We start from the raw sequence: 109,997 nt of genomic DNA on the forward strand, positions 1-109,997 counted from the left end.
GAAAATTACCTTCTGTAGTCAGCTCTGGTCCTCTTCAGTGATGCGTGTTAGGGACTGGGAAGGAACAGGCTGGCTACAGCACGACCTCCACAAGTCCACTTGTCTGCAGTGCTTACATTTTTCTTCACCTAAGTAACACTGAGCTTGTTCTTTCACATTTTGCATGATGTTTTCCAAATGTATTGTGGTTCTGATGTGTTCCTAGAGTTAACAGACTCTGGTTGTTTTAAGCATAACAGTGCAAATGAGTTCTTGTGACAAAACTAAGCAGATAAAAATCTATTTATTTCTATGTCTGCTCTTAACTTACCAGCTAGTAATTCAAAGGTAGCTTTGGCCTTTATCCAGGAAAGGTAAAACTCTTAAACTTTTAGGGACCACACCAATACTTTGAGCCCCGATGCTCTGATTTCTTACAGGCTTGGATTTGGGGCTCTTGGTTGAAATACTGCCTTGGATGGTGGGCTCTTACCGGGCAGCGCTAAGTTTGGATAACATGTTATTCCCATGGAAATGATGTCAGTGTTAGACAGTGTTAGTGTAAGCTGCTTAAGTCCATTTAAAAAAATGAAACACACATCAGTTCACCTTTGACTTTAATGATGTTTTTTGTTTTTTTCTTGGTAGGATGCTACAGCTTTCTGCTTCAGCTGTCAACCTTGGTGGTATATTGGATTTTCTTGGGTCTAGTGGAGGCAGCGCTCTAGTGAAAGTGAAAGGTAATAGTTGAGTGAAAAGAGGGATTTTATTTTAAAAGCATTGCTGAAGAGTTGATGCTCATTAATCTCACCTTTGTGACTGGTTGCTTTGACCTAATATAGCTCATAAGAAATTCTGATGAGTCAGGCCTGCGATTCTGGGAGAAGGCATAAGAACGTACAACAGTTTTCTTGCTTTGTTCGCACTTAATTTTTTTAATATCTCTATCTTGATCTCACACAAAGCATTTTGGTAGGAGAAGTTGGTGAAGATCAGTGCTATTTAAACAGCAGTAAAACAACGCTTTGGCCTGACTTCACTCTCAACCAAGCACACAAATGCTAGTGGTACTGCAGCGATGCTATCGAACCTCTCTGGGAGGAAGCTGTGGCTGCAGAGCACTGTTTCTTTATTACTGATTTTGTGGTGATTTCAGCGAGGCTGGTATAGCTGTAGCTGATACGCCAAAAGACAGTTACTGAAATGGCTTAGTTCTGTGGCTGATTCTGCTAATCCCTGAGCAGTACAAAAAGGAGATCTAGATTTGCTCTAAGCAAATTAATGCCAATTGAAATCACCGCGATAAGGGAATTGGCACTTCAGTTGGAGAACAGCTCAGGACTAGCTTTACATGTACTGAAATCCCAAATATTTTCCTGTGAGTCTGTTGTAACCCAGCTCTGGCAGATTTTGCTTTCTCCCAGCACTATTTGAATCTGGGGCAAAAGGAAAAGATATTTTGGATATATACATATTACACACACACACACACACATATATATATATATATATTTTTTACTTGTATTTACCCTTGGGAGCTTTTCTTTAGATACTCTCACCCATAAGCACTTTTTCCTCCTGAGTTTTACTCATTCTCAGGAGGTGTGCAGACAAAATAAATACTTGAGTGGCAGGGAAGTTCCCCGTGTGTCAACACCGGAGTCCCTGTTGTCATCCAGAGAGATGTTTCATATCTTCCTGTCTCAGAAGGTGTATGCATCACAAACTGTACAAACTGTATGTATCACAAAGGCTTGAGCATCACAAAATGAAAACAGACTCACAAAACATTTCTCCATCACATCCCTAAGTCCTGCTGCCTGCCCTTCTGACATTTTTTACACAGCCCGTGTAAATGGGGTACCCCTTGCCAAGAAAGCTTTGCCAGTGACCACCTCACCATGACAGCAGAGATCAAAACATGGTGCAGGTGTATCCCCAACTTAGATTGCCCCAGGGCTGAGGAAGATTCACCTGAACTCTGGTGGCAGGACCCACCGTGATTGTGCTCGCACTGTTCTGTCTGGGGCTGGCAGCACTGTCCTGGGACGAGCACCTCGCTCTCTGTCAATACTTGAGGCTTTTTTTGAGAGTCTCTGGGCTTTAGCAGGAGCTTTTGAGCTCTCTGTCTGGGGTGTGGGCTAGAGAGGTCCTGAGAACCTCTTGAGAAGAAAGCCACACAACCACATCTGCAGTGCAGCTAGGGGTGGCTCTCAGGTCTTCTCAACCGTGTAGTCCAAACTCAGTCATCCAACAAGTCACCCTAACTGCTTCATTTCCCTCCCTGTTCTGAAGCTGCCCCATCTTCTCCGAGCAGGGGGAAGAGTTTTCAAAAACAAAGCCTCTGCAGCTGGCTGTGGTTGGCAGGGATTGACCATGTTGAGACAGACAAAGGAAAAGCCAGTACCCGGGCAGCCAGATGGCCACACAGTGCTGACAAACTCCGGGCCTGTTTGCCATAAAGCGTGCAGAAATGAGTACAAAGCAGTCAGAAATGCTTTGGTGATACACTTGTGTCGCAGTGCTTCAGCCTACCTGCAGCCACTCTTTCTGTCTCACCTCTGTATGCTCTTCTGTCCTGTTCTCGCTCCTCAGAGGGGTGCTGGCCACAGCTTCCTGACCTCAGCCCTTTGAAGTTTGATGTTCTGGTACCCGGTTGCCTGCCCTGCTGCATCCCAAACACTTGTGGCAGCGCGCTGTTCGCTCTCAAGCACACGGAAGGAGAGCAGGGGCTTGCCACAGTTTTGCACAAGCCCGTGTCTCCCTGCTCCAAGCCTGCCCCCTGTGTGTGTGAGCTCGCTCCCTAGGTGAGCTGAGTCTGCAGGGCTGACGTACACCTCTGTGCCTCCATGGGAAGAACAACTCTTCTTTTTTGGGGGTCAATTTTCCTTCTCAATGACGTTAATTGGTACCAGCCATCTGACTCACTTTTTCATCTTGTTTGACCTTCAGGCAAATGTTTCCCTTTCCAAGGAAAATGTTTTTGTATAAGTGTTACACTACTCAGAAGGTGAAACAAAAGGCGTGCATGAGACACAAAACCACAAGGAGTGGCCCTGTATAATCCTCTGATTCAGCAAGGTTTAAGTGGTTTGTATCAGCCACTGGAAATGGTGATGTTGAAGCGCTCAGGATTTACACGTCTGCCTGCTTGCAGTGGTTGGTTGACCCTACCTGATAAGGTCAGCAGATGCCACTTCTGCTCTGGGGATAAGCACATCCCTAGTGATCCTTTTGCATTCCCTCTTCCTCTACTCAAAATCAAGGGTGTGAGGTTGGAATTGCACCTCTTGGCCCCTGGGGAAACTGGTAGACCTTCAACTAAGTGGGTTAATTTGAGAGAGTGCCAGAGCTGCTGGTGTCCCTCTGCTTCTCATGGGTTGGCACTGAGCCTGGCAGGTGACCTTCTGATGCAGAAGGTATCAGGAGCAAAGGAAACACCTTTGAACTGCACTTACCATGCTCACACAGAGCTCACACACAAGTCAGAGGTGGTTTATTAAAATGCTCTTTGAACTTGAGGTGTGCCAGGATGGCACCAATGGGAAGGAGAGCTGATGGTACCGGTGTCAATGTCAGAAACTAGAGCAGGCGTCTCAGATCTGCCTTCATCCTTCTTTCTGCTTCCACTGTGACATCTCCACAGTGGTGTCCCAGAGTGGTCCCTTTTGGGAGGAATTCTTCCCTTGGCCCCAGCAGGGAGAGTGGTCCCTCTGTTCCTCTTGGGAAGGTAGAGTGCTTTCCTGAGAGCACCCAGAGTGGTTGGTGCTTTTTGGGGACTGACGGTGGCTCAGTTATCAAGAGGTAACTCTCTTCCCAGGAAAGTCTGGGCAAAACAGGACCAGATCTGCAGCAACTCTTGTTGTTTTAAAGACAACTCTTCCACTAGAGTCCATAAAGACCATGGGCTCTGCCTCCTGTTGCTCATAACTCATCAGCATCCAGACATTCGTCAGGGCCAAACACCTTCCCTGCAGCTCCCCTGCAAGTGCTCAGCACCCGGTTCCCTACGCCAGGGGGAGATACAGGTAAGCCTCTTGTAAAAAAAAAAAAAAAGGCCCAGCTTCGTGCCCTCACCTCCTGCTATAGAAGATGCTTCACCAGAACAAAGGGGCCAGGCGTGACCATGGACTGGGAGGAGAAAGAGCTGCATCAGCACCAATGGCACCGTGCTAAAGAACCACCACAACGGAAGGGTAAGTCGCTTTCCTTCCTACTGCTTGCATTGAGAGGGTTTAAAGGACGATGGAGGAGGTGGGCTGGTACCACAGTCCCTTGCTCCAGTTCCTCTTGGGCTGTTGACAGCTCTGCAGAGAAGGAGGAGCACTGGTGGCACTGGGGTGGAGGGGCTCAGTCCTGCTGCAGCCTCCTGGACGTTCAGAGCAGCAATCAGAGTGCTCCAGAGCAGGCAGTCCTGTGCTGATCTGGACCACTGTCAGTGAAGGGATGGCAGCAGGGAGAGGAGCAATCCTTTACTTGCATTTTAAATAGGTGTTTCCTGTGAAATTAATTTATATATACATGTATGTGTGTGTATGTATAAATAATGTTAATTTCAGAATTGGTTCTAATGCTTGCACTGGCTTGAAATTTGTATGGTGATTTGAACTGAACTCATTGTGTTATTAACCTCCCCGTTATTGGGGATAATCAAAGGTTGATGCAACAAAGGAAAACCAAGATGATGACAGGTCCTCTTGCTCCTAGGATGATTGGGTGCCTGCTCTGTTACCAGCTCCAGGAGCAGCAATTGACTGGGGCACTTTTTGGCATGTTGCTCTTGCCTGAGCTGATGGAGCATCCTTCCAGCAGCGCTGCTGCTTCTGCTGAACCTAAGCTAGGCTCGAGGTGTGGTGCAGAGCTGCAATAATTCAGCCTTCACAAGCTGGGGCTGAAGAGAAAGCAATTTACCCACTGACAGGTCCAAACTTAAGAAACCAACTGGGAGTGTAAGAAGCGAAAGTGCTGTGATCTTTTTGCATGTTTATCAGTAAAAAGTGGGTGGGAAAGGAGATGTGCTGTTTGTAATGTCTTTATCACAATGACCAGAAACAAGAAGTTCAATTTTCTGTTTAACAAAGCATTAGTTTTCCAATGAAAAAAGACTGTAAAAAAAATTTACATAATAATAATTAAAAAATCACCAGTAGCAGTTTTATTTAATATAATTTTAATTAAATGCCAGGTTTTGTCCAAATATATAGTGACAGAAGATGAGTAAAACTGTTCACCTAAGTAGTAAATACATCATTAATCTCTTTTAACATTAAAATATATAAATTAAAAATCTGAATAAATATAGAACACAAAATTGCTTAAATAAATTTATAAAAATAAATGTATTCTATAAATTCATAAATACAATTTGCTAGTAATCAGAAGTACAAAATTCGTCTGCTGAAAATCAACTTCTCTTTTGGAAAATAATTACAAAAGAAAAATATAAATAACATGAAAATCACTGAAATCATGCCTTCCTATTTGCTAATTGATATCGTGACTGGTTAATTAAAGCACTCTGACTTACATCAGTGCATCCTTTTGATATACTGCTGCAAATAAAACATTATAAATATTTTTTATAATAAATAAAATCAATAACTTAAGACATTCATCTTTTAAATAGTGAACTAAACTAGAGTATATATTTATGATCTACAGGATAGTAAGCACATTATTAACGTTGTCCCTGGCATCAAACTGGTCACAAGTACTGCTAGGTACGTTCAGCCAAAGCTCTGGTATCCTACAGTTACTGTTCCAGCTTGGCATATTACATTCCTACTGCAGAGTATATTTTTGTTGCATTTTGCATAAATTGCTCATATTTCTGTAAAACCAGCCAGGTGTACATCATCTTCTTCGCTGCGTTCATCCCCCCGAACTGCTCGCAGACCTTCTGTGGAAGATCCTTGCTCCTGCAGGTGTAAGGCACCTCCCGTTCGGTCATCGTCACGTTTAGCTGGATGACATTTGCATTCACAGCCTGGGTGAAATTCTTCCCACAGATTGCTTCCGGATCGTTTCTTATGGTTTGCAAGATATTGTAGAAAACGTGCATGCAGCAACCTGCATCCAGAGGTGGGCATTCGGGTATTTTCTTCACCATTGCTCTGACTTGGAGGTCAGCAGTTAGCCAGCTTAAGGTTCTTGGTGTTACAGTGCTGCATGCGTTCTGCAGGGAAGGAAGAGGAGAGAGAAATCGTTAAATCTTTTGATTTACGTCTGTCCTGGTAGTTTCCACATGAGACTGTCTAGGAGCATACACACCTATTTTTCAGCTTGCGTCTGCTTGAGGTTTTTTTGTTATTGTTCACCGGCTGTATTAACACCTACGCTCCTTTATCAAGTAACTATTATACACTATCTGCGGCTATGATTGCGCAGCACTTTCTATCTTAATAACCTGCTTGGCATTGTTTTCAGCTTTCCTGAGTCTTTTTTGTTTTTAACCATATAGGTAAAATTTACTCACGTAACACGTTTGCTGTGACCAGAACAAACCTGTTTCAGCAGAAATGGTTTTGATTTCAAGAATGAATTCAGGGGAAATGCTTTATACTGATTTTTATCAGTGTATTCTTGGGAACACGTTCCCAGGAATTGAAATTTGCCCATTGTATTGACTTTCAGATTCAGTGAACATTCTGCTGTCTCCAAGGAAATGCGAGGCTGAGCAGGATTTTCTGCAGAAGTGCTCCTGACTGCTCTAGCGTTAAGGTCAGACTGAAGAGGAAGCCATTTCTCTCCATCTTTCCAGTGATCTGACTGGTGTCACCCCAAAAGCTGCCTGCTTCAAGCTCAACGTGACTCAGGAAACAAAGAAAAATGCGTGAGACCACAGTTGGCACACCCAAGCTGTCCTAGACATTGCTCCAACTCTGTCCTAAAATAAGACAACACAAAGGCTTTCCTTTTGTATGGAATACAGAGAGGTGCCTCTTTGAGGTTCTAACCTGACTATTTCTTTTCTGATGGTCTTCCTAGTATTTTGTAACTAAATCAAGGGATTCCTTCCCAGACACAGGCCCAGCAAATGCAAAATATTACACTTACGTAGTTTTTAAACAAGGTAGTTGCTTGCTTTTCTAGCACTAGGAAGGGCCTTATTCTGGAAGTAGAATGCCTCTGCCTCTGTCCTGTAGTAGTTTTGCCATCTTCGGATGGTGGTGCCAAGGAGACCAAAGGAGCCAGTGAGCAGAAGAGGAAGATTGCAAATCTGGTGATTTCTGCATTCAAATGAAGAAAAGAAAAAAAAAATAATACGGTGAGTACAGCCTCAGGCATCTACGCCGTTTTTGCAAAACTTCCTGGTTCTTTGCAGCGTGCTGACTTTCTAAAGCAGAGAGATTTGAGCGGCTGAGCTCATGACGAGCATCGACCAACGCAACCTTACGGCACGTCCAAGTGGCACCCACCTGTCTGGCGTTTCATGGCGGGCTCGGGCGGCGGCTGGCTTGGCCGAAAGCTGGTGGGACGTCGGCGTTCAGGCTGCTTGGTGGCTGGAGTGCTGCGGCTGGGGACAGCCGAGCTGCGTTTAAGTACAGCGGGGTTTTGCGTCAGTGGCTCCCCCATGTTCTCCTGCAGATGATGGTGTGGGATTTTTTTTCTTTTTTGAAAGATTACATCAAAAATTGGTTCAAATGCGTCGTCACTGATTGTGATCTAGCGTGCAGTTTCAAACTGACACAGATGGTGTCCCACATCGTCTATTTGACTGGGAGTGCAGGACTCTTGGCTTAGCCATCCCATCTAAATCCCTGGGAGCTCCAAAATGTAGGACTTAGAACATGAATTGTGTTTTTTGTGGTTTTTGTATTTTTTTCCAAGCATGATGGAGCACGTAAGCACGCACCTGGGTTGCTGAAGCCAGCAACCATCTCCTGCAGGGGCCAGTGTAAGAGTGGGCTAATGGCAGTGGAAAAGCCACAAGAGGCTTCCAGATGAGCATATGTATCCCTCTGCTGGATCTCTGTAAGACCCCATCCCACTGGTGTAACACCCAGTGCACCCCATCAGCGGATGTACAGGATCCACCTCCTCAGCTCTCGCCCTTCCCTAACTCTGCAGAATCTGTTTTCTCTGTGTCCAGTTACTAAAAGGAGATTCTCATACACAGCAAAACAGAGAAAAAATGTTCCTAGGACTTAGAATTATTTGGGGGTATCATGGAGAGAGATGTTTCTTTGTGCAGGGTGCTCTTTCAGACAATGGTGAGTACGGACAGCTCCTTCCAGGTAGAAGAACCGTGCTGAAGGAGTGCTTGTTCGGAAGCACTGAAGAGCAGAGGGATGCAGCTGCTTAGAACCCCACAGTGTGCTACGAGGTGTGTGGATGACATGAGTTTGCACATGTAGGAGCACATTGGGCACCAGGCACTGCCCGTCCCCTTCCAACCCTGCCACCCATCACACTGGGGATCACTCCTGGACTGTCCCTGCCACTACAGCAGTACAGGAGAAGCTTTCGGCTCAGCTTTTCCCCAGAATAAGATTCAGCTGCTGGCAATGCTGTTTGAAAGAATTTCCGAAAGTTTGACTTAATTTTCTGCCGAACCGAGGGTAGTGGCTTGCCTGGTTATTCCACTTCGAGCCATGCCGCTATCTCTTGGCGTGTGCATGCTCCGCACATCCTTTCCTATCTGTGCAGCTGCAATAAGCTGCCGAGCTGATAAGGGAGCAGATCGGTATCCGTCCTGCAAAACCCAGCGCGAGTGGAAGTTCAGTGTTCCACCACGCAACCACCAGACACCGCAGAGCATCTGCAATTTACTTGGTGAAGTTCTGCTGACACGAGCTGCTCTGCAAGCTCCCTAAAGTGGAATTTGTCGCTATCATCTCCACACCTATCGCTGGAAAAAACAGATAAACCCCTGAGTGGGGAGACCTGGGTCTGACCTCAGACAGCACTGGGGCTTTTGCCCCTGGGCTCAGTGACTTTTTCCAAGAGCGGGCGCTGGTACTTTTAGCTGTGAACTTTGTTTTCCGATGGCCTTGCGGTGCTGTGGCAGCGGTGCCCTCTGCACCAACGATTGGGGTGCTTTTACTGAGCACACGACTGCTTCCTCCCTGAAACTCGAGTGACTCTCAAGATGTAGATAAGTGAAATGGCAAACGCTGTGCTGCAGGTCCTTGGCTAGGGGACGGGGCTGATGCTGCACCTTGTAAATGCCGCCCACTCTTTCCCTGGTGGGGAGCAGCCTTCAGATCCCAGAGGGAGACCAGTAAAAGCCTGGGATTTATTCCCAGCTTGCAGTGCCATCCCACACCCTCTTCACGGCCCCACAGAAGCCAGTCCCCAGGGCATCGCGTCCCCGCCATCTCCTAGCGACAGGGACGGGTGCCAAGAGCCAGAGAATTCCTGGATGGCGGCGCCTGGGCCCCGCAGCCTCTCGGCTGCTTTTCGGGAGCACCTGCGTCTCCTGGGCCTGCGGGACTTCCCCTGCGGCCTTGGCAGCTGGGTAGGGGCTGGGGGGCATGGTGGGATGGGGAGGGCTCCACAGGGGGCAGGGGGTCTGTGGGGTGCTCACTGCCTCTCCTCTCTCTGCAGAACAAGTCCCGCTTCGGTGTACACACGAGCCCCTCGGGGCAGGAGGAGGATGAGGACCTGCCGCTGGGCGAGGAGAGCCCCCAGGCTCTGATGGAGCTGCTGAGAGACCCGCACAGCCCCTGGGCCCTGCCACCGGGCTGCAGCCCCCAGGACCAGCAGCTGCGGGATTTGGCTGTGCAGGCACCCCAGCTTGTCAGCGGCACCCGCGTCCTCCAGGTCTTCAGGTCCCTGCGGATCGTCGGCAAGGACGTAAGTGCAGGCTGGCAGGCAGGAACGGGCTGGTTCCCACAGAGCTGCCCACCTTCAGACCAAAAAAACACATCTGCTGAGGGGGAAAACATCCTGGGAAAAGCAGTTTCCACAACCCAGGGTCTCCCCAGATGCTGCTATTGCAGCTGGGATCGAGCTGCTGGCAGCCCCACTCGGTGTGTTACACTGATCCGTGCTACACGTGCATCACATGGATCAACACCACATCTCTGCGTCACCTTGACCCACATGACACGAGGTGGTTCAAGGTCACGGTGGCCAAACACAGCTCTTTGTAGGTAGAGGAAGTCGACGAGGATCTGCTGCAGTTACAGCACCTGGAGGAGCTGATACTCTGTGCCAACCAGATCAGCAGGGTAACCTCGGCCAACCTGCCCCGGACACTGAAGGTGGGTGAGCAGAGTCTTGTGACAGTGGGATGGGGAAAGAGATCCCATGTGGGAACGCTGCACAAGCTGAGCAGCTCGAGGGTGCGCCAGGAGCTGCTCGTTGCAAAGGGTGTTTGTTGTTTCCTCTGTCCTGGGCAGGTCCTGGAGCTCTGCTGCAACGCTGTGGCTGATCTGCAGGAGCTGTGTGCTCAGCCCCCTCCACAGCTGCAGCACCTGGGGCTGGGGTACAACAGGCTGTGCGGCCCCTCACAGGACAAGTACCTCACTGCAGACTTCTGGTAATGCCACAGGCTAGCTACTGGGAGGTGGGCAGATGGGAACAGATGCCCCCAAGCCATCGAGATGCCCTGCATTAAGAAATTGCAGCCCTTCAGCAGGTGTTTTTTTTTTTTTTCTCTGCCTCCAACACCCCATCAGTGCAGAGTGGCTTGTCTCGGTTTGCTGCCTTCTGTCTCACGGTTTGATGTGAGCTTGTTGGGGCAGGGTCTGGCTTTGCTCTTCCCAGTCCCTGCTGGTAGTCTTCCCTGGGGAAGGGTGTCAAGCTCAGGCTGTATCAGTGAAGGATGCAGTGGGGTAATTAATGGATGCTAAAGAAAAAAAAAAGGTTTTGAGTTATGGGGCAAACTGGCAATGGACTATGTGAGATTATGCTTTTGGATTCCCCACTTTCACCCAGTTTGTGCCACTGCAGGTTGTTGTGCTGAGGAATCAGGATTTCTGTTTCTTTTCTCGACTCAGGGCAGCAGTGCCCTCAGCTGGACGTTGTTTGCCTACCCTTACTGCTGGATTCTCTCCTTTAGGCCAAATCTCATCTCCCTTGACCTGAGCTTTAACAACTTAACAGAGCTGCTGGAGCTGGTCTCCCAGCTTTCCAGTCTGCAGAAGCTCCGCGTCCTGGTGCTCCAAGGGAACCCTCTGGCTCTCATTCCTGCTTACAGAGGCTTTGTCATGGACGGCCTGCCCCAGCTGTCCGTCCTGGACGACATCCACATAGAGCTTGACGAGAGGCAGCAGTTCCTTGGTTTGGCGAGGCAGCCAGGTGAGGCAGGCAGGGGACCCTGCAGCAGCACGTTTATAATCGAGGTGGTTTTAGCCTTAATCAGGTCCAAAGGTTGCAGGAACAACCCAACCCTGTCCCTGTAGCTCTGGCTTGGTGTCACGGCCTGCCCCCGTCTTTGTTTGCCAGACACAATCTGGTTTCACGCTGTGTGTTTCCCTCTTGAGCTGCTGAAAGAGGAACATCTCTGCTGACATTCCTGAACATCTGGGAAGATGCTGACGTGTGCTGCAGTGCCAGCACAAAGTGGTGCCTGCTCCACAGTGTGACACATCCCAGGCTGGGACAAGATCCCAGGGCCTTGGGGGCACCAGGGAGAGGGAAGCCCCTCTTGGTGACCTCCCTTCAATGAATTTATGCACGGAGTGTGCTTTATTGAGTCGAAAATGTTAACCAGGGAGGCAAAGCAACCAAGCCAGATGTTTGCATGGCTTTGGAGTGACCCCACGTGGCTATGGCTTGTCACAGCACTTGGAAAGGGTGGCAGAGAAGGATGCTAGGTGGTGGCATCCTGGAGGCTTCCTCTTGCTCCGTGCCTTCCTTGCTCCTCAGCAGGATTGTCTTCCCTTTAGAGCTGATAAGAAGTGAAGCGCAAGTGGTTGTGAGCATTGGGAAGATCAAGGGAGTTCCTGATCCCAGCACTCTCCAGGAACTGGAGGTTGACACCAAGGCAGCGGCGATCACCTACAGCTACTGCGTGACCTACGAGTTCACAGAGGGAGAGGAGGTGGAGGACGGTGGCAGCGCTGAGGTTGGTGTTTAACTGAGCTCCTGAAAACAGGAGGCTCTGGCAGGCCACAGCGAGGGGGACTTCACCTCCAGGCTGCAGAGCAAGACCATTCATAATGAACCCGTCATGGGCAACAGTAAGCCAGGGACAAATTCCTGTGTGGCCAAGTCTGGCAGCACTCGTCTCTGTTGGCCATGTTCCCTGTCCCTCTGGGTAGTCCAACGCTGCTCTGCACATGGGAGTGCATTTGTGGCCCTCCTGCAGGTGCCACCATGCAGCTCACCTTGCTCTGCCCCTTCTCCTGATGACCAGGATGGGTTGGGGAATGGGATTTCAGAGGCAGTGCTGCTCCTAGGCCTGGTGCAGACACAGCCAGATGTGCCCTGCCAGGAGATTCCTCTCTGTTCCAGGTAACAACAATTCATCAGAGTCCTGCGGTGGCCACCCTGGGTGCGGACAGCTCTGCAAGGGACATGGGGGAAACAAAGGGCCAGCAGGAGTCTGCAGCCACGGAGGAGCTCACGGCACATGCTGGTAATGAGGAATTATAAATCCTCTATCCTACTGGTCAGGGCAGACTCATGACTTTTCCAGGAACGTGGTGGCATCGGTGCATCCCTTGCAGCATCAGCTGCAGCTGGGCTCTTACTGAGATTGATGGGTAACGAACTGGCACCAGTCTTGTCCTCTCCTCAGGAAGAAAAGGTCACCTCAATTTTTTTTATTTTTTTTTTTTCCTGCGCAGCACATTTGTTTGTCACCCCTGGAAAGCCCTGGGCAGACACCATTGACTGCAGCTACAGGAAGGAGCACACTGCCAAGGACTTGGTGGGGCTGAAGGGCTACCTGGCGGCTGGAACGATTGTCTCAGTGGTGGAGGAGAAGGTGAGTGTGTGGCAGGGCCAGATGAAAGGGGCAGGGAGGGAAAATAGCTGCTGGGGGGGGGGGGGGCAGCAGTGGCACCTCACTCCCTCTGGGAGGCACTCTGGGATGGAGGTGTCCTTGGGTGTCCCAGTCCCTGCAGTGCCAGCTCCTCTCTCCTGGCAGGTGCTCTCGTGGCCTGTTGATGCTGACTCAGAAGAAAGTGTGGTAACAAACAAGAAGGCAGGACAGGGGCTAAAGAAGGATGGTGGCAAGGTAGGATGCCAGGAGGGAACAGTGTCCAAAAACCTTCTGAGCTACAACAATAGTGATGGGGCAAGGAGGGACCTTCTTCTGTGCCAGTTTTGGGTGTCAGGGAGTATTTCTCCATCCCAGACTTCTAGACAAATTCCTTCCTGCTGTGGGAGGAGGGCAGCAGCTGTTTCACACACCCCTCAGGCTGGATACAGAGGTGGGCTTGTGGCTGGGCCCAGGTTACCTGCTGCCTGATAAAGAGGCCCCAACCCTCAGCTGACACTGATCCCATACTGGTGCTCTGCAGGGTCCCGTGCCCAAGGACAAGCAGAAGCAGAAGCAGCAGGAGAAGAAGAAGAAGAAGCAGCCGTGTGAACTCCGCAGCGACCCACCCATTCGGAGGACCCTGGGCTCTAGGAGAGTGAGCCTGGAGGCCCTGCTGGCCACTGAGGACCTGGTGGCAACTGTGTGTGACTTTGGGATCCTCATCACTGAGCAGCCGCTGCAGCCACTGAGTCTGGAGGAGAAAGTGGTAAGGAGCGTGTCCTGGGGCAGGGCGGTGGGGATGGACTGCTGGGGGGGGGGTTCAGCACGTCCTGCCCTGCCCATCTATCCCTCAGTTCCCTCTCCAAAAAACAGGGCTGAAATAGCCCTGCTGGAGCGCCACCCACCACTGCTGGCATTGTTATTTGAAATTGGCATTATCAGTAAGTGCTGCTACTTTTTGTGGGCTTATGGTAAGAAAATAGGTGAGTTTATCTTAATTTCCAAGAATGTGAAAGCAACCCCTCATGCTTCCACTGATCCTCTCTCTCTCTCAGCATGGCAACGTGCGCCAGCTGTCCTGACACTTTGTGTTTCCTGGAGTCTCTTCTCTTCTCTGGGCAGCCCCTCTGCTGTGCTCCCGCTTCCTGTCACCACTTTCTTTAGCCCATTAAATCCTGGTGCCAACCCAGGCGGTGATGACTGTCACAGGACTGAATGTGGGCACTGAATTTCAACACCGCCTGAGTGTGGAAACGTCTCTCTCCACAGGACAAGAAAAAAGGCAAAGAGAAGAGCAAAAAACTGAAAGCAGAAAGTCAGGCCAGCCGGAAAACCACAGCATCTGCCAAAGGTGAGAGAGCTGGAGCTGGCTGGGCAGAGAGCAGCGTGTGCAAGAGCAAACACCAACGGTGCCCAGCCCGGAGGCAGCCGCAGGTTCTCTGCCACCCTGCCAGCTCTGCCACACAGGACGCTTACTCACATCCTGAGCTTGGGGCTCTGAATGCTGTCATTGAGGCTGCGGGTCTGTAAGGCCAGGCACACGCCCTGGTACACACATCGTGGTGTGGGCAGCTGTCTGGGATCCGTAATAAGGTCTGGGATCCGTAATAAGGTCCTCATCCGTCTCCAGGTACTTTGAGGAGGGGATCGGTGGGCTTTCCAGCTCAGAGCCCAGGTGCCCAGCCTGCCCAGGAACAGACCCCACTGCTGCCACCCCTGCAGACACCACCCCAGCCCCTAACAGGCATCCCCTGCTGCCCAGCACGGAGGTCAGGCTTTGCTCTGTCAGCAGCATTGTTTAAACCACTTGCAGACAGAGCTCGCCCTTCCTCTTGCAGGTTATTTTTCCAGCACTCTTGTTTTGACTACAAAAATAACAGTGCCAGCACGCCAGAGGGGTAATGCAAGAGCAGGAGGAAGTGGGGGAGGTGGCTCAGGGCGATGCCAAAAGTTGCTCAGGGGTTGAGGGCAGCATGGAGCGGGCTAGGCCCCTCTCCCCAGCACCACCGGGAGCTCTCAGAGGAGCCCCGTGTCCCTGCTCTGGCCTCAGGCTGAGTTGCTAATTTAACAGTGCAATTAACCCCCCTTCCCCAAGAGCTCTGGCTGTTTTCTGTGCACCTTCACCCTGTCCACGGGAAGGACTTCAGACCCTGCAGTCCTATGCTGGCTGTGCTCGAGGAAGCCTGCCGGCCTTCCAGCTACCCAAAAAGAAGAAGAAACTCCTTGGGCCATTACAGCGTTTGTTTCCCACCACAAGATGCTGATTTGCAGTGCATGCTCAGCAGCTGCTGAAGCAGGGAGCTGCTGTCATACGACCGCCTGGTGCTTTTTTCTTCCTTTCCACCCCAGTGCCTGTGGTCAGTGTGCATGTAGCAGCTCTTCTCTCTATCTTGAGTGAGAACAACCCCCTTCTGCTGGGGGTTGTGTGGCTGAGCATGGTGTCGGGTGCACAGAAAACAGCTGCCGCCACAGAAAACCCCAAGTGGTCAGCGACTCGAGTTCAACTTGGCCTTCCTGACCCCCTCTTGCAGGTGGGGGATGGCAGCCGCAGCTGCAGCCTGCAGCACAGCAAGGTCTCGGGGTGCATCTCTCAAAGGACACGTCAAAAATCTGCCCCACGGTTTGCTACGCCCAATACCAGCAGCGTCCCGTGGCAGCGTGCTCTGCCGTGACTCATGAGTCACACACACAGCCCGACCACAGCCGGGGAGGCAAGAGGGGCCGTGGGGGCTGGTGGGCCACTCAATTGTCACCGCAGCACGCAGGTGGCATCCGCCTGTGTCACCAAAGCGTGCTCTGGTCCTTCGGTGCTCGCTCTCCATTCCCCTGGAGCTGCAGCAGCGGCCGCGCCGCGGGGCACCGGGGACGCTCCCGGCCCTTGCAGCTGGGAGCCGAGGCTGATTTGCATCCCTCCGTCGGCAAATGCACACAAATAATAAGTGCTCTCAGGGAAATCGGGATCCCTTCCAGGCGGCTCAAAGGGGAAAGGCAGCAAGCTTTGTCTCGAGCAAACAATTCGCCCAGACATTGAAGGATGCCTTCGGAAGTAGTCTCACGTAGGTCTCCTTTACCTCGCGCTTGATTTTCCGGGATCCTTGGAATGATTTATGCCTGCGTCGTTCTTTTTTCTTGGAAATTTACAGGGCAATTTCACTACAAAAAGCAAAATTGCACCCAGATTGATTAACTGCTTAAAGATTGGGCTTAAAGAAGAAGCTGGGCTTACCACCCTAACTCGTGTTCAAGTGGATTTTCCTTTAGGGCCCGGCAGTTGGTGCTAACGTGGTGGGCACAGCCCCCTGCACGCAGCCGCTTTTCAGGCGATTTATCCTACAAAGCCCAAGGCTGATTTACCACTTTCCCCAGGAAAAAGAAAAAACAAAGACTCCGCTGAGCCAGAGGAGGGCCGAGGGCTCGAGGCAGTGCCGCTGACAGTGGAATTCCAGGTGCAGCTGCTGCGGTGGCCCTCGGCTGCTGCTCAGAGCCCGGGGAGCGCGGTGGCCGTGGACAAGGCTCCCTAAGGCGGCCGTGGCTGGAGCGAGCAACGGAGGTCAGTGAAATAAAGCCCACGGGGACACTGCTCGGCTGCCGGGGTTGCTGAATCGCCAGGGCCGTGGGATGGAGCTCAGTGGTGGGTGTGCGATGTACTGGGGGGACTGGGGGTGCAGGGAGTGGGAATTGGGGGTGCAGTACGCAGGGGGAGGGATTAGGGTGCAGCGTGGGGGGGAATTGGGGGTGCAGTGTGCTCTGTGTGGGGGTGAACTGGGGGTGTAATGTGCTGTGTGCGTTGGGGATCTGGGGGTGCAATGTGCTGTGTGTGGGGGGGAATCGGGGGTGTGATGTGCAGTGGGAGGGGAGGGATCGGGGGTGCAACGTGCAGTGCGTGCAGGGGAATTGGGGGTGCAACTTGCAGCAGGTGGGGGGCAATTGGGGCTGCACCGCGCGGTGTGCGAGGTATAGCTGGGGATGCAGCGATCGGATCTGGGGCGGGGCCGGGCGGGGCGGCGGCAGCAGCGGGCAGCTGCCGGTGGGAGGAGGAGAAGAGGGGAGGAGAGGAGAGGACAGAAGGAGCCCGGCGTGGCCAGCGCTGCCCGGCTCCCGGCTGGGCTCTGCCCCCGGGGCTGGCTCCGGAGCCCGGCCCCGCGCTCCCGTCCTCGCCGGGACCCGCAGCGGTGAGACGCGCCCCAAAACCGCGTTGGGGACCGTGGGGGGGAGCTCGGGGCTGCGCCTGGCCCCGCAGTGCCGGGAACGGGAGGTGGGAGTGTGCGGCTCTCGGTGATCACCGGCTTGTCCTTCTGTCCTTCTTCGTCCCCACAGGGCCTGGATCCCGCACGGGACGTTGCGATGTATCCCAGGATTAAAAACCTGGCGCTTTATGCCTTGTCGGTCATGCTGCTGGCGTGTCTTTTTTATCTAAAGAGAGAGGCGAAGTTGGCAACATCGTCAGCAGAGCAGAAAGTGGATGTAGCAAGTCGCAAACCCAAGTCTTTGGCTCTGGACAACGCCGAACCCAGTAAGTGTTTGCCAGACTTGACCCTCGCCAACTCTTCCCTCGCCCTCCCGGAGCTTCACCGCGTCTTCCTAACGTACAAGCACTGCCGGAACTTCTCAGCGCTGCTGAAGCCTTCCAGGTGCAGTAAGGACACGTTCCTCTTGCTGGCCATCAAGTCTCCCCCGATCAATATAGAGCGGCGGGTGGCGATCAGGAACACGTGGGGGAAGGAGGGCTCCATTGGTGGCAGGCACATCAGGCTGGTGTTCCTCCTCGGGCGCTCGGAGGCCAAAATCCAAGCGCAGCCCCTGCACCAGCTGCTGGCTTACGAAAGCCAGGAGTTCGATGACATCGTGCAGTGGGATTTTGCTGACAATTTCTTCAACTTGACCCTCAAGGAGCTGCATTTCCTCCGCTGGTTCATGGAGGACTGTCGGCATGCCAGGTTTGTGCTGAAGGGCGATGATGATGTCTTCGTCAACACTTACAATATCGTTGAGTTCCTCCAGGAGCTGGACCCTGAGCAGGATCTCTTTGTTGGGGATGTGATTGCCAACGCCCGGCCCATCAGGAACACCAAGGTCAAGTACTTCATTCCAGAGACCATGTACGGAGCCCCCTTCTATCCCCTCTATGCGGGCGGAGGGGGTTATGTGATGTCTAGAGCGACAGTGCGCCGACTCCAGAGCACCGCAGAGGACACGGAGCTCTTCCCAATAGATGATGTCTTTGTGGGGATGTGTCTGGCAAAGATGGCAGTGACCCCAAAGAACCATGCTGGCTTTAAGACTTTTGGGATCCAGAGACCTTTCAATCCTTTCGATCCGTGCTTGTACAAGGAACTGATGGTTGTGCACAAGCTAAACCCCACTGAGATGTGGATCATGTGGACGCTGGTGAAGGACGAGAGCATTCGGTGTGCGGTGTCAGTAACACACCCCTACAGAACCGGTTGGAAATGAAGCTCCTGATGAGCACAGTAGGATCTTGGCTGGTGACGGATACAGGGTGCTTAAACTAAAAATCAGGTTGTGGTAGAAATGTGTCCTCTACTAACAGGCTGTACGTGAGCCATAGGGTTTTGTTTGCAGTCGGTCTTTGTCGGTGGGTTACTGAATTGTCAGGGGAAGGGGATGGGGCTGGTAGCTTGGTGAGACACGGCACAGGGGACTCGGCTCGGTTCCTCCTGGCCACGCTGGGGCCCAGGGAGGTCACAGCTGCTGCAGGTAACGTGAATGAGGTGCCACCTCCTGTGGAGGTTCTGCAACACTGAGGCTGGTGTCAGACTGCCAGCTGAATTCGGTCTCTCCTGGAAAAGGTAATGATGACTAACGAGTGACGGAGCACTTTAAATTATTTCTAACCTTTTTAGTCAAGGCAAGGGTAGAAGAAAGGCCGGTGTGTGCTGCTGCATCTGCTGCAGTGCAGCTCTGTTGTCCCAGGCCAGCAATCCCACAGGTCCTGCGGGGCAGCAGGAGAAAAGGAATGGAGTGTGGGGAGAAACGCCTTAAAAATGTATTGCCTTAACAGCACAGTAATCCGAGGGATTGGGCTCCAATTTAAGCCCTTTGGATTTTACAGAAGGTTATTACAAGTTTACTTGCACTAGAAGCTTTTGCACAAACACTTTCTGGTCTGAGAGGAGAAATATGTCCTGAGAGGTAGTTAAGTCCCAGTGGCTGCAGCTTTTCGTGCTGCGTGGGAGGTGTTTGGGGTTTATTTGCTTCATTTGCTTGTTTTCATTGGGTATAAATAAAATACAGTTCTGAAAGTATTCACAGGAATCTTTCTGGGTCTCCTGAAAGCTAGAACTAGGAGCCAAAGCATGCTGACGTCTGGTGATATTTGCATTAAAGAGTCATGGATGTTAAAGAGGATATTAAAGGGTTATGAGGAAATGGAAACTTGTCACTTCTCCTGTGAGCAGCTGCTGCTCTCTGCCCACGGTCCAGGCACGATGCATTGACACAGAAGCCGTGATTAATCTCTGAGTGCTCTGGAGTAACTAATTTGAGGACCAATCAATTCTGAAGCTGAGGTTTGCTGACAGTTTATGAAGCTTCTCAGCCTTGCTGCCAGATGTGCTGTGCGAGCAGGCAGCGACCTGGAAGCTTTAGAAAAGTCTAAGGGGAGTGAGGGGGTGCGATTACAGCAATCAGAGCTGGTTGTGTCCCAGCTGCTCAGTGTTCAGGGCCACCAGCTGTGAATTGGAGCTTCCAGAGGTGCCTGGGGAGCACTGCCAGGAGTTCCTTGTCCTGGCTGCTTAGGCTTGGAGGGCATCCTGAGCCCTGGGGTGTGCCAGGCTCCCTGGGGAGGCTGCCTGCCCCGTGCTGCTGTGGGGTGCAGTACTGTACAGCCTGGGGCTGAGGGGTTCCTGGCAGTCCTGTCTGACAATGTATTTTACTTGCGGCCTTGGCTTTCTAGAGCACCAGCTGTAGGTCAAGTTTAGCTCCACTGCGTGACTCTTACAGCACGAGTTGCCACTCTCACAGGAGCTGTTTCTGTGCTACGTGTGAGTAGGTGTGCATCTAAAAAAAAAAAACCTTCTGTGAGCCTGTGTGCTCCTGTAGCAGCTGCTACTCCATCTCACTGCAGCCCTAGCAGTGATTAATCAGCTGTACCTGAGACACTACATGTAGTTTTAGACTGATTGGCTTTGCAAATGAGGTTGAGTATCACGCAGCAAAGCCCTGCATTTCTCGGCACTGTGCCCCTGGGCACCACTGCCTGTTCCAGAGAGGAGACTGGACGGAGCGGGCTTGGTACGATGTCAACTGCTCTGGCAGCGTTTTTCTGATCCCCTCGCTGAGTCCAAATGCAAACTCAGGAACATCACACAGCGAGTGATGTCATGGCAGTTCTGGGCTTAAGTGCGTAGGCTAATTCCCCACTACGCCACTCTCACTTCTCAATGAAGGTGCAGGGGGATCTTTTCCACCCCACCTGGAAGGTGCCGTGGAGCCACTCAAGTATTTCTTTCCCTTTTTGACTTGATTGCGCTGACTAATTGCTTCCTGTTGCAGCAGTTTAGATGCGTGGGGGTAGAACCTGTGTCAAACTGTAAAACAAGAAGTTGGGCTGCAAGGGGGGGGGGGGTGGCAGGCTCTGAAAGGGGAAGAATGGCCGCTTCCCAGACTCCTGGGTTGACGTTTATCTTTCTTAAGCCATATCCTTGTCATGCAAGCGTCTGAGTGGAGTTAGTGCAGCACTGTGACAGAAACATAGCCTGTGTGCGTGTTTCAATCAGTGACTTGGTGGTTCGTCAACTGCAGCACAGAACAAACGGAGCAGATGCGGTTAGAAGGCTGACCTGAAGTTGCCTGTAGCTCTTGAGGGTGTGGCTGTGCCACTGCTACAACAAATTGGCTCATGACAGTTGGGTCTTCCCCAGTGCTCCAGCCCAAAGGCGTGTTTGGGACCTTCTGACTACTGGCACAGCAGACGCTGGCATCTTCCTGTGAGCTTTGATTTCAGACCCTGCCTTCCCCCTTGGATACAGCAGCATCCAGTGAGCAGCAGGAGCAAGGAAAGTTGATTTTGTTTGTTTGTTTGTTTTTTAAAGCTTTTACTATATAATCTAAATTTATAGTGCTGTGCAGCTGAGAATGCATTTGTTCAAAAGGCAGGCAAAAGGAGACAGAGAAAGGCTCGTGTTACAGCTGAAAAAAAATCCTAGTCAAGCAGAACTCAGTTTAGTAACAGCAACCTCACCACATGTAGTGCATCTGCTGCTAATTTATAGTGGAAAATCTTATGATTGCGTGCCTTCTTACAAAAGGTGATGAATGGGGATTAACTGACTCAAATCAGCAGCGACAGAGTTCTAGCCAGTGCTACTGTACAAAGCAATCTCAGCTAAAGTTTATATTGTCTGTACAGCTAATTCTGCAAATTTCACATGAAGCTGTCAAGTTAGAAAATGAACACAGTGAAAGACACTTGCGGTTTTAAAGCCTGCAGTGAAACATTAAGCTTACCAAAAGAGAGAATTCAGATAATTTTCCTGAATCTTGTGCTAGAAAGCACTCAAATACGTTAAACTCACTTTTGTTTGTTGCTTTATAAAGTCTGCAGCAGTTGTCACAACTACTCTGTAACCACAGTACATTGAAAATCACATCTTATGCTTCCTGAGGAAGGCAGCTGTTCTACAAGCAGTGACTCCTGGGTGAAAGAGACTGCTGGAGACTGTACTGCACTGCAAAACTTCTCCAAGAAGAGCTTGGGTAACTCCATCGAAAGTTTTCAGCTCAATAGCAAATGTTTTCCCTGATTGCAATTAAGTGCAATTAGATATAGTTGTCAGACTCAACTCTGTTACAAAGCCAAAACAGAAAACAGCACTTAATCTCTTATCTGTGTGGGCATACTTGAAAGGAAATGCACTTGCACAGTTTAATAAAGGTGTCTACTAACGTATCATTTACTTCACAGGTTAAAAATTATCACTTTTAAATACACGTCTTTGGCTGATACCTAGTTAGCCCCTATGTCAGAGAGCTCCCAGAAACACATCGCACCACGGGTAGGATCCTCCCGGCAGAGACAATGAACAACAAGCTATCCTTGATAGCAATTTTCACATTTGCATAGTTAAACACTTAAATAATCAAATCTATAATTATTACAAACGTGGTAGGCTACAAACAAGGTGAAGGCTTTTTCAGAGTCTTGGAATTGACTTGATTTGTAAAGCAAGCCTATTTAGGGGGAAAAAAATGGAATCACAGGCTTATTTCAGCAGTTTTCCACTATCCACTTAGAAGTGGGAAAACCCCAGGATTTCTGATCAATTCTCACGTACTCGAAGGTGACAGTTCAGTTCTTTTCAGTCTTCCCGGAGATAAGGGTCTTCACCCGCATCCGTACTTCCTATAACACCCTGCGGCAATGAAGACTCCTCTCCTTGAGCTTTTATCAGCTCTTCTGTCTGAGCTTCAGCTAACTTTGTCTCTGCTTTCTGGGACAGCTGCCGCACTTCTTGCACTTGTGATTTCACTAGCTGGATGTGGCTTCGGGCTGTCACTGAGGCTTGATCTGCACCTGAAAAGCAGTAATTTAAATTCATTAGGTTAGAGAGCACTCAGCAAACCTTCAATTAAGGAAGCAACTGTCTGTAATTATCACCTGCTTTGCTAAGTGTTTTGATGGCTCTTGGGCTGTATTAATGCTAAATGCATTTACTGTTCATTTACCTGAACCAACAACATGCCGACCTTGAGATTTTTGTGTCCCCTTGAATTCCTCCAGCCCAAGCAGCTTTCAGCCAGCATCTGGTCAAATTGGATCAGGTTGTGCTGCTGGGTTTGAGAACTAAGCCCAGCCCAGTCACCGTGTACTGGGAACTTTCAGTCCTTGTCTTGTCATGGAACATAAACTGGAAAGCGTGGCACTGCTGAACATGGAAACCTGTTTTCCTATGCTCCTACAGATTGTATGTCTTTTTCAACAGTTTCAACAAGAAATGTGCAGTTAGGCTGCCCTTGGATATTTACTTTTTTTGTCCTAATCTTCTTTCTCTGCTCCAATAACTTTGCCAAGTCAGCTCATAACTCAATCTCAGAGCTGTCAAGTCTCTGCATGTTTTGTGGAAGTGTGTGTACAGGGAGAAAACAAAATTCCTATCGTCCCTGAGCAAAAGGCAAATACTCTCACTTCAATAAAAGTGAATCCAGCGAGGGGCACCTAAATGTTAGCTGAAAGATTCTCAGTATTTCTGCTTCTGCATACCTGATTGATATGCAGCTTCTGCTGCCATCTCTGAGAGACGTAACGCTGTCATCCAGCTGGACTCCAGCCTCAGGTATTCTTGCTGTTTTGTTGTCATCTAGGAGTAAAATAAAGTATTACTCAGCTTTATAGATTCGTATCAGAATGCTCTTCCAAACCGTTGTGAAAAGGTCAGCAAGTGACACAACAGCTTTCTGAGCAACATAAATGAGGCAAGTTGCTGACCGAAGGGAGGTAATTGCTTACATCAACTCTGGCTCCTATCACCACCTGCCAGACTGCGTCTACTTCTTCGGAGTTCATCTTCCCAAGAAGATTTGAGTATTGCTTGTAGAGAGACACTAGGGTATAAACTGCCTGCAAAGGAATCATTTCACACAGTTACAGGAAAATCTGTAAGTCACTGATGTTGTCTCAGTGTCAACTTCTGTTAATTAGTCACAGAAATAAGAAAAGAACTAACCTGTCTGTATTTAATCCCCAGTATATACAGTGGGTAACAAATCGTTTAATAGTTACAAAGGTGCTTTGTTCTTAAGTTTACTGTTAATTTTATAGATGTTGAAAAAAGGAAGGAGTACACTGACTCCAACTTTCATACTCCAGGAGTATGTATGCATCGTTCTGGGCTTTTTGGAATCCAGAGCATGGAACTGCCCCTCTGATCTCCTGCTCTGAAAGCCTACTTGTGCTACAGGAGTTTCTTGCACACAAATACACTTGTACTGCATGAAAAGCAGAAATATAAGAGTACACTACTCATAATCAATCAGCTTACCTTTGTATACTCTGTCAATGCTTCAATCAACGCATACGTTGTTTGAGAGAGGAGAGTGGAAGTGCTGTCTGTTACCAGAGAAACTGCTCTTTTAATCAGGGCATCGTTACTGAGAGAAGAGGAATTCTGTTTCTGAAAGACAACAAATTTGCATCGTCTTTACCATGAAATTGAAGTATACGTTATTGTAACAAATAACGGTAAGCAAAAGCAGACTGTTAATTACAAGCTTGGACAGCCTAATTCTTAGTAGTGTTTCGCCTTTCTCTGTAGAACAAGCCAACATTTTTTAAGACATTATTGAAGGTAAACCCCATCTTTCTCATTTCTCTTCCTTAACAACTACACAGATAACCACCTGTGATCTCCGAGAAGGAACGAGGATGGTACTAAGGTAAACATTAACTCGTACAACGCTAGGCAAGTGGTTTTGACCGCTCCTATCTCCCTCGTGACATTACCTCAATGACCGGGACTGCGCACAGCGCCGCTCCCAGCCCCACACCCAGCGCCTGCTGCCATCGCCTGCTCCCTCCAGAGAGGCCGGGCTGTCTGCGGGCGGCCGCCAGCACGGGGAAGCCTCGTCTGCAAGCACAAAACACGGGGGTCAGGCACAGAAACAACGCGTGGGGCGGGTGTCAAGGATGAAATAAACGTGTGGGGGCTGTTCCAGGTGACCCAGTCAGGAGGAACCTTCTGTGATACATCCGTGTCTGATCCATTCTGCGATACAGCCGCGTTTGCGGATGAACAAGGTTGTTTAAGGTCCTGATATTTAATTACAGCTACAAGGAACAAAAGACAGGCACAGTAAAGCCAGCGCACTGCTGGTCCCGCGAGGGAAGGCACGCATCTCGTGCGAACACGCCGTTAAAACCCAATCGCGTTGAAAATCGGGCTTTAAAAACACACCGTTAATATTCAACCACACCGAGAATCGGGCTTTAAGACGCGATTATCGGCAGCACGAGGCGCAGGCGGTACCTGAGGAGCGAGCGGCAGCTCCGCAGCCAGCGCCCGGCGGCGGCCATCTTGGGACGGGGCGCGGCGGAGGAACTGGCGTCACGCGCGCGGCGGCCGGGGGGGGGCGGATCTGCGCATGCGCAGCGTGCGCGCGGGCGGCCGTTGGTAACGGTCGTGAGGCAGCCGTTAGTAACGGTCGCGGGGTGGTGAGGCCGTGAGGTAACTTGGCGGTCTGGTGCCCCTGAGTGGTCTCAAAACCCCCCGGGACGGCCTCAAAACGCTCAGGAATGGCCGCAAATCCCTCGCCCAGCCCCAGCCCGAGGTACCTGCTGGGCTCCCGGCTTAGAACGGGCGCGGCCCGTGCTCTTTGTGCCCCCGCTGGTGTTCTTGGGCTTTACTCTTAGAATATGTGGTGCTGCGTTGGCTTCGGGTGGTTCTGTGCCTGTGATAATCCCCTGCTAGGGTCTCCTTTATAGTTACACATGAAAAGCCTAAGTCGAGTTCAATTACTTTTTTATTTTTATTTTTATTTTTTTCCTATATACCAGAAATTCCTGCTGTTCTCTCTGAGACACTTGTCACAGTTTAGCTTTAGCAGGGCACTGCTGTACCAGTCGAATCCTTCAGCTGCCCCCACATTTAAAGTGTTTATTGAAAAGCGTTGCATGCTCAGGAGTGCCAAATGATAGCCCTATGGGTGGTGTGGTGTTGGTGCCCCCACCCCACAAAAGTGTACCTTGTAAAACCAGGGGAAACTTTGTGCTGATTTGAAATGGCTTTTTTAAGAACTAAAAAGCAATTACAGGTAATTTCTCCATCTGTGTTCCCACCCTCAGTGAGGCAGAGCTAGGCAAGGCAGGACTTGTTTATCTGAGATGTTGATCACACACAAATTGTGTCGCATCCCTCCTGTCCTTCCACCACACTCGGTGGGCTGCTGTTCCCTAGAGTTGGGCTGGGTGTGGGGTGGGACTCTCGGGACGAAGCTACTGGGAAGCTTTCAGATCTTCCAGGGAACAGGGACCAATGTCTAGGAGATAGGAAAAGAATTGGCAAGAGCCACAAAGATCAGAAAGATGTATGTGTATAGATACTTTTTTTTTTTTTTAATCTTTCCTTTTTACATAAGAAAATAAGATTATGCTTAGGCAGTAACAAAACAAAATGCTTGCAGAGTTGGTGCAGGAGGAAGGGACTGCCATCCTGTGCGCTGAGCGTGGAGCCTGGTGCTTTGGGCCAGTCTGTGGCTGCCAGAGCAGAAGGGGAGCAGTCATTTAAGCACGAGGAAGTACGTCGTCCAGCCGGCGAGCAGCAGTGCTCCAACCAGCACCGTGTAGCTGAACAGCACGAAGGCCAGCAGCTCCCTCAGGACCTTGAGGAAGTGGATGGCAAAGGAGTCTGGCATGGTTCTTCCCAGCAACACAGGGCAGGTAAGGTGTCGGGAGCTGGCTGCTGCCTTGTTCTTCTGCGCTCTATATGAAGGAGAAGCAAAGGGATAGGATGGGTCTTTCCCAGAAGGATGGTGTGGCTCTGCTGCAGGGAGAAATGGTTGTCTTTGGGAGGGTTAACAGCCACCCAGCCTCCTAAGCAAGTTGCTAATTACTGAAGTGTAAGTGTGAGGCTCGTCTTGTGTGAGCTTGTTCAGACTTTTCCTGGGTTACCAAGCTGTGTGCAGTGTTGAAAAGGAGTTTGGGATCTGAACAATATCTCCAAATCAGGACTGGTAACTAAGCAAACTAAAATATGGATGCACGCGTAGTGGTCGCTGTTGTGTAGCTAAGGACAGGTGGCCCCCAGTTCAGCCGGATCCTGATGCCTTTCCCCTGTGTCGGTGGCTGTGCATCCAGGAAGCTTCACAAGCGGAGTGTTCGCTGATGCATTACCACCAGTGTGTTCTGATAAAAGTGGTCAATTCCTCCAAGGAAGCCACCATTAATATTTAATGACATAATTGCATCTAATGGAGATACTGGCACAAACTGAGCCTTTTGTTTAAGAGTGAGGAAAACTCGGGCTTAAATACAAGTTTGCACAGAAAAATATTTCTGTCTCACCTTAAAAATAACCTTTAAATGGGAGACGCAGGGTAAGATGTTTTAGAACTCATCTTCCATCTGTGTTTTGAAGTCATATGAACACGTCACTTTAGAAGTTGCTCATTTGTAAGTTTAATATAAAATCTGAAATTTCACAAAAGTTTTTGGCTCCTCAGACTTAAATCTGTAAAGGTCCAACTAAAAAATTCTGCTGTCTCCCTGACTCGCATGTTCTTTTTAATTTTGGTCACAACCGTGCCTGACAAAATATTCCCAGTCTTGGTGAAGCACATATAGGGAATTTAAAAACAGATTTTGGATAAAACTAACTTAAAAGGATTATGTCTCTTCTAAATAGTCTAAAGCCGGTCAGAGTAAATTGAATTCCTGTTCTGCCACTTTGAACGTTTTTTAAAAAGCACGATGAAGAGTTCACAGTTTGATTAAAATTAAGTCATTCTTTTGCTTTTATTGAGTTGGTTATTTCTTTCTAAACTCAGGTGCATGTAGACATCATGGGAGCTATTGCATTTTAAAACCAGCTATGGTTTCCCAGTTGTTCAAAGCATTAAACTTTGATATTTATTGGCTTTTTGAAACTTTTAATTGTCTAAAGTAGCGCCGACAAAGAAATGAATTGCTTACCCAGGTAGATGATGGGGTCTACTTCGTAAAGTTCCTATTCCTCTGGTTCTGTTCTGCAGCTGCCCCTTGAATTTCTGGCTCCTGGAAGGTTTGTACTGTAGTTTGATCCCCTTCTGAGCTGCTCATCCGGGAGGCAGGAGCGATGAGGCTGTATTTGCAGCCCGCACAAGGACTAATGCACTAGGTGTGGTCAGGACCAATTATTATATGACAGAGCGCCTTTGCGCGCTGCGCGGCACAGCAGTACAGAGCACTCCAAATAGCTCCCCTTCCCCAGAGAGCTTTTGTCAACAGCATTCGGTGAGTTTAAGCACCATAGCTTTCCTAGTGCTGTCAGTCAAAACCTGCATTTGTTTAAATGTGCTTTTTTTTTTCCCCCTCTAACAAAGTATTGTGTCATCAAATGCTTTTTATCGTGCAGTTCAGTTACCTGGAAGACTGCTGTAGCTCTTCCTGCATTCTCTGAGAGACCTGTGCTTCTGTGGGCTGCTCAGGGAGCAAGGTGCTTGCCTGGGGATTGCCCATCAGCGGCTCAGGATAGGTTGGAACTGTGCAGACTGAATCAGGCCCTTTTATCAGAAGCGAGTGAGTGCTGAAGGCAGTCTAGTCTATACATAATTGCTCCTTCACTGCCCTAGTATCTTCTCCTGTGCACAGCCAAAAAGTCACCCCTACCTTTTAGAGAGCAAGAGCTACAACTTATTGGTGGCAAGTGGGGAGGAGGGAGGTAAGATACACGTTTATTTTTAGCAAAACTGATTTCTGAGAATGCTATATGAAAAGTGAAAGTCTTTGGGAGTGGAGGTTGGATACTGTTTGCTTTTCTTTTTGCTTGTAAATCAGACAAATGCAGCCAGCAGAGAGAAGGAAGAGTGTGTACTGCAAATCAAATCTCTTACCTACAAAGATATTATGATGTAGAAAATGGCCCCTTAATTTAATTAAGCTCTCTTGTTATCAAATTATTACCCGCATGGTCAGCAAGGCCTTAGACAGAAGCAGAACATAATCAAGCTGCTCAGGAAGCCTGTTAAGTAGTAATTGCTCCTCCAGAGAATCGATCAACGTCAAGATGGCTTTTTTGTTGTTGTTGAATAGTTCCGGGAAGAGACTTTGTCTAGTTTGTGTATCCACATGGCTCTTGCTTGGTGGTGGTGAGGGGTACGGTCTGCAAGATGTATGCAGTGTTGTTGGTAAATTAATCTACAAAGTGTTTGCATAAAGTACTTTTTGAAATAAATGTTGCCTCTAATGCTACTAACACGTTTATTGACCTAAGTGAAAAGGTAAGTAAGCTGTTGAATGTGTGCTCTGCCTTTGTTACATTATTCATTTGTGTTGGGCCACAAAATACCCTGATCAGTGCTAGTCGTTTCCTCGTGATTAATGTCTAAGACTGAAACTCAGAGTCATAACCCTAACAATGTGGGAAAATGTTTTTGTTTTTTTTCAATGCTGTACACATCATGTGGGATAAGAGAGCCAAAATGTTTGTGAAGAGAGTGATTTAATGTGTTGTTTGTTTTTTTTTTTAAATTGTTTGTAACGGTTTAATAATGAAGTGCAGTGTGAAACACAGGCCCCAGTGTTTGTTGGGAAGGGTGTGAGTATAGTGTCAGTGCCACAGACATAGGCAACAGCCCCTGCTCTGCTTTCCCAGCCCCCAGCAATTAGCAGCGCGGAGTCTTCCGGAGCCAGAAGCTGCTGCTTGCGTACGTTGGCTCAGCAATGCCAAGGCCCCAGCCCCCAAGGCCATGGAAAATTCCGCTCTACAATTCTGGACTCTGCAACAGCAAGTACCACAATTTGTAAACTGAACCGAGGAAAACAAAAAGGGGATCTGTTTTAAAGCTGCTGCTTGCTGGTCCACTGAGGCAGCTATTTTTGGGCTGCATCCCATGTGGGGAGTGCCTGTGTATGTGTATGTGTGTCTTCTAACATAAGCGTTGGGCACACTGAGGTAATTCATACTCTGGAGGTGCTTTGCAGTCGGGTGGGTGCACCTAGGCCAAACAAGCCACATCCCACTAAGTGTCAGAAAATGCTTGCAGTAAAAGACTAGCGTGTTCCTTGTCATTTCCATGCTGTTATTTGCATTTGCAGTCAGTGCTGTTGACATGCATGTGGCTAGTTCAAGATTTATTTGTTGCTGCCTGTGCTAGAGGAATCCCAGTGAATGTCTTGGCCAGACAGTGGACTTGAGTGTGACTGAGGGGTAGGTAACCACAAAAGCGTGGTGCAGGCTACGCAGGCCCTGTAGGAACTCTTCTCTGGCTGCCCGAGAGCCATGTGGTTTCCAAAGGCGCACTGAGGACATGTGGCAAAGCCTGGCAGAGCAGCTGGGGCCAAAAGGAGCCTGCTAGTTTACTCTGTTTCAGTTTTGTGCTTTGTGAATTACGTGTCATTGGGTTTTTGTCTTCAAGAGGTATCTAACCCTACGCAGTAAAAAAAGTTACTGCTTCCCTTTTGGAGTGGTTATCTTCCTCTTGTACAGTGTTCAAGGACGTGAGAAAATTTGGACATGGCCCTTTTAGGTTCCTGTTGATGTGAATGTGGCGGAGCTAGAAACAGGAATTCCTCAGCTTTTAGCAGAAAGATGAAACCAGGACAGACCTTTCCAGCAGAATTATAATGGTGCAAGTTTTAGCCATGGTAGGAAATGCTAATAGCAAAGTGTTAGTTTTACATTTTATTTTAGTAAAGTGATGCTCTGATATTGGGAGAAAGGACTTTCAAAAATAGCAGAGGCACCCTGTGGAAGCTTTTCAAAGCACAGGTTCAGCTGCACCCAGTCTGTGACAGGAACAGAGCCAGCACATTGATGGAATTATCAGGCAACAGCGACAGACAGGGAATAATGGCTATCCCGCCCCCGAGCTTCTCAGGAAGGTAAAAAGAAGTAATTGCATTTCCCATTAAAACTAAACAGAAAGAAAAATGGTAAGAGCTCGTCAAATAGAAGGACCACAGCAAATCCCACCCTCCCCCAGCACTTGTTTGCTGATTCAGACCACAAGCAGGGACTTCTCTTTTTCCCATAATTTATTTCATGGTTAATGCCTTTCAGCACTGTTTGTCTGCTAGGAAGGTCCCCAAACAAACAGTAGGAATGCAAGTGCAGAGAGGGACGAGGGGAACTGCTTCAGGAGCAGGACCACTCAGGGGCATGCCACTCTTCCAGGAGCACGTTTCTTTCGTGTTCCAGGAGCTATTCCAGAGGCCGATGTACCTCTATCAACCCCGGGCTGTTCATGTTTAGTGTCTCTTGCCACAGACCCTAGAAAGGGGCAGGCTCCAGTTTTTCCATCAAGGATTTGATCCAGGTGGTCCCATTGATCAGTTTTGTGGTGGCAATGACATACTCTGTGCCTCCGTCTTCCATCTGAGAGAGAAATCTGAGTGCAGCTATTTCTGCGTACGTCACGCCTCCCAGGAAGAACACCAGTGTGACTCGGTTCTCACCGTGCTGACCTGCGAGTTCAGAGAAACATACAGGTTGGCTTAGTTTTATTTTAATATCTCCTATCCATCACCTCTCAGGCAAATTCAGAATGTCCTAAACCTAAAATAAATGTAGCTGGTTTAGAGGAGAAACCTGCTGGGCACAGAACCGGCCTGGGACCCAGAGGTGCAGACTCCGCTGCCAGCTGAGGAGTCTCTACAGAATTTGCTTAGTACTAGGAGAGTGATGCTGACCTTTGTTGTGAGGTAATGGTACTTATTAAAATCATGGTGAAAGGGTGGGGATTATGTTAGTACACCGATGAGAAGTTAAAGAAATGTACAACTCCACAGTATTTTCAATACAAATGGTGCTGTTCATTAATAGCAGACTGAATATGTGACTGGAAGCTTTAAAGATGCCCAAAAGCTATCTGTCAAGAACAAGATCTAATACTGTAGAAAGACAGGGAGAGGAGACAGATGCCTGCCCTCTGCCTGCCTTCATTTCTGTTTGCCTCATTCCAACCTAGCAGACATGCACGTCCCTTTAAAAAATGGGAAAATGAAACAAAACTTACGCTTTTTCTGAAGGCCAGTAGGTAACTGCTGCCTCTCCTCAAAATGGGGACCCGGCAGCATCTTTAACACCTCCTCTATGCTGCGCCACCCAGGCCGGGCCAGTAGCTGTGCCAGGCGCACGCTCAGCGGCGCGTAGCCACTGTACACATAGGAGATATCATTGGGGTTCTGCAAGAGAGCAGCGTGCGAGCAACAGGTGAATGCTACTTCATGCTGCAAAGCAGCACAGCACCCTAACAATCAAATAAAACCACGAGGGCTTTCCTGCTGCACACAATCCTCTGCTGTTAAGTGTAATTGTCACTGCTGAAGCATCTGTTTACCTGTTCGTTAACGTCATCCATCCATAGGCGCAGGGTTTTCCTGATCGTTGGGTAGTTATTCCTACCGCTTGTCTGAGGCTTCAGGAGTCCAGCCTTCTCTAAGTTGTTTAAGGTCAATATGTGCTCGTATCCGTACGTCTGCAATAGAAGAATTCACCTTAAATGCCATGCCAATAATCCATGGCCAGATTGTAAACGTTATTATAAAAAATGTTTTGGTTAAGATCTCTACAGTGTAACCCATTTAGAGTGTTTAAACCATGATAGCAAAAACTGTAATGAGATAAACCTCTGTACCTTCACGTTGTGTACAGACATGTGCACCACCTGCGTCCCAGCTGTCAGCCCAAACACAAGCCTCTGCCCTCCATACACACCTAAGTCATGCTAAGACTACCCCATATAAGAGGCATCCATCCGGAATGCTGTACAGTGGAGGCTTTGATGGAGATTTTCTCAGAAATTTATCAATCCAAAAGCTACAGACCAACCTGCAGAATCTCTCTTTTATAATGGTCCAGAACCTTCTGCTTCAGCCCGCTATTGCACACAGATTGCAAGCAAACGAGACGTAGGATCTTGATTAATGGATGCTTTTGGGCAATGCAGTCTTCAATATAATTGTTAACCTATTAAAAGAAATATATAAGCTGTTAGTCAAAGCCCTGCTAAAGTACCTAGCAGATGTGGAAAGAACGATCTAGTTTTGCCTAGTGTCTGCAAAATGGCAAGAAAGGGGATGCAGCTGCGGCCCAGGCAGCTCCAAGCCAGCTGTAAATCAGTGATCCTGCATGGGTTCCACCTAGCGCCTCTCTAAAGCACCTCGATTCCACTGATCCCTCACAGGACACAGTGCCCCTATACAAGTGAAAGCAATCCACCCACAGTCAGCTGAGCTGCAGGCAGCGACAGGTAAAAGCCTGGCAGAGCACTCAGTACAGTGGCGCCTCTGCGTAAGCTCTGTGGTGCATGTCACATGGAAAAGACTTCTGCAGACATGCAAGGAGACACATGAGAGCTCGCAGCTTCAACACTGAATGGAGATAGACATCATCCAGACCACGTATTGCTCAAACAAACAAACAAAAAACGTCCAACAAACAAACAAAAAACGTCCAACAAACAAACCACCACCAAACACAAATGGAAAAAAAAAAAAAAAAGCACACACAGAAATATACATATATGTATATATATATATATATTGAAGAGTTATTAGTTGTCGTTACCTACTCACCTTGTCTGTGTCTATTCCGGACATGAATTCCTGTTCCACTGTTAAATTATCAAAGAAATCCTCAGATGCTTCAGGAAAAGAATGAAAATCGACATTAGCAACTGACTGTATTTACTGCATTTAACATTTCAGCAGAGGAGCGTTGGATGGGATAAACCCAATTTTTGTCAAGCTGAATGATGTCAATCAAGCTGTCTTACATCTTGTACACTCAAATCCCTCAGCCTATACAACAAATACTCACTGGTGATGTCTTTGATGAGTTCTGCAATTGAGGTGTGGTTTGCCAGAGAACTCCTTGCTGCCTGCATGTGTGGCAACTGCGAGACAAACTGCTTAATCTCTCCAACCGTTTTCGCATGGTGCCTTTCCTAAAGAAATCCATCACTAAGGTTAGATCTCATTCAGGTGAATTAGCCGCCCACCAACTAGATCATTTCATCATGAGAAAGTCTTTTCCTGTACTCAGTGCAGCAGCAGATACTGTTAGAGATGTGCAGCTTTTCAGACAAAATACTTTACATCTTTATCCTAAAATCACAGCATCACCCGCAACAGCGCTTTGGTGGTTAGAAGAGGCCAGTCATAATGCAACAGGAGCATCGGGCTGTTTCTTTCCATTCTGTCAATTATTGTGCCAGTGCTGGCAATCCCTTTTCTCCTCTTTTGTCTGACCAGCCATCACTAACTTTTCCTCAGCTTCCCTACTAGCAAATATATTTTTTTATGCAAAGATGAAAGCTAGGTGCCACCAAACATGGAGTTCTGGGCAAATGCAGCCAGAGGTGGGGTCACTGCCCCTCAAAGCAGTTTTCAGAGGTGCTGAGGAACTGGGCAGGCCGGGTCTGCGGCCCTCTTAAGGAGGAGCCTGCAATTCACTGTACCTGGCTGCAGTGTTCCAGGTTTTGAGCAATGCTCTGATGAAGCACAACACAGACTTCAGCTCTCAGAGCAGTCCAGATGTCTGTATTTCATTTGGGCTACTTGTCTCTCACTGCAACTTAGAATAAAAATAATAATTTGATTCATATGTGAAGAATTTAAGCAGGCAAGTGCAGGCAGGAGAGCAATAGTGACAAAGCCTGCAATTTAATAAGTCCTTTGCTACCGCTGTGATGCTGTTTCATTATCACTTCTAATATTTGACAACTTTTTTTTTTTTTTTTTTTTTGAAAAAGCAACAGTGTGAACAATCCATCCTTAGCACCTTCAGCATTAATCCTGCAGTAACAGCCATCTACAAGGGGAAGGCTAAGCGTGCACTAGTTGTTAGGGAACCACCACCTCTTTCATGTGGCAGAAAGGAAGAGGCAAAGGAAATAAACAAGAAATACAATCCAACAATGTAACCAGTTCTCTGCAGAACCACTATGAAGTCTGAAAACACAGATACAGGATCTCAGTCTCTTTCTGAATCATCAACAGGATATTTTCAAACAAAACCACAAACACACCCCACAGCACTCTCCAGCTTTAAGACAACATGAGCCTGAGTTTACAGGTCAACCCCCCCCATAAGACAATTTGTTTTTTTCCACATTCCTGTTGTTTTTGATGCCTGCCATAGTAACACTGCGTGAATGTGTATCTCAGGTCTTATTTCTTCAACTCTTTCTCTCTATCCTCAGGGAACACAGAGAGACAAGGATTGTTACCTGTTAACTGAAAGATCAACACCCCACAAAGTGGAACTGATCACTGCACTAAAAATAACCTTGGGCCTCTTGCAGAGGGAAGCAGCACCAAAGTTTTGCAGGCTAGATCTGAGAAAAGCTTTTAACAGTCAGGATGGGGAAAGCCCCAGAACAGACAGGTGGCAAGAAGAGGGGGTCTACATTACTGCAGAGATCTGACCAACACCTACTGCTGAAGCAGAGCTGATCTCAGCCCTGGATGGGGGACCAGAACCAAGCAGCTTCTGAGGCCTGTGTTTTCTCTGGCTGGGGATCAGTCCACAGCAGCAGCTCAGGCTGCCCGTCAGAGCCCCACTGCTACAGACCGTGTCTGTGTCTGATGACAATGCCCGAGGCATGCACGGTCAGATACACGCCTCACCTCAAAGGCTGCTGAGATGATCTTGGCTTTCTTGCTCAGCACTGACCCCACAGCATTGAAGTTCTTGTCTCGGATTTCAGCGTACAGCTCTTCAGCTGAGTTCAGCTGCAGTTTCTTGGGCTCTGTGGGGAGATCTTTGCCACCCTCACCCTGCTTCTTCGGGGCAAACTTCTCAGGAGGGAGTTTCACATATGCTATCAAATGCAGAGAGATAACCCTGGTAAGGACTGGAGCTTCCCCACCGTAACTTCAGCAAAGCAGGCTGTGAAACCTGTCTCCTTAACTGGAAAGGGTTCTTAGCAAGAAAGCTAATGTAAGTGCCCAAATTACTTAGTAGATATATGTTAATTAAGGAGAGTCTCCTTGTACTCACACAGGGAAGCTCTAGGTGCCCTGTTTCCAAAGAGGTTTGGGGTCAGCCTCCCAGCCATCAGTACAGCATGGGTTTTAAAACCACTGAACACCTAATTTTTAATTCCTCCCTCCCAAGGAGAAGGGGAATGCTTTGAATGACCTTTCACAAACTCTTCCCTTTCCCTGTGGCACCAAGGGAGCTATCCAGGCTGGAGGGTGAAGGCACACGCTACCATTTCTACTCCCACTCTACATGTTCGGTGTCACCACATCTGCACCCAGCCAACACCCAGAACACTCCCAGCTCAGTAGCATGCACTGCACTCAGCTCTGCTTCCCCAGCAAACACAGGTGGCCAAAGCTGATCTCGATGGGCTCTAGGCTGGGGCTGCTACATCAGGGGTCTGAACCATCCCCACCCCAAGTTCAGGTGAGCAGTTCCCACGTCACTGTCACTTAGTGGAAGAAGAAATCCGTCTGACACACTGCGGCCTGCTCCAGCACAGCGGGGCTGCTCCCCTCGCCCCGCAGTACTCACTGTTCTGAATCCCGTAGATTTCATCAATCAGCCCTTCATACGTCAGCTGCGTAGCTAACGGCGTCAGCAGGTCAACGTTGCGGTCCAGCAACAAGAGGGTGTCAAAGACTGGAAATATCGAGTTCTGGCTTCCGGGGAACTCACGCTTCATCCTGATCATCATATTAGCCACGTGCTGAAAATAAATCACATTGGTCTGGTTACGGTGCTGGCCGCAACAGATGGATTTGACTTGTAGGCTGTACAGGCACATGATTATGCAAGTATGGGGTCACAGTCCTGTACAAAGGAAGACAATGATGAGGTACAAACTGGCTGACAAATGGGGGCAGGACAAGACAAAGACAACAAAAAAAGCAAAGCCCTTCACTGCTACTCTGTACCTTAGCAGGGCAGCAACTGTGGCAGCCAAAGCACTGGCTTCCTCTCAAGCCACTCCCTCATTACAAAAGGGACCAATTAAACTCTAGGTTGATGAGATGGAGAAAAAAAAAAAAAAAAGAGTGAGTCAGTTATAGGGAGAGATGGAAAAGATAATGCACCAACGTAGGCTGCACATTTCCAGCTTTATCCAGCCCTTCTGATACCAGGGCGGCTAAGTGTTGTACTCCACAGAAAGGCCTGCAGAAAGCACAAAGGTACTGTACCTATGAGCAAAACATAAAATCAGATAAAGCTTCCTGATAGGAAGACCTGTGAAACAGCAAAGATTGTTCTTCTGGGCAGAAACAACAAAAATTGTTCCAACATGAAATTCCAACATGACAAGAAGAGTACATGGCTGGAATCAAAACAACAACCTGCAGGCAGCATGTCAGCAAGCACGTGTTGCAAAGAACAAGAGGCATTGTTTAAGCAGCAGCATTTGCCTTACCCGGGCACATTCGCCCTTCCCAAAAATCTGAGGGATGGTTCCGTAGAGAGCCTGCAGAGTCATCAGCCCCTTTGCCGCGTGGTACAGACTGGTCTGGTCGCTTTCCAAGTAACATTCCTAAAGGAGAAGCAGGATTCCCAGTGGGAGGTTTCCACCTGACACAGCTGCTTCCACAGCACCTTGTGGTCCACATCAGTACTTCAGAGGAGGCAGAGGCTGGGGAATAAACTGTGGCCAGTGGTAAATATGGACCTTACCTGTGCTGTTTCTAAATCAAATCACTTGATCTAACCAATTGCTGCAAATTTTTTGAATCCTGCGTGCTATTGCCAGTTTGAGAGAGAGAAGAGAGCCAGAGAGTAACTGTGGTAAGCCTCTCCCTCTAACTGGGCTGATTCGAGAGCACAACACCTCTGCCTAGCTGCTGACAAGCAGCTGCAGGCCCTGGCACATCTTGGCTCTATTTAATAAGGCTGAAACGGGCAAAGAACCACTCAAACGTTTCTGTCCCTAGGTGCAGCACTCTAAGAAAGAGGATATGTGATTTGCAGCGTACATCATTAACCACTGCCATGGCTCTTATGCTGCGTATTGATACAAACTGTGCTGTTTGTTTTAACAACCAAGTGTTTTAGGCCTTATGAACGCTCCGTTTGTCAAAGTAACACTGGTCTATGGCTGGAGGAGGAGGGTACGGGCTGGTGTTGTGATTGTTCTGCCAGTGTTTAGTCAGAAAGCACAGTGACAAGTTGGACCCAGTTCAGCACTCAGAGCCATCTGTTCACTCACAGACCATTTGCTGTGTGAGTCCTTTGTACCTGACACCCAGAGCCAGCACCCACAGGCAGGGCTTCTCCTCGACGATGAGACGAGCACTAACCTTGAAGGCGCTCTCAGACTCCATGGACAGCAGGTCCCCATCGAAGGGTATCAGGTCAAGGCTGTACTGCTCCCGGTGGATGAAGGACCCCAGCACGCCCTGCTCCTTCAGCCACTGCTCGCAGAGCAGGCTGCGGCGTGGCACGAAGAGGATGTGGAAGTCCCTCTGCGGAGAGCGGCCTCTGTCTTCCCTGCAAGAGTCACAGGCAGGAGCATCGCAGACAGTAACTCAGCAGCACAGATCGGGGCACAGGGTGGTGGCTAAGGGGTGCTGAATGTAAACAAAAGAGGAATGCTGCACGTGGTTATGGTCATCAGCTTCCTTTTTATCTCTGAGTAGTTTTTACCCAGCCGTTTGTGCTCACATCCATGTGTCTGAAACCTGAGCAAGGTGACTTGGTTTCCCTGCAGTTCTCCCAAGGATCACTCAGAGCGCTCCTTGTTGGCACATCCTCGTGGTGGGGCCTGCGGCCTCCGCATCACCAGCTGGGGTGCGACCCCCCTCCCTTCCCGGGCACCCTGCTCCCAGACTGGGGCCCAGACGTGGTTTTGGTGTCTGCGCCTTGCTCCCCACTGAGACCCAACTGTGGGAACTTGGGCAGCTTCACACAGAACTGCCACCGCTCTGGGAAAGCCCCAGGGGTAACCAAGAGTCACCCCGAGAGCCGCCCCGCCCCAGCGGTACCTGAGCACGTTGTCAGCAATGATGTCCATCAGCTCCAGCTTGGGCCTGACGAAGAAGATGACATTCTTCACATCCGCCTGGGGCAGGCGGCCCGGCTTCAGCGTGAACATCTTCTCCACTTCATGCTCCTGTAGGCGCAGGGGAGGGGGGGGACGAGGCGCACCTTAACCGAGCCCCCCCAAGGCTCCCCCCACCCCCGGCGGCTCCCCCGGGCCGTACCTTGAGCAGCGAGTACTGCGCGATCAGCCCGAACGGCCCGGTCAGGTACTCGTCCCACACGATGGCCTGCGGGGCGACACGGTGCGGCTGGGTGCCGCTGGGTGCCCCCGGTACCCCCGGGTACCCCCGGGCACCCCCCGGTCCCCCCCGGTGCCCCCGCACCTTGGTGCCCGCGCACTTGTCGAGCACCTCGCGCAGCTCCCTGCGCCCCGCCTCGCGCAGCGCCGTCAGGTTCACACGCCCCGAGCTCAGGTGCGCCGCCATCGCCCCGCCGCCGTCACCTGACTGCTGTCACCTGACCCGCCACGTGACCCGCCACGTGACCGCGAGCAGCCCGCGCCAGCGCCCCCCCTCCCGGCGGCACCGCCACAACGGAGCCTGAATGGGAAAACGCCGCCAAGCAGCGTAAAGGTACACGCGCGGCCGTAGAACGGTTCAGTGCGTCGTGAAATCAACAGCGCAAGCTCAAGGTACTTAAATAAGCTTTAATATAACTCTAGGGCTTTGTTCTATACACGGCTTCCCAGCAGCAGCTGCACCAGCGCCGGGGCAGGGCTGGTTAGGAGCTGCAACAAACCCAGAACCTGGGAGGAAACGGCATAAAGTCATTTATTAAATCATTTATTTATATTTCACTTAAGTTTAATAAAGGGAAATAGGGCTTTTATTAGTGGAGGGGGGGGGAATATTTATCAATTTACTGATTCCGGAGTGGATAGGCAAAGGGACTGGGAGCACGGGGTCAACAAACGCCGTCCCTTTTCCTGACATTCAGCACACGCAAATGCTGGTGGTGTGAAGTGTCCGCTCAGTGCGCACAGACAGTCCGACCTCCTGCCCCTGCACTAGAAGGTCTCGTCGTCGTTGCAGTCGGCTGTCCAGTGCCCAAACATCTCGCAGGTGTCGCAGTAGGGGCGCTCCTCCCTCCTGCTGCCGTGGTAAGCCGAGTGGGGAGGCTCCTCAAGCATCTGCGCCTGGGTGGGACAGTCCTCGGTGTCGTGAAGGTCAAAGCAGCCGCAGATATCGCAGAAGAGGCGAGGCTTCTTCTTCGACAGGCTTTCTTCCTCACTGCAAGATCAGCACCAGTGCAAGTCAAGCAGGGCGCTTCTCCCTTGTAAAGGAAAAAGGCCTGCTTCCCGCCCTCCCTGAAACCTCTCTGATTGTTGTTGAAAATGGCACTGTGGCCAACAAAGACATGAAAACATGGAAGATCTAACATCTCAACTGCCCCACAGTTCCCCATATTCCCTCACACTACAATATTTACTAAACAAACTGCTTTGTGTAAATAGAGGCACAGGCAGACATTATTTGTAAAGGTAACATGTAAACTTTTTTTTTTTTTTTTGATAGAAGAGATCTGAGCTCACAATTTACACCACAGGCTTTAGTTCTATTTCTCTGACAGGATCTCCCTCTCTCAATGTAGTAACAGCATCATATGGGAAATACTCTTCTACCTAGCATGGAAAGGGCCAGCCTCAACCGAGACTGACAACAAACATCACATCGGTCTTTGTGATAGGTAAGTACAGGGGGGCAGTTTGCACCACCTGGCATACCGTAGTGATGGGCCTGAATAGATTCAGTCCACCTAAACTCGTCACAACAGCTGAAACCAGGCTGAGCACAGTGCAGCTGACAGAGCCGACTGCTACCAACGCTTCCCAGAACAAAGCCAAGGTTTCCCTTCAGGATTTATACCTGTCGTAGTTGTTTGTCTCCTCTTCATTGCCGTTGAGGGCTGCTTCGCACATTCGTTGTATTTTCAAGTTCAGTTCTTCATTTCTCCTTTGCAGATCTACTATCACTGAATTCAGGAAGTCAATCTGTGATATGAAAGAACAAGGCTGAGGATTGCACTTCCAGAGAAAGCAAGCAACAGAAGAAAGGGCCTCAAAACAACATGGGCATTAATTTTTATCAGTGTTTCGTCGTATTACAGAAAGCATGAGTGGAGGCTGACAGAATGGGAGTAGGAACTGGGAGAAACTTCCCAAAGGACTCCTCAGTATGATTTCTGTTCAGGAGCCGGCTAGTTCAGCCCAGCCCATGTCTGACAGACATCAGTGGGTCTCAACCCACCACTGATAGTTCAAACTCTTTTTCTGATGTTACATTTGAACGTAAAGCCAGCAGTGTAATTCTGATCAGAACTGCATCTCCAGTCCTCTGAGCCTGCCGCTCAGGTGGGTGCACTGGGGGCAACCGGAGTCCATCCCAGAGCTGTGCTGGAGGCAGCAGCAGGACTGCACAGCACACCCACGAGGCACCTCCCACAGCTGGCTTCAGCCAGACAGGGATCAGTAGGAGCAGTGCAGAACCCCTGCTGACAGTAAGCGCGTAGTGCTTGGCAAATCAACAGGGAGCAAAAGAAAGAAAGCCAAAAAGCAGAACAAACCTCGTGCTGATTGGAAGAAAGTATTGCCATCAGCAGGTGAATTCCAGGAGACAAAAAAAAAAAAAAAAAAACAACAGAAAGAAACATTGGTGGTTAGTGTACGTTAATTACACTTCTGCTGGCCTCTGTACAGAGTATGGCTCTAGGAAGGACGTCTGTAGTCACTGACTGACTCCAGTGACCTAGCAAGAACCTGCATAGTGGTCAGGAAGCACTTCTGTTCTCACCGTGCTTCCTTGACATTTGTTGTCACAGGCAGCCTGTTGCACAGCAGTCTTGTACATGTTCGTTGGGATTATCGTACTGCTTGATACAGACTTTTCCTAAATCTGTTATCTGAATCTGTTTTCCTAAATCCAAATAAATGCTACCTGAGCAGCTTCTTTGCCACACCACTGCCAACCCTCCTTTTGAGTAGAGTTCAACAGATTTCTCCAATATCACTTTGTTCTAAGTATTTCCTGCTGTTAACATTGCTCTCAGATGTACACGTTGAAAAGAAAAATCTGCCTGTTGTAATCCTGATTTCCAAAATCTGACAGAACTGCATTTGGAAAGATATCTCACACTGCCTACAGACACACTGCTGTTTAGCACGGTGATGTTTCAGACCAAATACCTGCTTCTCTTCCAAGGTTTCATCTTGAAGTAGATTAGCAGCAATGTCACCTTTAAAGAGAAACAAAAAGGCAAGGCGTAAATAGCCAGCAACCTAAAGGGTGAAACATACAATGGCTAATTCAGAGTCTGAAATAGTGGAATAGTCTCCAGTCTCCAACACATCTTATTCTTACTGCTTTCTGAGCATTCAGGGTAAGTTCCAGTGAGGGCGGCTTTCAGGTTGCTTTTTTTGTTTGTTTGTTTGTTTTTTGACCAGTGCATTACAGAAGCATGTTCAATATTGTACATTATTAAAACACAACTGTGTGTTTAGGTGACAGCGACAGTTCACAAATAGAAGTTTTGGAATAGTTTACGCATGTGTCACTTCCGGACAAATTGCACCCCTGCCCCTAGTGTGCATGGGGTTAACTGGTAAAACTGGGAGCATTTACATTTTTTGCAGCTGGTCAGATTTCCTTCATTCAGAAAAACCTAGCTCTGTCCTACAACAGAAAAGTCACATTTCCCTGGAGGTTCAGTTAGTTGAAGCTCATTTTAAGGGTGTGTTTTAACAGCTACAAAACCCTGCAAGATTAAAGTTGAAAGCACAGACACAAGAAAAGCTTTCTCTTTTACCTGAGGGGCTAGTTACAGTTAATGGCTCATTGTTTTCCTTGAGCTTTTGCTCCAAGTTTTTCACCTTTTCCTCAAGTTTCAGCTTATCAGACTCCAGTGACTTAACCACTGACTGTAAGGTTTTTGCAGAAGCGTTTTCTCCACGAAGCACTGTGATCTGTAAGAGTTACATCAGAATGCTTAGGTCTCCCAGCACAAAGTCAAAGCAGACAGGTACCATCCTAAGGGCTACCCAGCCACCACAACTACATGGCAGCATTTACCCAACTAGCCAGAGGCACAGGCACTAAGTAGGTACAGACACCTAAAGATTTAATTCTAAGGTTTAACTATGCTAAATTAATCATTAAATTAAATTAAAATGAATTATCCAACTCTTCAGTAGCAACCACACAATCAGACATTGTAGCTATAAAGATTGAGAAGCATCCCGCTTTTCCTCATTTACCTCATTTCTGAGTTTTTCCAGTTCTTCATCTTTCTGTGTGATCAAGGCACTAGTATCACTGATGGATTTTTGTAAAGATGCTCTTTCTTCATCAATTTCTTTTTTTAATGTTGATTCTCTAAAAGAAAACCAAATACAACCAGAAATCATCCAAGGAATAGGTTAATGCTGTTGCCTAAAGAAGTTTAAATTAATTTAAAGTAGTATACTACTGTAAGAAGTTCTTAAATATTAATTCTGTACTTAAGTAAGATTTTATATCTGTGTAAACATTTCAGATGTTACAACTGTGGAAACAAAGCAAAAAGTTTACCTAGGTAGTAAAAGCCAGAATCTGCATATCATCGTATCCATTTGAATTTAAAGAAACGAGTCAATAGACTGGGGAGATACAGGATAAACAAACATGTTGCACAATGCTCCACAAAACCTAACATCAGAGTTTTGTTACTTCCTGAAAATTATTAACAAGCAACAAAACACACATGCAAAGCTCATTGTACACGTTGTCATGCAAAGCATTGATGATGCTGGAAGTATCAGCTGGTCCTCACTAATTTTAGTAACATTATTTCCTGAATTAGATACTTCGAGCATTTCTGGGCTTCTAACAACTACTGATCCCTCAGAAAACCCTGTGGGATTTATGGAAGGAGGTTCTAGAAAGGAATCCTCCAAAGCAGGCTCAAACCCTTTCTGCATACATATGTCCAGGCTTCCTGATTTTTTCAGCTGATCTGCTAGAGGTGACTTCTGCCTACAGTTCCTGTCCTGCTGGCATTCTTAAGGCACCACAGCATTAGTGTGAGAACGTCGTTGCTAGCAGGTCTTCCTGAGAGGTCACAGGACAAGGACACTTGTCCACTAGTGCTGGGACTATTGCTACTGAAGTTCAGTACAAGCTGAAAGGTTTTCATTTGTTAAAATAAATAAATAAATAAATAAATAAGGCCACCAAAACCATTTCTTGCTACTCCACAATCCGTGTTTACTCATCTAGAGGAGAAGCCTGATTTGAGAGCACCAAGCAGTGCCCAGCAGCTGGCTGCCAACTCTCCAGGCCTCTGGGGACGAGGCCAGTTTTCTGTGCGACTCCACGCGTCTCACTTCAGTTGATGTCTGAAGTTAGCTGCTTTTCTTCTTACTAGCTCTGAGAGGGCTGCTGACAAACTAAGCTACCTGAATACATGCCCACTACACAAAAAGCATGAAGACAATAATTCAGAGACCAAATGACATTGTGGTTTCATTTAATAAACAAAACTACGCTCTCTTTGGACTGTTCAAGAGACCAAGAGCGGAATGTGCCCTTGTGTGAGGATATGCAGTAGGTAGGGAATAGCTCCTAAGTCCTTACTGAGAAGTTTTTACATCCATGGTATCTACAGTTAGTGAGAGCCATGATACCCAGGCCATGAAATACAATAAACCTCACTGACTCAAGGTAAATAGCAAACTCAACAATGAGAGCACAATTAATGTAATTCTTTCATTGTTAAGATTATACTCAGGAATGGAAGCAGCAAGTGGAGAATCTGGGGTTTAGAAAAGCTGATGCAGCTACCAAAAAAAGAACCCAAAGGTTGATTTTGGTACATTTATACAATGAGAGAATTAATATAAACAGAAACACAACAAGTTGCAGACTGCATGATCTTGCCTTCAAATACAAGTTGTTCTCCTGCTAACAAAAAGGGCAGTGGCACTTAACAGCCCTCCTCGTTATCCCTTGCCAAGCCCGATTCAGCAGAGCACTGAAAGCATGACAGCAGTCTCTGTGCTTTTCTGCAGCATTATTTTCATGCTCCAGCCTACCCCGTGTTTTTAAATGCCTTGCTGAATTGCATCAGAAGCACAGGGTGGTGCTGTGGGAAAGTAATGTCCTGACAGTGTACAGGACACTGCTGCCGCCTCTGATCCACAGAGCTGCAACCCCACCGTGTACTGAAGGGTGGGGAAATGGGAAAGGACGTCTGCACGATGCTGCTCACAAGCTCTCCCCTACCTGAGACTTCACCCAGGTTTCCCTTTGCTCTGTACGCAGCAGTAAAAGGGCAGGTGGAAACCCCAGCGACTCGTCTCATGCTCAGGAACTTGCTATTAAGGCAATGTTTCTATTTTTTTTTTTTTTTTTTTTGTCAGATCCTCATCTTAGAGATCAAAGGCAGGCACGTACTTTTGGTACAAACATGGTTAACTTGCCATTTATTGGCCTTGTAAAAAGGAGGCAGAAACATTCAGGTGGTTGAAAAAGGTAAACAGTTTGTAAGCATATTAATATATATTTACAAATGCAATATAGGAGTCCAGAGTACTATAACATAGCACTGTAACATCGTAGAGGAGAAAGAAATAGGAGAAGAAAAGAGGAAAGAAAATGAGAGGGAAAAAGGTGCCTATGTGAAAGCATTGCTTTTTTGCTTTTACAGGACAGTCTTTCCAGGACCAATCCTTTACAGCTCTAGATAGAGGCCCTCTAAAATGTACAAACTGGAAAATACAAATATAGTCGGTGTATGCCACTAATTACTTATCCAAGTGGGGATCACAGCTTCCTCATGGTGACCCAGTGAGCTTAAAACTTTTCCCCTGCCAGTTAATATCCAAAATCCCTGCTGGGCAGCAAGGATTGAAGGGGGGCAAGATTGTCAATTCATACACCAGTTTAAAATTTCACATTCTAGAAGAGGTTACGCCTTATTTTGAGCACAGGATGTGGAATTCATGGGAGACAATTTTTTTTGTTGTTGTTTTGTTTAACATTGGAAAAAAAGATCACCCAGATTCTTCCCTTACTACAAAAATAAGAAATTCTAAGAATGAAGCAAGTACCTTAAAGTGTTACTGGGCAAGCTTTAAAAATGCAAGATAACAAGAACCAAACGTTAGAAACGTGGAGTAGAAATGCAAAATACTACAAGGAAGAACTAAATTTGCACCAAGGCGCTTTTTCGTTTTGGTAAAAAATATAGACTATATAACATATGTATATATATGTGTGTGTATATTGCTGAGTGTTTTACAAAACAAAAGCAAGACACCAAGGGACAAAGGCAGCCAAAATATGTACAACAACTTTACTAAAAAAAATAAATATATATATATATATTATTTATTGTAACGTGGATAGACTTTCTTGAGTCTTACCATTAAAGACACACAGATATAGCAAAGGAAGCAAGGGTAGGAAAGGGAAGAGAGAGGAATGAAATGAGTATCGATAAATAGCGCAAGCTCAAAGACAGTAAGACAGTCAGCAACCCACAGTGAACCTAATGAACTGAAGTAACACAGAACCCCTCAGAGTCATAAATATTAATCTCCTGCCACTCCTAGCTGGACTATTTCATAGAGAGTTGCTAAATTCCTGTGGGTGGAAGGAAGGTGGGAAAGCTACTGTTAGGGATTTGACCTAATTGAAATAAATAGATGTCTCTGTTTCAGCATCTCAAATTCTGAAGATAAAAGGAAGAAATTATTGTTCATCACCAGCTTTAGTGGAATTTAGGAATTTAGAGAGACACCTTTTTTATTTAATTAGTTCTTCATTCAGCCTAAATTTTTTGTTAGCAAATAAGGCCATATGCTTCCATTTTTAACCACTCATGGCCTGCAGTTCACTTCAATGACAGACTGTTTCTGCTACTTGTTTTATCCTCTCTATTGGAGTTTATTCAACACTGTTGAGAAATGTCATTAAGCCAGTCACAAACTTGGGCATCTCAGTGTAACCAACTGAAGGTAAGCACAGATGTACCTGACAACCCTGAAAGTAACGTTAACATTCTAAGGATTTCATATTTATCTAGGCTATTTTAGGCAGCTCATACAGAGTAAAAACAGGCATAAAATTAACTTAAATACATTTTTAATGCAGACACATCTGCATTACAGATGGTTACACTATTTAAAATAACTCTCACAACCATTTTAAATATGTATTATAAAACATCTCAATTAATGGTCTATAAACAGCATTCTAAGCTGTCAGCAGCATGAATAAGGGGGATCCCTTTTTGCTTCCTTCCCCCCATCAGATACGCTGGAGATGATCCTCAGTTGGTATAAACTCACTAATTACTGTGCATGTCAAACAGTCTTTACACCAGCTAAAGAATACTATCTTCTCCTTCACCTGTTTTTTAAAAATAAGTGACTTACACCTATGCTATTACCTGCAGCTAAAGACCAAGTGAGCCAGTTCTTAAGGCTGGTTAAAGCTGGAGCTTCAGCTGTTGCCTTGCCTCTCTGTGTAAAGACTAATTAAACCATTAAACCTCAAAGAAGTGAGAGAAAGTATGGTGCAGATTCTGCCAAGTAACAGATTATTAGGGAATAAAAATGGGCCCAGAATATATGCTGAGTAGCCAAGGATGTGCCTGAATCCTGAGGTGCTATTCACCGTTCTTTTTTGCAACCATTGTTAACGCACGAAATTATAACAGAAATTATAAATTTTGTTCATTTTGCTTGGAGCACACTTGGTGTCATGGAGAACTGCACCTTTTTCTAGAAATTTATACAATTACTTTTGAAAAGCCTACATTTTTCTGAATACCTTGTGGTACACAGCCAATTGGCTTTCCCTATAAATAGCAGGGAGATGGTACAGTTTGTCACTATTTACTGAATAGCGCAGTTTACAAAGGGATGCCCCAGTCACCCAGGACAGATCTCCTGGTATTTAAAAGCAGTGCTGAATGAACTGCAATAACTACTGATAAATGAAAGGAATATCTCAAAACTGTAACAACAAGCCACCGACAGCTGAATAACGGCCTTTAGTATTATTTTAAATAACAACCCTTATCTTCACTATCTTTCCATTACTCCTTAAGAACCTGACTGGGGAGGATCTGTACGTATGATATTTATCAGACTGATGAACAATCCAATATTCCAGAGCAAACTAAAACCAAGTGCTAAGCTGCTAACTGAAAACAAAGAGAACTAGTACAACTCAAGAAGTGCATAACTAAAGAGGAAATGGTAAATACCTCTTCTTACATGTTTTTTTCTTGTATTAATAATTACTTTTTCATCCCACATTTAATAAAGAAAACACAGAAGATACCATCCATAAGCCCAAGCTGTGTAACAACCTCAGTACTTTTCACTACAATAGGAGTGAGCTGCTTTTCTTAGCACTGTTTTTGTATTATGTTTTTTTCAAATTTTCTGTAGGACCGCATAGTTCAATACACATCAGAAGAAAACTTACCTCTTTTTCATCTCTAATAACTGGTTATTGAGTACTGATCTCTCCTCTTCCAGCTAAAACACAAACACAAAAACCCTACAGTTAATACACCATGGATTATTTCTTTAATATAATTCATCAGAACATTGTTATCATCGTAAAACAGACACAGGAGAGGCTACAGAACTTAAAATCCTTAAAGTAATCAATTTTCTTCCAGGACAATGCAGGCACACAAACGTAAATCATTCAGTGACTAATTCATATTAGCTACTGAGAGGTTGTTACTGCTTTACTTTGAGGTCTTGTGCACACAAAAGAGGTGTGAGGCTTAGCGCTGCCTTACACAGTACCTCTTGGCCTCCTGCAAACACCAAAGAGAATTGTGTTTGTGTGCCCAGCTATTAAGTTTAGCCCATTATTGATGAATTACTGGATTTGGTGTCATTTTGACCTGGATAATTGTACTACTGATCTGTATTCGTTACTGTACTGCTATACAGAGATTAAATAATTTATCCCTAAAGCTGTTGGTCTGGTGTCTGTTACCATCTCCCAAACCTGTGACTCTGCAGGGCCACATTAAGCCCTCACAACCAGCAAGAACTAGATGAGTGATTTTTATATAGAGCAAGACAGAAGAGGATGCTAAAGAGAGAGAAGCTTGGAGTAGCTTTGTGGTAGAAAGGGCACCCTCTTCTCTCAGCAACATTTCTCCAGCAATCTGCTCTCTCCTCAGCTTCAGAGCAGACTTCTCACATACCTTGCACAGAAGATGGACCACCTCAGCTAATAGATAATTCTGCAGTTGTTTTGTTCTGTTTTACAATGAAATTAAAATGCCTGGACAGGTCTGAGGCTCTTGAAATACTCTAGCAAATAAATTGAAGCCAGAAACGTTCCCCAAGCTCAGCATGTATCTAACCAGGAATCTTTAACTAATTACAGACAGCTAATTATTTATGAATCGATACAGAAAAACACCCCCAGCATCTTTAGTATAAGGCACTTTAACCTTTAGATGTCAGGATAAATCATTCATGAAAGAGTATCCATTAATTTTGCAAAGTGTGTCATATGCAGCCACAGAGTCACTAACCCAATTGACTAACACACTTGCTAGAATTTATATAGTTACCATAGTGACTGCTCAAAATACTTAAAACATACGCTCGCTACCTTTCTGACTGCATGTTAATAGGCACATGCACAGAAACAGCCTGAAGCACTGCTTCCTATCATCCAGTTTTTCACCAACCCTGCTCCATGTCCGACCTCCTCATTGTTAGCATGGACACTTGTTCTCCTAAATCTACTTGAGCAATTCTTCACAGCAATATTTTTTCTGTTCCCACAGACAGCCTGAAGCAAGGAAATCCAAACCACGCTGTCACTTGGTGCCTAAATATGATGTACATTCACCCAAGTAACAGCAAAACATAAGTGTTGGTGGGAATCGGTGAGCTTGTGCTAGCCTGAGGTCTGGCTATCAGCACTAGAAGCCTTGAGGCCAGCTCATTTTGCAGCCGTTTCAATAAGAGAACCTGCCTGAGTCGAAGGTAGAAAAAGTAGACTCTAAGTTGAGGTTAGGTAAGGTCTAAAGGGAGCACGAAAAAGGGGCATTCCCAAGGGCAGCAGCAGGTTTCCATTAGTGCTAAAATGATGGTTAGTGCTTGACGTGCCCCAGAGGCTAGCCCAGAGGCTAGAAGGCCATGCAGTTTACTAGGCTATATATAATATACTATAATATATATATATGTATACATATATATAATATAATATATAATAGCCCAAACATTACGTCTAAGCAATGCAACAGCATTGCCATGTTGCCAAGGCTCAGACTTGAAATTTGCAGGTAAGCAGCCTGTTGCTTCAAGCTCTAGCAGACCTCCAAATCCAATCTACTGCAGTTATCTGCTCACAGAAAGAAAAGGCCATGGTGCGAGTGAACTGAGAGCACTACAATCTGCGAGATGACTGACTGTGTGCTTCGTGGAACTTCTCTGTCCTGGCAATTAGAGGATCCCTGCTGACAGACCCACAGGTCGGTAGGATGCAGACAGCAAGACTCCTCTGCAAGTTCATCTGGAAACTACAGAGGCCACAAAGTGAGGCTGCAATCACCACTGCCAGCCTACGCCTGGGGGGCTGAAGGGTCCCTTCCTCCAGGCACTTTCTGAACATCAACCCTGGCCGTGTACGTTAGGCAGAAGGATTTGACCAGTGTCGCCGAATCACTTTCAAGTTACAACTCTTTCTGAAAATAACAGGTTGCCTCAAAGATTCTGAAATAATTTAAGAAAACAAGTGGGAGTGGGGAGCAGAGCTCCCACTGGCTGTTTAGGATGACAGCATTCTCTTGTCACATCACTACTCAGATGCGGCATGAGTCAGTGCTGGAGCCCACACGTCTGGGACTCTTGTTAATCATCTCCAAAGGCCCTTCAGGATGAAGAAGCTCGTGCATTACTCCTAGCAGCAGCCAAAAGGATTTAGAAACTTGCCAGATCGGTATTAGATCTGTATTTACTCATCCTCAGTATTTCAAAGCAGGTACCTTGGGGGAAAAAGTCAGCCTCTTGGCTTTAAAAGCATTACCCTACATTTCAGAATGGAAGACGTCTGTTCCACTGCCACTGAGAACAGGCATACCCTTCTGCAGAAGTGCTCGCTCAGAAAGGCAGCGTGTAAAACATGTCCCACACACTCGTGCTTTTGGACTAGAGCTTCCAAAGATGCCTTCATGGTGTGGCTATCACAGGCACTGCTCCACGAGAAATAAAACCACCATGTTTAATGAATTTAAATCTAATATCTCTTTTGGCAAGTACCAGCATTAGAAGCTGTATAACTAAGCCCATACTTTAAGATTTTAGCACGTGTAAATATAATAAGTAGAAATAAACAACTAAGTAGTCTTTTTTCACTATAAACTACCGCCAGAAAAAAATCTCACCTCAATTCTAGTCCTCCATGTACCCGGTACCTGACTGCAACACTGTTCGTGTACATGCACAGTATCGAGTCTAAGCAAGCATATGTGTGCATAGTGCTTTTTATAGACTCCAACCGAGCAGTTTTAAATAGTATGCTGAAAGACATCCTAAATACTCTTTTTTTAGTGGGAAGAGAGAGCAAGAATAAGGAGAAGAATTAAATAAATGGATTTCCTTAGTTCTAGTTAGATGGAGATTTCATAATTGTATATCAAAATCATTCCTGACAGAAATAGCAAGTGTCTGCTAATACATTTGGCTAAAGCATATTTAATTTATGCTTATTTCCAAGCCTCCTAAGTATCCTTCACAGGTTACGCAACCTTCTGTTAGCCTGCAGTTCTAACCTCCCAATGCAGGTGGTTTCCAAATTTATTTTAAAATATTCTCAGAACAACTCATCTTTCAATCACAAACATGCAGTGCAACGTCACCCAGACAGCAGTGGAAACAGCATGTACAGCACTTTCACCACAGATCAGGAAACGTTCCAGCCACTCTACCTTCTGATGACTTGTGACTTCGTCCCTGCTTCTGCCCAGCTCCTCGGCAAGTTTCACGTTCTCCTCTTGCAAAGCTGCAAGCTGCTGGGACTTCTGAGCAGCTGCCAGCTTCAGCGCTTCGCTGCGAGGACAGAGAGTGCATTGTTACCATAGGAACGAGAGAGGCAAGAAAAAACTGTGGGAGAGAATCAGCTTCACAGCTTGGAAAAATACATCTAGGTCACGTGGCGATCTATAAGAAAGGTGACGCGCCATGCCTCAGATGCACACAGATAGGGCTAGCCCTGGAAGGCAGTGGCAGCACAAAATGACTGCTTCCTTCTCCTTGGCATGTAGCAGGTGCTCAGGGAAGTACAAGGTAAGCTCAGCATGCAGGTCCTGCTTGTTTCCGATGGTCAACAAGAACTTGCATTCAAAAACGTGCCTGATACAGTGCGGTTTGACAGGACTGCTGGTGAGCTTTGTATTTATAGCCCAGATTTCTCAGAAATTAACATCTACGTATTTTGTAGGAAAAACTTGAGAATTGTTTAAAAAAAAAATAAAAAAGTTTATGGTTCCACTTATTTAAATACTTCCTACAAGGTCTGACACCCGAACAACCAAGAATGTGCAGGATCACAGGAGGCAAACCCGTAAAACATCGACTCTGCTCTCTTTAGCTTAATGGACACAAAAACAAAAAGAAGACAAAACAAAATCTGAGCCATAAAAATGGATCTGTAGGTTCCATTAGCTTATGTTGTTACTAATACATGTGGTTTCCTTAAAGTACGTTTATTTTCAACTTAAAAAATAAAAATGAAAATTGCATGCTTGCCTGTGACATAAGTGACTAACACAAGTTCTTATAACATCTGACAACGTATTTTAAAAAATGAAAAAGGTGTCCTTCACTTCATGAAATGGGAACTTCTGTCTGGGTTTTGTTTTGATAGCAAGGACTCTCAGTACTCCTATGTGCCAATATTGCACAGAGTTCAACCCTGACTGGAATATTAAAAATATTTGTATTGCCATGGGAGGTAGAAGAACCCATAAGTCAGAAACTTAATCAAGCACTTCAAAATAAAACAACCCTGAAGTTTGTTATTGAGCACATTTGAACAAAACAAAGTCTGATTTAGAGTTTAGCACATAATATGAAGAAATGGTTGGAAAATCTTAGTCAATCTCTGAGCTCTACACCAACTTTTTGTTATCTAGTCCTTGACCAATTTCCAATCTAAACCACCTAGACTGGACTAAGCAGGCTAGCTCACATCACCGACTATTGATTCAAATTATCTCTGTATGAATATACTTGCTGATGCAGGAATGTGGCTATTTTCAACTGTGATTGTTTGTTGAGCTGCAGTACTAACCAGTCTCCTCTTTTTGCTTTTGGCATTAAAGCAGAAATTTGGGGTATTACTAAAACACACACCAAACACTGGGGTCAGTCTGTGTGAAACTCCCCTGTGCTTAGTACCCAGGAATTTTAAATTGATAGCTTCAAGTGTGCTTGACAGTAGGCAATGCTAAATGAATACACAACATCCAGCTGTTAGTTCTGATTTTCTTCATCCTATTTTTCCATGGAAGAAGCTCTTTTACAAAGTGAACCAATTCCATTATGCTATCTTCTATGATCCTGTGATCTTCCCACCTCCAAAAGGCTCTGCTCTGGAGGCAGCAGTGTTGCCCTACCTACAGCCACAGCTCCTGGGGACAAAACTTCCCCTCTCTTTCACAAAGGCAAGGCACCACCTTCATCAGCTGACCTCTCAGAGGTGTTCTCACTGCCCTCGTTACCACTGACCACGAAATGCCTATTATCAAGCTAACTCCTTACTGTAATTAAAAAAGGTAAAACACAAAATAACTATGACAAAGATCAATTAAATGTCAACCAGACCAGCGACCACTTATCCACAATGTCTCATACCACTGATGACTAGAGACCATATCCAGCAACTGTGTTAATCTTAAGAAGAAATAAATAAATAAAAAGCAGAATTATCAGAATCATGAGAACACCTTTCAGTACAGAGGGTTTTTAAGGAAGTAATTTCTATAAATAAATTCTGCCTGACAAATTACAATCTAATATATTTTGTCTTTCCATGAAATCAGTCTGCTAGCCCCATGCTGTCCTAAGCATTAGAGCAACTAGTCTAGAAATCATTATTTTGCTTTGGCATTTCCCACGTGCATAGAGGCAGACAGTAACTGCAGAATGAAATCCAGCCTTTCTCAAATGAGGTTGCTTTCTATACAGGCATGCAGTTTTTTAAAATGTAAGCAGTAAAAACTGTCAGTCATAGAGAACTTAGAATTTATTCTGTGTGCTGATTTCCTTTGTGTCCTGTCTTCACCTCAGAGCAGCAATAAAAACTGTCACAAAATGACTTATGAAACTAATAACAATAATTAGTCACAGCTATTCTTGGCTATCAGTCCAGATTCCAGCTCTCACTCTGCGAGTCAAGAAATTCTTCTCAGAGTGGGAACAGCGACTTGTGATTTAATGCATTACACCTCTGAAAGCCAGGGGACATGCAGCTACTGCAGGGTAGCAATAATTCGGCTGGGTTTTTATTCATGGTGGCACACTAGAAGCTTTGATACAATGACATTCCAGGTACAAATTACTTTATACCAAATGCTTTGCAGTTAATTTTTGTACAATGCCACATGTTATTCGTTTGTAGTTCATAAGAGGTAGCTTCTCAAATAAAGCATCTCAAATATTAATTTCTTAACTCTACGCTTACATAGTTCTATATGTGGCATTTGTATGGTACCAGTTAGAAAATCAGTCTGTAGCATGGCACCAGGAATAAACTGGATAAGGCCATCAATGAAAAATGAAAGCAGAACCACATTTTCTATAAACAAAGCCTCTTAAAACTATTTAGCACTCCAGGTATACCTGTAATCAAATCCAAACAGGATTTCTTTACAGTAAAACCTTCAAAGTAATCTAGTGCCCTCAGGTGGCAGAACGAAATACTTCCTCCAACAAACATAACATTTCAAACCAAGCTTGAAGTGAAGGATTTCTTCAATAACTTGAGAAATTCAGGAGCACTGTTCTGATTTGAAGTTATATGCATGCCAATGCATGTCAAACTAGTACTTAATTGTGATCTGCGTTATAAGAGAGGGTACTGGAGATGTACTGAAAGACTGTTTTTAATGCAAGGTAAAAGTAATGGTTTAACAAATTCACATTGCAATACTTACAATTCTTTTCTAAGTTCTTCTACTTTCTTGTTCTCTAGGTTTAGAAGCTCTTTTGATTTAGTAAGTTCCTCTTCATTTTTCAAGTTGTTTTGTTTAAGCATGTCCAACTTAAAGAGGAAAAAAATCTCATTACACAAATGAAACTGTAATGTTTCCAGCTGCAGCATTCAGAAAAATGGAGAAAGTGACCTGAGCTGATCCACTTTTTCATCTTTACTCATTAAATTAATTCCAACTTTGCACTGAGAAGCATTTGTCTAGCAAAATGTGTTATGAGCCTTTCTGAATTCAAGTCTAGCAGCACAAAAACTTGGTGTCCACTGAAGAGCAGCTTACAGTAATCTGATGTATAGATCCTGGTATAAAATGTAAAGCTCCAAAGCACCTCCATTTTAAATGCTGTGCAACTCAAAGCATTATTTTTCTACCTCAACATTTCTTGTTAAAAATAGCTGTTCCCTTTGATATTTATTCTTCTAAGGTAACTGATAAAAAGTTCTTGCTTTCCCATACCTTTATTTCCAAGAAATGGGAGGCTGAATGCTGTGCTTGCAACCGTAAGTAATCAATTCCTTCCCGAGATCGTGTTGCACAGGTTGAATTGCTGCATATCTATTTACTGAGCTTGTATCTACCACATAAATACCACAAGCTTGTGAACCTTATTTGTTCACATTCAGTGACACATTGTCTTACATAACGGATAATCTTCAGTCACTCTCAAGGCATTACAGGACCCTGTGGTTGCCTTATTTTTTTTTTAATCCAGAAAGTGAACTCCTGCCACTATTAACGTCACTGATTTTAATTCTCAAGCTATCAGATCTCCTTGGAAATCATTACCATTTCTGAACAAGCTGTTGCATTTAGGTTAGCCCAGCTGTTCACTACCCATTATTACAGGAGATGCAAAAGATGAAAATAGCCATCAATGAGAGGCCACAGAGTGCTCAAGATCTGCAGAAAAGTTCCCAGTTCAATGTTAGTTCAAGATTCTCTGAGGCCAAAGAGTGTAAGAGAGATTAGTGAGGACTTTTTCCCTGCTTTCAAACCCTGATGTATCACACGCTGATGGAAGGGCATAGACTGATGAACGGGTCCCTTGAGGAACTGATGTATTTCTTGGACTGTAAGTTCTTTGGGACAGCTGTGCCCATGCATTTATTTGTACAGTGTATAAGTCAGTGGTATTTGTACCTAGTCAGACCTTGCAGCACTTCACTGGGGTGTGAAGCTGCAACCCATACAACCAGGGAACTGAAGCATGATTTTGCCTTTGGTTTCATCCCAGAAAGTAATCAAAGCCTACAACACGTATTTCACTGCATAGACACTTCAAGTAAGATCCAAGTCACTTACAAACCAGGCAATACTTTTCAGATAAAAGCATTTAAATATGGTTACCTCGTTCTGCAGCTTCTCATTTGTCTGTCTAGAGTTCTCCAGAGAAGCCAAAGTTTCAATCTTTTCTTTGTGAATGGCATCCTTCTCTTTGGTCACCTTCTCCACAGTCTGTAAAACATCTTCTGCCATTTTGACAGCCTGTGTACAAAGTGAAGATGAAGGAGAAAAAACCAGTGGGACCTCTGAAAGGAAACCCACAATACTTTATGCACAGCTCCACTGTTTGCCAGATGCTTTCCAATTAAAGAAGGACTTCATCTCTGAATTTGCATCCTGAAGCTGGCATAAAGTGTAAAAATAAACGGACATGAGTAGATTCAGTTCCATGCAGAAACCTCATGCTTGGGTCACCACTTAGACAATATCTTCCTTTCTTTATTTTTTTCCTGGATTTCTATTTACGATTGTGATTGCTCTTAGACTTCCAAATATTTTAGACAGTAGTAGTTCGTAGATATTCACTTCCAACAAACTTTTCTATTTTCAGAAAATGTGGAATTATAACAACTGATAAAAATTTGAATATAAAATAAAAAATAATTAGGAAATAGACCAATTATCACATCATTTTAGCATTGTTCATTATGGATTCAATATATCCTAAGTGATTTTATGGGCTTTGAGTGAAATTCAAGGTGAAATTCAAAATACTATTCAGAATTTGTTGGCGGTGAATACAAAACACTTCTGTGAATAAAAAGAACACGAGAGATGCCAATATCTTTAACAGTCTGGAAGGCTTATAATGCAAATGTAAATGATTCTCCTGCTCTGTTTTTTAATTATCCAATTGCATTTACAGGAGTAGTCCATTGTTTTATATTTTTTGAATAACTCAAATTTGTAGTTTGATGTAATGCCTACACTAGCTATTAAGCTGAGAAGTACTTCAACAGAGGAACTGTCCGATTTCTTCCACCAGATTCAAAAAACAAGACTTCCTTTTATTCACAGTTTATGTTGTTTTCTTGCAACATTCAGCGACAACATAGGCTTTTATATTTAGAAATAATTTAAAAAGAATTATTATAGTTAAAATCTCTTTCAGACTCAGTTACAACTTAAAAAAAAATATATATATATATTGAGAACAAAACTCCAGCCCATTTACCCTGAGATGAAGTGCTGATTGTGCAATGAAGTGCAGAGAGGAAACCATGGAGTTAGTGCTCAGTATTAGTATAACCGTACTTGTTTAACTGTACGTTTCAATACCTCCATTTTTTGCATTATTGTTTGGGCCTGGAGAGTTTCAATTTCTCTTAGTTTCAAAGCCAGATTGTTCACCTTCTCCAGCAGCATCTGATTTTTTTCCTCAGAGACCAGCAGTTTGCCCGAGAGGTCTATGTTAGTGTGCTCTAATAGTGCTATTTCCTCCTGCAGCTTATAATGGTTCTTGGACAATTTCTCCTTCTCTTTCAGTGTTTCTTCCCTACTGATGACCAGACTCTTCTGTTCGGCAAGCAGACTTTCATTTTCCTTAAGTAATTTGTTTCTCTCTTTCTCAGTCACATCATATTTCCGCTGAAGATCATCCAGCATCTTGGACAGACAGCTGTGCAAGTCCTGGAGCTCTGCTTTTGATGTAGACAAGGAAGTAAAGTCACTCTTCAGTTGCTCAATTTTGGAAGCCAGCTGTTCTGTCTCTGCACAGAGGATTTCTTTTTCCTTAATTATTTCCACCAGTTTAGTTTCGGATTTTTCTTTCTCCTGAACCAAACTTTCTTTCTCAGTCAGAAATTCTTTATTTTTCTCTCTCATCACTTCTAGCTCCTTCTCTAAGGAGCTGATGTTATTTTGAAGCTCCAGACGTTCCAACAAAAATGACTCCTTATCCAGTTTTCTAGCTTCCTTTTCTATGGTTAAGTTTTCTTTCATATTCTCAAGTTCTTCCTTTAATTTCTGACACTTATCTTGTAATTCGGTCCTCTCTCTGGTCATTGTTTCCATGTCAGTAGAACAGGTTTTGAATGAAGTTGATAGGACCTGCTTGTCACGAGACAGAGCGGACAGTTCATTTTCTAATGTTCTTTTGGCATCCTGTGCCTCTTTCAAAAGATCTGAAAGGTCATGTTTACAAGCTTTTAGCTCTTGATTTTCTAGATTCATCTTATTTAGCTCTTCCTTGAGAGCTTCAAGGGACTCTTGCAGTGTGGTATTCTCTTGGGCCAGAGCTCTCTTGGCTAAGGTATTCAGTTCATGTTCTCTCTTCATATCAGAAACTGCATTTGTAGAAGACTTGTTCTCATCAAGGAGCTCTGCATATTTTGTCTCCAATTCATTCTTCTCTTTCAGAAGAGCTTCATTGTGCTTTTCAAATTGCAACGACTTACAAAAAACAGATTCCTTTTCCAAGTTCAATTCATTTATTTTCTCAGTAAAGATTTTCTCAGCAAGCACAGCATCTGCTGTGGCCTTAGCAAGCTTTTCAGTAATTACCTTATTTTCATTTAGAAGTTCATCCTTTTCAGCCAAAAGCCTTCGTTCTGATGAAGAAAGAGCCTCTTTCTCTTGAAGTAACTGAATACATTCAGAGTTGGATGTCTCTCTTGCGGATTTAATTTCCTCAAGCAGATGAGTGAGACTAGCAAGAGAAGCCTTCAGCTCTGTATTGTCTTTCATAACCTTTTTAAGTTCTTCACGTTCACTCTCTAGATCTGTTAGCATCTCTTCTGTTCTCGCTTTTAATGCCTGGTTTTCACTGACAGTATCGGCTGAACTCAGGCGCAACTCTTCTATACTTTTAAGGAGCATCTCCTTCTCGGACTGCAGACTCTGACTCATCTGCAATAGATGGTCCCGTTCATTTTTTAAGGCTGTGTGTGTACTTTTAAGATCCAAGTGTTTATCTTGGGCCGAATCTTTCTCTGCAGTCAGAGCTGACAGTTGTTGTAGTAGCTCTCTTTGTTCTCTGGCCAGGTCATCGTAAGAAACTTTCAGCTTCTGAAAGGCATCATCTTTGTCTTTAATGACTGCATCATTCTCTTCCAAAAGTTTCTTCTGATAATGCTCCAGTTCTTCTCGTTCCTTGATATGTTTCTGACATGCCACATCCATAGCATCTTTGTTGGCCTGAAGTTCTTTCAGCTGTTGGAGCAAGGTTGACTCTGAAGACCGGAGAACATCATTTTCTTGAGTTATCTTCAGAAGATCTGCCTGTGCTGCCTCTATTTCAGAGAGTAATTTGCCTTTCTCAGAAATTAGTGCTACCTTTTCTGTGCTTTCCTGCTGGCTTTTGGCCTCAGCTTCTTCTCTCTGCTTTAGGATTTTTTTGTTTTCTGAATTAAGTTCTTCATTTATTGTCCAAAGCTCTTCTTGGTCTTGTTGCATTGACAAAAGCTTTGATTCCAACTCTAGAAGTTTTGATAATAATGAACCTCTCTCTAATTTTAAAGTATTCCCCTCCTGTGCCAGAGTCTCTTTTTCTGATATCAAACCCCTCATCTTGTCTGACATTAGTTCAATCTCTTTTCTGGCTGATGCTAACACAGAGCTTAAGGACTAAAGAAATAAAGTCAGGGAGAAGGGAAAACAAAAATGAAGTCAAGCAGACAAATGAGAAATGTGCATTATGGGCAAACAGTGCTACTGTAATTTAAGTTTTTTTAAAAAGTGTATACGCTGGCACATAGTCCTTGTGCTATCTGATCTGTTGTTGATATTTCATTACAAAACACCAACAAGAATACTTTTTGGTGGTTCAACTAAAAATATCTTGATTTGAGAGGTCCTCCATAACAGACTTCATCTTGGTTTTAAAAAACTACTCTCAATGAATTTTCTGAATGAAAATTAATCAGAAATAGACACAGAATCTAATGAAGTAAAATGCAGGGAGTTATCGTAGGTACTCATTTCCAATTCTCAAAGTCACCTTCTGTAGCTAATTCTCCCCAAGATATATTGTCGTGACATTTTTAATTCAAAACAGCACATCATTGGTGTATCTACAAGTTAACTCCTGTGCCAATTTATACACTAAACATCTTGATGAAGCATAAACAGATTATAGCCAATATCTGATAACGGATGAAAGTAAGCAGCAATATCAAAGAAACAGGAGAAAAAAATGAAAATTATTCTAGTCAAAATACATACCAAAAAGCTGCATATAACACAAGATCATACTACAGAGCAACGTTTCAATTGTGCAACACCTTTAAATGAAATATTTTACAACTTATTTTATTTAAAAATCATGTATTTAAAACACTGAAAACAATAACATCTGGCTCCAACTTATTGCGCTGAACCAGATATCTATGAACATAGAATGCTAATGTACAAGAACCATATTTTATGGATTCTTGTGTAATCCAGAGAAGACAACAGTAAGTTGTGAAGCATTCACAACTTCACTTCCCTAATCAACATTATTTTTTCTGTAAAAGTTCAAAACAAATATCACAAAAACCCTACTATAAAATGGTAAAGCTGAGAAAACAAAACAAAACAACAGAACAGTGATTCACTGAAATACAAAGATATGAACTTTAAATTACTTGCAAAGTAACAAAGTATACATACTTTGGCCTGTTCTGCTTGCTTTTTCAGCTCCTCAGCCTGCGTTTCCAACTCATTATTTTTCTTTCGTGCAGTTTTCAGTGCCTCTTCTGCATCCAGCAAGTGCTGCTTAAACCCTTTAATATCTGCATCATGTTTAGTGATCATCTCAGAAGTTTCTTTTTCATACTTTGCCTGAAGATCCTTATACTGATTTTGGTTAGTCTCGATTTGCTTTTTCTGATAGAACATAAAACAGTTGGAACACAGTTAAAGGTGCAGTGGTACATCATGGTAACTATTCTCCCCATAATTAGCTATTATTTTTTAATGTTTTTCTTACCATGTCCATTAGTTGATCCTGCATTTTTTTCAGCTCTTCTTGATGAGTCTTGAGAGTTTCTTGCTGACTCTGCTCAGCTTTCTGTGCTGTCTGTTCCACATTTTTCTGTAGCTGAACAGCCTTTTCATTTGCTTTTGTAAGCTCAAGTTGTATTTGCTCCAACTGCCTAAAAAGACCAAATAAAAGAACATTACTTTTTGCTGACAGCATGACAAGCACAGATAAAAGACTCTAAATTATGCTGAAGTCCTATATTCTGTCCAAACATTTAGGAAGATATTTAATTATTTAACATATAGGGAATGTTCTGTTAAATTAAATATACACAAGTGGGTCCAAGCACTTGCTTGTCTGCAGAGTAACACTGTTGCCAGTAAACTTGCCCCCAGCCTGGGGTTCTGAAAAGATAAAGAACTATTCTACCCACAATTTTTGTTTGAAAGAAACCACATTTTCTCTTGCTGGTCAAAAAAGAGACCCTTGTATCTACTCCATTTCCAAATAAAAGCCCAAAAACTTGTAACCAAATAATTACGAAGCACAATTATGAAAGAGTATGTTATTAAAATGCTCATTTGCCCTGGACAGTGATAAGTATATGCTACAAGGAATTTTAGAAATTATAAAAGTGAAACTCTTCAAATCACTCAGAGGACACTATTTTGATTAATTTAGTGTGAAAGACTAAGTTCACTTGTCACATCAATGTGACACTCAGGAGCATCTTGCTCAGCTATTTGAAATGAGATAAAATGAGAAGCAAGGAATGCAGGAGTAAAGAACTAATGCAAAAATGTTCTGACAATGATGGAATACCTTTCTTTTAACCGTAGCTCATCATTCATTTTTGTAAGCTGGGCAGAGCTGTCCCCTGATGACTTCATGATCTCTGCTATGTCATTTTCTAGTTTGACTTTAGCTTGAGTCAGTTGCTGTTCTCTCTCTTCTCGCTCCTTCAGTTTCTCCTCCATCACTGAACAAGATAAAAGTTAGCAGTCTAGCAAAGGGAATGCGCAGACTAGCTAGAAGATCATAAAGAACTATAAACAGAATAATGTTGATGCTATAGATCTTCCAAATTACGTCTTCAAAATTAATAATTATAATTGGTTTGAACTTTGCGCTGTGAGCTGTAGCAGAAAGTTAAGAACACTTCAGAAATAGCAGTAAAGCAACTGGTCAAGAAGTTTTAGCTTTTTTTTTTTTTCCAGAAGCGAATCACTTAACTTCAGGCCATGAGAAGTTGGTAAGAGTCCTAATGCATATCAGAGGATAATCAAGCAGTATAATAGGAGAAGCATGCACGCCTCTCCAGCTATTCAGCAGAAGAGTGGAAAACAAACAATGCAAGCAACATGAAGTTACAGGGAAAAAATCATGGAATCAGAATGGTTTGGGTTGGAAGGGTCCTCAAAGACCATCTACTTCCAACCCTCTGCCACAGGCAGTGATACCTTCCACTAGACCAGCCTGCCCAAAGCCCCATCCAACCTGACCTTGAACAATTCCTGGCACTGGCGAGGTGCTCCAGCCCTCTGATCACATTTGTGACCTTCCTCTGGACCTGCTCTAACAAGTTAATGTCTTTCTTCTGCTCCAGCATGACTCAGGCCAGTGCAGGCACTGCCACCAAGGGCAACAGCAGCCCTTGGCATGACTTGAGTCCCAATAATGCCTTGAAAGATTTGATTACAGGGTACAAAATCATTCCTAATTTCTTTCTAGTTTGGTTTTAAATTGAGATGTATAACTAGACAGATACAGCAAATCTACCACCTGCCAGATAAGAAAAAGTAGACAACCAAACTAGCACACTGTCTTTTTGACGTCCTTAAAAAAGGAAGAAAAAAGAGAGAATACTGTTTATGTGGATTAAAAAAGAGAATACTGTTTATGTGGATTAATTATTTTATGCTTGTAAAGCTTCAGTCTGGTCACTAAGTCTTTGTCTGGTACTTGACCATTACCACAGCATGATTTTGTTGCAATGTTAAAGCAAAAATTTAACTACTGATTTGGAATACACTCAGCCAGGAAATCTTTTGCCTTACTGCACTATTTCCTTAACGTCATGGTCACCTTGCTGTATCACTATACAGTGCCACAAAAGTTAGTTTTGCCTAGAAAGAAGGCTTTCTTTTGATGGCATATGCATTTGAGAAAGCATTATGCACTATGTAAGGTATGGCAAGCTGAGCAGGAGGCATAAGAAAGCACAAAGCTGATGCATATTTCAAAACATTCCATTTTATTACTTCCTTACCAGTCAAATTAGACTTCAGTTGTTCCAGTTCTGAAGACATGAGTGCAAATTGCTCTTCTTTTTGGTTTAGTTTTTTTATTGTTTCTATGCAAGTAAAATTTTAAAGACAAAGTTAGTAACTACTTAGATTCCAACAATTCCACCTACTTGCAAGGTATGTTACTCTCAAGAAGAGAGGCTGCAAGTAGTCCTGTCCTTTCCCTAGCTACTGAAACTGGTTTATTGCCAGGTTTAAATTTGAAAGCACATGAAAAAAGACACCTTTATTTTGCAGTATACATGTAGTTTTCTGCAGCTTTTAAGATCTTCATGTACTTTAGTAGCAGACATACCTTGCATAGTTTGTTGAACGTTTTCTGCTTCATCAGCTGCACTAGTAAACTTTTCTTTCTGAAAAAAATAGACAAAAACCTAAGGTCAGGTTTGATGTTAACAGTATAATTCAACCACTGAATTTATATTAGGTATTTTTTCATGTAGGAAATATATCAAGTTTTCACTCCTATCATAAACACACCTGAAGTTTTTGAATTACAGTTTAGCACTGATATATTCAACAACACAATGGCAAGGGAGAAATCTTGCTTGTTTGCAAGCAAGTCCCTAAACTTTCAAAATAACTCCATCAGCAAGCATAGCAACAGAACTGCAGCTACAGAGACTCATGTAGGAGACATCATGTTTGGGCCTCTCAATGTCAGAAGCTATCCATGTTACTCATGTGCTGCACAATGGACTTCTGCAACCCTGTGATCAATCTCACATGAGCATTTTCCAGCTTTACCAGCAGGAAGAGATGCTAGACTGAAAAAAAGGTAGGATGCTAAGGAAGACAATAAATGAGACTTCTCCATCAGCTTCAGATATTTACTATGGCCACAGAAAGATTTTATGACAGGGACAGTAAAAATTAAGCAGCTTGTCTTTTTATTGCTAACTAGCTAGTTTCTCAGGAGAATCCCACCCATCCACAGGATACCTAATTGCAAAATTAATTAAATTTGCAAAATGAGAAATCAGGTGAAAAGTATCTTTGAGAAACATTTGTGAGCCATTCCTGTAGCAAGCATTAATTTATACAATAGTTATAATGATAAAGGGCCATGTGTTCCTTCAAGAGTAGTCTACATTTAAAGCTGCACAATGCTTTTGACTTGGCTTAATATTTTATCTGAAATCTCTAATGGATGAGTTCTATTTAAACAAATCACCTGATAACACAAGTCAGGTGAAATGCTCTTTTCATTCTGAGATGGATCTTATTAGTCATGAGCCACTGCCTTCTGTTCATGAAGATCATAGCTTTGAAAGACTGCTCAGGCAGAACGGATCCTCTGAATTCAATTATGCTCTCACCACAAAACCCAAAATCCAACGGATAAAGTCAAAATTTTTGAGTATTACTCACCAAAATCTGAAGTTCCTTTTCCAAAGAATCTTTAACTTGATTTACTGCACTCAAGTTTTTCTCAAGGTCAAGAAGCTTTTGCTCTTTGCCCTGCAGTTCTTTGGCCAGATTACTAGCCTAACGAATATGGTCAAATGGAGTAAAATAAAATTACAAACATGAATGATAAAAACAGGGAAATTAAAAGTTGAATCTGAAATAAATAACTAGAATATTAAAATCACTATAAGATGACAAAATAAAAATAAACTGAAGGAAAAAGAAATGTAATGCGTTAACTAAGTGAAGCTGATTTCCACTGATGACTACATCACAGTAATAATTGGATCTTGAAATGCTTGAAATAATAATTAAAATTTAGTGATCTTAGAATTATGGTGAAAACATTTAATGGCAGACATTTTGGAGTACACTGAAACATTTCAAAATACAGTTACAGCATCAGTTGAATTAGCAGTTTTGGTTCTTTACCATTTTAATCTTTTGAACTGATAAATTTAGCATTTATGTTTCAACTAGCTATTCAGACCAATACACATATGGAGATGTCATTTTCCAGAAGGGTCTGTACCTCACCCAGGAGGTAGCACAGAAACCCAGTGTGAGCTCAAAAATTGTGCCAAAGGTCCACAGAAATCTAGTATCTTGGAACCATCTGTGAAGGACTTAGGAAAGCTGTTTCCAGCTACCTTCCCACTACTATGATTGGAGCTGTAGCTTGTCAGGTCATACATAAATTGAGGATGTGGGCAAACCCCCCAAATTAAATGGAAACTTAATGCTTTTATTAGCTGCAGTGGCAGAATAACTTTCAAGTACTGAATGGCATACTATCAACCTTAAAGAGACATTTTATCCAAAACCAAGAAAAACCTCGGTAAGACACATCAAGCTGCAGTCTGTGCTTCAAAAATCCCATGAAAAGGCTCCTGACAACACCACTGCATACTCTTATCTTAAATGAAAGTTCCCTCAGGATCTTTTTTCTTTTTTTTTCTTTGTTTCATTTTTAATGGCATTCTCTTGCTTCTTGCATCATCATCTTTGTTGAGAGGAAAGGTGAAGATACTAATTCTATCAGCATTTCTCTAGGTGGAAGATTGGGAACACGGATTCTCTCTACAACTCAAAGTAATCAACTAAGGAAAAAAATTCCCCCACGAGCTCTGTGTCACATTATCTGAATATTTCCAAACTTCCACCAAAGGTTAAAAATTTGTGTATGTGGGTTCTTCTCCCAAATAAACCAATAAAGTAATTTTCCATAACATAAAGTTTTCAGCAGAGGCATCTGTAAGTCTGCAGAAAGTAAAGCAAGAAATTTTCTTTTGCTGAGTGGTGCAGACCAAGCAGAAAAACCTGTTTAGAGATCTGACCCAGTTAACGCTTTCTCTACACCTCCTCAGATGGTACTAAGATACATTTCTAATACAAGTTTTTTTGTTCTGTGATGAGTTTGCTATAGCAGTTTAGAACAATACAAATGTAAAATAAAAGTAAAGTAAAAATAAAAGGATGGATGTTGATACAAACCTTGCTACTTTCATCAACCTTTTCAGTCTCTAAATTCTGTATCTGTTTCTCAGCTGCCTCAAGCTGCTTGCTAAGTTTCTGGACTTCCAATTTACCTTCAGAATTGGCTTTCTGAAGTGCATCAAGGTCCAAAAGCTTTTCTTCAGAAGCTTTGATCTGTTGTGTAAGACTACCAATAACTTTGGTTTGTTCATTGCACTTGGCTTGCAGTACCTCTAGCTCCTTTACCTTTATTTCAGCTTCCTGTAATTTGTTTAAAGTGTCTTCCATTTCTACTAGATGCTGATCTTCCACACTTTCCAGTTTGGTCTTCAAGCTTTCCAGGTTTTGCTCTTTCTCCTCTGTAACTGCAATTAATTTTGCTTTCAGGGCTTCGATCTCTTTTAAATGATGAGACTTTTCATTTTCCTGCTTCAGCTTTAAATTTGACATTTCATTTTCATAGTCTAATTTAATCTTCTCAATTTGAGTCTTTAACTCTGCAAATTCTGCTGTTTGAGCCCCTACACCTTTGCTGAAAGAAACTTTTAGTTCTTCCATTGCTTGCTGATGGGAGGCAATTGCAGATTCCAGCTTTGATTTCCACAGCTCCGTTACATCTGAATTCTCCTTGTTGGCATGATCAAGCTTAGATTTCAATGATTCATTTTCTTTTGCCATTTTCTCATTTGAAGCTGAAAGTGATTTGATCTCTTTCCGGAGTGCTTCTTCACTGATTTCAAACTTCTCTTTCAGTGAATTCATCTCACTCTGATGTTCTTTGCCAACTGCTGCCATTTTTTCTTGCAAAGAACTTATTTCTTGTAACAACGAAAGAGAAGTATCCACATCATCAATGTGTTTACTAGACTCTAATCTCCCTCGAAGCTCAGCTACTTCCTTCACCCGCAATGCTAGATCTCTTTCTAGTTCCATGATGCGAGATTTTTCTGATACTGTGGCCACCTATGATTAACAGCATTTTAAGAAAAGAAGAAAGAATTAGAAAAGATATGTTTAATAGACACAGATGCTTAGACCACAGTGAAAAGAAATTACCAAGCATTGCAAACCAACATCAGTAGTGTATTCTTACCAGCATTTTGGATTATAATACCTCTGAGTTTCATTGCCAAATCCTATTTTTATGGAAGTGCTAAAGAAACCTTAAGTAAAAGAAAATGCTGCTTTTATATGGAAGGCTGTGAAACAAGACCAAGTGTTGTTTCATTTATGTATAAACTATTGCTAAAAAAAGTACAGATGTCCATAACTTTGTGTTCTGTGCATACTAAATTTCACCTTTTGGGAGAACATATTTAAGTTGATTTTTCTGAAGTTATCTAGAAATAACAACTTGCTAAATAACAGCTTACAAACTATACTTACTTATATTAAACACGTTTAACAAAATGTTTCTGAGAACCACTATAGAGCAGACTGACAGAGGTAGGACAATGTCCCAGGTCCCTGATTGTTGACATAATTGCTTCCACTTTCATTTTATGCTAGCTATGAGACTGTCAGCGAAAAATAAAGTTTTAGCCTACAAATGCTCTGAAACACCTTTTATATTCAATCCATTGTTGTCTCTGAAAAAAGTGTCCTCACTTTATCTGAGCTTTACAACAGCTGTTGAAGAAACTTCTGGTATGGATAAACAACAAAGCCAGCACAATGATTTCTAATTGGGAAATCACTATGTCAGCCTTCTTATTATACCAACATTCTGAAAAAATATTACTTACATGCAACTGCTTTTTAAAAGTTCTTATTATAGACTACCTTCTTGGTTTTATAATGTTCAGTCCTACCTTCGAGTCATGTGTGTGTGCATGGTTATAAATATGCTTTCAAGAAGCATCAATCATACGTATTATGACACATTCAAATGTCTATCCTGATCTAGTCAAAAGATCTAATACTCTGCATCTTCCTAATTAAAGAAAGTGGTTGGAATAGACAAAGACACATAGAGAGTATTATCTGAAGTGAGCAGTGCATAAATCATCACAGAAAAGCAATGGGATTATTTAAAAAGTACAAATACATAGACAAATAATTGAATTTTGAGTATCATACAAAAACTGTCAAGTGTTTATTTGCCTACTCTGCTATGGACAGAAATGAGAAAAATGTATACAACTTCTCATCCTCTCTGGTGAAGAAACCATTTATGAACAGGGAAAAGGTAAAAAAAAATATTTTATGATCCTGCAGAAAAAAAAAAAAAAAAGATTCATAAGTAGAGAGCTAGAATTTCTTTCCAACTGAACCTTGTGCTTTGTAAAATTTTAAATATTTGTGATGACCTTCAGCTTTGTTTGGAGGAAGATAACAGTATTAGCTTTTTTCTTCTGAGACAAAGAACGATGTAGTAACTAGAGGAAGTTCACACCTTGTCATGCAGAAAACTTGTCAGTTTGAGAAAAAGGCAGAATGAAATTCACTGCTTCATTATATCAAGCGACCGTGAAAGATTTAGGTTATGAAATGTACCATAAAAGAGCCAGTACTCATGGTTTATTTCCATGGCATTGCTCCACACTGAAAATGTATCTGATTCATCACCTCTGGAAGCAGATTTACAGGTTTTCAGTAAGCAGACACCTAATAACCAAACCTGAATGGTGCCCTATTAAGTATCTCTTACATTATCTATTACTGGGTGTTCACTGTCTCTTTATAAAGATGCCACATAACCAGAAGCAATCAACAAGGGCATCTTGAATATTATCGATATGCACTTACGTGTAAAGAATTTAGGACAAAAGGCACTTATAACCAATGGCATATCATTAGGTGTGACCTAGATTCCCTTTACATGGCTGGACCTGACAGAAGGGTACGGAAGTACCACCTCCTGCTACTATTTAGCTACCATTTAGCTGACCTTGTTGAAATGCCCAGTAATACTGGGAAAACATTCAGTTCAACACAGGTGATCATTAGTGAATTCTTACTACAGCTGCAAGTTCCTTTTTCCCATCTTCTCTTAAGTAGCTGTAGTTAGGCTAGATGCCCACAGAATGACCCATGTTTGGAAGTGGTCAATGTGCTCCTACAGAACAATGTTCTGCTATTTGCACAGTGAAGGAACCATCCCATCCTCCTCTCATGCTCCTAGCTTGTGGTCATCTCAGATTTCTTGGATTTGGTACTTCGTGAATTATTTATGAAGTACAAAATACAAATTAAAATAAATAAATAAATTACACCACCAAAAACTGTTATGCCTTTGCTGTCAAATGAGCCCAGAGACATAATGCAATGTTAGAACATGTAGGCTTTTCTAAAAAGATGTGTGAAGAGCTGAGGTCAACCACAGCAGCCTTGTGGGCCTTGTTTCAAATAAAACTGAGTACAGTTAGCACCTCCCTAGCAAGAAAAAAAATCAGAAACATGCTGAAAATCTTAGGAATCAACATCAGCTAAACCTATGTCTTAGGAAAAAGTATGTTTTGGGACTTAGTAATGTTTTGACAGTCAATGGTATTACTAATGCTACTGGATATCCCTGAAAAGATTGTGTCATGGGTAGAAAAAAAAGAACTAAAAAGGCACTGCAAACCTTGACTTAGCAGGTAGCACAGCCACTATTTAGGACCTCAGAAACCCAGCTCCCAAATTCTAAGTTTGTGTTAAAAGCACTGGCAAAGTGGAACTTACTTCTTTTGGATATAATGAACTTTGCTATTTCTGCCACTTTTGACCTAGATTTAAGCATTATTTTTGCACTTTGAAATCATCTTACCTGAATTCTTCTGAAGAAATGAGTACACATATACAGGCATACACACACACACCACCGAAGCTCAAAATTAATGCTAATTCTTAAGAGTGTTCCAGCTACATCTATAGCAGGTACTGATCGTGGCAGGAGCAAGAATCTCTTTCAGCACGTGTTAAACCCGGCAGGCTGTGTCATCAGAAATCTTCCACAACACAAAGCAGTCTTGTTATTTAAATAGTGAAAACCATTACCCTAGTGTCTTCTAACTCCCTCTGGAGTTTGTCAGCTTTGGTCTTTTCAAAGAGCAGGCTCTGTTCAAGCTCCTTAATGCGGGCATGCTCCAGTTTGGTCTGCGTCTGTTAGTGAAAAGGGAAAGGAAGAGAACACAACGGTGCCACCATCACATGCCAGCACACAAGGAGGGAGCCACATGCAGGCCGTGCTGCCAGAATCTTCTATCAATGATGAGCAGAGAAGATGCAGTGGATAAAATGAACAGGGAAATGCTATGGATGAGAAAGATGGACTGAAAAGTGTAAATGGACTGATGTGTAAAAAATAAAAAATAAATCACAAACGAAGAAGTATGAACAAAAACGTTTCATGCAGCCAAGTAGAAGTTATTTATCAGTACATGAAGTTTTCAGCACAAATTAGAATAGTTATGAAAAAGTATATATAAATATATATACACCTGTTCTAAGAGGATGATATTTCCCTTTCCTCATCATCCCACTAACTTTTTTTAATGCATTGGGCTTATTTTTAAATGATTTAGTTTGAACCAGGGGAGAATTCACTAACGAAGCTCATGTAATGAATTTCTATTTATTTTTTTTTAAAGCAATAGTAGCTGCATCTCAAGTCTTAGCCATAAAAATCTTTTTGGTCAAGACCAGGGAACACTAAGGTTCATTTTTCACTAGGGTATGAATTATTTCAATGGAAATACAAAGAGCATGGTTGCCTGTAACTGCAGAACCCTCTTAGTTTATCCCTCTCCTCTTCTTCCAAAAAGAAAGCAAGCAACAAATAAGATTCTCCAAAACCAGGGGAAAAAGTGAATCAGCCTGGTTGTTGAAAGCCTAATTGCCGAAGCCTAAATACATTGAACAAGATGTACAAGTGATAAGATTAAAAAAATAAATTGTAATTCTTATAGGTTCCTAAAAAGCACAGAAAGTACATGTAACGAAGTAAGCAGGCACCTCCTGCCTTTTGGTTAAAAAGGGATAGATTTTTTTTTTCTTTTAGCAAGAACACAGAACATCAGTAAACTTGATACCTAGGCTCCAAGATGCCCCCAAGAGAGCTTGAAGTTCGAGAGATGCAAGTAAAGTCCAGCAGTTAGTTCATACCTGACCTGCACCACTGAAATGGGGAACAGAGGTGAGTGTGTGCACACATGGGTGGAATAGAAAGAAGTAATACAGAGTTATTTCTGAAATGAGATCCAAGTATTGTGTCAATCTTGACTGGTCACTGTTAGTGTAAATGTATGAAACAATCCAAATTAAAAGTATTCTGAAAATGTACTGTTGCTTCACGTGTCTTTTCCAAAAAAAAAAAAAGGCAGCTTAAGGAGCTTGCCCACATCAAGAGTAAGGTGGATCTCCAGAAAAAAGACTGAATGAAGTTCTGTCTGGTTATGCTAAGATGTGATTAAGAGCCCAAGAAGTTGCATCCATCAGCCTTGAAGAAAGTTCTCTAGCTTCAGCAATTACTTTACTACAGAACAAGTAGTAAAGTAGTAAACAGGTAGTAAAGTAGTACACAGTAACCCCCAAGCCTTATGAACTGCTATTAGTAGAGGAGAGTCCTGCAGCCTGAAAAGTTACCCATTGAACACTGGGTTGAAAGAATCCAAAAGGAAGGAAGAGCATGAATCATTCCAAAGCCACACTGCTGCCAAACCCACAGCACAGCAGTGTGCACACAGCTGGCAGGACACTGCTGTTTCTCTGATCTTTGCAAATGCTATTTAAATATCCCTACAGAACTGTGTTATTTATAGAGGGACAAGCTGATTACTACTGCCTCCAAGCCAGCAGTTAAAGATCCTAGGCAGTCTCTGCAGAGAAGGTGAGATAGGGACGAAACTCTTGTTTTGCTCCAGGCCTGTTCTCTAATCACAGTATTCCTTCTGACAGAACCAAGTTATCTTCCTCTCCCAAAGCATGTAGACATCTGGTGGTTTCAGTTTTTTAAAACATTTTTCCAGCTGAAAAAAGAGTTGGCTGTTTTACTATGCAGTTACTAGATCTAAAATACTAAATCCCTAAAGCATTAAAACTTGCTTCTTAGATTTGTTCTGGTTTTGGTATTCCATAGAGGATTTGTTTCTGTATCAGTGGAAGATATTCAGTGTATACAAGGAAAAAACAAAACAAACCACAAACACAGAACATGAGAACATGGGTTATTGTTTTTGTCTCTCACAGCCTTCGAAAACTAAAGTAAATGTTCTAAGAGAAATAAATATTTTTAAAAGTGGCCATAAATCAGCCCCCTCTCTCAGACTGATTAGTATGACTTCTGTTCTACAACAAAATTATAAGTCTGAAAACAAATCTATTTTTAAAATTTGAATATTCATGCCTTTCTTGCTCTAAATCCCATTAGGGATTTATTAGAAACAAGCCCCAAACCTGATAGCTGCAGAATTCTCCTTGCATCACTTTGCAAAATATGCTACCTTAAGACCTGCTATACTATATATAAAAAACAAAATACTTTGATCATTAATCTTATTGACATTGCTTTAATACTGCAAGGATCAAATATACCATCATCTATGATGATTCCATGATTACCATTTTTTAACCCCTACCTCTTATATTTTACAAAGAAGAATAAAATAAAATTCTACCAAAAATAAAATAAAACCTAAAAATTAAAAAGAGAAATGTCTAAAAGATTGTGTTCCTCTGAGGAAAGCCGGAGCACAGTAAGCTGACAAGAGGAGAGTACTGTAAAAAGAAAAAAAAAGAATTTGATTTTAAACCTCAAATTGAATAGAAAATAAAAACAAAAAGCAAGCAAACAAAACCCACAAAGCATCTTCCCCTTCTCCAAAGCTTCACAGTTAGATTAAGAGAGGGGGAAATGGGACAAGCCTAACTCTGGCTTGAACCCTAAAGAATTCCACTAAAATCAAATGTCAGGAGGCAGTCATTGGTTATTTTCAGCATTTATGTATTCTAGCTACACTTTCACTTCAAAATAAACCTTCAGTTAAGTTCTCCATCTACAGGTAAAACTGTGAAATTGTGCTGAGGCCATAAAAGCTGATAACTGATTCTAGAATAGGGGCAAGATGACCTTCAGTTCCTTCGTGCTGGGATAACAACCACAGAACACGACAGATTATGAAGCATTATCCTGGAAACTAAGTGATCACCCAGTTCTCCAAAGAGTGAAGATGTCCATTTTTATGGAGAAATTAGAACAGGGAAATAAGGAGTAAAGATAGGATTAAACAAGGAGTGCACAAAACGAGAGAAAGGAAGGGCACATGCAGATTTACTTCTAACACACCGTGAGCCTGATTGGAAGAATAGAGGAGACCCGGATCGCTGAAGTAGCTTCGCAAAAGCAACACCTAAGAATGCACAGCAGGAAACCAGTTTTAGTCTTGAGAACTTCCTATCTTGGCTGGGGATGCAGCAGAGGAGGCAGCCTGTGATAATTTTGCCTAAATCCAATCAAAGAGAGGGCTTTTAAATTCCACTATTCTGAGCTAAGGAAGCAAGAGGGCTGCTTTAATGTCTTGTAAGGCAATTTCTGCTATCCATTTACATATATTTTTCCTGCATAATTCAAAGGGAAGCTACAGTAAAATAGACAGCTTTAAAATGTCTTAAAAAATAGCATGCAATCACCTCTCCCCTTAGCATTTTATGAAAAAAAAAATCAGGGGAGGTAGGGAACATACCATTTTTTCCCTCAGAAAAATTAATTGGCCAGATGCAAACTGCATCTATTGAACAGCAGTAGGAGCTCATAGGAAACAGCGCAGGATTTTGTGAAGAGAGCAACTAAAATCCTACATAGAAATGAAAGACATTTCAAGATCCAGGACAGTCGTTTTCTACAAGCTCCTATGCTCTCCAATTAGGTGCAGAGTTTTTGCCCATAAAGAATTCTAATGACACATTTGCCCTCTCTACAGTTAATGGGGATTACAACGTTTAGTCATTACACACATTCTTTTTGATAAACGTAATTGCTCTGAAAGCAACATGCACACAAATACTAGAGTCAATGTTTCAATAACAGATTATGCAGTTAGTGAATAAGTATAAGCATTTTCTGCACACAATCTGTTAACATGGGATGTCTCTGCACATTGAAGTGCCCTCTTACATTTTCTGGATCTTCCGAAATCTGCCTCTTTCGCTATCAGTAAAATTAAAAAAAAAAAAAAAAAAATATTTCACCTGAAGACTTAGTACTATCATTCCAACACAAACATCAGGATACATCTCATTATCTTGTATTAATTTTAAATTCTTGAAGCTATGCAGCTTGACAGACCAGACTCTTTAACATGGTCTGCCAGGACTATCCAGTGAGTTAACAAAAAATAGAAAACTATAAGTTTCCATGGACTAAATAATAAAAGGAGCATTCTATGAAGAGTCTAGATAGGTATCTTAAAATGAATGGAAGACTAAAATAAAAGAAATGTTATATGAAATGAATCACTTTCATAAGGCTAGCACTTTAATCGTAAAGGGTTCACAGGGACACAAGTCAATTAACTTTATTCTCTATACTGTGCAAGAGTCTAATATTTTTCAGATTAAACAACAAATAGAGTAGAACAACTAATACATATTTTGCTTTTAAATTTGGAATTTGGGATAAAAATTGGAAGTGTTCAAGTAATTAAGAGCAATTCTTCACTAAATGTTTCCTAACCTCATTGCATAATAACATACTATTATAGTGAACACATGAACGGCTGTTTAGATTTTGGGTACAACTGTCCTGACAGAATTATTTTTTTCAATAAATCTTCCATTAGAAGACATTAGAAAAATTAGTAAGATATAAAATAATATAAAATATCAAAAATTAATTTTCAATTACATTATTTTCACTTAAATTATTTGTTTAATTTTTTTCAATTAAATTATTCTAAACAACTACTGCCATTCTACAGCAGAACCCTTGTTAAAGTGTATAACTGAATTAAAGGTGCAATCCCGTAATTCCAGGGTGGTTAGCTTACTCAGGGACTGCAGAAATGGGAATTACTTTGATGTGCTTTGCATACTCTAGGACCAGGATTGCATCTCTTAATCATTCCTGCCACCATCTTCCAGAGAACAGTCCAATTCGGATGAACCGGTTGCATTTTTGTGTCCTACTATATAAAGTGTTTGCAAAGCTGGAGCTATTTTACCTCTAGGTCTCCTTTGGTAATGGATTCTTCTTCCACACGGAACTGAAGGTCTTCAACTTTCCTGTGGGGATAATTCATTAAAATTCAGATAACTTTGAAAGAAACTGCTTTCAAACTGTTTTAAATGGAAAACTGCCAGCAAGCTGCTAGAAACATTAAGACATGAGAAGTATTTCACAAAGAACATTGGTGAGAAGGAAAGACACAGCCTTTAAAGAGCAAGCTCTGACAAAGGCATCTTCCTACAGCTGTATGAAGAAAGTACTTGGTACTTTTCTGAGGAGTTAAAAAGAAAACCTCTGTCAGTGTTTTTTCTCTTAGTCCTTCACCCTTCTGCACGCATTCTGCGTATTCTGCCATTAAGCTAAGAAACAGAAAGTTGGGAAACATCCAAGATTCCCAAGAGCTTTCTGGTAGTGCACTGGTCAACTCACATCGAAAGTCTAGCATAGACAAGCACATTATTAGCTGTCAAGATGAACTGCAAGATACAGACTGGGAGTGCATGCAGGAACACAGATAACAGCTTGCCTTGTTCATACAGCAGTTTTAGAGCGGGAAGATAGAGGTGAGAAGATGGTAACTGACCTAAAATTTTTAAAAAGCTATTTCCTCCCTTCTCTTTATCTAGTATGCCCCAATGAACAAGGGGCCAGATCTCCTCCTTTCAACATAGTAAGATGGGGCAAAGGAAGAGACAAGCATGCCTTCTTTCCTTTGAATTGCACATGCTGCTGGTGCCTGGAGCTTGGCTGGCAGGTGTAGAAATCATTACATCAAGGGAGTTAGAAGTGACAGATGTCTGAAACAAAAGGACAGTAAGAACTTGTGATTGTCTCACCCCTATGCTTTGGGAAACAGAGGATTAAAGATTATTTGACTTCAAGTTACTGCTGAGACTGACTTGAATACATATCACAAGGAGCTTTCAAAGTAAACAAACCTAGAGTGGCTAGGAGGAAGGAGAAATATTACACTGCTGAAGCCATGAAATGTTTTCCTGGCTGTTAGACGTCACTTCAGTTAATGGGTAGCAGGCAGACACAGCAGCACTGTTATGCTGCTTAGCAACATGCTGAAGGTGAGCTCAAGGCCATGGAGGATTGCGGTGAAATAGACCCCCACTGACCTGGCTTTCAGTGAAAAGAGGTTTACAGCCATGCTACCAGAGGTGCTGCAAAGCTTTTTAAAATTATTTTTATTTTTACTTATTATTAAATTAAACAAACAAACAAAACATTGCATTATTTTGTAGAGGTTATACAAATAATTTTATTCCTAACTGCACTGTTTATTTTGCAAATTCATTACAAGTGGGTCCCTCCCAAAAAAAACGGAGCATGGAAACTGTAATGGAATTACCCAGGGTTTACCATTGGATCTTCTTGTCTGTGTTTTCCAGTTGTAGGGAAGCCTTTCAGAGAGGTTGACATCTGACTAATTCCCAGGGAGTACACAAGCCTACAGCAGACTCACAATGGGTTTCCAAATAGACTCTCACAAAAGCATTCGGAATCCAACATAACCTCCAATATAGCCTCCAAACAGTCCACTTTAGATTGTCTCCCAAGGAATGCCATATGCTAAGTCTGAGTAGTTAGTCAATCACACAATACCTCAAAAACATTTAATTCCCTCTTCCAGCTGTAACGCATCACCGTATAATTTTCTTTGGCTGTATTATACAGCTATAGCTCTTCTCCCTTCCTAAATTTAAGAGTTTATTTTAGTATTAATTTTTAGAAACTGTGATATGGTTTTGTACAGTAACTGCCCATATCTGCATTATTAAAATTTGTTACCACAATATTTACTTTTAGTGCAAAGTTTGTTTTTTATCAGTTATACTAATGAAGACGATTTTGGGTTACCTTTTCTCTTCCTCAAGCTGATTGAGAAGCTCCACTTTCTCCCTATCAGCAGCTTCCACCATAGCTCGTAGCTGGTCCATTTTTGCTTCCATCTCCAGTACATGCTAATTAGAAGGAATAAGAACAAAATCTAAGTTGGACAATACATGAATTTGTTTCCAGGTTATGTATCTGTACCTCAGTAATCACAATTTGATAAAGTGATAGGCCAAGGGAGAATAATATTATATTCAAATATGCATATAACAGAAAAAAAAAATAATAGCATTGCTTCTTGACACGTGAAGAGAAGTTGAACCAAAATTTGTTAAATTACACAGATTTGCTATGTTAGCAAGCTCAAGCTCCCACAGGGAAGATCTCACAGGTATAGACTATTTTACTTTTGCAATACTACCTCTTACTCCCAGACCTTTTCAGTAAGAAGATACAATTTGAGGAATTAAGTCAATTGTCTTAAAGCCTCTGTTGTAAGAACAATAGCGTTGATCTTACCCGATCGTGTCCATCTCGAACAAGTGCTAATTCTTGCTCTATTTCCCCTACGTGACTGGTTGCTTTTGCAACTTCTGCTCTCTCCAAGTCCCTTTCTGCCAGGAGCTGTTCAATATGTTGCTGCTTCTCCTTCAGTGCCTCCTGTAGGGCTGTGGTACCAGAAATTTTTCTTGCATACCGGGAGGATGTTTCTGTCAACTTCACAAAGTAAGAAAGTTAAAAATCGTCCTGTATCAAGCAAAAACCAGGGATATCTCCAGACTCTACAAACACTGTGTTAGTAAAACAAACGTTTTCTGTAACCTACTGTACCTTCTCCTTTAGGATTTTTATTAAAGAAAAATATTTTTCTTGCTTTTACATTTAAATTACTTCATTTTCTAGAATCCAACAATGGCCATACCTATGCAGTAGGTTGGTTTTGGAGCAATCAGCAGGCAGTGTGTAGGAGACAGAAGGCTAAATGAAAACAAAAGGCTGGCCTCAGTCTAAGGTAGGTTTGGTAGACTCACACAAAGGCTAGCTTATTAGCTTTCTAAGCACTTTTTGCATTAAAAAAAAAAAAAAAGGCACCTTTACAGCAAGTTAATAACATTGTCACTCTCGTTACCTAGTCATTATCTTGGGTCACCAGCGAAGACATAATGTTTCCAAATGCTCTATCAAAAGCTTTTGGATCTCCAACTAGCATTTCATGTCTCTGCTATGGGAGTAAAACATTCAGGGTCAAAGGCATTTACCTTGACTTAAAAAGCCAGCCTTACAGCTAAAACCTCATGAAGATGTATATTTGGTATCTGATTAAAGCATATATTTATATCCTTGGAATTAAATTACTTCTGGAAAAAAATAAAATAAAAATCTGAAGGATTAAACTTTAAAGAGAATAGATAAAAATGAATCAAACTGGAAAACTATAGCTAAAATGAACCTTAAGATTTTTCTTGACCTTGCATGATCTCTGCTCCACTGAATGGAACCAGTGCCAGTGAAAATTCATCATGGCCCTGTCTTCTACTTCCTCAAGAGTTTTTGAGCTAGAAGGGAAAGTAAATAAACTGAAATTATGTAGTAATAGTGAGCAAGAGTTGTGAAAACAGCAAAAACTGAATCAAGAAATCTGATACAGCTTATAAAAACTGACCCCATGTTTAGTAGCTCAGAAATTTGCTTCCTAAGTATTAAAAATGAATGACATCTCAGTTAAAGCCTCATTTAAAACAAACAAAGCAATAGACAAAGATTTATCCTTCTGTTGTGTTAAACTTTAGCTCTAATGGTATTACCCCAAAATAGGAATATGTTTTTCTCATGATCCTTTCAGAGATCAAAATGTTGAAGAACAGTTGCCATATACAGCTTGGAATGCTGGCATTAGGCTACATCCCCAAGAGAAAGCGTAACACGGACGTATTCTTCTGTCATCACAAAAACATGCTTCCCCTTCTGTTACCAGGATTGCTGCAGAACTATTCTAACTCGTCTACTTACAGCCTCGAATGATACATCTCTGATCTATTACAAATACTGTATTCAATGACCTTAAAGGTATGGGACTAAATAAACCAGATCTTTCAACTTTGATGCTTAGATCAGCTGTCTGTCATCCTTTCAGTTTCTGGAGAACATCTCACTCCAGAATGCATTGGTTTTTAACAATTCTAGCTCTTCTAGTCATACTTACTTAATTTCTGATTCCATAAGGAATTGAAAAGATTTCAAGAGAAGCAACAACTTCCTTCAGACTTGGAAATAAATGCCAATTGTAACAGACCAGCCCTATTAAGTTATTAGATCACCTACTTTGACAGTTGATTTTCAGGAAGAAGAAAACACCAACAGACCTGACTAACTGAGAAGACTATGTAAGACTGCAATGGATTCCAGAAAAATTATACTTTTTCCTAAAAATCAGAGCAAGAGAAGTTTGCTGGGAGATTTGGGAAAACCTGTTTCTTCAGCAGCTTAACTTTTAAAGAAATTAAGTGTCAAAATTATTTTGACAGCCCTTTTACTTGGATGGTAACCAGATCTTCACATTGCCTGAGAACAGAGCTAGAAGAAAGCTGGAATTTTAATTCCAGAAATAATGGGTTATGGAAGCTTTATTTTTTAAGGCTCAAAACACGCGAAAGTCCTGGGGCATAGCACAGAGCAAAACAAGCGAACATACTGTAAACATTTACACTGTGTAACTGTACCCTCTTCTTGCTGAGGATATCATAGCATACCAAATAAAATGTGGAGGTCCATGTTAACACTTCACTGTCAGCCCACAAACTGCCCTGAGCAGGCATTCCCTGAGCCTGAGGCATTACTGAGTGCAACAGCTTCAAACTAGGGGGCACTCCCTAGCGAGAGGTGCAGCTTCCAGGATGGGTTAAGTAACAAAGTCCCTCCATTTGTGCCAAATAAAAATCCCTTACACTTGTTGTGATAAGGTATTAACCCCATTGCCCTGATCGACCATTGACCTCTGTTCAGTTGTAATCTGCTTCAGTTTTGAAGGACTACAGTACTTCACCTTCCTGTCCTGCACCTGCTGTCAATGGAGCTGTATGCAAGCTAACTAGGCCCAGATCAGTGAGAGCTGATCTCTTTCCAGTCAGATGTACATTGGGTTTTGTTTGTTTTTAAAGAAAATAATAAAAAAGGTGATCGTAGAAAAAAAAAAAATCTGTGCTTTTAACTGCCTTTAAAAAGAGACTTCTTAAATTCAGCTTCCTCAGAAGATCTGTTTTACTGCTGCAACCCAAGATTAGGACATTTATGTAACAGAGTAACTTTAAAAGAATCCATAGTAAGTGTATTAGGTGGAATTAGTACTGTGTTAAAATTCACCTGAGCCACTGTACTTTGCAACATTTTGCCTTTATGAATTCATAAGATTAAAAAACAAATCCAAAATAAAAGAAAGAGGCTTCTTGTCAGCAAAAACTTGATGACTGCTACTTCTATATTTCGCAGCTGACTCATCTGTTTAAGAGTAAAAGAAACCCTTTTACAACTTGACAATTTGGAGCTTCCTGCTTAATGAAACAAGTTTGAGCCACGGAAGCTTTAGTGCAAACCAGATCCTCAAACACAAACCCCATATGACAGAGATTTGTGGTGTGCTAGGAAAAATTAACAACTAAACACAGATTTCAGTCAGAGAACATTGATGCCTTCTCATTTTGTTGGCATCACAAGCCCCTTTCTTGTTGCAATAACTCAGTTAGCCTGAATTAACTGTGTAAGCTTAAATATTCAAATATTCAGCTACTCTTCAGGGCTAGCTAAGAGTTCCTTCCTTCATGCATGCTTTGAATGAAAAAGAGAGCACAATTAAATGTACATTGTACTCTCCCCAAGATCTGTTCTATTCTCAATTTATGGAAGTAGATCACAGGCAAGTGCCACGTGGATTCTTGCTTGGGAATGTAAAGCATGCAATAGAAAAAGAAGCTTACTAGTCCTGTACGGCTTGGCTTGCTGCTTACTGAAGAGGCCACAGAACTGAGGGAGCTCAGGGAAGATGCACTTGGACTACGTTTCAGGGCTGTGGGAGTCGCAATCACTTTTCGCACGGTTGTCTTCGCTTTTGCTGGTGTAGTCGATGGGAATCCAATCTTTGTAACTTTGTGGACTGGAGCAAACAAACCGTATTTTGGCTGACACTGGAAATACCTTTGAAAAACAAAGCAGACAGATGAGAGTACTAAATTAACTTCTGTCTTTTCATATACACGATCTGGCTTCACAAAGAATTCTAGATAAATAGTCTAACAGTATTAAAGGACAGGGTAACAGCTGGTGACAGCCTCATCTATATTAGGTTGAGACCTTTTTTTTAAACAATGGATTTGAAAAGGGAGCTTCTTTAGGCTGCAATAGCACTATTACAGCAGACTTCAGAAATTCAACAGAAAAAAAACTCTTGAGCTAGAACTGTTTCCTACATACTCCATTCAGATTCAAACATGCACATCCTTTCTCTTTCAGATGTTCCTCTGAGCTGCCAACAACAAAGGTGATAAGGAGTTAAAAATAAAATCAGATTATTTAATCAAGCAGTTATATATTTGATTGCATAAATGCATATTTGATTATACAGAATATGTATCTTTGGTTATATAGAATCATAATTTTAAAATGGTAAGTTGTGAACACCCATGTTAAAGTAGCACAATCCTTGTAGAAACACTTTTTAAAGAGTTAAAGAACTGTTCTTTACACCACATGAGAAAGATAATTTGTGATGTGAATATTTTCTAAATATGACTTGTTGAAGGAAGAATCTATATGGTTCCTAGTCTTTATAATGTGGCTATACGAGCTTTCAGTTCCTGCAATGCAGGAGAATTTCCCTTAAATTCAGCTTTTAGACACCTAGAGATATTTTCTTAACTGAGAATTCATGTCAAACTGGGAAACCAAGCAGAGGTTCAAAAAGCTGAAAACTGTGTTTTCCATAATCAGTCTATGAATAAAACTCACATGGGAGTTAGGAGAGAGTAACCAATCCAGTGAACGTGGGGTTGATGCAGACTTTCAGAGATGTGTAGGTGTCATAAAATTCAAATCAGTGTGTAAGGATCCCCCTCCCACCAGCAGTCAGGTTTACAGTCTAACTGCTTCTCTTGATATAAAGTTTAATTTAAGATGTTAAAAAGACAGAGCAAAACAGAGATACGCAAGATCTTTAAGGTGTCTATCTGATGACAAACTAACCTTGTTCCAGCAACAGCTCCATCATTCTTTCCAAGGGGTTCATCCAGTTCTACTCCACACCACTCTCCTTTAGCAAAGTCGGTTTCTCCCAAGAAACGCACAACTCCAGCTTTTGTTCCACCAACCTTGAAGCAATAAGACACACAGCTGTATTTACTGCATTTCCAAATGAAATACAAAATCCAGTGGGAAAGCATTCAGTATGATCACGTTCACAAAGCACATTAATGATGCGACCAGTTCTTATTTCAAGCTGCATGTTCTTTTGCCTATGGGTTGTTTTAATACCTTGAACAAATCTTCACAACTAAATTGTTTGCATAAGATGAAAAAAAAAAAAAAAAAAAAAAAAAAAAAAAGACAAAACCTTTCTCTAGCATTTAATTCTGTCCAGTTTGGTATTTGGGAAAAGTTTGTCAAGATTGAGGCCACAACTCTATTAGATGACTTGATAAGGCTTTATGATTAACAAGATATTCAGCAAGACACGGAATAACCAGCAAACTGAATGCAATAGGATCTGTATTACATTTTCACACAAACTTCAGTCAGCAACAAATGTTTTCTAAGGGATTCTTATTTTTTATTCTAATTCTGTGAGGAAAAGTAAAAGAAATTCAATGAGAAAAAAGTCGTATTTTCTAAAAGGAATAATTCAGAAACTACACAGCACAATGCTTTTGCACTTGGGAGAATTTACATAATGCAAAGCACTGCAAAACTGTAGATGCAAACAACTATTTGAATTCTCAGGGAGGGGTAGAATCATTTTCTTGATTTTTTTTTTTTTTTTTAATAGCCCTAAATGGAAGATTAGAAATGATTTGCTTTCAAACTTAAAATCCTACATCTTTACAGCCATCTTGATCCTGTTCCACTTACTTGCCATGTTTTATAACTCCCAGAGGAGGAAGGAATTAAATTAGGTGAAGAAGCAAAAGGTGTTCAGTGGGACTGACGTTTGCCAAGAAGGGCCACGAGCCAGAGCTGCAGGATTCTTGCAGGTCAGAATGACAATATGCTGTGCCCTATTGGTGTGAAAATCTGTTCAGCCTGTATCCAGCACCAAGAAAACAAGCAAATGTTGATGAAAACTACCTCTTCAAGAGAGTCACTGGATTCAGTGTGGATGTTTTCAGGACTGTTGTTTTTTTCACTTGTATTTTCCAGCACTCATTACAAGATGAGGAATTTATTTCACAGCCTTAGCAGAAAGTTAGCAGTAACCTGCTAACACAAAGACTGTAATTTTCCTTTTTATGTGCTGAAAAGTATGTTAGGACTTTATGTAATTTTTCCATTAGACATTGTATTCCTTGTGGGGAGCTTCCCAGGGTAACCAGAGAACAACAGGCTTCTTGTGCCATCAATTAGGGTGCATGATCGCAGTACACTAGATAATTCATTTTAATACATTTGAGAAGTGTTCGCACAAGAGGTTAAGTGTGAGGAGCCTGGAAATGGAGTACATTAGCTTGCATGAAAGCACTAAGTGTCCTCAAAGTACTAAGTTAGATGACACACATTTGTGCTCTAGCTCCTAGTTCATCAACTGCGCAGAGCTGACAGCTCTGTTAGAGATCCAAGGCTTCAGCTGAGGGTAAGAAAATCCTAATCCACACACTTAAAGCCTCAGAAAACCAAGGAAGAATAATTAACCCCTTTGATCTTACTGAAATGGGAAAAGCAGATATTTTTCATCCCTGTTTAAGGTGGCAGCCCCCTTTTCTTCTGTCATTAGAGAAGATCTTGAAACAAGACTTAACCTGAAGATTACATTTATGTCTTGCCATAGCAAATTGTTCTTCTCCATGGAATAAAAATACACAAAGTTTACAGTTATCACGAGTCATCCTAATATAGTAACTAGTAGAAGTAGAATGTTTGGTATTTGGTGTTCTTGGCAGAGAACAGACAAACATCCCCTCTCAAAAAAAAAAAAAAAAAAAGCGAGAGTACTGCCTTGGAAAGGAAACTGACCAAACTGACCAAAACAGTCCCCTGGAATCCAGATCTCCTCTAAGCCTCCGGGGCACAGGGATGAAGAGGGAAGACCTAATATTGTTTTTTTCAAAGTATTTTGTGGTAAAAGCTATCCCTGAAGTCCACACGTTATTCACCCTCATACATAACCTACTTTTTCTAGAGGATAAATACCATAAACATAAGTATAAATAACGTCTAACTGAACAGTGCGAGGGAAAAACATGCATGTGTGTGCTGTCAGGTGTACCTAGGCCTGAAAGTTATCCTTGTCATTCCCTTTCTAGCAAGTTTTCTTTTTTGTTGTTGTTTTGTTTTGTTTGCTTTTAATAAACAAGTTAAATTTGGGATAATCTTTAGGTGAAAAGAAAGACTTTAGCTCCATGTGTACAGTTTCACTGGTCGGTTTTGTACTGTTTTCTGCCTGAATAAACAGAGTTAAAGCAAAGGAGGCCAGAAAGAACCCATTAAAGAAATGAGGCAGGAAATCTAAAACAATAGCCCAGATAAGGAGCATCCCCTCGCAGACAATAGTCAGGCTTGCAGTTGCACAGAGGGATTCCTCAGCAACTTTTGCAGAAGTGGCCAGGAAGCTTATTGTGGTTTTGTGGCAGGTCAACTACTAAAAAAAATAAAATAGATAAATAAAAGACTTTCCAGAGAAAGGTGCCTGGGGAAAGCATGACAGAGTTATCTGAAGCCACTAGTGAAAAGGGATAGTTAGGAGCAAAGGCTCCCAGAGACAGGGAAAATTGTTTGTAGGCTGTTCCCACCAACTCAAACTGGAAATAAACCTCTCAGCCCATAGAGCCAGCTCCAGGAAAACACGGGTTAACCTTGGGTGCAGAACACGCATTCCTTCTCGGTTCATACCTTGGCCCTGCTCACCTTCCACTCTTAGGTAAAAAATGTATGGCACTGATTTGGAAGATACGGCATCCAACTCCCCGCAGGAGGCGATCGGAAGAGGAGCCTTGGCAAGGGCTGGTCCTGGCTGGAGCTGCTGTAGAGGGCACGGGGGGTGCACACGGGACCCCAGCCCAGGGCCCGGTAGGAGGGAGCACGAGGACGAATTCATGTCCCGGGAACATATGGGGATGCGCAACGTGAGATCCCAGGAGAAGAGCCATGTGACTGGTCTTGTAACCATGGTACCAGGCTTATTTTAAAACAAGACGCAAGGAAGAATGCCAAAGATTTTTTTTTATTTTTTATTTTTTTTCCCCAGACCTAATCAAGCTCCTTTGAATCGCCAGCTACTACAGTTCTGGCTTCTGCAAACACTGACATGTTTATCCTTACCGATAGTAGGAACTGGAGTACACCATGGCAGTAAAGTGCTAATGGCATTGATGAAGCTATCTGCAGTTTTGCTCAGCTGTAAGCAAACGCTTTCCAAGCTTTTGGTTTTAGAGACAGGGTCAGCACAAGTTTCTAAAAGCTATATGGAGAAATGGAGCATCAGTACCAAGAAGGCAGTTTTCCGTGACCTTGTTTCATTTTAAGTCAGGTCACAAAATAATGGAGCAGAGAAAAGAACTGCCAGACCTCTTTTTAAAATGTTATCACACTCAGTATAGGCAAGCTGTAAAACACAAAGCACTAATATACCTGAGTATCTAGGTTAGGCTAGCAATCATGGCAAGGTGAGGAAATTTGTTTGGAATTCACTACTGTTATGTCAAACACATGGAAAAAGTGAGTAAGTCCCATTTATCAAATACTAACTAAGCTCACCTTAATTTGCTGCCATGCAAAGTGAAGTAAAAAAACAGGTTTGTAAACCTGAAGCGGTTAAAAACTTCAAAAACTTCCTGATGAAAGCACTTTGGGATGAGCATGTCAGACTTTGTGAGAGCGTGTGTAGAGCTGCATTTCTAGACAAGCAGAAGGAGGAAACATAAACCAGAATAACCCAGGAAAAAAAAATAAATAAATAAAAAGAGATGGTCTAAACTTTGAGACCACCTTTACTGAAAAGCACAAATCTCTTTGAAGAGAGGATACCCACTTCTGAAACTTTGTCCCCAAAACAGTATCATTTACTCATGCTGGATGAGCAGAGTGGAAAAGCTCTGCCTCCCTCGTGCCTGAGGACTGATTTATGGTGAAAAAGCCTCACTTGGATATTTCCATGTCTGTGACAGAGGCTGGGCATTTCCAGAAGCACTCAAACCCCTTACACTCAACACCTGACAAAACAAAAAGCACCCAGGCTCACAAACACATTTGAAAAACCTGGGATCTACTACTCAGAATCGTCTTTCAGCTGTTCCTCAAACTTTAGAGGAAGCATTTCCAGCTGGCAGAAGCAATTGTATTTAATTGAATCTTTCACCCGCACAAGGCCAGAGGGAACCACCAGGTCATCTCCTCTGGTTCTCCCAAAACAGGTCTTTACATTTCATCTGCTTACATCTGTAATGAACCCTGTAACAGCGCTGAACCGAGCTGTACGTGTTGATGTTTTTAGATCAGAGCTGATAACCATAAGAAAGCATACTTCCACTGGCAGCTTATTTTCATAGTTAATCTCTCCATTATTAAAAACATATTTAAATTTGAAATAAAACAATTTGACTGTGGCTTCTAGCCACTGACTCGCATTAGGCTTTCATCTGTAAGACTGCAGAGCTCTCCTGCAACCAGCATTCACCACGCAAGAGCATGCACTGTAAGCAAGCCACCTCAACTTTTGCTTTCATAGATAAAACAGATTGAGTTCTCCAGATCTTTTATTGCAAGCTATGTTCTCCAGCTTGAGTCATTTTGCAGCTGTGTTCTGAATCCTCTCCAATGTTCCCAACATGCTTTTCAAAACACGAAGGCTGTAGCTTTACACAATGTCCTGGCAGTGACCAGAAGCACGGTCAGCCTTGCTCAGAGGACCACATATTCTCATCAGTCCTTTTGCCACAGCATCAAACCATGAACTCCTTTTCGGTACCTTTGGCTCCTGGATCTTCCAGAGCTGCTGTCCCCCCCAGGAGGGAGCTCCCCGTGGCTGTGGCACAGCTTATCTTCTCCTTCTTATGCTTGCACACACTGCCATCAAATGCAAAATGCAACCAACAGCTCGGGCTGTGGGGATGAAACAAGTCCCTCTGGACTGCTCCACACATTGTTATTTACCTCTCTGACCATCCAGAGGCTTATCAGGATGGATTTACAATTACTTCCAGAGCAAGAATCAAAGCGCTGAATAGCACTGACACAACATCAGCTCTGTCAGTTTTGCCTCCCCTTCCCCTTTTTTGTCTGATATTGGACAGTTTAGCTTCTACTTTTCCAGCTCATCATATTTCTTTTCAAAATATCTGAGTAACATCAGGCACTTGATCAAGGCACAACTGGAAGAGTGCTGGAGTACCTACCAGACTTTAAACCTACTTCTGTGACTCAGATCTTTCAAACCAGCAATTCTGTGAATAGCAGGATTAATGATGCTGCTTTTCCTGTGGCACTGGATATCATGCTCGAGTGACTGCTATCTAAAAATGTAAGAGTGACTGCAGCTGCTCCCATTTGATGAGAACAGCATTTAGACAAGACCTTGCTCGTGCAGATTCTCTGACGTGCAAAAATCTGTGGAGGTACAGCAAAGCTCCAAAAAACTTGATTATCTGTTTTCATCAAACTTGTAAGGAGTTATATTTGAAACCCCTACTTTTCTATCAGGTTTGGTTGTAGCTAGGTAAAGTTCAAAACCAAGGCCAAAGCAGACAACAGAGCTAATGTGCAATAAGACACTCACATGGATAGGGAGTTATCACACAACCCTCCACTGCCAGAAGAAACCAATTTAATAATTAAACACGATCTGCTCTCATGGCTCAATTCCTGCAGTCCAGTTATTCACAAAGGAAGTAATATAAAAATCTAACAAGCAATTACATACTACAAAAGTCACCTGTGAATTTGCCACCACAAAAAAAGCAAAGGCCAAGACTCCAGTAAGTAAATAAATAAACTGTTCCTTCACCCATCCTGTGCAGAAATGGCCAAGGACAACGTGTTCCTGGATGTCACTCCTTGGGGAACGGAGACAGAGCCCACACACAAAAAAAGTTCAGCCTTACACGAACAAACCCTTACCACGACTGCGGGAAGTCGCCTGTTATGGCTGTTTGGTCACAATAACTCACTTGCAACGTAGTTAAATAAGGAGCTGCGAAAACCAAAGGACTCACGATTAGACACGACTTGGCACCTTGCTGCACCGATGATATAAATTTAACATCTTATTCACCCATAAGCAGACAGGTAACGACACGTCCTGAACATTGCTTAAAGCTAGCACAAAAGGAAAGCTGCAGTTTGTTCAGAGAAAAATCACCAAGACAATGAACTACAGCCAGGCTTCACCCTCTGTCCTTCAGCTATATTCTCATATTCCATGCTGCAGCAGCCATTTCACAAACTAATCTGCATTATAGATGCATACTTTACAATAGCTAAAACACTGTCTCAGTGTACATCCATAAATATGAGGATCCCTTAACTTAACATGACAAAGCCATCTAAACACCTTAGAGTCAACTCAGCTCCAGGATAAGGCAAAAGCCTGGCTGAGCAGCTAGGCATGCCGTGCATTTGCAATTACAAGTGAGGTTCAGGAGGGGACAGCCACAATGACTGCATGCCCGTAACTTCCAAATCTTTCTTCCTTTTCTATCCTCGTATGCATTATAGCAAGATGTTTTTGCACTGCTCTAACTGTAGCAATGCAAATGGATATTTGCTTTTCTAACAGCTAAATATGGGCTATTTTAGATTTTTAAATAGGCTAAACTCAGAAAATAATTTTCTATTCAGAATGTTACACAAGCTAGAAAATGGAAAAGTTAAAAATACCATATTAGCAACGCAGGATTGCTTTTTAAAGGGAGAAACTTCTCTCAACATGTGAAATCTTTTCCCCTTTAAGAGTGCTGGAGTTTAATCAGTTGGCAGCCTTACGCGATGTTTACTTGAAGATAAGTTACATGGGTGGAAACAAATCCGACAATAATCTCCTATCGGCCTCTGCAACACTAAAGAACTTCATAAGAAATAACTAAGCGAGAAATAACTTACAGTGAACGCCATAAAACAGACACAATAAAAAGAAATTAGATGTTATTCGTGCATAGAGAATAACTTTGCAAAAAGGCCCCCTCAGCAGATGCCTATCAATCCATTTTGTAGCCTTTTGTGAGGGAACATATGGACAGAGGCCCGAGTTACAGCTTTCCAGCTCAGCTCCAGAAGCATCAGATTTGGCAGACCACGGTGAAGCTGTAACCAGTTAAATGAATGAAAGCACTTTAATCCTCTGAGAAGGCTAAGGCCCTTTAGGTTGATAAGATGTTTATATATTTATTTATTTACAAATACAGCATCTGGTCCATCCAGCAAAAAGCCTAAGATGCTCTCAAAGCTGCTTTAACCTTTAGGAGGTGCAACAACTGTCCCACAAAGCGGGTTTCCCCGTTTTATTTCAACAGGTTGGGTTTTGGTTTTCTTTGTTTGTTTGTTTAAACCAACTTTGCATGGGGCTCTTCTATCATAAGTGTTTGCAATGCCAGGGCAAACAGCTTCTCTGGCTGCGACTGGAGCAGGAAACAGAAACCAGCTGAGCCTGACAGCAATTTGTTTATGGAATCAGTTCACAGCTAGGTCTTTTCTTTCCCTACCTGCTTTACTACCTGGTGACAACACCTCCACCGGCACAAAAAGGGAGCAGACAAGAGAGGTCAGGACCACTCTCTCTGCATAGGAATTCCTATTTATACTAGCTTTAAAACACTAAAACTGCAGCCTCATTTTCAGCAGGCAAATCAGCTCTAGCTGTGCTAAACTTTGGACTGCGCTGTCATTAACCCCGGAGAGGCTGGACCGATGCAATGAAGGAAGTGTGGATTTCCCCAAAGACATTTCGTACGTTACAGCAACCCCCAAATATGAGATCAGGCTGCCCAGAGTTAATGTCCTCTTTCTAACAACTAAATCACATCCAGATCCGAGAACATACTTTAGATGTTAAGAGTGGAAATTATGGTTAAGACAGAGCTATTTAATTATGCTTTGCGTTAATAGCTTTTCCTTTGATTCAGCTATTTTTCCCATAAGTTATACATCAATACAACAAATGAAAAGTTGAATAACAATGAGTTACGTGTCAGAAACCACAGTTCTTTAAATATGTACCTTATCTCCCTTTTTTTTTTTCAGCGTTTCTACATATGAACATAAAGTATTTCATCATACTTGTTAGTGAAAGGAAAAGTACTGCTCAGCTTTGAGTCAGCCAGGCAATTAAGTCCAGGCTTGGTGAGTTTGGCTCAGATACACTGGGATCTGAAGAAGATTTCCAAGCCAGCAGAGAGCTTGTGCACTCTTCTGACCTGATCATTTCTGAGAAGGAGTAAATTATAGAAATCTAAGGGATGTCTCCTGCTGCCGAGGAACATCCTTGTTGGGGTTTATTGCTTCAGCTTGTGCATTCACTCAACGTAGTTTGATTTGCTTTTGTTTTGCTTTGACTCCTCCAGAATCTCAAGAAGAGAAATTAGAAAACACAGCAACTTGACTCAGCAGACATATATACCTTTCAGCACTGCCTGTTTTCATGTTAAGGAAACTTTTTGTTTGTTTGTTTAAGCATGCCAGGCCTCTTGGAAAAACGTCTTCTGTCCCCTGGAAAAGCAAGCCTGCACATCAATGTAAAGCTTTGCCTCCTGAATCTTTTCATCTCCACAAGTATTGCATTGTTTTGCACAACCTAACACGGAACACTCCAAGCTGGCAGGCATTCCAGAATACGTAGGTGATCACCCCACAACTCCACTTGTTTTCTACCAGGGAATTTCTTTTCCCTGACAACCATCTGATTGAGCATCCCAAACAGTTTGTGTGTCACCACTACTCTTCCTAATGGTATTTGAATTAAGGGAAGATCCTTTACGACTCCTTTCTTTCTACCCAATTAAAGCAGAAATAGATACCTAACATTGAAAACTTCCTTTACTACTAAATATCTGGATATTTTTAAAGTTTTGCCATGGAAGTTTGGGAGTGACTCTAAATATGGGACCATGTAGGATTAGTGAATTCTAAGTACACCAAAGACTGGTGAAACAAATGGAGACATCAAAGGAATGAGGAAATAAACTTAAGACATTTTTTCTATCCCCACAAAACAACAAACACCATGCACTAGAGCCTTAATCAGCTCTTCAGGATCTCTTTGCACATACGGCCTTTAACCAAGCTACCTCATCCCCACACCGCTGGCTATGAACACTCGATGCAGTAACTTGTTGTGACACAAAGCAAAAGCAATCGTGAAGAGTTTACAGCTTCTCTTCTTCCAGGGGAACAGGACTAACATTTCAGTAGGAACTGAAAAATGTTCCAACAAAGCTTAGCTGCTGGGAAATGCTAATTTGTCAAGCCTGAAATGCTTTCAACACAGCATTTCAGGTTCAGCAAGCCTAAGTCAACTTTTTTGTAATGCAGAAAAAGCCAAGGAAAGATGTGAATTGGTAAACGCATTTCTCTGGCACTTAAACATCTGCCAGAATGGCCTCTTGTTTCCTGATAACCCAGATGAGGCAGGAAAAAAAAAACACGCTATCATTTAGCTTTTATTGTTGAAGGTACCATTGAGACCCAGTCAGTTCCTAACTAAAAATTTGAAAAGATCAATTTAAGATAACTCCTATTAAATACATTTAAAAATCAAAGTTAGAGGAAAAAAATTACCAGATTGAAATACTCCAGGGCTACACTCCCCACCCTAGATCACACACAAAGATCAACAAAGTTGAGCCACATCTGAAGTCCATTCTAGAATGTAATCTTAGCTAATGAGCTGTGCCTTACCCGTATATGAATTTGCCCTTGAGGACATACTTTTCCAGTTAAGTATTTTAATAAGACTCCCAAATGAGCTTTTGTCTATCATGAATTCATTGTTCTGCTGAACTGCAATCCTGCACTGCTGGAGGCTCACTGTTTTCAAGCTGCAATTCTCAGCAGTTGTTTTCCCCACGTATCTAATCAGCACGGCATATTGCTAAGGACCTTCACTGAGTATTCAATAGCAGTCAGTGCAAGCAGTGAGGAAGGGAGGCAGCATTTAGTTGGTACCAACAGGGCGGTCAGACTGCAGCGTCTCAAGGCTCAGAGGGGAAATCCTGTGCTGAGGTGGGAAGTACAAATGCCATAAAGCCTCTCACCTTGCGTAACATTACTGAAAAGCTCCTGCTGCCAGTATAAATGAAAAACAAATGACGTGCCACAGAGCAGTCCAGTTGCAATTGTAGCAGTGATGGAGACGGATCACCTAGGCGAGCCACAGTAAGTGACAGGCAGGTCTTTCACAGTAACTGGTGCTCTGAGGCCAGTTTCCAGCAATCCCTCACTAACAGTCCAGCTCTACAGTCCACGGTGCTGGCCAGGAAGGAGTTCGGTGGCAAGGAAAAAAGACCCTAGTGGATGAATGGATTATTCAGCCAACTTTTCTATTATTCCCAGTGATCTGGAGACTTAAGACATTTATATTTGAATTATTACTAGGAATTAGCAGAGCCTAGGATCTACTAAAAAAGATTAGCCTGGGATCAAAAATTTCATTTTTCTTAATACCAAAATTTGAATATTTACAAAAAAAAAAACAAAAAACACAACAGGAAGGGTTAAAAACCATCAGACAAGAAACCTGTCCATTTAACATTCATATTCCTGCGCACACTGTCTGACACTGGCATGTAAATTACACACATGCATCACTGTTATGCTGTGCTAGGAACCTCAAACTACCATTTGATGATTCAACAGGAAGACTTAAGGCAAACAGGAAGCAGAGAGGACGAAATACTAAGTTTAATCTGTTCTACTTAAACAGAATTTGGGACCTTACTAGCATCAAACCATGGCTGTTATGGTAAATCTTCATTCCCGCTGCCTCTACAAGAAAACCCATACCAGCCCATATAATATCGATCCAAACATGAAAGGTACACAATACAATTATTTAAAAAAAAAAAAAAGTTTAACAAAACTTAGCTCCCTTTTAAAAGGATGACAGCGATCCATCAGCAGAAGCATTTATGGTTCTGAATTTATGAAGGGCAGCCAAGTAACATGGCACATCACCAACAGAACACGTAAATCCTGGGTGATCAGTGGCATTATGTGACTACTTCTGTCGCTGCCTATCACTACTCAAGGGAACAATCAATTACTGAACTGTTAGCTTTCTAAAGATACAGCCCTGAATAGGGAAAGAGAGATGCATGGAAATCTAACGAGCTCAGATTTTATGTAGTGGGACTGCAGTTCTAGAAAGACAAACTGAGTATAGGTTAATAAAAACATTTGGTCTTGAGCAAACACTGGCAAAACATAACAAAATAGACATTGCCAAATTAACCTTTTTGTCTTGGCACTGCAAAAACCTCCCTATAACATGCAAAACTGCATGGGAAGAGCTTACCTACAGAAGACACCCAATGAAAAGAAAGCTAGAACATGAATTTACATTACCTGAATCAAGGAAACAGTAGAGAAGTTCTGAGTGTTAAGAGAAGTTACAATTCATCAAGCAAAAAACAGACACGGAAACTGCACGGAAATCTTACCAGAACTCGGTCTCCAATTTTGAGCTCCCTTTCTCCTTTCTTTAGTGATCCAGCTTCAGAAAGATTTGATATAGATTCACTTGCAGTTTTTGAAAGATTGCTAATCTGAGAAGGAGTTGAATGTTCCTTAGCAGCAAGTGTTGTTTTCTGTGGAATTCCTGATGGGGGAAGCGCAGCAGGGGACGAAGACACCACACTAGCAGTTGATGTGGAAGTTGGTGATGTAGCTCTAGATGCATGAGCTGCCTGAGTACCATTGGCTTCATCTTCTGTCAGCACTTTTCTTGTCAATTTCGATGGTCTTGTAAATATTCCCCTCAAGGGTTCACACTGGAAATAGCGAACTCCAGCCACAGAGCCATCGTTCTTACCAATTGGTTCGTCTAGAACAATCCCTGCCCATTGTCCTGGAGCAAACTGTGTTTCACCAAGAAACTGAATAAAGCCAGGTTTATTTCCATTGACCCAAACACGTTCCCCAACTCTGAAATCATCCACAAACTCATCATGTGCGTCTGCAGTGGTTGTACTTGCGGACTTTTCACTGGAAGCTGCTTTTTCTGCTGGAGCTGGAATCAAGCACAAAGAGAAAGCAACAGGAATCAAATGCACTTATATTCCAGGAAGCATCATTACATAGTTTGAAAGTAATGAGCACTTGGAAAAACATTATTTCTAAGAGGAAGAGCACAATTCCATGTCTTCTTAATTATGAAAATACTGTAATCTCCAGAACACAGTAACTCAAAACCTAAGGACAGAGACACAACGCATTTAATATAATCTTCACAAGATTTTTATCAAAACCATTTAAAAACATTTTGTTTTGAACCAAGATGGCATTCAATTAGTATATTTATTTTTTTTGCATGTTTTACACATCATTTTTGTTACATCAGAAATACGAGCAAAAGTGTTTTAGTGTAAATAGTAAAAGTAGTGTATGCTCATAGCTTTTAGAAGATTTTTTTGTAAGAGATGAATAAAAGTTAAGATATTTAAATATTCTTTACCGGTTGCAACAGATGCAGGTGCTTTCAGTAATGTAGCCCCATGCTTGATGGTCTTTGAAGGAGCCTTAAGTCCACTTGGTTTTAGCATACTCATCTTTCTGTGATATCAGAGTTAGTCCTCTTCGTCTACAGCAACTACCTTTTTCCAAACATGGATACAATATACTATTCTCTGTCTTCCAACTCTGGAGTAAACCTGTACAGAAAAATATTAGGCATGAAACAAAATAAGTATTGGAGCTCCTGCAGAATAAAGTACCCTACATACACACACAGAGCCTGTATATGAAACGCATGCTAAATGCACTTCACAGTAACAACCAGCAGCATTTCCCAGGATAGCAATTCCAAGCCTTCAATTTATTCAAAAGTTATTTCCTATTAAAAGACATCAATCTGAACCTAAAGCATCAAAATAACTCTCTTCAGTGAATGCTGCTGTATTCATGTCGAGCTTTAAACTCGAAGGCTATTTTAAGAAAAACAAAGCCCTTAACTGCATTACTAACAACATTACGCACAGATATAACCACTCTGCACGCCCTACTGTTTTCAGTCACATTTTTCAAGTGTTGCAATATCCCAACAAAAATAACTTGAGACTGGAGAATTAGCTGCAAGAAAAATCAAGAGAACAGGGAAATTCAGGATAAAAAGAATGAAGTTTTAAAGAGATTGGAACTGAAAAGCTAAGGCTGATCAACAGAGTTAAATGATGGCAACTAAGAAGTAAACATCTACCTCAGCAATGTGGGAATCGCGTGTCCGAGATCACAAGACACTTCGCTCAGTCCCCAGAAGTGCCCCAGCTCTGAGCTGGAAAGAGGAGGGGGGCCCTGCTTCTCCCTGTGCTTCTCAGACCGGCACGCCAACTATAAGACTTTCAGGAACTGTGCCTTGAGGTTTTAGCCACAGAAGGCATCTTCCTTCTGATTACAAAAGCTTTAGAAAGGCTTTTTTTTTTTTTTTTTTTTTTTATCTATAACATGAATTAAAACCAAACTGTAAGCTGACTGGTCTCCCCCTACCATCAAAAGCATAAACTGGTCTGCACGAACACAGCCAGGATATTTGCTGAGCCTTGTATTTAGGGCACTGACAGAACAGCTATGCTCCCCTGAAAAACAACACACATGTAAACAAAAACCTGGACAAAAAAAAAAAAAAAAAAAAAAAAAGCAAGCAGATATGTAGCAACAGACTGCTTGCTCAACTGTTTGCTCAGGACACGACAAACAGAAGCCAGGTCTCCGTCCTGCGATTCACGTGGCATTTTGGCAGCTGTCAGTACACATGCACAGGCAAAAAGCTGCCCAACTGCAGGCTCCCCAAACCCTCACCAGCAGTGCCCAGGTGCACATAACTGGCACATTTCAAGGCAAGAGAAACCCTAGTGAGGGCAGAGAATATCGTAGTACAGGAATAAAAGCTAGAGAAAAGCCTTTTACCTACCAGGAGAAGTTTTACCCTTCCTGTATTATTAACAGCCAGCACATTACAGAAATTAGTGTTCCTAAAAATCAATTCACCTTGGAAAAAAAAAAGAAAGTATCTGTCATGATGCTTTGTGAACATAAATAGCAAAGAAACGTTTCTTTGGCTATTTCAAGATTGGCTATGCCAAATTCAAGTCATTTTCTAAGTCTGCAAAAATGTTATACTTTAAAAAGTTTTAATTACTGCCTTGACTGCATGTTTGTCTACAATTTAAGTTATACTCCATGAAAACTCCAAGCAGCACTGTGCAGACTGATGAACATTTTTCTAGCATTGCCAGAAGTATGTCAGTCACCCATCTGCAGAGTTATGACTACCAAAGTGAAAAATTTCTCCATTGTTTTTGCCTGTCGTATGCCAGTTCACTAATAATTTCTAAGCGGGAGCTTTCATGTTCATGAACATGAAAGCAGAGTTAGCTCTAAAATCAAAGCAGAGGGACAGACATGAAATATCATAAAGCTACGCAAGAAACAAGGGGCACACAGCTATACAGGGGCACAGGAGCATGTTAGATGTCACTCAACACAGAAGAAACACTTGTTTTTTCCCTCTTACTACATACCTATCTTCCCTGCTAAATCTGCGTGCATCAGATTTCTTCATATTTTCATCCTTTTCTCTCCCACATACACACTGCCTTGTCTTCCTCATCCCTATTCCCTTCCTTCCAATGCCAGGATCTCCACGCCTGCTTCTATTATTTTTTCCTCAACCCATCTAAATCCACAAAACAGGAAAACTCTACACAATAAGGATGGATGTGGTGCAAATACAGGAATGCAGGAGTTATCAAGGTCAGTTCTTTTTAGTTCAAAGTCCTCTTTGACAGTGTCAAACACAACATTTATGGGAATTCAACCACCTCATTTGGACCAGAAGCAAGTTTCCCTAAGGAAGACCTCCTTCTAAAACCAGGACACTAAAAATGTGCTTACAGTATTCTGCCTCTGTTTTCCACATATTACCATTTCTGTTTGTTTTCCTTTTATTTCCCCAGACCCCATTCCAGTACCACTCAGTTAGTAAACACCTGTATCATGCAAGGATAGGAATATTGAAAGAATAAAACACACTAAAACACGCTGCAAAATTACATCTTGCCTGTTTCAAATAATTATTTATTAATAGATGTTTAACAAGCCTTTGGCCAACAGAAAGCTAGAACCTTCTAATATTGCATTTCCTGGCTCAAGGTGCTCATTCATATTTTAATCCCGCTCTCCACAGTCAGAGGTTATGTATTTGCTGTGTCATTTGCCTTTTTCAATGCACAAGCCTTCAACTAGGCCAGAAGTAACACAATCCCTTGTGCCCTGGTTTCAGAGTTCCTGAAATTGTAGCTTAATGCAACAAACTGCTAAAATATAGGCAAAACATTTTGGCAATTTAGTGCCTTATTGCAACAGGGAAAATGCAACTTTGAGTCTTAGAAATAGGCAGGACGCTGATATTTCCTAATAGAATTCACAAAACACTGAAAGCCCAAGTTTCTAAGGAGTGATTTTAGGCACTTCCTAACAGGCTTCAGATGTCAATTACCTCATTTTAGTCCTCATGAGAGAGGGCAGCTAGCTGCTTGTCTCAATTTGTTCGCGTCCCTTCTCTGAATCTTGCTCAGCTCTCCTGAAAAGAATTTTTATAACAAATAGGCAGTAACATCAACTGCAAGTTTCTCAAAAGATCAGATCAGGAACCTAAGGAAATGCCCATAAAGCCTGATAATACACACTGCTTAAGTGTTCAGAAAGTTGCACATTTTACGAACGCTGTTGTTGGGAGCAAAGAGATTTTAAACACAAGCTTTGCACTTGTGCTGCTACTGGGAAATACATGATTTCATATGGTGTGACATTCTTGAATGAAATGTATTTTTTTTTTTTGCATTGACTACTACAAACTCTCAAATGCAGACATGAATCCTTGCTTTGACCCTTTTAGCCAGTTGATAATATCCTTATTTTTCTTGGTTCTCTTTCACAGACCTTGAACTAATCCACAAGAAACAAGTTGAAAAGCATTGATTCAAGAAAATAAGACCTACCACTCTGATAAGTAAATATGAATTATTGAATTATTTTGGCAAACTGAGATTAAAAAAAATAATAAAAAAAAAATACCGAATTAAAACAAGCATTCAGCCAGACAGCTCCTGAAGCAGCAGACACTGCTGAAACACAAATGTCACTCAGTTGAGTGAGATGATTGTGATGTACACTAAATACTACCTATGCTCCGGTTTCATGAGTGAAAAGATATCTAAAGGCTCAAGTGCTGAAGTGACAGTAAGTAACAGAGGGGAGAAAAACATTACCCAGGGAAAAAATATACTAACTTAAGGCACTTCAGACTGAACTCCCAAAAGTTCAGACATCCAGAACTGGTAGTAGCTATAGCAAATTTAAACCAGAATATAAAAGGAGAGCAAGGCAAAGCACGTTTTCATTCATACATCATACAAACTGCTAATGAAGTATGCATGTGAAATGCAATTAAACCCTTTGATTTACAGTCAAGCTTTACCAATCATCTCAGAAAATATTTCAGCCTTAGCAAAAGTGGATCTGGTACCAAAAGCTTTTAGCATTACCTCAAAGCAGAATACTTTCCAGCTATCAAAGAGGAATCACAATAATAAAACAGCTGCCCACCATGGTTTTGTTCTAGAGTGTATTTTAACAACTAGCACTACAAAAAAAAAGAGAATACGTTTGAGTCTCAGCTCATTCCACTTAAGAACCCTACAGTCACGACAAGACCGTAGCAGCACCAATTGTTCTTTAAGGTTAGCTGACATCTGACAAGCCTGCTGCCATCACCTCTCTCCTTACCTAGTGCCACACAGTGCCAACATTAAAAATACGATAAAACACTTAAATGATAAAACATTTGAAACTGTGACTTGACAGCGTAAGGAAGAATCACTTGCTAACATCACTACTCGTGACTTCAGTGGCGCAGACACAGTGTTTCCATGGAGAGAAGCAACTTGTCTGTCCATTTGGGGTGGAAACAAAGAGGACTTTCCAGAACAGAGCAGGATAATGTTTGAGCTGACTCGAAACAGACTGCGTAATCCCGGTCTTCTGCATGCAGACACATGCAGTCTGACTCTGTGCAGTGTACTTTGAGGCTGGAACACTACTCTCATGTGGTTTGTTTGTACAATAAAGTGAAAATATTATTTTAAACAATGATCATCTGGTATGAGTTGTGCATGAGTTCTTCAAAACATTTCAAATTGGAAAGATAATACTAACTCAGCTGATACCATTAAGAGACTAATACTGTGGCTTTTCAAAGCCAACACCTTTCTAAATTCAGAAAGGAGACCACTTCAACTTGTTAACTCTGTTAAAAATACCTCTTTTTTTACCTCAAAATACATATAAACATTAAGACTAACAAATATGTTGAAAATATTAAAAAATGGTTGCATGGAGTAGATAATACTGCTGAAGAGCTCCAAGGGCTATGCAAACAGAGAAGATCTTAAAAAAATTCTTACCATAATATGAAGAAAATATAGCATATAGGAAATATATCAGACAACGCTTTCTGCAGAAAAGTGACAGAAAATATATTTCAAAGACCGCCACAATCCAGAAATGTCACTTTCCTAAGACAAATAAAAGAATATGAAAGATAAAAATGAAGCACTATTTTTGAAAAAGCAGCCTGAACAAGATTTCTTAACTATCTCTTTCACAGTCTTAATGTTCATGTCACTATTGCCAAGCTTTCAAAAGCTCATGAATCATTCCTCGAAAATCCTAACAATGGTTTAGGGAGAAAATAACTTGGAATTTTGGAACCTGGGAAGTTTTCTTTTCTGGTCCGTGAATTACCTTAAGGACTCCAAGACCTCATGGTTACACATACATCTCCCAACATTATGGTATTCTTAAAACAGAGTGCAAAAGACAAATAATTTAAAGTACATAAGCATCTTCTGTATGATTCAGACCTAATCTTTATCACAGCTCTACAAGTTGTATTTGTGGTTTCCTAGGCTGCTATTACATTTCTGTAAAAGCTGAGTATATGTAATTCCAAAAGCACTTAAAATAATGCTTTAAGTTTCAGTTTAGAGGCTTTTGAAAATAATATACTATTTAAAAATACAACTATATCCTGGCTTTGAACAAAGTAAATGCCTTCATGTTGCACTATTTGCTTCATTCTACCTCTTTAAGAATACTTCCCTCTGTGCAAGAATGTGCCAGCTCCCAGAGGCCAACTTCTGAAAGGTTCAAGCAGGAATAAGATGAATTCGTCTGTGGCAAGCCCACCAGCTAGCCTGGGACATATCCACCAACATCCCTCCTCAAGCAGTGCTGGATGACGTGGATAGAGCAGAGAGATATATTGCAGAAAGCAGCTTGGCTCACACGCCCTCCCTAAACAGAATTTACGATTGCCACCATCTTGTTTTGTTTCCAAGAAGGAATATAAATTCTCCCACTACCATATATTAGCAACCAATTTTTTTATTTTTATTTTTTATTGCAATGTCAGCACACCCAGAGCAGGCAAGCTGAGCCTTATCCCACAACAATAACCTTCCTGCTCAAAACACCTTCTCTGCCAGGTTCTGGGTCCAATGAAGATATTTCGTATTGGGCAACTAAAATCACTCAATCATCATCATGCAGTTCATCAAGTGCTGAATTACACTCACAATGAAGTAATCCCACAGTGCAAAATATCCATTATAAATGTTCCACCAAGTTTCAAAGCCAGTTGTGAAACAATGACAAGTAGTTAAACCAACAAATGGATTTTGAAGCCTTCATGCATTAACTTTTCAGAACTTCCCTCTTGTAATGATGCAGCACACTTTGTATTCCTAGCCATTTATGGCTTAAATAAAACCATTTGTAGCTGTGAATTACATTAAGGTCTCTTTGAATTTAGCCACTGAAGCCAATTATTGAAACAGCAAGTGAACTTATCTCTGAACCCACTGCTCATGACTTACTGCAAATTTGACATGCATTGTTCAGCTCCAAAGCATTTATTGAACGAGTAGCATGTTCAGACTGAAACAAGCCAGAAAGAGCATTACTTCAGTTTAATTTTGTCTCATAGAAACTATGGATTTTGTTGTCAATTAAGCAAGTAACACGATGACCTGAAAATATTCTTCAGATACATCATTATAATAAAAAACACCAAAGTAATATGCATCATTTAATTCAATGTTTATCATGCTACATGCTATCAGATCATGTTTATTTGGCTTACTGGATGCTTACTGCCAGCATCAAAATATATGGGCTGGTACATGCCTATCGAATCAGTACTTTGCACCCCACTTTTAAGGGTAGAAAAAATTTTGCATTTAAAACTGAATTAATAGTCTAGCTCAAAACACAACTTACTTTGGCCACCATAAAAAATACAATAAGTTGGGAAGTTTGCCCACTGGTATAACGCAGCTCTTTTATCAGTATCGTTGACTAGATGAACACAACTTGAAACAAAGAGTTGCTGACAAATTACTCAACCAGAATCGTATCTATGTGATCACCAGCAGAGATCCTGAAAAATGTTCCAACTCTATTTTAGAGAGCACGGGTTTACATAAACATTACTTAGTGTGCAGCAACCAGTATGTTCAGTGAGACACAGACAAGCAGAGGATATTCAAAACAATCCCAACACCGTAATGCAAACACTATGCCTTGTCATCACTCATCCCACTATCAGGCAACCACCACACCACGGTGTAAGGACATCCCCAGAAATAGCTCCTGGTTTTCTCTAACTTCAAAGAGCGAATCTCCACTTCTTCAGTAACTCAGAAGAAATTCCTGTTTTCTTGTACCCTTAGAGGGACAGGGAAAGAACAAATTTTGCTGTTTGGGAATCAATACAAATGCCCCACCACACCGTCCCCATTAAGAACATGGTTAATCTAGACCTCAACCAGCAATTTTTAGGTTGTTTCTTAACTGAGACAGGTAGGAGATGCTGCATTTTGAGATCACGGAGAAGACTTGAACTATTTTCTGCATGAGTTCACAGATCTGTGGTATATTCTGCAGCAAAGAATTTCAGATTAACTTTCAACATCAAATCTTTTACAGCAGCCAGCACAAATCTCTATTTCTCCTCTGACTTCGAACCTGGTAGCTAATTTTGTCTAAATAAAATAACAGGCAGGGGACTTACAAGAACATTTTCATTCTTAGAGGTTTCACAGAAGTAGGCCAACAGGTGCAAGGGGCACTTGAGTTCAAATACTTTCGAGTTTCTCCCAAAGACTGAATCAGACTGAATTTCTGAAGCAAAATGGAAAAGCCCAAGTGTCGCCTTCAGTAACTTGGCAGCAGCAGGTTATCAGTATGCATGCAGATAACGTCCAACTTGAATGCAACAGTTAGGAAGGCAACCATCACAAGACACTAGAAAGTAGAGGGGTTTAGTGATATTGCTAAATAAGAGACATGGCCATTCTCTGGAAAGTGCAGGGTCTTCACTGCATCCTGGATAAACATATGCTGCATATGCTTAGGAAAGGACAAAGCAAATTCCTACAGCTAAGAAACTGTAGTAAGAACAAGGAGATGATTCAAATGAAAGATAGTAAGAGGCTTAGGAGCTCGAACCACCAGTCAGACATTATGGTAACGCTGTGAGAAGCGGTTCATTCAAGCTTCTATGCTGCTTATGTATTTTAATTCCGCATCAAGGACATGATAAGTCACCTCACCTTATCATTCCATAGACAGCTATGCTTATTCAGATTCTTCAGTGCCTTGAGATCCTCAGTAAAAATATACCATTGGAGCACAAAGACAGACTACTGAATATGAAGCACAGATATGAGAGGATGTCTGTAACAGTAAAAAATTATTTTTGGCTAGCAATATGGTGAATAATTCTTTCTCAGTCTTTCTTGATCTATGTTGCTATTTCTAAACACAGTCTGTTCAATTTTTTAGAGAGATACCCATCTTTCATTAACAAAGAAATAGCTAATAACTATTAAAAACCTTTTTTTTAAAAAATCACAGAAAATGTGATGCAAAATCTAACACTTCCTCGTTGCCTCTGTACACACGCATTATAAAAATGTCACTGCTATAGTCTATTAAAAGATCAGAAAGCACATGATCCTTCTAAGCACACATCATTCTCTACAGAATGAGTCAAGGATTGAAAAGCAGAGAAAGCTTTCATCCAAGAAAGTAAATTATTACTACCTCTTCTGAGAGGTCTACTATCAACGCTTACTACCTTTTCTACGTTTTTCCAAGGAAGTTTCTAACTGCCCTTGCCAAAACCCTCCATTTTGATAACAAGAAAAATAATTTGTTCAACTGTCAGCACCAGCTTCTCCCAATGATAACACACTTCAAACCGCCTGAGTAAGTGCATTCAGTCCCCAGTAACAATTCATTCTCTGGATATTAGAGCATAAAGTTTAATGTATTCGGGATCTAACATTTACATGAAAGTTTGAAAAGGAAAATATTATCTCCTGCCAGCCTCAAAACCAAACACACATGAACTAAGACAAAGGGCTTCTAAATCACACAATTGCATCTAAAGCGGCTGAAACAAAGTGCTGCTTTTTATAGTAATAATTTAACTTTGATAGACTTGGGTGAAAGTGTAACTGCTTCACACGCCTTGAAAACATCAAGTCAGCAATCCCTTTTTAGCTCACCATGTTCTTAGCCTTTTAAATTAGCACCATGACTGTTATACGGCTGGCATATAATAAAGTAGAAGTACAAATACAGAACTTAGATAAATATTGCTCTGATTCAACGGATGCTGCTGCCAAGCAGAGAAGGAGACTGAGTCAGATAAGCCAATTCCATCAAATACTGAGTTTCTCCCTTCACCTTGCAATTTCCCCTTATAATAAGGGAGGTTATAAAGATCAGGAAAAGTGATCAGCTTTTAATGGTGTTTCTCCTAGAAACAGTAGAGTGAAGATGTTTCTCAAATTAGAGGAAGGTATGGTAGGTAGCATTCACTGAAGAGTTTTCTGTCAAAGTTTGTACAAGCAGTTGAGCAGGACACCTGCTAGGCAGGTGCTAAGGTAGAGACTTGTACCATCTGTTCTGAGATGCAACTTCTCAATTCTTTCCAGTATTTCTGAGGCCAGGAGCTGGATATCACATTGTGGGTGTTTCTAAGGGTCAGTTGTACCATTCTAAGTGACGCGAGTGTAACATTGTGCGTATAGAGGACAGACACATGGACAAGATCGTGGATGTTCAAAATCATCAGGGACACGGTGCTGCTCATAGAGCTGGCTTCAGTTCTGCTGGTCAAGAAGAACGAAATGGTTGCTCCAGCAGAAATTGGCATCTAGCTCTGGGCAGCTGAGATTACAGCTAATGCAGTATATAATTGCCTTTCATTAAATAACAAAACACCATCCATCTGAGGCATTTCTAAACATGCCAGTCCAATACGGATTCCAGTGCGTTACTTTTTATACATGCCAGCAGAGCCAGTAGTCCCAAAGGAATGCCAAAAGATTAAACAAGAGCTGCATTCATTCATGGTCACCATGTTGAAACACTAGAAAACTTGCATTTAACATACAGAGTTAACATTTGACCCGACTGTTTTAGAGAGAGAAAGAAAAGCAGTTTTGAAAAATTGTGCTGGCAAGACAGATCACTATTTCTTTTGAAGGAAGATCTATTTTGGAATATTCTCAGTCACTCTCCCCAAAAAAACTTCAACGGGGCTAAAGGGATAAAGAGAGGAATACTAAGGGAATTATCCAATCTAGCCAAGCTAAGTAAATAAAGGCTGTACTGGGTATTCACATTCAGAAGATGATAAACAGATACAGCCTACAGATCAGACAGGAAATCTACGGGAGCTCAAAAAAAGTCACAGTGACCAGCTCATATGGAGCACTGCTCCTTCCTACTGTATTGTCATGTGAAGAAAGAGATTATTTCTTATAATACACCTTTGTGATGATTCAAGACAGATGTTTTTCTCCCCCACACTAGAAAGCCAAAAACTTCTCTTGAAAAAGAAACCACACTTTTTTTTTTTATTTTTTTTTTGCCAAATGAAACATTCTTCTTGATCCCTACAGATACAGACAGATGATGTCACATTTCCAAGCAGAAGCTTCAGCCAACGCAACCCTGTCCTTCCTCTTCCAAGGCTCAAAGCTTTAGTGCACTTTGGTACACACGGGAAATTTTCTGGTGCATATTAAGACTAGGAGGAAAGAGAGCCCTGGAATACCATAAATTTCAAACAGAGAACTAATAAACCTCTGCCTGTTTTCTAGTCATTTTGTGTGTATTCAGTATGAAGAATGTCAGTCCCTGAATGGTCACACATTCCTTACGCTATGATACTTTGTTGTTAAGGGAGAAACAAAAAAGAGTTATTTACTTTTCCTCCACTATTTAATTTGCTATCTTGTTACACGTGGTAGCAGGTGCACATGCCTAAGAAAATCACTCTGTCACTGCTAGTTTCAGACTTACAGACATGCTTCCGCTCTTTAAAAAAAACTCTTTGCAAAGTATGAGGCATAAAAGCATTTCCTCTTTCTTTTTTTTTCCCTACATATTAATACACCCATGGTGCGTTTTTAAGTTGTCCTGCTCAGTGACCTCAGAGCAGCTCGTGAACTCGCACCGCTCCCCGTGAGACACTGCCTCCATTCCGCGCACGGGGAGCTGCGTGCAGGGAGGAAAGCCGTCATTTTTCAGTCATATTTTTAATCTCGACATACCCATTCACTGCCTATTCTTCCCCACGCTATCTCGAAGGAGCTTTTCTCCTCCAGGAGAAAACAACAACAGGTTGTTGGGTGGTTTTTAAGCGCACGGACAAAGATGCTAAGAGGAAAGCAAAAACCCTGTCTTGATCCTGAGGCAGGAGTCTCGTTAGCGGGGGGAAACGAGGATTACCTTGAGGAGGAGGAGGGCAGTAACGGGCCCTAGGCAGCAGCCCCAGTGACACAGCGGAAAGCAGGCGGCCTGCAGCACAGCCTCATGCCGCAGCACCGGGCACGGCGGGCACCTCACCTGCACGGCTTTCCCCCAAAAAAACCGGGCCTGGGCAGCGAGCCGAGGTGGCTTTACACGGGGCCGGCTCTTCCATCGGTGCCGTGCCGGTGGGTGAGGAGGGAGGAGGGGGGTGATCAGGCAGCAGCACCGGGACGACATCGCCCAGCCTCAGCCCTCACTCGGCGCGGCTCCGTGTCCCTGCCCCCGCTTCAGGGCCGGTGCCCGGCGCCAAGTTTGTGAGGCGCAGCGCGGCGGGGACGAGCCGGGACGAAGCGGGCAAAGCCCCAGCAATGCCCCAGCCCCCGGCCCCTGTCACCCGCGGCCCCCTCAGGCCGGCCGGGACTCGCAGCCACGCGTGTGGCGGGGCCCCGCAGGCGGCTGCCCGGTGCCCACGGCCGCTCCCCGACCCCTTTCAGCGCCTCCCCTCAGCGCCCGGTCCCCCCTCGCCGAGCCCGGCCCCTCCTCACCGCCTCTTTCTCCTCAGCGGGGGGCTCCCGGCGGCTCCTCTCCCTCAGGCGCCGCCGCCGCCGCCCTCCGCGCGCGGGCCCCAACGGCGCCCTCACAGCCGCCGCCTTCGGCTCCGCGCCGCCGCCGCCACCGCCTCCGCTCGGCTTCCCGGCCGCCTCCTCCTCCTCCTCCTCCTCCTCCTCCTCCTCCTGCCCCTCCGCAGCGGCGCCTCCCCGGCTGGCAGGGGCGGAGCGGGGCGGGCGGACAACGTCTGCGCCCCGCCGGGCCCGCGGCACCGCGAGGCGGGGACTGCAGCAGCGGGAGCCGCTCCCCCCCCACCTCCCCTTGCCCGGCTCCGGCTCCCCCCTTCTCTCTCGCCTCCTCTCCTCGCCCCTCGCTTTCCCTTTGTCTCCCCCTGCTTTGTTCGCCCCCACCCCGGGGCAGCCCACGGTCGGCAGGCAGGGGAGGCTCAGCTCGGCCCGGTCCTGCCTCGCCCTTCCTCAAAAGCGCCCCGCGGGGTCGCGCACCCGGACTTGGCCTTGATCCTATTCCTGTCCCTATCCCTGTCCCAGTCCCTATTCCTGTCCCTGTAACGGGGAGCAGGCAGCGCTGACCCCTTAGGGAATTCGCCGCTGCAGCAGACAAGCGTGAATGGAAGGTGGGGGGGAAAGGGTGGGGAAAGAGACAGGGCGGCATGAAGCGCAGAGCTCTTAATGGACGACTAACTTTAGTGGCGGCTTCTTCTCTCCATTTTCCTTTTGTCCTGATGCCCAGGAATTTGTGATTCCTTCTCATCCTCTATTTGAATTTTCATTGTGCTCGTGAAGGAAGACCCTGGAACCTGGCATCCTTCCCCTTTGTAAAGTTTAAAGGGCTGTGGCAGTAGCTCCACACCATCATCAACTATTTCATATCAATTTTCAAGGCTAAATCAAACAGCTCTGCTTCACTTTTCTGCCTCTTTTATAAACAGGCAACAGAGTCCAGCCAGAGTTGGCCCGTAATTGCTGAATTCATCACATAGCAAACCTGTTTGCAGTCCCATAGATCATTTAGTTTATGCATGATACCATTCAAACAAAAAGGATGATGAGGAAGCAGTCCCATTGCTGGAGACCAATTGCAATATGTGATTCATTTTGGCTTCATTCTTTGGCATTAATCCAGCATGGTGAAGCATAAAATGGTGTGACGCAGTCCCCCAAATAATGGGTTTCAACTAGATCAGCATTTAGCAATGTTTGTGAGAATTTCACTTCCTAAGTGTAAAGAAGAAGCTCTTACCATGGCCAGTAGATGTTGAAACAGATACTCAAATCCATGTACAGCCAGCCACCCTTCTTCCTCCCTGAAAAATTTGATAAAATTTTGTTGAAAAAAGTTCAGAATTTAATTATAGATTGTATTTAGAAGTACAGAGCCAGCAAATTATTGCTTAAAACTAAAAAACTGACACAGTAGTCCCTAGCTAAGGAAATAATCCTTAAAAACATTGAATTAATTAGGTTAAAAACCTGAGAGTTAGACTCTTTACAAAACATTTTCTTTACAGAACACTTTTCTGTAAAGTGTTTTTCTTCATTAATTTGATTTTTGTCTTGGAGAATTTATTAACATGAAGGTAGATTTCAAGAGTATTCAGTTCAATGCACAGCATCAGACGTTTTATCAAGCAATACTAGACTGTTGTATTTAATATAAAACATGTCAAGTAGAAGTCATCTTACTATTGAAGATAGCGGGCTAAAACTTGCAAGTTTGTGTTGGTCTTTGGCAACCTCACTAAGTGTAAGCAGTAAGCAAAAACAATGGTGAAATTATAGACAAAATATGGTTCAAATGTGTAAGCAGCTGTCTTTACTTCTTTGCAAAATTAAAACTAAAAATGTCCTGTTTGTAAAGCAAGAATTGAGAATGACGTTGCATGTATCAATATAAAGCAAATGTATCTTTGCTTGTTAATGTCATTTTTAGTGAACAGAACCATAGCTTCAAGATTGAAGTCATCTTGGGAGAAACAAGGGAGTTAGTTATCCATCAGTGAAGCAGTATCAACCTTCAAACCAAGAACAAGTAGCTTTGGAGCAATTCTAACTTAAGTTTAATGAATTCATCCCAATTAAAAATGGTTGACTTCATTTCTATGTACCAGTGTACACTTGGATATATGCAGAGTGTGATAACGAAGAATGCATCTAGTATGTTCACATCCAATTTATAGCAATCGTTATAAAAGAAGATGCCAGTTCTAAAATTCATGGTACTACAAAGGACTGCATATGATCAAAAGCCAGAACATCTTTGATTCAAGTACTAGTGGCTCTCTTCTGAGCTGCGTGATTTCAGGCAGATCAGTTAACACGTAACTATGAAAACAGGAATGGCTGGACGCTCCAGGGAAATTTAGGTTGCTGACATAACTACCAGTATCCTGGCCACAACTACAGGGTCTACTTAGAATTAAAATCATTCCCCTCAGTAATGTGGGAACATCAGTTGATGGTGGTTTTTCAGCTTTGTGACGGATCCCTAAGTACAAAAACTTTCTGAATGGCTAAAACATTATTCTTTTGGAACTACATTTAGGGATATCCTGACTTAAGAGTTCCATTTTTATATCCAATGAGACATATCCACGCAAGGATTTTTTTTCTTCCTCTGAACGATCTCTTCAATATGTACATTTAGCAGTTTTTATACAGAATTTCTACAAGCAGTATCTATTGTTGGCCACACCTGCTTCAAAAAAACCCACAAACTAGCTACTTTTTTCTTACTGAAGTGCTGCTTCACAAATCCCAGTACAGAAATTTGCAGTATTATTTTTTTCCTGTAGTGGTTTGTTTTTGCAAAAACACAAGAGGATTGCCTCCTGCTACCCCTTCCCTGCCTTTTAACCTGTGGTGCACTTTCCTCATCTATTTACAGCTTATATAAGATCCCAAGATTTAGTGTCCTAAAGCCTTGTGCTTGCTCTATATTTTTTTGCTTTGAATTTATGTCATTTAAATTGACAGCCTTTGACTAATAGGTTAGCCTAGAAGAAAAACAGCCCTTT

The 109,997-nt window shown here is 42.9% G+C and overlaps 6 protein-coding genes across 10 annotated transcripts; 2 read left to right on the forward strand and 4 right to left on the reverse strand.

Annotated features, from left to right (window-relative positions):
* Positions 1-9,343: 9,343 nt before the first annotated feature.
* Positions 9,344-16,377, forward strand: LRRC43 (leucine rich repeat containing 43; the record flags this gene model as incomplete). Its single annotated transcript, XM_084297085.1, has 12 exons — positions 9,344-9,439; positions 9,529-9,777; positions 10,077-10,187; positions 10,326-10,465; positions 10,988-11,226; positions 11,817-11,981; positions 12,365-12,508; positions 12,720-12,859; positions 13,022-13,111; positions 13,398-13,619; positions 14,126-14,207; positions 16,223-16,377. The coding sequence occupies 12 exons, from the start codon at positions 9,344-9,346 to the stop codon at positions 16,375-16,377; spliced, it is 1,833 nt and encodes a 610-aa protein (XP_084153211.1).
* Positions 16,378-17,200: 823 nt separating this feature from the next.
* Positions 17,201-18,310, forward strand: B3GNT4 (UDP-GlcNAc:betaGal beta-1,3-N-acetylglucosaminyltransferase 4; the record flags this gene model as incomplete). Its single annotated transcript, XM_084297086.1, has 1 exon — positions 17,201-18,310. One exon carries the CDS (start codon positions 17,201-17,203, stop codon positions 18,308-18,310), a length of 1,110 nt encoding a protein of 369 aa, XP_084153212.1.
* A 3,419-nt stretch (positions 18,311-21,729) lies between these two features.
* Positions 21,730-24,894, reverse strand: DIABLO (diablo IAP-binding mitochondrial protein). The gene is made up of 6 exons (XM_084297591.1): positions 24,841-24,894; positions 24,318-24,441; positions 23,857-23,988; positions 23,325-23,435; positions 23,079-23,175; positions 21,730-22,391 (listed from the first exon to the last, which is right to left on the reverse strand). Exons 1-6 carry the CDS (start codon positions 24,885-24,887, stop codon positions 22,177-22,179), a joined length of 726 nt encoding a protein of 241 aa, XP_084153717.1. The 5' UTR covers positions 24,888-24,894; the 3' UTR covers positions 21,730-22,176.
* A 1,195-nt stretch (positions 24,895-26,089) lies between these two features.
* LOC311215993 (uncharacterized protein) lies at positions 26,090-26,224 on the reverse strand (the record flags this gene model as incomplete). Its single annotated transcript, XM_084297454.1, has 1 exon — positions 26,090-26,224. One exon carries the CDS (start codon positions 26,222-26,224, stop codon positions 26,090-26,092), a length of 135 nt encoding a protein of 44 aa, XP_084153580.1.
* A 3,979-nt stretch (positions 26,225-30,203) lies between these two features.
* Positions 30,204-38,968, reverse strand: VPS33A (VPS33A core subunit of CORVET and HOPS complexes). The gene is made up of 13 exons (XM_084297514.1): positions 38,850-38,968; positions 38,688-38,753; positions 38,469-38,596; positions 37,785-37,974; positions 36,905-37,021; positions 36,031-36,205; positions 35,139-35,332; positions 33,328-33,454; positions 33,084-33,151; positions 32,338-32,475; positions 31,847-31,984; positions 31,523-31,691; positions 30,204-30,971 (listed from the first exon to the last, which is right to left on the reverse strand). Exons 1-13 carry the CDS (start codon positions 38,949-38,951, stop codon positions 30,778-30,780), a joined length of 1,806 nt encoding a protein of 601 aa, XP_084153640.1. The 5' UTR covers positions 38,952-38,968; the 3' UTR covers positions 30,204-30,777.
* Positions 38,969-39,152: 184 nt separating this feature from the next.
* On the reverse strand, positions 39,153-107,112 carry CLIP1 (CAP-Gly domain containing linker protein 1). Of its 5 annotated transcripts, XM_084297378.1 has the most exons (27): positions 106,960-107,112; positions 94,983-95,178; positions 93,970-94,538; positions 82,361-82,485; positions 81,100-81,316; positions 77,648-77,845; positions 77,153-77,256; positions 75,282-75,342; positions 74,237-74,269; positions 70,123-70,227; positions 66,160-67,104; positions 64,627-64,743; positions 63,551-63,608; positions 63,219-63,302; positions 61,772-61,928; positions 60,956-61,121; positions 60,637-60,852; positions 57,325-59,610; positions 56,110-56,247; positions 54,706-54,812; positions 51,478-51,598; positions 47,997-48,049; positions 42,776-42,893; positions 42,328-42,484; positions 41,708-41,757; positions 40,392-40,516; positions 39,153-39,755 (listed from the first exon to the last, which is right to left on the reverse strand). In XM_084297378.1, the coding sequence occupies exons 2-27, from the start codon at positions 95,074-95,076 to the stop codon at positions 39,533-39,535; spliced, it is 6,627 nt and encodes a 2,208-aa protein (XP_084153504.1). In that variant the 5' UTR covers positions 95,077-95,178; positions 106,960-107,112; the 3' UTR covers positions 39,153-39,532. The 5 variants fall into 5 exon arrangements, 1 of the variants encoding a protein (XP_084153504.1); XR_014618937.1 differs by lacking the exon at positions 39,153-39,755 and having other exon boundaries at positions 40,414-40,516; positions 41,089-41,757; XR_014618938.1 differs by lacking the exons at positions 39,153-39,755; positions 106,960-107,112 and adding an exon at positions 95,504-95,679 and having other exon boundaries at positions 40,414-40,516; positions 41,089-41,757.
* Positions 107,113-109,997: the final 2,885 nt, after the last annotated feature.

The sequence above is a fragment of the Netta rufina genome (assembly GCF_964035555.1).
Source record: "Netta rufina genome assembly, chromosome: 17".
Lineage (NCBI taxonomy): Eukaryota > Metazoa > Chordata > Aves > Anseriformes > Anatidae > Netta > Netta rufina.

What these genes read in the sequence shown, in the direction of transcription:
- DIABLO (XM_084297591.1), bottom strand. Translation starts at nt 24,887, where the DNA reads ATGGCCGCCGCCGGGCGCTGGCTGCGGAGCTGCCGCTCGCTCCTCAG. An exon ending in CATTGACAGAGTATACAAAG is followed by an intron (nt 23,436 to 23,856) that starts GTAAGCTGATTG and finishes ATTCCTTTGCAG; the next exon opens with GCAGTTTATACCCTAGTGTC. An exon ending in AGAAGCTGCATATCAATCAG is followed by an intron (nt 22,392 to 23,078) that starts GTATGCAGAAGC and finishes ACTGCTTTTCAG; the next exon opens with GTGCAGATCAAGCCTCAGTG.
- CLIP1 (XM_084297378.1), bottom strand. Translation starts at nt 95,076, where the DNA reads ATGAGTATGCTAAAACCAAGTGGACTTAAGGCTCCTTCAAAGACCATC. An exon ending in ACCTGCATCTGTTGCAACCG is followed by an intron (nt 94,539 to 94,982) that starts GTAAAGAATATT and finishes GCTTGATTCCAG; the next exon opens with CTCCAGCAGAAAAAGCAGCT. An exon ending in AACTGTAACTAGCCCCTCAG is followed by an intron (nt 41,758 to 42,327) that starts GTAAAAGAGAAA and finishes TTCTCTTTAAAG; the next exon opens with GTGACATTGCTGCTAATCTA.
- VPS33A (XM_084297514.1), bottom strand. Translation starts at nt 38,951, where the DNA reads ATGGCGGCGCACCTGAGCTCGGGGCGTGTGAACCTGACGGCGCTGCGC. An exon ending in CGCAGTACTCGCTGCTCAAG is followed by an intron (nt 38,597 to 38,687) that starts GTACGGCCCGGG and finishes CTGCGCCTACAG; the next exon opens with GAGCATGAAGTGGAGAAGAT. An exon ending in TACTGGCCTTCAGAAAAAGC is followed by an intron (nt 30,972 to 31,522) that starts GTAAGTTTTGTT and finishes CTGAACTCGCAG; the next exon opens with GTCAGCACGGTGAGAACCGA.